The 141,774-nt window shown below is 47.0% G+C and overlaps 5 protein-coding genes across 8 annotated transcripts; all 5 read left to right on the forward strand.

Annotated features, from left to right (window-relative positions):
• The first annotated feature begins 9,514 nt into the window (after positions 1-9,514).
• On the forward strand, positions 9,515-17,725 carry MYADM (myeloid associated differentiation marker). 3 transcript variants are annotated; one of them, XM_063089717.1, is made up of 3 exons: positions 9,515-9,593; positions 13,525-13,612; positions 15,370-17,725. In XM_063089717.1, exon 3 carries the CDS (start codon positions 15,372-15,374, stop codon positions 16,335-16,337), a length of 966 nt encoding a protein of 321 aa, XP_062945787.1. In that variant the 5' UTR covers positions 9,515-9,593; positions 13,525-13,612; positions 15,370-15,371; the 3' UTR covers positions 16,338-17,725. The 3 variants fall into 3 exon arrangements, with proteins under 3 accessions (XP_062945787.1, XP_062945786.1, XP_062945785.1); XM_063089716.1 differs by lacking the exon at positions 9,515-9,593 and adding an exon at positions 11,068-11,148; XM_063089715.1 differs by lacking the exon at positions 9,515-9,593 and having other exon boundaries at positions 13,177-13,612.
• A 3,451-nt stretch (positions 17,726-21,176) lies between these two features.
• PRKCG (protein kinase C gamma) lies at positions 21,177-40,189 on the forward strand. Its single transcript, XM_063088757.1, is given in 20 exon segments — positions 21,177-21,346; positions 21,807-21,838; positions 22,855-22,937; positions 26,458-26,569; positions 26,719-26,850; positions 27,378-27,534; positions 28,577-28,711; positions 29,151-29,238; positions 29,526-29,555; positions 33,685-33,837; positions 34,158-34,346; positions 35,221-35,312; positions 35,401-35,463; positions 35,592-35,730; positions 36,976-37,056; positions 38,220-38,327; positions 39,499-39,639; positions 39,870-40,054; positions 40,146-40,164; positions 40,166-40,189. Coding segments are annotated over 20 exon segments (2,133 nt in total).
• A 2,417-nt stretch (positions 40,190-42,606) lies between these two features.
• Positions 42,607-60,976, forward strand: CACNG7 (calcium voltage-gated channel auxiliary subunit gamma 7). The gene is made up of 6 exons (XM_063091820.1): positions 42,607-42,683; positions 45,141-45,365; positions 46,006-46,092; positions 46,491-46,631; positions 60,147-60,292; positions 60,719-60,976. The coding sequence occupies exons 2-6, from the start codon at positions 45,170-45,172 to the stop codon at positions 60,974-60,976; spliced, it is 828 nt and encodes a 275-aa protein (XP_062947890.1). The 5' UTR covers positions 42,607-42,683; positions 45,141-45,169.
• Positions 60,977-75,759: 14,783 nt separating this feature from the next.
• Positions 75,760-89,473, forward strand: CACNG8 (calcium voltage-gated channel auxiliary subunit gamma 8). The gene is made up of 4 exons (XM_063091825.1): positions 75,760-76,033; positions 84,974-85,057; positions 86,338-86,478; positions 88,716-89,473. Exons 1-4 carry the CDS (start codon positions 75,856-75,858, stop codon positions 89,471-89,473), a joined length of 1,161 nt encoding a protein of 386 aa, XP_062947895.1. The 5' UTR covers positions 75,760-75,855.
• Positions 89,474-96,387: 6,914 nt separating this feature from the next.
• On the forward strand, positions 96,388-115,159 carry CACNG6 (calcium voltage-gated channel auxiliary subunit gamma 6). Of its 2 annotated transcripts, XM_063091359.1 has the most exons (4): positions 96,388-97,633; positions 101,440-101,514; positions 103,954-104,091; positions 114,699-115,159. In XM_063091359.1, exons 1-4 carry the CDS (start codon positions 97,300-97,302, stop codon positions 114,935-114,937), a joined length of 786 nt encoding a protein of 261 aa, XP_062947429.1. In that variant the 5' UTR covers positions 96,388-97,299; the 3' UTR covers positions 114,938-115,159. The 2 variants fall into 2 exon arrangements, with proteins under 2 accessions (XP_062947429.1, XP_062947430.1); XM_063091360.1 differs by lacking the exon at positions 101,440-101,514.
• Positions 115,160-141,774: the final 26,615 nt, after the last annotated feature.

Consider the following 141,774-nt stretch of genomic DNA (forward strand, 5'->3'; position numbering starts at 1 on the left):
GGTAAACCATTATCTTGTCTAGTTCTGCACTGGCAGCCTTAAGCCACACGTGGCTACTGAGCATTTGAAATGTGTCTTGTGTCACATGTTGAGATGATAATAGCTTTGACATATTGGGTTAAATAATATATATTATTAAAATTAACTTGACCTTTTCCTTTTACCTTTTTAAAAAATGTGGCTACTAGAAAATTTAAAATTACAGCACAGGACCAGTGCCTTGGGGTCCCACCCAGGGGCTGGGGGCATCGAGCTGGGGACTGGACAACCCCACCCACAACCAGGCACACTGCCAGTGCCTCAGGGCCCTGCCTGGGGACCCAGGGCATGGAACCAGAAACTAGACCCCCCCACACCCAGGCACACCACCAGCACCAAGGAGCATGCCAAAAACATCACCTCTATGTGGGTGGCCCACCACAGCCACCACAGTAACCTCAGCTGCTGTGAAAGTGGCTAGATGTCACAACCACCATGCATATGGTCTGCCAGCCACTGGAGTGCATTTATACAAGGAGAGTCACCAGCTGAGACCAGACAAAAGAAAAGGATATCTCTCTGCACAAAGCCCATTTCAGAGTGACAGAAGAAGCATCTGTTCTATGATAATATTGTGAGACCTGAACACACCGTTCAGCATTGGACAGATCATTTAGGCAACAAATCAACAGAGTAACCATCACTCTTTCAGACGGAGAGAAGAAATCTATGGTTATCAGTGGTGAGAGTGGGGAGGGAGTGGGGATTGGGAGAGATTGGACAAAAGGCATAAAGAAGAAGTACAACTCATAACAATATGCATACTAGTAATATTGATTTGATCAACATATGTCAACATTGAATCCCAAAAATATGTATAATCAATTATGATTCAATAAAAAATAAATAAATAAATAAAAGAAATGCATAAATAAATAAATAATATTAAATCTCATTCCCTAGAAACAAACAAACAAACAAACAAATAAATATACTTTTTTAAAAAAAATTGCACATTTGTCTCACATTTTATTTCTATTGGACAGCACCAGTTTAGGCTATTGATATTTTTGCCTTTGTTATAGTAGCTGAACTAGCACCTTGATGATACATGAGTCATTTACTCACTGGTACTAACTGAAGCTGGGTGTGTATGAAATCCCCCAGGGAGACTGTGTTGTGAGAAGAAGAGAAGGCCCAGTAAAGAGTCTTGAGGAACTCTAGTATTTAATGCTCATTGCCAAGGAGACAGAGAAGCAGACCAAAGAAATAAAAGAAAAGCCAGGAGAGTGATGTGCCACACAATCCTGGAGGACAGCATTTCAATTTGGAAGGAGGTGTTAGCAGCATTGATTACTTGAGAAGTCAAAAAGTTAAGAACTGGGGGGAAAAATGAAATCAAAACAAAACAAAAACCTTTTCAAAGAGGTAAGGAACCATATAAGTTTGCTGGGACTACCATAACCAAGTATCCCAGACTGGTAGGCTTCAACAACAGAAATTTATTTTCTCGTGATTCTGGAGGCTAGAACTCTGAGATCAAGATGTCAGCATAATTTGTTTCTTCAGAGGCCTCTCTCTTTGGCTTGCAGGAGGCTGTCTTCTCTCTGTGTCCTCACAGGGCCTGCCCTCTATACAAGTCTGTGTTCTAATTTGCTCTTCTTATAAAGGCACCAGTCATATTGGATTAGGGCTCAACCTAATGACCTCATTTTAACTTAATTACCTTTTTAAAGACCCCCATCTCCAAATACAGTCACATTTTGTGGTACTGGAGGTCAGCACTTCAACATATAAATTTTGGGGAACACAAATCAGCCCAGAACAGGAACAGTCAAGAGAACTGAATGCTGCTGAGACATCATAAAAGATGAGGGGATCCCCATAACAGCCAAAAAAGTAAAAATAAAAAAATAAAAGATGAGGGTGAGAAATACAGAAGATTGGTTACTGTGTGTGGTAGACAGAATAACGGCCTCCCAAATATGTCCACAGCCCAATCCCAGGAACATGTGAATGTGTTACTTTAAATAGCAAAGGGAAATTAAGGTAGCAGATGAAATTAAGGTTGCTAATCAGCGGACATTAAGATAGGGAGATTATTCTGGATTATCCAGTTCAGCACAAATATAATCACAAGCATTTTTAAATGTGGAAGAGGGAGGCAGAAAAGAATCAGAGTGTTGTCATGAAAAATACTTAAGACTACCTGTTGCCGGCTTTGAATACAGAGGAAAGGGCCACGAGCCAGAGAATGTGGATGACCTCTAAAAGTTACAAAAGGCAAAGAAATGGGTTCTTCCCCAGAGCCTATAGAAGGAATACAGCCGTTCCAACATCTTAATTTTAGCTCATGAGACCCATTTCAGACTTCTGACCTCCAGAACTCTAAAATAAATTTGTGTTGTTTTAAGCCACGAGGGTTGTGCTAATTTTGTTAAAAGCAGCAATAGTAAACTAATACAGTGACCAAAATAAAAACAATTTTTGTGGAATGATGGAGTTAGAAGCCAGATTAGAGCAAATGGAAGAATAAATGGGAGGAAAGGAAGTCAGTGAGTATAAACAGCTCTTTCAATTGCTGTAGTGGGGCTGGCCAGTTAGCTTGGTTAGTTAGAGCACAGTGTTGAAACATCAAGATCAAGGGTTCGGATCTCCATACTGGACAGCCACCAAAAATATATATATAAATAAATAAATAGCATTGTAGACAGACCCTAATGTGATCCTCAATGATTTTGGTGTTAGTCAGCTAGAGCTGCTATATCAAAATAACATAGGCTGGGTGGCTTGAACAACAGAAATTTATTTTTCACAGTTCTGGAGGTAAGAAGTCTGAAATGGATCTCAGCTAACATTAAGGTGTTGGAATGGCTGTGTTAATTCTGCAGGCTATAAAGAAGAATCCATTTCTTTGTCTTTTTCAGCTTCTAGAGGCCATCTACATTCCTTAGCTCATGGCTCTTTCCTCTGTATTTAAAGCCAAGATCAAGGCCAATTCAGTTTCTGGTGAGGACTCTCTTTCTGGCTTGCAGATGGCCACCTTGTTGTTGCATTCTCATATGGCCTTTCTTTTGTGATCTTGCAGGAAGAGAGGGAGAGAGAGAGTTCTCTATTTTCCTTTTCCTATAAGACAACTAATCCTACCATGATGGCCTCACTCTTATGTCCTAACCTATCCCTAATAACCTTCCAAAAGTCCCATCTCCAAATACCATCACATTGGGGATTAGGGCTTTAACATATGAATTTGAGGGGACACATTCAGTTCATAAAAATCACCAACTTCTGGTATTCATCCTTTTGTATATTCCCCACCCCTTGAATGTGGGAGCGGCATGTCACTTTCTTCTAGCAAATACAATATGGCAAAGGTGATGCTTATATGTTATGCTTGCTAAGACTTCTTGCTAGCTCACTCATCCTAGAGTCTCTCATTGCTGACTTTAAAGAAGGAAGCCTCTATGAGTTGTAAAGTCTAGCAAGCTGAGTAACTTTAGAACTAGATCCTTCCCCAATTGACCCTCCAGATGAGGCCCAGTCCTAGCCAACACCTGATTACACCCTTGCAGAGAACCCAGCTAAGCTGTGTCAAACTCCACAGAAACTGTGAGATAACAGATAATGCACTAAGTGTGTAGCAATGGGTTACACAGCAATAAATAACTAATACTATAAGCTTGGTTCTGTAAAAGAGGAGAAATAGAGAGTGATCACTGGAGTGAGAAAAGATAGGCTGAGAGAGACTTTAAAAACTTCTTGGTTGTTTTCTAAATGGGAGAATATTTAAGGACTGACCGGTTAGCTCACTCAGGAGAGTGCGGTTCTGGCAACACCAAGGTCAAGCATTCAGATCCCTGGACTAGCTGGCAGTCCAGAAAAAGAAAAGAATATTTAAGAGCCAACAAAACGTGTTTCTACTCATATGAGAAACTTAGATTAGCCAAATTAACAGAGACAGAGAGTAGACTGTGGTTTCCAGGGGTTGGGGAAAGTAGGAAATGGAGAGTTATTATTTCGTGGGTATAGAGTTTCAGTTTTACCAGACAAAAGAAGTTTTGGAGATGGATGATGGTGATGGTTACACAACAATATGAATGTACTTAATGCCACCGAACTGTACATTTAAAAATAGTTAACGTGGGGGCCGGGCCGTGGCTCACTCGGGTGAGTGCGGTGCTGATAACACTAAGGCCACGGGTTCGGATCCCATATAGGGATGGCCGGTTAGCTCACTGGGTGAGCGTGGTGCTGACAACACCAAGTCAAGGGTTAAGATTCCCTTACCGGTCATCTTTTAAAAAAAAAAAAAAAAAATGGTTAACGTGGTAAGTTTTACGTTATATGTATTTTACCACAACTAAAAATAAATAAATACATTTATTTTATTTTGTCAATATACAATGTGGTTAATTATTGTGGCCCATTCCTGAAACCTCCCTCCCCCCTCCCTCTCCCCACCACAACAACCTCATATCCGTTCGCTTGTCATTTCAACTTCAAGGAATTGTGATTGTTGTGTCTTCTTCCCTCCCCCCGCCAGTTTAATTTTGCATTTATTTATTTATTTTTAGCTCCCACCAATAAGTGAGAACACGTGATATTTCTCTTTCTGTGCCTGACTCGTTTCACTTAATATAATTTTCTCTAGATCCATCCATGTTGTTGCAAATGGCAGTATTTCATTCAATAAATACATTTCTAAAAGCTAATGAAATGTTCTTTGAGTGGGAGACACTGACTATCCAAAGAGAAGAAGAATAGCAATAGTAAAGTTAGAAGAAGAAGGATGTGTGTCAAGATCAAAAAGACGAAAAGAAGGATTGGCATAAGATGGGAACAAATTCTCTATAGTTAGAGGACAGCCCCGGAAACGTGGTCAAGTTTGTGGTTTTAGTATAGAGAAGTTGAGGGGTTTCCCAGTTTTGATGTTTCTGTGTTCTCTCTAAATAAAGAAGGCCGGTCATATTCATAGGGTGAGAATAAGAGGAAGGAGAGAGTGTCAAAGATTGAAGAGAATAAAATACCATTGTGGAGAATAGGAAAGAAAATGAGTTGACAGGGGATCGCAGTGGGATGGTGGGCAACGTTGAGGGCACACTGGAGTTTAGTGATCGTGTTAACTACTCTGACCTGTCATGTGATGTGACTTTTTCCAGTAGTGCTCAATTGCTTAGAGGTAAGTACACACACACAAAAACAATAAAACAGAACAAAAACAAAAACCTGTTAGGTGTTCTTTTTCTTCTCTAAAACGGGAGCAATACAGTGACAGAGGGGGAAAGAGATACCCTAACATGGCAGGAGTGAAATTGTGGATCATGTCTCGATAAGGAGGAAAGTGAAGAAAGGAGAGGGTTTCTATTGGGTGAAGAAAAAATCATAGTGGAAGTTATAGAGAAAGCAAGACAGACGAAGTGGTTGATGTGTGAGAGCCGTGCACAACGGAGCAGATGGATGACTGACATGGAGCAGAGGGTGACATCAGTCAATGCTGCTGGCCGCCTAAGTCAGTGGCTCCCAAACATTTTCACATCATGGGGCAAAGAGAAACATGATGATAATATTCTTATAGCATGCTGGGGTAAGCAGATGGGGCTGCCACAACCAGAGTCAACCAGGCCACGCTGAGGGCTGAGCGAATTAATATCTCACAGCCCACCTACGAACTGTTCATGACACATCAGTTGGGAAGCTTTTTAGAAAACTTCAGAAAACCATTTTGGGGAAAATGAGGGCAAGTGACCAAGAGGTCACTAGATTGCAAAAAGGTGTTCTAGCCAGAGAGCAGCCTAAGGGATATTCATTCCAATAAAGAAAAAGAGAAGAAGGAACACTTAAAGAAGAAATTGCTTTTGTGGGGGGATTTGCTGACTCTGGAATTGTTTCAGAGGGCATAGAGCAAGGGTTTCCGAAGAAGTGAGCAGTGAGAAATTGGAGCAGTTGAGTAATGGAGACTATGAATGCTCGTGTCTATCAAGAGTCTCCCTTTTTTGGCATGGCATTGGATGCACCGAGTCTTCCACGTCCTTGGGGAAAACTGAGGTCTGGACACACAGAATCCCCCTTTGCTCTCCCCCATCTCCACAGGGTTTAGGACACCAGTGAGGTAACTCCAATGCAGCTACTATTCCAGACGGGATCTCTTTGTTGGATGAAATCAACTCAGCCCTTGGTATCTAGCACAGCCAATTCATTCATCTTGATCACAATAAACAGAGAAACGAGAAGCAGTTTGCCTTCACCTAGGATGGTGCAGTGGGCTGAATGGTGGTCCCAAAGATAAATCTGCATCCTAATCCCCAAAACCTGTAAATGTTACCTTATTTGGGAATAGGTCTTTGCAAATATGATTAAAGAATTCATGGTGAGGAGATCATCCTGGATTATCCAGGTAAGCCCTAAATCCAATGATAAATGTCCTCATAAGAGAGAGATTGAGGAGATTTGAGACAGACGCAGACACACACAGAGGAGGAGGTGATGTGAAGACAGAGGCAGGCATTTGAGTAATGAGGCCACAAGACAAGGAACACCGGCAGTCACCAGAAGCTGGAAGAGGCAAGAAACTCATTTTCTCTTAGAGCTGCCATAGGCAGTGAGGATCTGCTCGATTTTAGACTTCTGATTTTAGGCTTTGAATTCAGACTTCTGGTCTCCAGAACTGTGAGAGAATAAATTTCTTTTGTTTTAAGCCATTGAGATTATAATGACTTGGTAGAACTCTAGGGAACTAATTCAGATGGATAGTGGTACTATTAATACTTTCCCACGGGGTTACATTATTTCTGTGATTCTGTTTCCCAATGTACTCTCCAGGTACCTTAATCTTTCAATACCCTCTACGTACCATTCTGATCAACTGCTTTCATGACATCGTGCTAAGACAGAAAAAGCAGGAAGGAGCAGATACTCTGTATGTCTTATGAGGACACATACATGCCAGAGACACCTACATACCATGAAAACTGGGGAGCATGTCATATCAGGGAAGTTGTTAAGAATCCAACAGTCTGAGGACAGTAGGAATATCCCCACCAAATGGAGAAGTTACTCCATCTTGAACCATTTGCCACTAACAAAAAGATAAAAAATCCCCATTGGAGCAGGCATTTTTTAGCCTGCTTTGCTCTCACACAAGAGGCACTCATAAATATTTGTTGATGCATAAATATTTGTTGAATAAACTTTCAAATGGGCCCAAAGTATGGAAATACCTGTGCGATATTGTGTGATATAATAAGAAATGTATATTTGGCCTTTGTCACCAGTTGCTGACACAGAACTAAAACCCTTGTAATTTCCTGAGGGATAGGGGTGAGAGGGGCATCTTTTACTCTTTATAATAAGCCCCTTTTAACCACATCTGCATTTATGCTAAAGATCTGACTCTTGGTGGGTTCCTCTATAGCTTCTGGTTGGGGGCCGATTGAAGAGGAACCAACCATGTGATTAGAGGGTTGGAACTTTCAGCCCCGCCTCCTGACCTCAGGGGAGAAGCGAGGGGCTGGAGATTGAGTTCAATCACCTATGGCCAATGATTTAATCAATCAGGCCTAAGTAATGGAACCTCTATAACAACCCTAAATTAAGGGGTTTGGAGAGCTTCCGAGGTGGTGAACACATTGAGGTTCTGGGAGGGTGGAGAGGACACGCAGAGAGGACATAGAAGCTCCACATCCCTCCCCCCATACCTTGCCCTATGCATCTCTTCCATTAGGCTGTTCCTGTGTTGGATCCTTCATAACAAACAGATAATCATAAGTAAAGTAACTTCCTGAGTTTTGTGAGTCATTCTACTAAATTATCAAAATTGAGGAGGGATCGTGGGAACCCCCAATTTATAGCTAGTTGATCAGAAGTACAGGAGGCCTGGGACCTGCAATTGGTATCTAAAGTGGAGGTAGTCTTGTGGGACTGAGCCCTTAACTGTAGGGTCTGACACTAACTCTGAATGGTTAGTATCAGAATTTAATTGAATCATTGGACACTCAGTTGGTGTCTGGAGAGGTGGAGACTTGGTTGTTGGTGTGAAAAAAAAATACCCACACATTTGGTGTCAGAAGTGTTGGGAGTGAAAAATAGTTCATAATCTGTATCCCAGGTGAAGTCTCCCCCCAAAATCTCTATTGTAGAGAATGTTATTATGCCATCTGGTAGATCAGATGACCACCCTGTGGCTCTCAGTCAGCCTCTTTCCCTATCCTCCCCAGTGCGTGCTCAATGGGCTCATGAACAAAGTGGTCATGGTGGATTATACATGGATTTTTCCTCACCAAACCTTAGTCAGCTATGTCACTGAGAAATGCCCATGTAGACGGCAGAAGCAATTGCTGAGCCCCCAATATGGTAGTTTCCTACGAAGACCAGCCAAATATCTGGCCATCTGAGGATTACATTGGACCCTTCTATCACGCATTGGGCAAAAAGTTTTTCCACCCTGGAATAAATAACTCTGGCTTGTTATTTGCTTTTCTTGCCCTTTGCACTTCTGCTAACAGTAGCATCTGTGTATGCACTGAATGGCCTATTCACCATCATGTTAACACACACAATATTGCTTCTGATCAAGAAACTCTATTAGGAAGTCAGTGGTGGAGGAGAGTCCATATACCCCATCACCCCAAAGCAGCTAGTGTCAGAGAACAGACACAGCCTGTTTAAGACTGAGTAACAAGTTCCAGGTTAGAGATACGTTTGGGGTTTGGGTGCTGTTCTACAGGATGGCTAAACACTCTGAGCCTGTGGCACATACATGACGCCAGATGACAGAGACCTGGGAACTCAAGGGTGCCAGTTCTCAAGATCACACCCAATGATTCACTCTTCAAATGTTTGCTTTCCTGCCACCTTGAACGCTGCTATTTGGGGACTTCCTCTGAACTCTCCTGTTGAGGGATTTACCTTGAACTCTGCTGTTGAGGGGTTTTAATACCTAAAGGGGGAACGCTTCCGCCACGGGGCACAACATAGCAAGTTGTGTAGATGGAGACAACCTCAGGACCGTTTAGGGATACCTCAAGTCTGTCACTCCAGGCAGGAGGGGGAAAGAGATGTTGCTACACTTGGGGCCAGGTAGGCGTGTGAATAGAATCTAGGGATGTCCCTGGGGAGCCTCCAACTCACACCATGTCTTGACTCCCTCTCTGCCCATAGGCCCTCCCTCTTTTGGCAAGGCCTGATGCTGGGCTCCCCGACACCCCCTCCACTCAGGGCACAGAATGACAAGGAAGGTCTGTGCCTCCTTCCCTCTGCAGGGGCACAAAAGTGGGCATACAAACTCTACTTTCCTCCCACCCTCTCCTCCTCCCCCGCCACTTCTGCAGAACACACGGCGCCCAGGTTCCCCCGCCAGCCCTTCCCACCTCCGTAGGGCACATAGCGGGTATACAGATCTCCCAGACGCCTTCCGACCTCTCCCTTCGCGACTAGTGCGGCGTCCACCCTAGGGCTCTGCCTCAAAACCTCTCAGTTGTCAGCCTGGAAGGTACGCAGCGGCAGCAGCGGGGGAAGCGCCCTGTTAGCTCAGCGTCGCAGAGCATCCGCAGCCGCCACCAGGCCCCGCCCAGAAGCAGCCGCCAGGAAGGCCGCACCCGGGACGACTGCAAAGCGCGGTGAGTGAGGGCCAGAAGGGAGGGACCCAGGCGTCCTGGGGATCGCCCTGCCCCTCCCCGGGGCCCCGACATCCAGACCTGCAGCTCTCTCTTCCTTCTTAGCTTGGTCAGACCCTTTTAAGGTCACAGAGCCGCGCCTAAAGACGAACCCTGCTTTCCCTGCTCTGGGGCCCTGGGCACACCGGCCCATTGGATCCCCTTCCCTCTTGTAGGAACCAGGAATCCACAGCCCCCAGCCTCAGCCCCGTCCTCAGTAAGATTCTGAGTCCCTCCTTCTGTCCAGGAGCCAGGAATGCAGGCCAAAAATATCTCTCCGTTCCAGACCCAGGAGCCTCGGCTTGCAACCACATCTGCTCTGGAAACCCAGGAGTCTGAGCTTTGACTGCTCTTTGAGCCAAGAATCTGGGCCCCTAGGCTAGGCATCATGTGGAACCCAGGAGTCCGTGCCTCCGACTCCTACTGCGCTAGGCCCCAGGATTTTGCTGCCAACACCCCCACCCACACGCCTATCGACTATGATATCTGAAACCCAGAAGTCTACCAGCCAGTCTATTACACACGGGTTCCAGGGTAAAGGGAATTAGGGGATCATTTTGCTCTCGCTGAAGATCCTTAAATAAATACAGGAATCTGTATTTGTGTTTTTGTGGGGAAGGATGGGAGTCAGGGATCCTAGCCAAGAACCTCTTGACGCACAGAGATTTAATATTTAAGCTTTTTTATCAGGAATTATTTGAATCCTAAATCCTTTAAGATCTAATTTCTGGGACTTCTAGATTTCTAAATATTTTATTTCTGACTTCAATAAATTGTTAACTTCAAAGTTCTAATAAATTATATCCTTAAAAAAAAAAAAAGAAAAAGCACAGGGATTGGCACACTCAACTCAGTTCTCTTTCAGGGAGCCAAGAGACAGAGACACTAGCCCACGAACCCCATTAAACTGGGGGGGCCTGGGCCTCCAACCCGCTTCGCCCCAGGTGTCTAAGGTTTCACCCACCATGACAGAGCGAGGGGGACCGGAGCAGAAAAGGAGGGAGGAGGGAGGAAAGGAGAGGGAAAATTGAGTGAGGTGAGACTGGGGGCGGGGACCTGAGCTGAGGGGGTCCCAGCTAAACAAACCCTAAACACGCGGGTTTCTGTGGTAACGGCCTTCCCTGGCCTACCCTGGAGACTTCTCTAGGGCTCTGTCGGGGAGGGCAGCCCCCAGGAGCCCCCACTCCGCCAGCTGTTGTGTCTTCCTGTTTTGTCGCCACGGCAACGGTGACCTCAGCCCCCCACCCCCGTCACTGGTAGGGAGGGAGATCTGCGCTACATTTATCCTCGGAAAGGGCGTGGCCCGATCTTGGCCACGCCCTGGGGCGGCGCTGGGGAATAGCCCAAGCTCGGGGAAGTCCCTTTCCGGGCTCCAGCAAGGAGCTTGGCCCTGCCTCGGGCCCCGCCTCCGGCCCCGCCCGCACTCACTCCTCAGACCGCCGACCCCACCCAGCCCGCAGACCCTTCTAGTCTCCAGCTGTCGTCTTTGCTTCAGCCGCAGTCGCCACTGGTCAGCGAGGTGAGGCTTCGGGGACCCCAGAAGGCGGAAGCAGCGTTCCAGGATTCTTGGGTCTAGAGAGAAAAATGGGCTGGGACTCAAAGTCCGGGTGCCTAGAAAGACTGAGGCAGGGCCAGGATTCTTGGGTCCTGGAGAGGAAAGGGCTGAGGACCTGGACCCATACAGGTCACACATCTGAAAGAGAAGGGGAACGGGGCCTGCACACCTGGATCTGAGGCAGGAGCGGGCTGGAGGCCGGGAATCCTAGGAATGAGAGAGAAGGGCTTTGAGGGTCTGGACTCCTGGGTCTGAGGGAGGAGGGGCTGGAGACCTGGACTCTTGGATCTGAGGGAGGAGGGGCTGGGGACCTGGACTCTTGGATCTGAGGGAGGAGGGGCTGGGGACCTGGACTCCTGGGTCTGAGGGAGGAGGGGCTGCAGACCTGGACTCCTGGGTCTGAGGGAGGAGGGGGCTGGGGACCTGGACTCCTGGATCTGAGGGAGGAGGGGCTGGGGACCTGGACTCCTGGGTCTGAGGGAGGAGGGGCTGGGGGCCTGGACTCCTGGGTCTGAGGGAGGAGGGGCTGGGGGCCTGGACTCCTGGGTCTGAGGGAGGAGGGGCTGGGGGCCTGGACTCCTGGGTCTGAGGGAGGAGGGGCTGCAGACCTGGACTCCTGGGTCTGAGGGAGGAGGGGGCTGGGGGCCTGGACTCTTGGATCTGAGGGAGGAGGGGCTGGGGACCTGGACTCTTGGATCTGAGGGAGGAGGGGCTGGGGACCTGGACTCTTGGATCTGAGGGAGGAGGGGCTGCAGACCTGGACTCCTGGGTCTGAGGGAGGAGGGGGCTGGGACCTGGACTCTTGGATCTGAGGGCATAGAGAAATGGAGACTCCTAGATGCACAGGTTGAAGGGGCTGGAATTTGGTAAATGAGATACTTAGGAGGGGAGGAACTTGGGGTTGGGAGTCCTGTGTTTGGGAAAGAGAATGCGTGGAGTTCAGAATTACTGACTCCTTCCCCACCCAGGGGACAGACCGAATTGGAACTTTCAACTCCCTGAAGGACAAGGGGCTGAGATCCAGCACCTGAGCTCCTAAAGGGAGGATGGAGCTGGGAAGCCAGGAGAGAACAAGGCTGAGTCTAGCATCCCTGGGTGTTGAGAGCAGGGGCTGAAGTTCGGGGTCCCGGTTCTGAGACTGCCGGATGGCGAGTGTGGTGTTTTGAGTGAAGGTGGGGAGGGTGCTGAGGTGCTGGGTGCGGCCGAAGGAGTCTCAGGCTCTGAAGAAGCCTGAAGGGGCGTTTCCTCTCCCTCCCTCTCTCTCGGGCTGTGCATTCCTTAGCTCTGACCTCAGGCGACGGCTGGAGGCCCTAAGGGCGGAGATGTATCCCTCCCCTCCGAGAGGTCCTCCTCCCCCATCTTGCCCCCTCTCCGCTGCTAACCCACCTTCCACTGGAGACTGAATGAGTTATGGCGCTCCCTCTTCCTCCTCCCGGGCTTGGGCGGGACAGTAGCCCGCCTTCGAGAGCGCAGGAGGTTGGGCTAGTCCGGACTTCCTGCTAACGGGTCCTGAAGGGGCGTGGGGAAGCAGGAGGTGTCTGACATCCGGGAGGTCCGCTCCTTGCTGAGGGACCTGCGTTCCGGGAGGTGGTGGGGGGCGTGGCTACTGAGCCCTGGGCTGATTCCATCACTGCGCGCAGCTTCCGGCCTGGAGCCTGGGCCCTCCGCCAGGCAAGCCCGGGAGTCCGCGGTCTCAGCCCATTCCTTTCTTAAAAATAATCTTGGGGGTCTAGGCTCCCTGCCCGTCTTTATAGGGACCAAGAATTCACACTTTCTAGGACCCCAAGATTCGGGCTTTCAGCCCTCTCCTCCTAGGACCTGGGAGTCCGGCCCCCCACCCTCCGGATATCCATGAGTGGAGCGGGCAATCCCGGAGGCCCGCGCAGGGCGGGGGTCCCAGCACCGCCTTCTGGTCCCCGCCACATTCCAGATGGCTGCGCTGACTTAAAGCCCATATAAGGCGTGGAGACGCCTGGCCCTGGCTGGGCCGCCCGCCCCCGCAGCCACCGCCCAGGGCCGTCCCGCCAGCCGGCCGCGCGGGTTCTCTGGCCCGAGCAGGGTTAAGATCACAAGAGCACCGGCGCAGGCCCGCGGGGCGTGCACTTTCACTCGTTCCTCTCCACTGCGGCCCACACAATTTGTAGAAGGGGAGGAAGGAGAGGGGCGGGGCTTCCCCGGGGTCACCGCCCGGTCCCTTCTGGGACTCCGGGCCAATTCTCTGCCAAGGCAGGAAGGCGCACCCAGGCTGCAGAACCTCACGGCGGGTCCAGCAGGTTGGCTGGGTCCCGGAAGGGAGAGGCCCAGTATGAGCTGTACGCTGACGTCCTCTTTCCCCCTCAGGTGCTCTTACCAAATTTTTCCACGTGTGTGACTTAATCCGTCTTAACAGCCAGATCTTTCTCCGTTGGGTCCTCAGCTAAGACCTCTGGTGAGTGGAGTGGGAACCCAGACTCCTAAGTGTGAGGGCAGAGGGCCTGGGGGCCAGGACTCCAACGTCTTAGGGAGGAGGGGCTGGGGACCAGGACTCCTAATCCTGAGAGGACCGGGGATCTTGAGGTCCAAGGAAGAGGGTCGCAGACAACCCATGTAACTGAGGAAAAAGAGTATTCAGGAGCTAGTAGCTGTTCTGAGACAGTGGCCTGGAAGAGTTGTTAAAGCCCTCCTGTGTGCCTGACACTGAAAGGAGGAAGTTTTATTTCCCTGTGGCGAGAGAGGCCTCTTGAGGCTTTTAGGGTTGTCCATTGAGAGATTAGACATTTTGAGGCCTGAGGAAGGATCTGAGCACCTGGTCCTGAAGAGGCTGGGCACTTGATTCCTGAGGGTCTTTGGGACAAGGAAGTGAAAGCTGTAGGTTTTGGAAGGATGGAAGAAAATAAGCTAGTTTCTTAAAGTCTAGGGCATCTTGTATACTCAAGGCTGAGGGCCAGTAGTTCAGAGGTCTGACCCTAGATAACTGAACTGTGAGGCCTAGAGATTTCAGTGGAAAGGGCTTGGGGACTGGACAGTTGGGAATGTGGGGAGCTGAGTTTCCCAGAAGCTTCTGGGGAAGAGGGGGGAGGTGAACTAGGTGTGTGTGAGTGGGTAGGGGGGATAAGGAACTCAGCTTCCTTTAGTTTTTTTTTAGTTTCAGGTTTGCACTCTTTTTGGCGGCTGTCTTTTGGGCAGCTTCCTTTGGGTTGCAGGACTCCAGCCTTAAATCTGCGATGGGAATTAGACTGAGAGCATAGATGCCTGATCTCTGAGGTGGGGGGTGAGGAGAGGAGGGGGGCTGCTGAGAGTTTAGACCCCATTGCATAAGGGAGAGGAGAACTCTTGGTTTTCCAGGACGTGGGATCTCTGTGACAGTAGACAGAATGGGAGGTTGGGATCTCTGATCATTTGTGGGTCCCTCAGAATGTAAGCTCAGGGAGGTTGTATTCTTGGATGTTTCAAGGCTGGAAATATCTAAGTCACTGTTCGATGAAAGAAGGAAGTTTGCTCACAGAAGCTGGGGTGCAGAGCCCTGGATACCCAAATGGAGGAAGTAGAGAGATGGGGGTTTTAGAGCCTGAAGACAGGCCTCTTGTCTTGACACATAAGTGGTAGTAGGAGGCAGAGGGAGGAAGGATGCTTTAGGCCAGAGTCTTAAATAGCTGGATTGCTGAGTCCCTTGGGGAAGGAGAGCAGAGAGAGTACAGCTTTGGGTATCTGGAGAGGGAAGAAAGAAATGTAGTTCTAAAGTAGTTTGGTCTCGGGCCGAGCCCGTGGCGCACTTGGTAGAGTGCTGCGCTGGCAGCGCGGCGACGCTCCCGCCGCGGGTTCGGATCCTATATAGGACTGACGGGTGCACTCACTGGCTGAGTGCCGGTCACGAAAAAACGACCAAAAAAATAAAAAATAAAAAAAAAAAAATAAAGTAGTTTGGTCTCAAGAGAGAGAAGGTGGGTCTCTTGGGAAGGAGAACAATAGGAGCCTAGACTCCTGGGTTCTGATATAGGTGGGGGAGGAGCAAGCCTAGAAACAGGGTGACCAACTTGTCCCTGTATGCTCATGACTGTCCCAATTGAAAACTGAAAGCCCCACATCCTGGGAACTCACTAACTAGAGCCCAAATTGATTTGTCCTCTAGGGGAGGCAAGGACTAGGGGGGCCTGGATTCCCATGTTTGACACCTTATTAGGGCAGTGTGTTTTCTGTTCCCTCAAGCCATGCCGGTGACAGTGACCCGCACCACCATCACAACCACGTCATCATCCTCAGGCCTAGGGTCCTCAACCATTGTGGGGTCCCCTTGGGCACTGACTCGTCCCCTGGGCCTCCTCCGCCTGCTGCAGCTGCTGTCCACTTGTGTGGCCTTCTCTCTGGTGGCGAGTGTGGGCGCCTGGACAGGGCCCATGGGTAACTGGTCCATGTTCACATGGTGCTTCTGCTTCGCCGTGACCCTCATCATCATCATCGTCGAGTTAGGCGGGCTCCAGGCCCGCTTCCCGCTGTCTTGGCGCAACTTTCCCATCACCTATGCCTGCTACGCCGCCCTCTTCTGCCTCTCGGCCTCCATCATCTACCCCACCACCTACGTCCAGTTCATGTCTCCTGGCCGTTCCCGAGACCACGCCATTGCTGCTACCGTCTTCTCCTGCATCGCTTGTGTGGCATACGCCACTGAAGTGGCCTGGACCCGGGCCCGGCCTGGCGAGATCACTGGCTATATGGCCACCGTGCCGGGGCTGCTCAAGGTGCTGGAGACCTTTGTGGCCTGTGTCATCTTTGCCTTTATCAGCAACCCCGACCTGTACCAGCAGAAGCCGGCCCTGGAGTGGTGCGTGGCAGTGTATGCCATCTGCTTCATCCTGGCAGCAGTGGCCATTCTGCTGAACCTGGGGGACTGCACCAATGTTCTGCCCATCCCTTTCCCCAGTTTCCTGTCAGGGCTGGCATTGCTGTCCGTCCTCCTCTACGCCACTGCTCTTATCCTCTGGCCCCTCTACCAGTTCGATGAGAGGTATGGCGGCCAGCCCCAGCGGGCGAGAGATGTGAACTGTGCCAGCAAACACACCCACTATGTGTGTTCCTGGGACCGCCGACTGGCCGTGGCTATCTTGACGGCCATCAACCTTCTGGCTTACGTAGCGGACCTGGTGTACTCTGCCCGTCTGGTTTTTGTCAAGGTCTAAGATTCCCCCAAGGGGCTCCCATTTCCCTCTTTCCAACTGCTTCATTCTTCTCTCCCAAGTTTTTTTTACTGGGTCCTCATTTTCTCTTCCTTTCCTATTTCCTCCTCCTGTCTCCCCTCCCTCCCATCTTTTTCATTTCCTTTCTGATTTATCATGCTCTTTCCTGTTTCTCTGACTCCTTTTCTCCTCTTTCCTCTTGCTCTCCATTTCCTTTCCTTCCTGTTTTGTTCTGTGGCCCACATCCTGTTTGCCTCTGAGCTGCTTCTCTTTTTTTTTGCTGTCATCTTTTTTGCCTTTTCTGCTTCTCATCTCTTTGTGGTTGATTTTCCTGTTGGTTTTGTCATCTGCCTGTTTCTTGACCACCTACCTATTCTTATTTCCTCAGGAGCCCTAAGACTTCTTTCGCCTTCTCCTCCCGCCCCACCTCCAAAGGTGCTGAGCTCCACACACCCCACACTCCTCTTTGCAGCTATCCTTTCCATGGCTCTGCCAAGGGCCTTATTGCCAAAGCATGCCCGCCCGCCCTAGCTGTGCCTTAGTTAGTGCATATGTGTGTGTTTGGGGGGGTAAGGGGTGGGGCTAGGGATTGGGCCCCCTTTCTCCTAGTGGAGGAGGGTGTACAGTGCACCTCCCCTTTAGGTTAAAAATCTCTGGAGGTCAATAATTTCCAGTGGGCGGGAGGCTTTAAGCACAGACCCTGGGTCCTTAGGTCCTGCCTGGCATTCAGCCTTGCCTAAGATTGGCTCCAGAATTTTTGCCAGGCTTACTAAAAACCCACTGCCTAGAGGCCATTTTAAAAGAAGCAAGGAGTGGATGTCTTTCATCCCAACTATTGTCTGTGGTATCAAAAGAAGGAGCCGGGCAAAGAACCACAGTCTTGAAGACAACCGTATGAAGTACTTGTGAGGGGCACTGATGTGGCCTTCCAGACTCAGTGTTAAAAATATCATGTCCTGCTTTGGTGAGGACAAGAAAATGGCCACTGTTGGCCTTAAAGGCACTATCAATCTGGATCTTTTTCTTTTCCTTTTTCTGGTCATGAGGGCAAAAATTACTGGGTGGCCCTGTTCTTAAAGAAGAAAGTTTCCTTTGTTCGGGGGGGGAGGTGAGTGGGTTGGGGAGGTGGGTGTCGGGGTGAGGATTGCTTCTGCCATAGCCAGAGGAATGGCATTGCTTGAGTGTGTGGTGCACACGCACGTGTATTTTTGTGTGCTAGTTGCTTCTTGCTGCTTCCTGCTTCTCTGGGACTCACATGCATAACATGATATATATAAATGTATAAATATATATTTTATTTTTTTTTAATTTCCCAGAGCTTTTGGTTTTCATCAGCTCCTGCTGTCAATCATAGAGAGAAGCCTTGTCCCTTCCCCCACTTCCACATCCATAATGTTTTTTTTTTTTTTTTTTTTTTTTTAAATCTCAATAGAAAGATAAAAGAAGGATTGGTGCTTTCTTTTTATTGGGGTATGGGGGGGGGAGTGTTCCAAGATAGGGGCAAGGCCCACATTCCTGGGTCTGGTGGGAGGAGGGGGTTGGAGCCAAGACAACCTTAGATTCATCAAAAAATGCTAGCAGAGTCTGGGTCTTCTGAATTACTCCCTCACACCGGGAGAGCAGGGTGGTATAGAAATGAACATGATTTCTCTCTCCTTGGAGTCCCTTGGGCACCTCAAAAATACAATGTCCCAATTTGGGTGCAGCCTTTCCTCCAAAATCAACTCTTCTTCCTAGGTTTCCCATTTCAGGCATAACCTTTCAGGGCTAAGAACCCAAGCACTTGTTCTTGCCTTCTTCCCTCTCCTCAGTCAGTTGTTCATCAAACACTGTCTATTCTTTCTTCCTCCTAAATACCATTTATATCTGCCCTTCTCCAAGTTCCTGGCCCATTTCAGGTTCCATTTTGTTTCACCTAAGCTATTGCCCCAGCCTCCTCCTTGACCATCCTACCTCCAACCACCCACCCTGGCCCCAAGGGATTCTTCCAACATCCAGATATGATCCTGCCTTCCCCTACTGAAATCCCTTCATTCCCACTCCACGTTGCCTATAGGAGCTATCAAAGCCCCTCAGTCCAGCATTCAAGGCCTTCAGGATTTGATCCTGTCTGCATTCTCACTATCAGCACCATCTTAGCTGAGCTCTAAGCTTCCTCACTACACCCAGTCAATAAAAGACTTGATAAAGATCAAATGAATTACTCCTGCGATGAATCTGTCCCACAGAAGGTCATCTTGTCCGTTCCCCAACCTGAGGAGAATCACAAATATATAAAACTGGAAAAATTCTAGGACCATGCAACCCCCTTTTTGCACCTACATCCGCAAAAGCAACTGAGATGAGATATTGCAAGGGAGAGAAGGGTCCCGCTGGAAGGGGAGAAGGAAGGGCCAGCTAGGACGCACGCACTCTTTTGTGGTGAGGAAAAGCCTCCTTTTAATCTCTACCTTGTTCACCTCAGAGCTCCGAACTACAGCAATCCCTGTCTTCTCAAAGACCTTCTCCCCCACCTCTCTCCCTCCCCACCCCATTCTTGAATCCCCCTCTGGAAGCCATCGAAAAGAAAAGCTATAAAATCTGTGGTGAGAACTGGGGAAAGAACCCAAGGAGAGCTGGACTAGAAAGCGGTGAGATTCCTAGGTCAGTTTTCGGGGCCACCCCGCCCCCTATCCTCCGCCCTGGGACACGACGGACGCCTAGAGGCGGCTGGAAGGCCAGTGTACCGCACATTTGGGGCGGGGTGCTTAGGAGAGAACTTGGATCCCCAACCTTCCCTTCGGCTTCAGAAATCCTGGAATCCCGAGCTAGACCCGCAGAAAGTCCCAGAGAAGGAACGGTGGGCGTCCGGAGTTCCCAGGCGCCGCCGCAGCGCCCCGCCCAATTCCGCGGGGCACGCCGGGAGAGGAAGTTCTAAGCCGCGGCTCGAAAACGGCCGGTCGGCAGGATCGGACTACATGTCCCAGGATGCATTGAGTCCCGCAGCTCCGGGGAGGGCAATGGTTGCCCCTGGCAACAGAGCCGGTCTCCCCCGGAGCCGGGACAGCGAAACGCTCTGGAGCTGGGGGGAGGGACAGAGCACCACCAGAGAGAGGCAGAGAAGCGGGTAGAGCGACGAAGAGGGTGAAGAGGGAGGGAGACAGGAGAGACTGACAGCGCCGGCACTCGTCGAGGCACCCCCCACCCCAAGACAGAGACGCACAGGAAGAGAATTCCAGAGCCAGCGAGACAAATAGGAGAGAGGGACAGAGATTGAATCACAGAGAGACAAAGAGGGAGGGAGAGACCCCCAGAGACAGGAGAGACTCACAGAGCCAGAGAGACACAGAGAGATTGAATCGGAGAGACACAGAGGGAGGGAAACACTTCCAGAGACATAAAGATTCCTAAAGTCAGAGAGACAAATAGAATGGGACAGAGACAGAGATAGGCAGAGACATAGAAGAGAGCAGGGAGAGAGACAGAGTTATAAAGAGACAGAGAGAGGGAGAGACCCCGTCCTACCCCCTCCCCCCCAGGACAGAGAGAGATTGACAGAAGCAGAGAGGGACAGGCACAGAGAAACAGATTGAACAGAGAGATGCAGGAGGAAGATAGAAGCAGAGAGAAAGTGAGAGAGAGAGATTCACAGAGACAGAGAATGGGAGAGAGACAGAGACAAAAGGTATTTACAAAAACAGGGACATGGGGAGAGAGGGAGAGACAAGAGGAAGCACTGAGAGAGAGAGAGAGAGAAACGGGAGAGGAAGGAGAGGGAGAGAGACAGGGAGAGGGAGAGAGGGGGAAGAGGGAGGGAGAGGGAGAAAGAGAAGAGAAGAGAGAAAATAGAGATTCACAGAGCCAGAGAGACAAATAGAGACAAGGAAAGGGAGAGACTTGAGAGAAAGAGGTGGGAGGTGGAAGAATTTATGAGGAGAGACAGAAGGAGCCGAATTCACAGTGAAACACAGAGAGAGAGAAAGACCAAGACCCAGAGAGGGGCAGTGGCACCAAGAATCAGAGAGAAAACAGAGAAGTAGAAACAGAAATTCCCAGAGACAGGGAAAGAAGAGCAGATCCACTGAGACGCAGAAACAGAGACACGGAGAGAGAACTCCAGGAATAGAGGAAGAACAGAGGTCAAGAAAAAGAGACACTCCCAGAGGAAGTCATAGCCGTAAAAATTCAGAAGCCCAGAGAGAAATAAAGACTCAAGAAGCATCAGAGAAAGTGAAACACCAAGCCTCCTTGTTCACCATTGGATTCCCAGCCCTGAGTACAAAGTTTTTTAATTGAAGCAGAGTGGCACGGTCAAAGTCGCAGAGATCCGAGTGGAGACGCAGTGGGCTAATAGGACCCACCAAGGCACCCTAGCGGGGGAAGAAGACCGGGCAGGATGACAGATTGACGCGGGGGACGAGGGTTGAGCAAGCCTCCGAGGATGCCCCCTCCCTCCAGCCAACCCCCCGAGTGGGTGTGTGCACGTGAGAGGGAGGGGAGGAGGGAGGGCATTTGTCCCACGTGTCAGGGAGGGGGGCGCCTTTAAGCGGAAACCCCGCCCCTCGGTCGTCCTGGCAACGCCTCCCCCCACCCGGGCTCCCACATTTCAGCAGGTGCTGGAGCTGGAGCTCCCACCGCCGCCGCCCGTGCCTCTGGCTCCTCCGTGCCCCTGCCTTCTGCTCTTCCCCCCTCCCCCCGGCGGATCGAGCTCGCCCGGGGGTGCCGCCGCCTGCCCAGCGAGCTCCGCACCTGGAGGTGCCTCGCCCCTCTCTTTCCCACCTCGGAATTTCCCTGTGGCTCCTCTCCCTTCCACCTGTTTCCCCAGAAAGGCAGAATCCCGGACCGTGCTACGTTCCTGGGGCCATGTCGGGTCTGGGCCCCGGAGGAGGCGATTCAGAGGGGGGACCCCGGCCCCTGTTTTGCAGAAAAGGGGCTCTGAGGCAGAAGGTGGTTCATGAAGTCAAGAGCCACAAGTTCACCGCCCGCTTCTTCAAGCAGCCGACCTTCTGCAGCCACTGTACCGACTTCATCTGGTGAGGGAAAGGGGCTGTGGGCCTGAGGAAGAAGGGGGCTGGGGGTGCAGACTCCTGTCACACCAGAACCCTGAGTGAGGGGGCTGTAGCTCTGACTCGTGTGTGTGTGTGTGTGTGTGTGTGTGTGTGTGTGTGTGCGCGTGTGTGTGAAGGCTGGGGTCCTGGGGGTCCGGGAGTCCTGGGTCTGAGGGAGAAGGGGCCTTGGGGGAAGGGACTGGGAGACTGAATTCCTGGGTGGGAAGGAAGGAGGAACTGGGGGCTGGACTCTTGGGTCTGAAAGGAAAAAGGCTGTGGGCCAGATTTCTGGGTTCTCTAAAGAGGAGGTGGCCTGGGCTCAGACACTTGGGCCCCGCAGAAGGAGTGTCAGAGGTCACAGACCCCGTAAGGCCACGGAGGTTATGGAGGGGTAGGTTTCCAGTTACCCCTTTCTGCGCTGACTTCAGATCCTTGACTCTTCCAGGGGTATTGGAAAACAGGGCCTGCAATGTCAAGGTAAGAACTGGGGACCTGGATTCCTGGGACACTCAGGAGGGTGGAGGCTGGAGCCCCACAGCTGAGGCTGCTTGACACACGTGTTCTCTGGTCCCCAGAGAGGCGTGGGGGAGCCCGGGGCGGGGGGGTGTGGCAGAGACACAGCCTGTGGTGGGGAGGGAGCTCTGATGGTGGGGCCACAGCGGAGGTGGTGCTGGGGGCCCCACCCTCGGCCAGCTCCAGGTGGGGACAGATATTTGGAGAATCTGTTGCCATGGGAACAGGGAGATTTGGAAAAGGGGAGCTGAAGTGGGGGCGAGGAGGAAGGGGCTGGAGATGCAAAGTCAGAGTCTCCCCCCCTCCCCAGGCTTTCATCGCCATGACAACACCCACCGTCCTAGGCAGGGGCAGGCTGGGTGGGGTCACTGATGGGATGGGCTGGTGGGGGCCTGGTGGGGTGGCAGTTCTGGGGGATGGGAGAGGGGGGCGAGTCCTAAAGCGCCAGCTGCTACTGCTGAGAATAGAGTGAGTCAGGATAGGGGGCGGGCCGGCAGCAGCACCCCCAGACTCACTTCTGCCCAAGTTGCTGCTCTCTGTCTGCTGCGTCTGAGGATATTTCTGTGTTTTCTCTCTTTAATCTGTCTTCCTCTCTCCTTCTCGCTTTCTTATCTCTGTCTGAGGGCCTGTGTCTGTCCATTGGATCCTATTTTCTTTCTCTCGATCTCTCTCTCTGTCTCCCTTGGGCTGTGTATGTTTATCAGAGAGACTCTGTGCTCTGTATCTTTCCCTGTGATTCTCTGTTTTTGTCTTTGAGTCCATCTCTTGGGTTTCTTTCTTCTCTCTTCCTCTCTCTCTCTCTCCACTTTGGGGTCTCTCTGATTCTCTCTCTGTCTGGACTCTCTCTCTGTGTTGGGATCCCTCTCTCATTTTCTCTCTGTTGGAGTCTCTCTCTTTCTAATTTTATGTCTGTTGGGGTCTCTCTCTGGATTGATCCATGTCTCTCTCTGTCTCTGTGTCTCTATGATTTTCATCTTCAGTCTGCAGCTTTGTGGTTCATCGGCGATGCCACGAATTTGTGACCTTCGAGTGTCCAGGCGCTGGGAAGGGCCCCCAGACAGATGTGAGTGCCCGGACACCTGGTTCTTCTTCCTCAGGCCGCATCCCCGCCCTCACCCCCTCGGCGTCCGTCCCAATTTCTCCTGCTATTTTTAAGGCTGGGAGGGGAGGGGGGCTGGAGAGATAGGGGGAGCTAGTCTGGCCCAGATTCCTTGCCCTTGGCCTGGAAAGGGGGAATGTGAGGGGCACAGAGACAGGCTGGGGACACAGGTGGGGGACAAAGAGGAGACAAAGGTGAGAGGACCAAAGATGGGCACTGGAGGGGGTGAGCTGTGATCTATCCAGTGGTGAAGAGGTTTTAAAAATTGAGAGCTGAGGGACAGAGAGAGGAAAATATCAATGCACGTACTGAGATCCTGAGATAAAATAGAGAGAGAATTTCAGAAAGAAGAACAGAGATACAGAAAAAGAGAGAGACCCAGAAGGAGAGATTGAAGTAGAATCAGGGAACGAAATGGACCAGAGAAAGCAACACAGGGGGGAGAGAGGAATTTGGAGGCACTGAGACAGACAGACAAACTGAGAGAGACATATACCGGGAGAGAGAGGCTAAAATAGAAAATGGTGGATATAGAGAACAGCTTAGGAGATAATGAGAGAGGGAGGCCCAGAGAGATCCTGCAGTACACATGTACCCACACGTGTGCATATATGGCTCCCCTATGTAATCACGCAGGTGGACACATTCAGATACACACAATGTCCCCCAACCCTGTCTCTCTCTTCACATCAGGAGCTTACAAAAACAGTCAACCCCGGGCTCCCATCCGGTCCCCTCCTTTACTTTCTCTCTGAGCCTCAGTTTCCTCCTCTATAAAATGGAGCTGATGATCTAGCATTGACCCATGGAACTGTCTGCAATGATGGAAATTTTCTGTACATGCACTGTTCAGTAGGTAGCCAGCAGCCACAAGTAGCTAGTGAGCACTTGAAACAGGGCTACTGCCACTGAGGATTAGAAATCTAAGTTCCATTTCATTCAAATTGATTTAAATTTAAACAGCCACCTGTGATTAGTGGCTACTGAATGGGACAGCACACATCTAGACATCCCCAGGCTTGATTTGACAGTTCAGTGAAGTCAGGTGGATTAAGAGTTTCGCCCAGTGTTTGACCCAAAGTTGGAGGCAGTTTTATGATGCACGGATGAGAAAGAGACAGAGTGAAAGAGACAGAGAGAGAGAGAGAGAGAGAGATACAAAAGTCCATGAAACATTTTGCCAGCTTGTCAGGTCAAGACAACTGATGTGTACATATAGGATGTGACTTCATAGAACATATATTGAGCACCACTGTTTGCCAGCACCTATATACATAATTGATTGCCTGCCTCTCTTACCAACCTCCAGCACCAACACTACCTCTGATTTACCAAGTACTCACTGCATGCATTCATCAACTCTCTTGTATACAGAATAGGACTAAATCCTCAGACAGCTTATAAGAGGCTTCTGAGCCAGAACACCTGGGCTTGAACCCCACCTCCACCACTAATTGGTTCGGTGACCTTCCCCAAGTTTTGGGGTTTTGTTGGGGGGAAGGGGAATTGGTCGGTTCAGGGATCCAAACCCTTGGCCCTGGCGTTATAACACTGTGTTCTAACCAACTGAGCTAACCAGCCAGCCCCTCCCCAAGTTAATTTACTTATTTGCACTTCTTGAGTTCATGATCTGTAAAACGGGGGTGATCATCATGCCCTTCTCTGGGATTGTTTTGAGGAGCCAATGAGTCAAGTACTTTGAGTGGTATCTGACACATAGCAAGAGCCAAAATATTATTTATTATCGTTATTGTTGATATTATTATTATCAATGAAGAAACAGGTGAATAGTAAGGATGAGGTCTTTCCTCTGCATCACTCACTTTTTTCTTCTTCTTAATGCTTTTGACCTTGTAAGTAACATGGATGGATCAAGGGCTTAAGAAGTGCTAAGGACTTGGCAAGCATGATTTTGTGTAGTCCTCATGAGACCTTTTCAGGGAGGCCTCATGGCCCCCATTTTACAGATGGGAAACTTGAGGCTCTGACAAGGGGTGGGCATGGGGAGGCCACACAGCTGAGTAGTGAACAGAATCAAGATATGGACCTTGGGTGCACTTATTCTATTTTATGGAATAACATGATGCCTGATTCTAGAATTGCAGTAAAGCCAATTGAAATCTTAAACAAAAAATTGGACCCTGACCTATCTAACCAGAGCACCAGTGCTATCTTCTATTTAATGATGACTTTCACTTTGAGAATAATAACAGCTTCTGTCTCTGGCTCACTTATGTCTTAGGCACGCTGCTGAGGGCTTTCACATACAGTATCTTATTTAGTGCCACAAGAACCCTTTGAGCTAGGGTCAGCTGAAAATCTTAAGAGGCCCAGAGCATTGAAAGAGATCATAGCAACCACCAATACCCTCCCCCCACCCAAATGTATATTCAGAATAGAAACTCCACTAAAATAAATGAAAGTCCAAGAATGTCCTAAATGTTCATCCTATGATAACTCTTTCAATACATTCTTAGAAAAAGACAAATATCAAGTTATTTAACAACCAGACATTGCCCCCAGGGGTAGGGAGAGGAGATGCTTTGCTGGTGTCCTAAATTCGTCCTTAATTGGACTCTGGAAATTTAGCATTGCTTCAAGATAGAGATTGTTTATTTCCACTTGACAGAGGAGGACACTAAGGCTCAAAATTGGGAACAAACTTGCCCAAAATCACAGTGCTGAGAAGTGGCCTGGCTCTTAATTAAATTCAGGGCCACATGGGGATTGCAAAAAAATCAGTAATAACAACCATAGCAATAATAACAACAGTAAGCATTAACAGTATTGAGCACATCTGACACACTAGGCCCTGCTGTGTGTTTTACACCAATTCTGTCATTTAGGTCTCCTAGGTTCCTATTGTAACTGAGAGGTCATATTCCCCATTCCACATGGTACTTAGAGAAGGCAGACCAATGCAATGGGCTGACACTGACAGAGGCTGCCAGTGAGTGATCTGGAATTCAGGGTGGCCCACTAGTCCTCAGAGAACAACTTGTGGGTGGTGTGTTTGTGTGTTGGGGGGTAGGAACTATGGGATGTTGGAAGCCCCCACCTCCTTCATGTTCTACCCAAATGCCACTTTGTCAGTGAGTCCTTCCCTGACCCACTCTATTTCAAATTTCAGTCCCTCAGTTTCCGGTGGTCCCCATCCCTGCTTCATTTTTCTCCAAAGCACCTATTACTATCCATCTTCTTATATATTTTATTTATTTACTGTGTATATAGTCTGTCTCCTTACACTAGCAAGTAAACTCCATGTGGCAAGGAGTTTTTTTATTTGATTTGTTCAGTGCTGGGCCCCTGCACCAAGAAGAGTGCCTGGCACACAGTAGGTGCTCAATAAATATTTGTAGAGTGAATGAGTGAGAGGGAGCAGCAGGAAGACTGAGCCAGCAAGGCACAAGGAGAGAGAGCTTCTCTCACAGGGTTTTAGGACCCTCTTGCCGATGCCCCCTAAGCGACTCTTCTCTGCCCCCAGGATCCCCGGAACAAGCACAAGTTCCGCCTGCACAGCTACAGCAGCCCCACCTTCTGCGATCACTGTGGTTCTCTCCTTTACGGGCTGGTGCACCAGGGCATGAAATGCTCCTGTGAGTGCAACGCTGGCTGTTCATGCCAGACCTTGGCGCTTCGAGGGCTCCTTCAAAAGCACAGTGTTTGGGTTCCAGGAAATGCTGGGGGAGGAAGTCTGGGGTAGGGGGCGGGGCTTGAGGTACTACCCCCAGTTTTGCGCCCCCAGGCTGCGAGATGAACGTGCACCGGCGCTGTGTGCGCAGCGTGCCCTCCCTGTGCGGTGTAGACCACACGGAGCGCCGCGGGCGCCTGCAGCTGGAAATCCGGGCTCCGACTGTGGATGAGATCCACATCACGGGTGAGGCGCCGCCTCTTCTCCCAAAGTGTGACACCTGGGCTAACCAATTTTCCCGCACCCCAACACTGGGAAGGTCATGCCCCCTCTAAGGCCACACCCACACACCTGACCCCACCTTCAAAGGCTGAGCACCACCCCGACCACGCCCTTTCTTGCTCGAAGCCCCGCCTCTAGCCTTGCCTCTTGCCACTTTCAGAGCCTCTTTATGGCCATTCTAAGGGTGAGGATCCTGGAGAGGGCGGGATGAGGGAGGTCCTAATTCCGAGGAAGGCTCGGGTTTACTACTGGTGGTACGGGCCAGGCTCCAGATTCCTGCTTTCTAATGCAGGAAAGGGCTCTGGGTCTGATTTCTGGGTCACTGGTTGGAGAAAGGGCTTCATGCCCGGTCCTCTGGGTATTGGAGAGGTAAGAGGTCATGAGAAAGGACACTAATTGTGTTTGGAAATCTTGACTGCTGACTGGACGAGGGCTGGGAGCCTCTTCCTGGATCTCTAATCCGATCTACCTTTCCTCACCTCTCTCTTCAGTTGGTGAGGCTCGTAACCTCATCCCTATGGACCCCAATGGTCTGTCCGATCCTTATGTGAAACTGAAGCTCATCCCAGACCCTCGGAATTTGACAAAACAGAAGACCCGGACAGTGAAAGCCACGCTAAACCCTGTGTGGAACGAGACCTTTGTGTTGTGAGCCTCGGGTGTAGCGGACGCTGTGATGACTGACAGAGAATGATCTGAGGGCCCTAGTGGCCCACAAGGCCCCAGAGAGCAGCTGTTGGGAGGTGTTAAAATAGAGAGAACCCCCAAAGAGGCAGAAGAAGGTGGAGGGAGAAAGGAATGATTGAGGGAGAGGGATGAAGAAATAGAAGCTGAGAGACAGACTGACATCTGTGTATTTAATCTCCACTGAAGCCCGCCACCTTAAAGTGAGACAGATGAGAGGGGAGGGGAGAGAGAGAGAGAAGGAGGGGGAGAGTTGGGGGGAGAGAGGGTGGGAGAGAGAGAGAGAGAGAGAGCTATCAAGAAACAGAGACAGAGATTTAGAGACAGGCACACAGATACCCAGAGAGGTAGAGACAGACGCACAGATACGCAGAGAAGTAGAGGTGGGGACAGGTGGGGGGAGAGGCAGAGAAAGAGACAGAACTAGAAAGAAAAAGAGATCCAGAAAAAGAGCCCAGAGGAGGAAAAGGAGAAAAGGATTGGGAAGGGAGGTGCAGAAACAGAGACAGATGGACACATAGACAGAGACAATTACCTAGGAAGAAAGACCAGAGAGCAGGGCCGAGACCCAAAGAGAGAGAAAAGAAGAGGCACGAACCCAAAGAGAAACACAGAGTGAAAGGGAGGGATGGCAGATGCGGTGGGGGATGGCAGGGAGAGAAAGAGAAGCCAACTGCAGAAATATAGAAAGACAGAGACCCGAAGAGAGAAGAGGGGCACAGAGACTCAGAGCAGGAGAGAGATGTAGAGAGAAGGGCCAGGAGACCGAGATGGGAAGGGGCAAGAATGCGGGGGGCGGGGGAGGGACCGAGAGCTGACCAGGTTTGCTTACGGCCCCAAAGCCACAGTGGGAGAGACCCCCTTCCGGAAGGTCAGAGATGGGAAGACACTTTCCAAAGCAGAAAAGGGACCCCAGCGCAATGGGTCTGCCACATCTCCAGCACCAAGGACGGGACGTGGAGGGAGCCATGGGCTCGGCCCCTCAGTCCACCATACCTTTCCGCAGCAACCTGAAGCCAGGGGATGTGGAGCGCCGGCTCAGCGTGGAAGTGTGGGACTGGGACCGGACTTCCCGCAATGACTTCATGGGTGCCATGTCCTTTGGTGTCTCGGAACTGCTCAAGGCACCTGTGGATGGCTGGTGAGGGGGGCCGGGGCCTGGGGAGGGACCTTGGTATCACCACCTCTGTCTGTGTGTGGTCTCTATTCTCTAGGCCACTATTTTTCCCTCTACCTCTCAGCACACCTCCCCCTCTCTCTCCCCCTGCCCCCACCTCCCTCTTCTTGCTCTTTCTCCTCCTCCTTCCTTCTTCATCTCCTCCTCCTCCTCCTCTCGCTCTCTCCCTCCTTTCCTCCCTTCCTCCCTCCCCCTCTACCTCTTCCTCTCTCTTCATCCCCTTCTGCTCCCTCTCTCTCCCTCTCTCCTTATCTCACTCCTTCTCTCTCTCCATCTCTGTGTTTGTCTCTCTGTGTCTCTTTCCTCCCTTCGGATGTCTCTGCCTCTCCCATGGGTGCCCGTCTCCCTCCCCCCCCCCCCCCCCCCCCCCCCCGCCGCCCTCTGGTCTCTGTCTGTGTGTCAGGTACAAGTTACTGAACCAGGAGGAGGGTGAATATTACAATGTGCCGGTGGCCGATGCTGACAACTGCAGCCTCCTCCAGAAGTTTGAGGTACCTGGACCCCCAGCGTCCCCAGGAGAGTCCAGTTCAGATTCCCACAGTTCAGAGCTGGCCTTTCCCTCCACCCCCTGGTTGTCTACTGGTTCAGGGACTACAATTCCCAAAAGACCCTGGGGCTTCTTCTCCTGTTCTTCTAGAGGTCTGTTGCCCCAGTGTCTAATGGGAATTATAGTTTCTATCTATCACCATGTCTTAGGGGCATTAGTGGCCCCAGCCCCTGCTCTAGGGCAATCTTCTACCTCTCTTAAATCCCTGACTCTGGTTTTCTTCTCCCCCAGGCCTGTAACTACCCCCTGGAATTGTATGAGGTGAGTAGAACTGAGGCATTGAATGGAGTCAGTTTCTATCTGTCTGTCTCTCTGTCCACTTGTTCCTCCCTCTGATTTCTGTCTTCAATTTCACACATATGAGTTGATGACATACTTTGTGCCAAGTTCATCCTGTGCATGCTGAATAACCCTAGTGATCCAGAGGTGAATCTGACCCTGAAGAGACTCCTCAAGGTAGAGACACAGTCACAGATACTTAAAATAAAAAAAGATGTGCAAAATTAGAGGTAGCTCAGGGCACTGAAGAAGCCTAGAGAAGACACTAACCCAGCCTGGGGGGAGGGTAGTCAGGGAGGACTTCCCGGAGGAGGTGACACCTGAATTGATCCTTGAGTTTTTCTATCAATCACTGTCACCTTCCTCTTTCCATTCATTCACTCTTTTGTTGAACACCTGTTTCCTGAGATGTCACATAAGCTAGATCCTTTGCGGAGTAGAACCAGGCCATTCCCTGGGGGAGTTTCTGTTCCTTTTATTTTTTTTTAATAAAAGATGACCAGTAAGGGGGGATCTTAACCCTTGACTTGGTGTTGTCAGCACCACGCTCACCTAGTGAGCAAACTGGCCATCCCTATATGGGACCCGAACCCATGGCCTTGGTGTTATCAGCACTGCACTCTCCCGAGTAAGCCACAGGCCGGCCCCAGGGAGTTTCTCTTCTAATGGAGGAAAATGTTCCACATAGAGACATTCACAACAAGAAGGAATGGGTTTGACGATGGATATAGCCTCAGGCACTCAGGAGTCCCCAGAAGCATCTGTGCAGACTCAGAGAGTCAGAGAAAGCTTCCTAGAGAGGTGACACCTGAAGGAAGTGTAGAATTTTACAGGTAGAGGAGAGGAAGACCAGATTTCCAGGCAGAAGGAAGGAATGTTCTCTCTCTCTCTCTTATTTACTCTTTCAAAACATATTTTATTGAGAACTTTGTGTGCAAGGCATGGTTGTAGTCACTAGGAATATATATATATATATATATATATATATATACATACACACACACACACATACACAGCAGGAAGCAAGATAGAAAAAAAAAAAAAAAGTACTCCCTTCCTGGGGCCTTTACATACAGGAAGACATTAAATAAAATAAATAAGTATGTGATAATATGTTAGAAGGTGATAAGTGATGTGGAGAAAAAGAAACATTAAGGAAGATAGGGAATGATGTTGGGGAAGTTTTTGCTATTCTAATTGCAGTAAACACAAAGCCTTGTCCAAGACAGTGACTGTTGGGCAAAGATTTAAAGGAGGCCAGAGTGAGTCATGAGGATATCTGGGAGAACGGCTTTCCATGGAAAGGGAAGGGTATGTGCAAAGGCCCTGAGGTGAGAGCAGGCCAGGAGTTTCGAGGAACAGCAAGGAGGACAGTGAAGTAGGAGCAAAGAAAGGGGGTGGGGAGAAGTAGAAGATGGAAGTCAGAGAAGGAAGGGGGTACCTTTTTATTCATTGGGAGAATTTTGACTTTTAAACCGAGTGAGATGAGAAGGAAAAGGAGGGTTCTGAGCAGAAGGGTGGCCTTAGATTATTTGCTTTTTTTTTTAATGTGGAGGGTGGGGGGGGGCAGCTAGCTGGTATGGGGATCAAAACCTGTGACCTTGGTGTTATAAGTCTGTACTCTAACCAATTGAGCTAACCAGCCAGCCTAGATGGCTTAGATTTTAACAAGATTACGATTACTAGTTATGTGTGGGGAATTGACAGTAGAAGGCAAAGGTGGAAGCAAGAAGGCGGCTATGGTGAAGACCCAGGCAGCAGACTGGTATATGCTGAAGGTCGAGGCAATAAGGAGTGCATGCAGCACCCGTCTCCTGAGACCTTTATACATTCAACACCCTCGATGAGACCTTTTGTGCACCAAGCTATGTTCTGGGTGATGTGGAGAAACAGAAGAAAAACACTCTGGCTTGAAGATGCTCACAATCTGGTGGAGAAGAAAATCTCAGAACCCTAAAACACAAATCATCATGACAGAGGGTGATGTGCTACAATGGAGGTTCTACAGGGCATTGTAGGAGCACAAAGGAAGCATCAACACCCAGCTTGGGGACATCCCAGAAGAGGAGCATCTAAATTGAGGCCGGAAAGACGGGTACTAGCAGTAAGAATCTCCAAGATTAAATAACAACAACAATATGCTGTAGTCTTTTATTAACTCAGAAACTTTCACTAGGGTTTTCAAATTTTGTTTGTGGTCCACCTGCATCAGAATTTATGGGTGCTTGCTTTCCAAAGCATATTTCTGGGCCTTTCTGCAGACCTACTAAGTGAGAATCTCTTTGATGGGTGGAATGTCTGCATGTTAAACAAATTCATCAGGTGGCTTTTTTGCATAGTTAAACTTGAGAACAGAGACAGGGATAACAGTGGGAGAACATTTAGGCCAAGAGTGTTAGAGTCTTTTGCCCAGAATCTCTCAGCAGCTTCAGCAGGGATGATCTTCCTGTGCATTTAACTGAGAAAGATTTAGTCTATGGAGACACGGCAGATGGTGGGGAAAGGCTTAGATGCAGGAAGCTGGGGATGGCATATGTCCCTATTGCTGTTCTGACATGTGTCCCACAACTCAGTGGCACCAATTAATATTACCAGTGACACCCACTATGTGCCAAACGCTGAGCTAGGTACTGGGGATAACGATATGGGGTACTTCAAAACGTTCATGGAAAGATTCATATTGTCTTTTAATTCTATTTTTCCACAGACTTTTTGAAGTATCTTTGCATATCAAAAAGAAACACTCTTATGTGGGAGTTATTCCTATTATCCCTGCTTTGTAGAAGAGGATATAGAAATATCCCAACAAATGGCAGAGCTGGGATATGAATCCAGGTGTTCAGAATGCTCTTCTGCTCACAGTTGCATCAGTCAATAAATATTTGTTGAGCTCTAACTATGCTCCAGACACTGTTACTGTGTCTTGGAGAACAAAATAGACCCATGTTTCAAGGAGCTCACTGGTGGTAAGCAGATAGTTGCACAGATAGATGTAAATAAGTTACTAAGAAAAGTGCTGCAAAGGAGCTGTCTATGGTGGGAAAGGTGGTGAGAGAGGCAACTGAGCCATTCTAAAAAGTCAGAAGTCTCTGTGAAGAAGTGATGCTTCTTCTTAATTAGGGTCTAAAGAATGTTTGGGAGGTGAATAGGAGGAAAAGGGAGGGCAGAGCTTTTCAAGAAGAAGGAACGGTGCGTCCAAAAGAACTGAGGTGTGTGGGAGGACAGTATTATGAGGCTAGGGTGGCTGCACCATGGAGGGAGAAGGAGGAAAGGGACCTGCAGCGTCAGTTAGAGCCCGGTCTTACAAGCTACATGGAATAATATCTTAACACAGCTGTTAGAGGATTTACAAGCTAGGAGAGACATGACCTGGTTTATTATTTTTAAATAGGTCCCTTGCCTGCTGAGTAGAAAATGCATCACAAAGGGCTACAGTTAATGCAGAGAGACAAGTGTGGAAGCTATTATAGCAATTCAGCCACAAGTCCCCCTCCTTGGGGCTGAGGCAGGAAAAGATGGAGAAGACATAGCTTAAAGCCAAGTGTGGTTCCCAGACCACCAGCAGCAGTAGCATCACCAGAGAACATGTTAGAAATGTAAATTCTAAAAAAGAGAGAGAGAGAGAGAGAGAAATGCGAATTCTCAGACTCCACCTTAGGTTTATGGAATCAAAACATCTGGGAGTGAGACCCATCAATCTGTTTTACCAAACCCTGTAGGAGATTCTGACTTAGAGGCTAGAAGCAGCAAGACTCTAGAGCCTGAACTACTTGGGTTTCATTTCTAGCTCTACTTTCTACTCCCTGTGTGACTTTGGGTAAATTGCTTAACGTCTCTGTGCCAGTTTCCTCTTTTGTAAAAGGGGATGATAGCAGGGTTGTCCAGAGATGGCATGTAGTAAGCTATTTAAGCGTTAGTTAAGTAATGAATAAACTCTCCAGGCTATGAGGAGTCAGAGAAAGTTCTGAAGCCAAGGACAGTGTGGGAGGGGTAGCAATCTTTATCTCTCCCTATCCTTTTCATTTTTGGATGCTGTCTCTCTTGGGGAGCATATCCTTAACCCTGTCTGGAGTCTGATTACTTCTGGATTTGTCTCTCCCCTTTGCCACAGCGGGTGCGGATGGGTCCCTCTTCTTCCCCCATCCCCTCCCCATCCCCTAGTCCCACCGACCCCAAGCGCTGCTTCTTCGGAGCGAGCCCAGGACGCCTGCACATCTCCGACTTCAGCTTCCTCATGGTTCTAGGAAAAGGCAGTTTTGGGAAGGTTGGATTCCTGGGGTTCTGGGGGAAAGGGAGAATGTCTGCGGGAGGTCAGATTTCTGGTCCTTAGGAAGGAAGTGGGGGTGCGGAGAGAGTCCCCACAAATGGGTAGTTTGGGCCACTTGGGTTCCTGGAGAGAAGAGATATGAAGATGCTGTAATTTCCCTGAGGGGTTGGCAGTAGTCAGGGCACCCAGTCCCTTGAGAAAGGGAGGAAGGACCTGGTATTCTGTTTCTCTGTGTCCTTGAAAGAAAGGGGCGGGGGGCAGGGTGCTGCACCACCAGGTTCCCAAACGGACTCGTCTTTTTGGACTTCTGTCCATAGGTGATGCTGGCCGAGCGCAGAGGCTCCGATGAGCTCTATGCCATCAAAATCCTGAAAAAGGACGTGATAGTTCAGGATGACGACGTAGACTGCACCCTGGTGGAGAAACGCGTGCTGGCACTGGGGGGCCGAGGTCCTGGCGGCCGGCCCCACTTTCTCACCCAGCTTCACTCCACCTTTCAGACCCCGGTGAGGAAGAACGGGGCTGAGGCCGGCCCGGAAGCCCTGACTCCTACCCCTCTGGATGGATCGGGCTTCTGCTTTGGGATTCTGAGTTTAGGGCAAGGCAGAGGAACCCCTACGCGCTCCGAGTGAGCGTGGCCGGAAGGAGGGACCCTCCTCTGTGGGCGTGGCCAGAGTGCAGGTGCTCTGGGGGCGTGGCCATCCTGAGTGGGCGTGGCCAGAAAGCCTGTGTCCCAGGCGAGCTTGATCTTGAGTGAGTTAGCCAGTGCTCTGGGTTTTTCAGCAAAGGAGTGTATGGAGGAGAATGCCTTCTGAATGGGCGTGCCCAGAATTGGGCCGCGAGTGACGAGGTCATCACTTTTGGATTCTAGCTGAAGGACAGTGTCAGAAATGGGCGTTTCCCTAAGGTTGCAGCAAGGGGCAACGAGTCAGAACCTTTGGGATTTTCACGGAGTGTGATTCCAGGGGCTCTGAATGGGCGTGGCCAGCTTCTTGGATTTTTTAAAAACTTAATTGCAGGTGAAGCCTGAACAACTTTTGTTCCTAACAGGTGGCCAGAATTGCATATGTTTGTGGCTGGTATGGAAGGAGGTTTGGGTTTCGGGTTTCAGGCGAATGGCATGGGCCTCAGTCTTCGATTCTGAGAGGGCAAGGGTCAGAACACCTGGTAGTTGGGAGCGACTGGGAAGTGGGCCAGGGGAGATTCGGAGGCTGCTGGGTTAGAACCGTAGGACCCTCCCAACAGGTGTGGACAGTCGCTCGGGATTTCCGGTTGCGTGGATCCCGAGTCTTCCACGTTTGTTCTGAGTGGGCGGGAAAGGATTTTTCCTACCCCAAGGGGGTGTGTCCCCATCTCTCAGCCCCGCCCGCTTCTCCCCAGGATCGCCTGTATTTCGTGATGGAGTACGTCACCGGGGGCGACTTGATGTACCACATTCAGCAGTTGGGCAAGTTTAAGGAGCCCCATGCTGCGTGAGTCTCAGCCAAGACAGAAGGGAGGGGAAGGTGGAAGGGGGTACGGTCCGCTCTTGACCTTCTGACTTCCCACCCGCTCTTCCAGGTTCTACGCGGCAGAAATCGCCATTGGCCTCTTTTTCCTTCATAATCAAGGCATTATCTACAGGTGAGCATCTACAGGACTTTCCCTGGAGGGAAATTAGGTCCCTAGAGGGGAAAGGATTCGAACACATGGCTCCAGCCTGCTGAACTCAACCCTTCCTGCAATTCCTACCCTGCGCCTCCATCCTTCAGGGACCTGAAACTGGACAATGTGATGTTGGATGCCGAAGGACACATCAAGATCACTGACTTTGGCATGTGTAAGGAGAACATCTTCCCTGGGACGACGACCCGCACCTTCTGCGGGACCCCGGACTACATAGCCCCCGAGGTAACCCTAACTCCACTGCTCTGGGCATACTCCAAGATCTCTTAGTGGGTGTATCTAATCATCTAGAATTTATAAAGGGTGAGGCCTGACCCTGGGGCCTTGTTATGAGTTCTGGGCATTTTTACCGGGTGAAATTTCCTTTCAACGTCCAGTGCAGGTAAGCTTGTATGCTGAGCATCCTAAGCAGGTGGAGCTGGGACTCTAAATATGTAAAGTGGGCGGGACCGGTGGATGAATATTTAAAGAGTGGCTTATAGGAATTCTACATGAGTAGGGCCTGTTCCCGGACCATTCTAAGAGGGTGGAGACTATTTCTAGTGTACTCTGAGTGGGTGTGGCCTGTCCCCTGAGAACACTAAGCCTGCGAAGGCTGTCTCCTGAATATTCTCACTGGGCAGGGCTTTCCCTGGAGTATTTAATTTGATGAAAGTTCATTTGATAAGTGTTGTACATGGTTCTTTGATCTAAATGGGCTGGACTTCTGCACTGAACATTCCAAGAGGGCAGGATCAGATCTCTAAGAACCCTGGCAGAGCAGATGCTGTCCTCTGAGTACTTTAAGTGGGCAGAGTATTGCTCTGACTTTTTAAAGGGGGTGGAGCTGATGTTCTGAATGTACATATACATGGATAGATCATGTGTCCTGACTTTTCTAAAGTGGGGGAAGAGGTTGTGTTGGTGGTGCTGCTGCTCTAACTTTTCAAGTTATCGGTGCTAGTGCCCAAGTAATGTCACTGATCACAAAACCTGGCTGGTAATCAGAATCACCTGTGGAAAATTTGAAAAACGCACACACATTCCTGCCTCTGACTCTGACCTATTGGAGCTGGAATTTTTGGGGGGCTGGGAACACCTATTTTTAAAACAACCTCTTCAATTAATCTTATATGCATCCAGATTTAAGAATCTCTGGTCTCTGAAATTTAGCCTTCTTCACTTGATATTCAAAGCAGAGGATCCAGTTACCCACATATTCTAGGTGGGCGGAACTTGTGACTTGGCCCTTAGGTAGTCTTTATATTTGAGACCGAAGGAGTGTTCTAAGTAGGTAAGCTTTGTTTCCTGAATTTTCAAAAGGGTGGAACTCTGGCCAAATTATTCAGAGTGGGAAGAGCTTGTGCTGAAAGCACTTAAAGTGAGTAGGGCTCCCAGGAGGCGAGGCCAGACGGGTCCTGGGCTTTTTAAAGAACAAACCACTATTTCTTCCTTTCCATTCTCTCCTTCCCCCCTACCCCCCCACCCCAGATCATTGCATACCAGCCCTATGGGAAGTCTGTCGATTGGTGGTCCTTTGGGGTTCTTCTATATGAGATGTTGGCGGGACAGGTAAGGGAAGATGGGAAGAAACTGGCTTGGCTAAAGGCAACATGGAGTGGGGCATCACCTGTTACACGACCTTTATCAGAGGAGGAGCAAGTTAGAAGGGAGATCTATTGACTGGCTCATTATACTGAGCCAAGGGAAAGGTTGTGCTCGGATAGCGCTGTCCGTGGTCCTGAAGTATTATCCTTTTATACACCAGGGGTTCTTAGCTTTATACGCATGTAAACATACCATGAATCTCTTCTCCCTACATGCTAAAGTAGCAGTTTGGTGAAGCCTATGGACCTTTTGTCAGAACAGTATTTTTAAATGCACAAAATAAATTATTAGGATTATAAGAGAAATCAATCATATTGAAATGTAGTTATCAAAACTTAAAAAGTGTAATTGAGCTCCCTTAACCAACTAAATTAATTAAAATATATACAGTTGTCTAAATATTAAAAATTGGAATATGAACATATGTGCAATTTTTATTAATTCATTAAATAGTAAACTCTAATGGTAGTAGGAAGTAAATAGGGCATCTAACAGTAATTTTGAAGTAGGAATGACTGATAATTTGAGATATCTGCAGCTCTTGTGATAAAAAAAATCTGTGGTTTCTATTGGTGATGAAGTCACAAGTATTGCTGCTGTGGTTTGTTGCCTACATTTATAATTAAAGGAAATACTAAATTTCAGTTAAGTTTTTAAAAAATAAAGATGCAATTTTTCTCCCATCCAAATTCACGGACCCTTCAATTATATGCACAGACTTCCCAGATTCCACATTAAGAATCCTTGCCTCAGCATTGCTTTTTCTAACCTCAGAAGACTGAGAACCACTTATCCAACCAGGAGAATGCTTTTTTGGTCTTTCCTGCAGTTGTTTTTCTCTCTTCTATTTAAATGACATATTGCCTAATTAACACCGGGCTGATTTACATAGCAGATAAAGAGAGGCAGAACAGCAAAGAGATATACAGAGCAGAAGTATCTGAGACAGGAAAGTGAACAGTCTGAGAGAAAGAAAGATAAAGCTTCGGTAGGTTGGCCAGATCTCTCCCTAGGAAGCTTTGGTGGGGTTAAGAGGAGCTTGTCATTGGTCAGTTGTATTCATGGTGGGCATTGAGGGTGTGGAAACTTAGCAAGTCTCTGAATCTTTATCCCCTCTTTTTCCATAGCCTCCCTTTGATGGGGAGGATGAGGAGGAGCTGTTTCAGGCCATCATGGAGCAAACTGTCACCTACCCCAAGTCGCTTTCTCGGGAAGCCGTGGCCATCTGCAAGGGGGTGAGAGCCCCTGACTCCCGCTTTCTCCAGACTGAGAACCGTGCAGCCCATTTCTGTCTCTGTGCGCATTAGAGAAAGGCCCCCATTCCTCAAGTCACATTACTTCCATTTGCAGGAAAGGTTGATATAATGCACAGATTTTGTTTGAACAACAATTACTGCCCTGCTGCTACCTCAGGTCTCTATTCCATCCTTCTCTGCTGCCCCCACTCCCCAGCTCACTGCAGGGAAAGCTGAAAGGCCAGGGCCTGTCTTTCCAGAACTAGGTGGGTCAGGTAAACCTAACTCCTGCAGCTTTTTTTCCTGAGGGTCTTAGATGAGTCACCAAAACTCTGTGAGCCTCAGTCTCCTCTTCTGTGGTCGTGGAGTTAATGCAGGAGAAAGTGCCTGTCCCCAAACAGGTTTTCAACAAATGTTAGCACATTTCTGCTTCTAGCTTCTATCTCCATGTCTCTCTGACTGTCTCTCTCTGGGTTTTTGTCTCCTATCTCCACCTACATATGATGGGGCTTTCTATGTCTCTGCCCTTTCTTGGTGTTTACTTCTGTATCTCTGTCCACCCTTTTGCATCTTTGTTACTCTGTCTCTGGGTCTCTGTTACCCTCTTTCCCCCACTCTCATACACACACTCTTTGGATCTCTCTCTTCCTCTCTTTCTGACCTCTGCCCTCATATCGGATCTTTATCCCTCTCTCTGGGTGTTTGTCTCCTGGGTCTCTATCCTTCTATCCGCCTGGGTTTCTCTCCCCTGGGGTCTCCTATGTCTCTTCCCTTCTCTGGGTCTCCGCTCTCTCCCTGGGGTCTTTGTACCGCCCCCCCGAATCTTTGTTCTCCCCTTTCTCTGGGTGTTCAATGTCTCTCTCTCTTCTCTCCATCCCCTTCTGGAATTCTTTCCATGTTCCCCTCCTCTCTTTCTGGGTTTCTCTGCCTCTTACACCTTCATGCTCTGATTTTTTCTCTTTCTCTTTGTCCCTGGGTCTCTGGGTCTGGATTTTTTCTATTCTCGTTCTCATTTATTTTCACTCTTTCTTTTACTCTCCAACCCCCCGCCCCCGGTCTCTGGTTACCATTGCTATTCTCTCTCTGCATCTCTATGCCTGTGCTTCTTATTTCCTATGTCTTTGTCTTTCTCTTTCTTGTTCTCTCTCTCTTTCCGCCCCCCCCCCCCCAGTTCCTGACTAAGCACCCGGGGAAACGTCTGGGCTCAGGGCCAGATGGAGAACCCACCATCCGTGCACATGGCTTTTTCCGCTGGATCGACTGGGAACGGCTGGAACGGTTGGAGATCACGCCTCCGTTCAGACCCCGTCCGGTCAGTCACCCTCGCACAACAAAACCTTGGTCCGTAGTGGAAGGGGGTACCCATGAGCATCGTACCTCAATGTGGAGATGGGGTGGGGTTTCCTCTGCGGAGATCCCCTTAAAGGGAGGTGCAGAGACCGTGAAGGATGTGTAGACATTCTGCAGGAGACGGGAGAGGGATACAGGGGGACACAGACACTCAATACCCATCTTAACTTCTCCTCCCCACATTTCCCACAGTGTGGCCGCAGCGGCGAGAACTTCGACAAGTTCTTCACGCGGGCGGCGCCAGCGCTGACCCCGCCAGACCGCCTAGTACTGGCCAGCATCGACCAGGCCGATTTCCAGGGCTTCACCTACGTTAACCCCGATTTCGTGCACCCGGACACTCGCAGCCCCACCAGCCCAGTGCCTGTGCCAGTCATGTAATCTCACCTTCCGCCACTAGGTGTCCCTACGTCCCCCTCCGCTACGCCAGCCGTAGCCCTCACTTCACCACCCCGTTCCCAGTACTAGATCCTGCACCCCAGCATTCTGGTCTCTGCCCCCACGGGTTCTAGATGCCTCTCCCAAACGTTCCTGGCATTCTAAACTCCATACAGTCTCTAGAGCCTTCCCGCGTTCTAGATTCTGCTGTGCTGAGCTCTATATTCTCCCCACCTGAGCATTCTGGACTCTGCTCAGAACCAGTTCCAGAACCACCATCACCATCCCAACTTCGTGGTGTTCTAGACTCCATCTTGTCAGTTCTATGCCTCTCCTCTCCGTCCCCCCCGCCCCCAGGAAGTAGTCTCATGGGGTTGGCTGTTCCAGACTCAGATTCCAGAACAACACCCAACCTCCAGGCCCTTCCCACCTCCACTGCAGTTCTAGAGTAAGTGGGAGGCTGTGCCCCCTTGCTCCGGTACTTCCCCTCTTCTATGCTCTGGGGATTCCTAGGATGTATGGAGGATTCTTACCCCCAACTCTTCTCAATCAGCATTTGTTCTAGACTCCCCCATCCCAAACTTATCACTGCTCACCTGCCCTCCCCCCAACCCGTGCATGGCTCCAGTATTGCTCGGAACCACCCCCTTCCCTCCCCAGTGCCTGCCACTTTCTGGGACTCTCCCTCCCCACCCGGCCACACCTGCTGGAGAATAAATTTGGGTTGCTGAAGCTGAAGTGTTGGGATGTTTTCTTGTAAGCTTGGAGACTGAAGGGGGTGTGGGGGTGGGCGAATGATTGTACATAGAAGCAAACATACAGAGAGACAGAGGCAGGGGGGCGGTGAGCAGAGAGAGAGAGAAAGCACAGAGACCCATAAAGTGAAAGAGAAGATACCCACAGCATGAGAGAGCAAAAGAGTAGAGACCCCTAGGAGAGCTGAGATACAGAGAAGGGGGGGGGGGAGCCACAGAGAGAACCAAAATGGACACGTGTGCAATGCAAGATGTACACATAGATCATTATGAGGATCAGGTAGAGACAGAGACCCAGTCCGCAGATATTCACCCAGAGCAACATTCAAGCTCACGGACACACACCGAGACCCCGAGACTAGGGAGAAGTCCTGAGTGGGGAGATGAAATGCTGGCCTCCTACTGAGAGACCTTGAGAGTTAGAAGAGACCCCACACAGAGAAACCAAAACAACCAGAACCTGTGAGTTTAAGAATCAGCGACTGAGGCAGAAGGCGGGCAGACGAGTCCTCCGACCCTCTTTCCCCTGACCTACTTGCAAGTGGGGGGAGTGGAGGGGACAGTCCAGATAGACTACATTTCCCAGGAGATATCGCAGCAGACCCTTCCCCCCAAGTGCGGTCCCTCGCCGCCAGGGCTGATGGGAAATGTAGTCCCCGGACAGGGGCAGGCCAGCAGAGTGGTGTGCCTGTGTCTGTGCGTTTGGAGGGGATTGAGCCCCAAAGCTTCTCAGGCTCCCTCGAGGGTCCAGCATCTCTTCTTCCCTGCAGGCTCCTGGATTTCCGGGCCTCGGTCCAGCTGGATGCTGGGGCTCCCCCTGTGTCCCCCATAGCTGCCGCTGTACCACACCATCCCTTGCCCTCAGGCCCTAGCCCCCGCTCCGACCCTCGGCGGGCGGCCTGCCCCTTTAAGAGTGGCCCCGCTGACATCACGGCGGGGGGCGGGGGGGCTGGCCCGGCTCCCGGCTCCGCGGTGGTTGCAGGACCTGGCTCTGCTCTGCGCCCGCCCGCTGCTCTGGGGACCCCGGCCCGGGACGCCCCCTCCCGCCTCCTACAGCCGCCCAGACCCCAGGCTCCTCCCAGGCCTGGCTAGACTCCAGTCCTCTTCAGGGTACACCCGTCCCCGCCCCCCAGGATTGCCCCTGCTGTCTCTCCTTCTCAGGTTCTCTGTCTCTGTCTGTCTGTCCGTCTGTCTCTTCCTCGCAATCAAGGTCTCCGGATCTCAGCACCTCTCAGCCCAAGGCCTCTGAGCGTCTCCCTGTCTCTTCCTGGGTCCCGGACTTCTCCACTTCCAGGGACTCAGAATCTCTGAGCCTCGGTGGCGGGAGGTGGGGGGAGGTCTTAGACTCGGTCTCTGTCTCTGGCTCTTCCAGTCTCCAGACCTGCGAGTCTCTGGGTTTCTGCGACTCGCGGTCTCCGCGTGACTCGGTCTCTGCCCTGCCTCTCTTTGTGCCTCTGTCTCTTTCGGGCTCTCCGCCTCTGTTTCTATTCTCTCTCGCTCTCGGCCTCCCCCCATCCTCGAGGCCCCTCTCCCTCCCTTCCCGCATCCTTTCCTCGCTCCCTCCCCGCCCCTCCCCTCGCTCCCTCCCCGCCCCTCCCCTCGCTCCCTCCCCGCCCCTCCCCTCCTCCGCAGTAGCCAATGAGCGGCCGCCGGTCCCTGCTCCCGGCTCCGTCCGCCGAGTGAGGCCGCGGGCGCGGGGGGTGGGGGGTGGGAGGCCGGGAGGGGGCCGGGACGCCGGGCTCCGGGGCTGGGGCGGGGGGCGCGGGCACCGGCGACCCCGGTGGCGGCGGCGGCGGCGGCCGGGGGAAGCCGCGGGGCCGGTCATGCGGCTGCGGGGCCCGCGGCCCGGAGCGTCCGCCCAGCCCTGAGCGAGGTGAGTTACGAGGGGAGGGTCCCGGAAGGCAGGAGGGCGCCGCCTGAGGTGTTTGCGAGCCGGGGTCAGGGCTCAAAGGGACCGGAGTGGCTCGGTGGTGCGGTCCTGGCGGCCAGGACACCCGAATTCGGGCGGCTACGGGTGACGGAGGGACATTGGGGCCTGGCGAATCCCGGAGGACGGGATTAGGGCGCCAGAGCGGGGTAACTGCACTCTTGAGGTCTGGGTCGCAGACAGCTTTGGCACTAGGGGAGGAGGGGACACAGGCAGGGTCCTTGAGGACGACGGCATTGGTAGACGGTGGAGCACCCGGCCCCGATGACAGCCGGGAGTGAGTCTGGAACGGGGTCCCCAGAAAGGGGGAGTTACAGAGCGAAGGAAGATGGAGTTTGCACTTGGGACTTGAAGAATGGGACCGCGGGGGTCCGAGCGCCTGGATGCACGAAAGGCTGGGTGAAAGGAAGGAAAGAAGCAGTCTTCAGGCCTGTGGGGAGGGTCCCAAAGGAGGAAGGGCTGGACGAGAAGAGGGTCTGGGCAGGCCGTCCCAAATGGGAGTCCGAGGGGCCAATGGGGGAGGCTGAGGTCAGCTACCTGGGACCAAGGCAGTCAGGGTGACGGGATTTATGATGCTTGCTTCCGAGCTGAGAGGACTGGGGAAAGAGCAGGCGGCTAGCGGTCAAGCGTCGGAGCCACAGGGAGGGGGAGGGGCGGGAAGCTGGCCAGGGCTTTGCCAGACTCCGGATCCTTGAGTCCTCCAGGAGGCTGGGGGGTGGGGTGGGGGCGGAGGTGGGAGCTTTGGATTCTGGGAGAGCGGGAGGGAGCGCGGAGAGGTGGTCTCGGACTCCGGGGTCTTTTGGGGGGTGGGCAGAGCTTTGAGGCCAGGAGGATTCTAGTTAAGAAAGGTGGAGCCTCATGTCTCGATTATATTCTGCGGGAGTGTTTAGGAGTCTCAAACTTCATAGTTAAAAATATGATGGGGATCACTGGTATTCAGGGATGTCGAGGTCTCTGGTTGAGATAGGCTGGGGATCCCACGTTGAGTCTCCCAAATCACGGGATTGTATGGCTCGGGGGAAAGTTCTTTCGGGTGGGGGGTGGGGGTAGGGGAAGAGTATGAAGGTTGCACATTAAGAGATTTGGAGTCTTTGAGTTCTGGGTTGAAGAGCTCCCTAGTTGGAATCTCTGGGTTCGGGATTGGAATTTGGGAGGCCATATCTATGAACTGGGGATCTCTTGGTTGGAGGGTCCAGTGTTGGAGGGATCCAGGTTCCATGCTGGATGTTGAAGAGGGTCTGTGACTGGAAGTCTAGCATGGGAAATCAGGGTCCAGAAAACCTGCTAGGGAATTGGGGGATCATGTGATGGGATCCTGTAATTCCTGACTGGGATTTTAGAATTCAGAGCACTCATTCCTACTTTGAAAGAGGAAGTTCCCTTGTTTAACTGGGGTGCTTTAGTTGACATGCTAGGTTGGAGGGTCCCAACTCGTGGTTTTAATATTCTTGAGTCTCTAGTCAATATCCTGGCTCCAGGTCTCAGGGTCTCAATGTTCTGGGATCCAGCCACCTGCAAAAGAGTTTCGACATCCTAGGTTCAGGGGCCTACCCAGATCTGGAAGGGTGGAATTAAGTTTCCAGAATTTTGGATCTGGGTTGTGAGCTATGATTTCAGATAGGGTACAAAATTGAGGTCAAGGCACAAGATCAGAGTTAGAAGGTCATGGGCCAAGTTCTTGGTTTTAGAATTGGGTGTTAGGGTCAAGGTAAAAGTCCAAGAGTTTAAACTTAGGTGGAGGCCTCTGCTTGCAGTCTTAGGTAGGCCTGAGGTCAAGGGTCTGAGGCCAGGGTGTGGGATTAGGGATCCTTGGTTAGTGACCCACTTTGGGGATTTCTGGATGCAGTCAGAGACATGGTCCAAAGGAAAGGGACCAGGGTATCAGGTCAGAGCTTGGAGTCAGGATTGGGTGGCCTGGGTTACAGCGTCTAGACAGATCATGAACAGTATCCAGTGTTCAAGCCCAATACCCCAGGTCTATGGACCTAAGTCCTGGTTCAGAGTTGAGATTATGGGCCCTTGTTGGAGTCTGTTGTTCACAGGTGGTGGTTTGGATGAGGGTACAGATTCAGGGATGGGAGTTGCCTAGTTGTACAATTAAAGCCACTGATCAGCAAAATAGTTTCTGAGTCACCAGCCCAGGCTCAAGGTTAAGGACTCTGGTGGGGTCTGATTTCTAAGATTAATGCCTCAGGTCAGGGCATGAGGTTAAGGTTGGGGAGCACCTGGTTCTGGGGTTGAGAATCTGGAATTAGAATTTTTGGTCAGAGTCATGATATTTGGGACCCAGGTGCAGACATATGGGTGGAGTCAATATTCAATCTCTGAGCTGAAGGTTATGATTAGACATCTTATTCTTGGTTGCTCCATCGGAGTTCTCCACCGCAGCTTCCAATCCCACAGGCCCCGCAGGGCGCCCCCCGCCACTAAGGATGAGTCACTGCAGCAGCCGCGCCTTGACCCTGCTGAGCAGCGTGTTTGGCGCGTGTGGGCTGCTCCTGGTGGGCATCGCAGTCAGCACTGACTACTGGCTGTACATGGAAGAGGGAACAGTGTTGCCACAGAACCAGACCACGGAGGTCAAGATGGCTCTGCACGCCGGCCTCTGGCGAGTCTGTTTCTTTGCAGGTACAGCCCTCATCTGCTCTCCATTCAACGTTTATTCCTTGCCTGGGACCTGAGAGTCCTGGTCCATAGTCCCATCCCTTGAGTTCCAGAAATCCAGAAACCATGATCCTGTTTTTCTTCTGGAAGTTCAAATTTCTACCTGGAGCTACATTGCTCTTTATTCTCTGGATCTAGGATCCCCAGTGCTCAGACAAACTCCAGGTTCCTAACTTCCTTGGAGAACTCTGGAGTCCTCCCTTAGAATCAGTAGTGTAGATTGAGAACTTGTCCCCTGGACAATTCCAGTGTCCAGAATTCACAGAATAAAAGACTCCATGCCTCCCAGTGACCACATAAACCCCTTGCTTCAGGAATCCTGGCACCCTAGACCTTATCCTCTTTAGGGACTGGTCCACAGCACCCCACCATTTAGGACCCAGAGTTACAGTCCTGTCCACCTTCATCCAGGGGTCTGCAGGGCAGCTCACAAGAGAAGCTCCCAGACATCCTGCCCACCCCCTATGAGTAAAACACACTATAACCCTTGGGATAGACCTCACATCCCCAGCCTGGGGTCTCCCCACTATCCATCCTGTCCCCCACAGCCTCTCTAGAGCTTAGAAGCCTCTCATCTGGCCCTGCATTTTTATCTCCCCCCCAGGTCGGGAGAAGGGTCGCTGCGTGGCCTCAGAATATTTCCTTGAACCGGAGATCAACTTGGTGACGGAAAACACAGAGAATATTCTGAGTGAGGGGATATAAGGGCTAGGGAACAAGGGGGCATGATCACAGCGTGGATCCTGGGAGAAACAGCAGGACTAGGGAAGGAGTGGAGTAGAAGGGAGGAAGCAGAGGCTTGAAAGAAGGCAGAGTGCTTGGGTAAGGAGAAGGGGCCAGGCTGAAAGGGTGGGGCCTGGACAGTGGGGAGGAGTAAGCAGGAAAGAAGGGATCAAATCAGAGGAGGCGTGGCCTGGGTCAGGGGGCGGAGTCAGCGGGGGAGTATCAGAGAAGGGGAGGAGTCAATAAGAAAGGGGAGGGGCCAACGAGGCAGAGGCGGGGAGAGGGGAGAGGTCAAGGGATTGGGGCAGGTGTCCTGCCGGAGATTTCCCCCTCACCGCCTGCTTTTCCATGTCCCCCATTCCCCAGAGACAGTGCGCACAGCCACTCCCTTCCCCATGGTCAGTCTCTTCCTCGTGTTCACGGCTTTCGTGATCAGCAACATCGGCCACATCCGCCCACAGAGGACCATTCTGGCCTTCGTTTCTGGCATCTTCTTCATTCTCTCGGGTGAGCCCAAGGAAAGGACTTGTGGGCTAGGGGACTGTTTCAAGTACCAGGAAGGAACCTGTGGTTCCTCTTCCACCTAGTAAGCCACTTCCTTGCTGTATGACCTGGGACGACTTGCAGAACCTCTCTGAGCCCCACTTTACTTCTCCGTGAAATGGAGATAGCAGTGCCCATTACACAGCGTTGTTTGGAGGACCAAATTAAAACAAATATCTATTGGGTGCTAATTAAGTACCAGGCTTTGTTCTGATACTCACAGCAACCCAATGAGGTCAATACCATTAATAGCCCCATTTTACAGATATGGAAACACTCTGAGGGATGAAGTCATTTGTTCAGGGCCGTACAACAAGTGAGAGGCAGAGCTGGACATCAAACTCATACAATTCGCCTCCAGAGGCTGTATTTTTAACTACCACTGATATTTTAGCAATTAACAGTTTACAGTGTGCTTGATTTTCTGTGCATCATTTTATTTTAATTTTTTTTCAAACAAATAAAAAAGTTAAAAGAATTTTGTAGTGAATACCCATATTGCCACCACTTAGAGTCATTACATACCATTAGACTTGCATGACCCTATATCCATCCAACCATCTATATTGCTACCCATCCATCAGTCTATCTTATTTTGGGGGAGAATTTCAAAATAAGTTTTAGGCATCAGTACACTTCACCCTAAATACTTCATCATGTGTGTCATTAGCTAGAGTTCAGGTTTTGTTTTCAGTTCGAGATACAAGATTCTTTTGCATGTGTGATCTCACACCTATCTTATAACATCTCTACCTAGGAGTTATCATTAGCACTAACTTGATAAAATGGGGATACTCAGGCCCACAGTTGTACAGGGAGTTGCCCAAGATACTAGAATAAACTGGTACCAGAGGACTCAAGTGTCCATAGTTCCAGAGTAGAGTACTTTCTGGAGTGTTACCCTCCTCCTCATTTCAGCTTAGTTCAATTTACTTCATCTAACCCAGCCCAGCTCAGCCCAAATCAACTCAGCTCAAACACATTTAACTCCATCAATCCAGTCCAACTAACCCTAATTCATTCTGACTCAGTTCTTCAGTTCAATTTGAATTAATTCAACAGAATTTAATTAAACTCAAATCAGTCATTGTAATTCAGTTAATATTTTATGAACGAACCCTGCTGTATGTCTCATCTCCCTTCCATCCCCCTGGGACCCACACTCATCTCCCTCCTTCTAGTTGGCTGTGCAAGTAGTTGAAGAGGGATCTTTAAGTACCCCCTCCTCCAGTCTTCTTCCTGCTCCTCATCCAGTTTTCTCTAGGCTAAACCTCCCCCGTGCCTTCAACCTAACCTGACGAGACCTTTTCCAGGGAAACCAGGGTGCAACCTCCATGCAAATTTGAATCACAGCATGTGGAGCCAGACACTGAACTAAAATAAGACATGAAGAATATCACGATCCTAGAGTGTCAGAGTGAAAAGGTCTCATCATTTTTCAGGTGGAAAAATAGTAGCCAAGAGAGAGAAAGTGGGGCAAGAGTAGACTGCATGGGGATTTTCATTCAAAGCACTTAAAACATTATAAGGAAAGTCCTATTATTTGTGGTTTAGAGAAATGGAAACAGTGGTTCAAAGAGGCGACACAGCTAGTCAACAGCAGAACTGGGATCGGAATCTAGGGTGTTCTGATTCCAAAACCCATGCTCATACCACCGCACCAGGAACTGGCTGCTCAAGGTCAAGCTGAGGATCGATGGTGTAGTCAGGGCTGGAAGTCAGACCTCTGATGCAACAATAGAGTAATCTGGGAGAGACTGAACCACACTGCCTGAGCCTCTTCCTTGAGTTCACTGATTGGCAAATGTTTTCTGATTAGGGTCAGATAGTAAATATTTTAAGCTTTGTGAGCCATGAGGACTCTGAAGCAACTACTCTTGGCCATTGCACTGCAAAAGCTGCCAGGCGTAAACAAATGGGAGTGGCTATGTTCTAATCACACTTTATTTATGGGCCCTGAAATTTGAACTCAATGTAATTTTTATGTGTCATGAAATATTATTATTCTTTTGGTTTTTCCTACCATTTAAAAATGTAAAGCTGTCCATTTGGCTCAGTTGTTTAGAGTGTAGCCTTGTAACACCAAGGGTCAAGGGTTCAGATCCCTATACTGGCCAGCCACAAAAAAAGTAAAAACCGTGCTCACCTTGCAAACCATACAGAAACAGACAGCAGGCCAAATCATCCTTTGTCAACCTGTATTCTAGATCATGAATGTAAAGGGCCCAACCCAGTGCCTAGACTGTTAACAATAAGTGCTCAACATGTAGGGGTTTTTTTGTTTGTTTTTAGAAAAGTTGACCGGTAAGGGGATCTTAACCCTTGACTTGGTGTTGTGAGCACCACGCTCTCTGAAGTGAGCTAACCGGCCATCCCTATATGGGATCCGAACCCATGGCCTTGGTGTTATCAGCACCACACTCTCCCGAGTGAGCCACTCGCTGGCCCAACATGTAGTAGTTTTAAATAAAAGAATGAATGAATGAATGAATGAATGAGTGAATGTAGTAATAGTAGTAGTAGAAGTAGTAACAAGCAACTTTATTGAGTGTTGTGGGTCCAGGCAGTTATAAGTGCTTTATACAAATTAAGTTATTTATTTTTCTTCACCCTATAAGGCAGGTCATATTGATAGCCCCATTTTACCATTGAGGAAACAGAAGCACCCAGAGGTTAAGTTGTTCAGTCGTGGAAGCAAGATTCCAACCCAGGCTCCTCACCATGGCACTATACTAACCCACCAAAATTAAAAATCATAAAGGAGATTTAAAAGGGGAGGTTAAGGATGGAAATAGTACCAATATCTTAGATTTTGGAATGGAATGACCTGGTCCAACTGCCTCATGTTTCCAATGAGGAAACTAAGGCTCAGAGAGAGAGTGAGAGAGAGAAAGGGAGAGAGACAGGAGTCTCCCAAGGTCTAGTCACTGGTGGAATTGACATTCATTTCTGGAGAAAGTAGTGGGAAAGCTGGGTTGGTCAGGGGAGGGATAGAGTCGCACCTGGGTGTTAAACATTCCTCAGGGACCTGTGTCAGAGATGGACTAGAAGGAAAGAAACTGGAAAAGGACAAACTGAGGAGGAAGCTTATGCGCTGGTCCAGGCAATAGCAGATAAGGGGCTGGAGATGTGAGGATAAAGGCGATTGGACAGCTGCGTGAGAGAGGGATATCGACAGAAAAATCAATAGAACCACATTACTGACTGGATATGGTTGATGAGAGAAGTGGGGAGGAAGCTAGAGTGGCATTGACTTACTTTTTCCAGGTCATCAGAGGCTGCTCATGCATACCTCATATTAACCCCTGATCCTCAAACATGATTTGTGCATTTGCTCATTCATTCACTCCTCAGACATCCTACATACCAGGCTCTGCCCTTGGCACTGAAGACACAACTAAATCTTAAATAAAAGCCCAAAGGCAGTTAATCACAGAACAGCACCTAACAGCACGTCAATCAAAGCTTGTCACACACCTGCTTAAATCCCTTCAGTGAATTCCCTTTGCATTTAGAATACATCCAAGTTCTCTGCTCTGGTCTACAAGGTCTTTCATAATTTGGCTAATGCTCAAATCTCTGACCTCATCTCCTAATCCACTCACACTCTCGGCATTGCTTATAACTTCAGCCACACTGGCCTCATTCTACTATTTGAAAATGCTCATCTCAGCCTCATCTCAGACTTTTACACTCATTATTTCTCCCTGCTTAGAAGTCTCCTCCCCCTGATTCTCACAAGGCTCAAATTTTTTCTTTTTCAGAGTTGCTTTCTCTCATAACAATACCTAACGTTGCCTTGCCCCCACTATACTATCACATTCTCTATTTTATGTTTTTTTCATAGCACTTACTATTGTGATCTTGTTTTCTTTCTTTCTCTACCAGAATGTAAGTACCAAAAGGGCAGGGACCTCTCAAACATGTTCGTCTTTGTGTCTGTGGAGCCTAGATGTGTTGCTGATATGAAATACTCACTGAAGTATTTGTAGAATGGATGAGTGACATCTCAGGGTATTCTGAGAAAAGGAAGGATACATTAACTTGGCTCAGTAGGGTAGCACGAGGAGGGTGGAAGTGACCAGGAGGGATTCCAAGAGGAGATGACATTTAAATTGATACTAAAAGGGTGAGGGGGAATTTTTCAAGTGAAGACAGGAAAGTGCCTTGTATTGAAATGGAATTCACAGCATGTGTTAAGGCCCCATAAAGCATCTAAGGCAGAGGTAAACTCAAGTGCAGCTCTCCATGGTCCTAAAACTTTATTATTCTAAAGCCAGGTTGGTTCTATTCAGTTTGGAATGTAGGTGGTTTTTGCCTACTGTGCTGTAAGAATTACAAAGCTGATGTAGTTGATGTGGTTGGAGGAGAGTAAAAGAGTTGTATCGCAGAAATAGAAAGGGGGGAGGGAGGGAGAAAAAGAGGAGAGGAGAAAAAGGGAAAATGTGGTTATTTTTAGAGAACCAGAGCCACTGTGACATGGCCAGGAAGGAGAAAGAATGACAAGATTAACTTACTAAAAGGTTAAAAAAAAAAGTCTTCCTCATTGGAAATATTTGTTTCTTTCTCATCGATCCTTGCTCCTGACTCTGCTTATTGGAGAATGTTATTTAGAACTGTAACGTGAAGCATGGGCCTTAAGTCTAGGGTTGGAGTAGGAAGTGAGGTAGGAGTAGTCAACAGGAATTATATCACTGAGAACCTGGCATGTCAGGCTGAGAAATGAATACTTTTTCCTGTGGACAACAGAGAGCCAAAATAGAGTTTTGAGCAGGGTGGGATAGAGTCTGCTCTGGGTTTTCGAAAGAACCAATATTTGAATCCTGGAGATAAGGATTTTGGAGCAATGGTTCAGACATAGAGAATAAGGCCTTAGCTGGGGCAAAGAATGTGGGGATGCAAAAAAGACTTAAATTTATTAGGGCTTCAGGAAGTGAAATGGACATAATTTAGTGAGTGACCATCCTTGATGGCTGAGAGAGAGAGAGAGAGAGGAATCAAGATCACTATTCTGTGTTTGACTTAGATACCTGAGTGAGTGTGGTTTCTGGGTTTTTTGGGGTATTCTCTTTCTATAAACCCGTTCATCTTTCAAGACCTATCTCAGATGCCTTTCTACCACATAAAAGTTTATGAGCTCTCTCTTCCTGAGTGCCAAAACTATGGAATACTAGAAGCTGAAAGTGCTATGGAAGCTCAGAGCGAGGAAAGGTTAATTCTTAGGAGAGATGGAAGAATGATGTGATTTACAGTGGATTAAAAAAAGGAGAGCAGCTAATGAGCTTTTCTAGAAGTTCCAGCCACATGGCAAGTTATATTCATCCATTCAACCAGTATTTACAATGTGCTGGATACTGTGCTTGGTGCTAGGAATTCAACAGAGAACAAGGTGGACTAGTTCCTAGCATCACGGAGTTCCCAGTATCCTATCGGGATTGGAGGAGATGTAGGATAAAAAAGAAACAAATAGAGAATACAATGTTAGGTGGTGATAAGTGCTACACAGAAAAATAAATCAGGTTAAGGATTAAGGACAAGGAGAGTGACGGGGGGAGTCATTGTTTTATCCCACCCACCCGAATCATCCCAATTTTTAAAATTTCTCTCTCTCTCTCCCCCCTCCCCTTCTCTTTTTACACCTACCACATACACTTTTTTTTTTTTTTTTTTGCTTTACCATTTGAAAGTAAGTTTGCAGGCATCATGATAGTTCATCTTTAAAAAAAATTTAGAGGACTGGCCCGTGGCTCACTTGGGAGAGTGTGGTGCTGATAACACCAAGGCCATGGGTTCGGATCCCTGTATAGGGATGACCGGTTGCTCACTTGGGAGAGTGTGGTGCTGACAACACCAAGTCAAGGGTTAAGATCCCCTTACCGGTCATCTTTAAAAAAAAAAAAATTTAGTATGCATCGTTTAAGGATAAGGATATTCTTCTACATACCGCCGTACCATATTCATACCTAGAAATTTTACAATAATTCCATAATATAACTTAATCCATTGTCAAACTGTATCCCAATTGTATCAAGAATGTCTTTTAAAAACTTTCCCCCCAGAACCAGGAATCAACCTACATTCATGCATGACATTTAGTTAATAAGTGTCTTTTAAGTCTCTTTTCGTCTGAACTAGTTCCCCATTTTTTTTTTTTTTTTCCCGACCGGCTTTTAAGGGAATCCAAATCCTTGACCTTGGTATTATCAGCAACATGCTCTACCAAGTAAGCTAACCAACCAGCCCTTAAAAAAAAAAAAAAAAAAAAAAAAAAACACTGACTTTTAAAATATATCTCATTATAAAACATATAGAAAGAATAGTGTAATGAAATCCTATGTACCCTTCACTCAGTTTCAACAATTACTAACATATGGCAAATCTTTTTTTAGTCATCTTGCCATGTCCGTCTTCTGCACTTCACTACATTATTTCAAAACCAGTCTCAGATGTCAACTCATTTTATCCGTAAATATTTCAGTATACCTCTGAGTTATAAGTGCTCTTTTATTTAACATAAGCCCAATGCTATTATCAAGTCCAAACAAATAAGAATAATTGTTAATATCATCTAATACCTAGTCAGTGTTTAGTTTTCCCCACTGTTCTCATAAATGCCTTTTTACAGTTAGTTTGTTACAAATCAGGATCCAAATCCCGCATGTGCATTTAGTGGATAGATCTCTGAAGCCTCTTTTAATCTAAAATAGTCCCTCTCCTGTAGTTTTGTTTTGTTTATTTTTTTTCTTGCCATTGATTTTTTTTAGAGAAATCTGGTCATTTGTCGTGTAGAATTTCCACATCCTGGAGTTTTCCAGTTGTGTTCCCTTATTGTGGTTTAATATGTGTATCTATCCCTGTGTTTTCTTGTAAATAAACAAAGATGAAGCTTGGGCAGATCCAAATTTAATCTTTTTTTTTTTTTTTTTTGTAATTTTAACTTTTGGCAAGAACACTTCATACATAAGTGGTGCTGTTTACATCCTACCGCATTACATCAGGAGACACACAATGTCTCTCTTTTTGAGATAATAGGGATTGATCACTGGGCCAAGTATTACTAGCCCCATCCATGTCATCATCCTTCTGAAGACTGCAGGACATGGTATCCTGTAGAATATTCCCAATTCTGGATTTATTTGATTGTTTCCTCATGGCATTATTTCATTTGTTCCTCTTTCCTTGTATTTTTTTTGTAACCTGGAAGTTATGTCTAGCCTACAGGTTTGATTCCATTTAGGTTACACGGGGTTGGCAAGATAAGTCTGAGGTGATGCTGTGTAGTTTGTATCACATCATTTCAGGGAGGAAATAGCGCTAGGTTGTCCCACTGGAGTGGCACAAAGCTCGAACCGTTGACGAAGGCTGTCCATCAGAGCTCTCCATGGACGACGTAGGGTTTTTCTTGACCACAAATAAGGAATTGTCAGGGTACCGCTTTGGCACCTTGAAAATTTGTCTATTGTGAGATACTCAACACTATTTTTATGTTAAACTTTTTATTTTGGAAGAAATTTAAACCTACAGAAAAGTTTCAAAAGTAATACAATAAACTGTCATATATCCTTCACCTAGACCAGTCTCTTAACATCTTGCACATTTGCCTTTTCCTATTTCTCTATATCTATATCTAGGTCTAGATCTGTCTATATAGATGTATAGATATGAGTGTGTGTATATTATATAACATTTGTTATATATAATACATAATACAGATACATGTATACACCTAAATATATATACATACATATGTACACACACATATATATACACATACATATATTGTATGTATACACATTGTGTGTGTGTGTGTGTGTGTGTGTGTGTGTGTGTGTGTGTTGGTGGAACCACTTGAATACAAGTTTCAAACACTTTTACCCCAAAATAGTTCAGCAAACATCTCCTAAGAACAAGAGCATTCTTGTATCTAACCACTGTTCAATAATCAGACTCAGGAAGTGTAACATTTATGCAATACCGTAGCTAATATACAGTCCATACTCAAATTTCACCAATTGTCCCAATACTGTCTCTAAAAGTCATTTTTTCCCTGATTCAGAATCCAATCCAGAATCATGCTTTGTATTTCCTTACTATATCTCTTTAGTCTTCTTTCATCTGTTATGTAGTGCCTCTGCCTTTAAAAAAAAAATCTTTCATGTTCACGTTTTTGAAGAGTGCAGCCAGTTGCTTTGTAGCATGACCCACAACCGTTCTCAGGAGTGGATTCGGGTTACGCATTCTCAGCAGGAATACTACATAAATGTACTGGTTTGCCCAGCCTCTCTTAACAGGAAGCACAGGGTGTGAGTCTGCCCTGTCATTGATGATGTTAGCTTCAATGACTTGGTTAAAGTGGTATCTGCTAGGTTTCTTCACAGTAAAGCTTTTAATCTCTTTATATTTCTATGATATTCTAGATATTCTATGTGGAGATGCTGTCATCCCTCAATTTATCATCCCTTGGTTATTCTTGTCTGAATCCAATACTACTACTAGGGTTGCAGAATGGTGGGTTTTTTTCTAACTCTATTGTCCCACCTACCCTACATGTACAAACTGGTACACTATGGAAAAAAACTTTCCATTTTCTCCTATTTATTTATTTAAAAAAACATCAGTCTGGACTCATTTTTTTTTAATTTAGTGTGTTATATGCCATTACTTTTTTATTCATCCATTTATTTATCTATCTATCTATTTATTTATTTATTTACTTAGAATATTCATGAGATACAAAGCTGATGGTCCCCCCTCCTGCCCATGATGTGGGGGCCAGATTCATATTGGGGACATACCCATTACCAGAAATTGCTTTTGTACCCTTTGTCCCGTTCCAATTATCCCCCAACCTCCCTCTCTCCCTCTCCCCTCCCCTCAACTCCAATTTGTAGCCCTAGGAATGCTCCCTCCCTCTGTTGGAGCATGGGACTACTGTTGTCAAGAAGAAACTTATTTGTTTGTTTTGGGGTTTGGGGGGGGGGTTGGTGGCTGGCCAGTATGGAGATCTGAACCCTCGACCCTAGTGCTTGGTGTTATCAGCACCAGCTCTAACCAAGTGAGCTAACTGGACAGCCCTGCCATTACTTTTATTATTCATTGTGATGTTCAAACTGCCCTCAATTTGAGTATCAGGAAAACCCTTCAAGCTAGCTTCTGTGTCTTTTTTTGACATATTCCCATCATTTTTTAAGCACTTCCTTGTATTGGGACATAACAAGTACATGTTTACTGCCCCTACCCCAGGCTTCAAATCAACTATTTCCTCTGGGAACCCTAGTTCCTTTTAGTGGGGGGTGACATTAGAGACCAAGAGCTGGGGTGTTAGGTGTGCTCACTGTTTCTAGAGTGTCACTACTTCCAGGATCTTTCAGGACATAAAACTGGAAAATTATATATATTTAAATAACAGTTAATAATGATAGCTAAATGCCACAGGGTTTTTTCTTGCCTTATCCTGGTCTGTATTTGTATCCCTTCTTTCAGAATGAGAAACTCTAGCTCCCTAAAGTATCAGTATATTTACATGTTTGCTCAACCCTACAATGTGCACAAAATAATTTCGGAACGGCTACCCCTAGACCACTCACAACAAAAAAAACCTACTAAGTAAGATTCAAAGTTTCTTTAGACTGAGATATATGAGGATACTTCAAAAAGTTCATGGGGGGCTGGTGGGTTAGCTTAGTTTGTTAGAGCAAGGTGTTATAAGACCAAGGTCAAGGGTTTGGATCCCCCAGCCAGCCAACAACAAAAAAAGTTTGTGGAAAAATAGAATTAAATGATAATATGAATCCTTCTATGAACTGAATTTTTTTGAAGACCTCCTTGTGTAAAATCAAAGTACTGTATTCAAAAGATGTTTGGGATCAGTCAGCAGCCAGTCCCTCCCCAACACACACACACACACACACACACACACACACACACACACACACACACACACACACACTCACACACACACACAGTGGTTATATCATTCCTGTGACATGAAGTTAGACTTATGGGCTGGCCAGTTACCTCACGTGGTTAGGGCACGGTGTTATAACTCCAAGGTCACGGGATCAGATCCCCTTACCAGCCAGCTGCCAAAAAAGAAAAAAAAAAAAAAAATTAAGTTAGATTCATTTGTTTCTGTTTATATTTAATTTTAGTTTTTTCCCCATCCTCCTTGATTATATCTTTTGAATATACAAAATATTAACATAATTCTAAAGGTCAAAATGAGACAAAAAAAATGTGCTGCAAGAAGGACCACGTCCTGCCTGTCTCTTCTTTCATGTTCTCCTCTACTCCCTGTAGTTAATCAACTTCATTTGTTTGTTTTCCTTCCTGTGTCTCCTTTTGCAAAAATGAGTGAATGTACGTATGTATTCTTATGTACCCTTTCCCTTGCTTATAAGGCAGCATACTCTATACTCTTTTGCATATTACTTTTTTTTACTTAATAATATAGCCTAGAACTATTGCTGAACTCCCTGTCAGTTCATGGAGTTCTTCCTTATTTTTATTTTACAGAGGCATGACACTCTGTTATGCGGATATCTATAGTTTATTGTATCAATCCTCTGTGTTAGGGCATTTAGGTTGTTTCCAGTATTTTCCAATTACAAATAATGCTGCAGTGAATTAGCTTGTGTATATGTATTTTTCATATTGTTGGAGGGATAGCTTCAGTGTAAATTACCAGAAGTGTGATTGCTGGGTTAAAGGATAAATACATGCGTGGTTTTCTTAAACATTGCTAAATTCCCCCCACAAGGAGGACTGCACCATTTTGTATTCCTAGCAGCAATGTGTAAAAGTATCGACTCCCCCAGCCTCACTAAAAGAGTATGTTGTGAAGCTTTTAAACTTTTGATTGATGAGAAATGGTATCTCATCGTAGTGTTCATCTGCATTTCTCTTATTTTGAGTGAGAGAGCTTTTAAAAAAACAAACAGGGAGTTCACAGAAGGCCTTTCTAAAGAGGTGACAAGTGAAGAGAAATCTGAGTAAAGTGACAGAGACAAACATGCAGAAATCTGGGAGGAGAACATTCCCAGTAGGGGGAACAGCAAGAGCAAAGGCCCAGAGGCAGAAATGAGTTTCACATGTTCAAGGAAGAGTAAGAAAATCAGGTGGTCTGAGAGTAAGAAAGCAGAGGGAGCGAGGTACAGCTGATTAGAGATGGGGTTGGCAGGGACCAGACCATGTAGGCGTTATAGTCTAGGGGGTCAGCAAAGTGTTCTGTAAAGAGCCAGATAATAAATACTTTCCGAGCAATCAAGTCTCTATCGAAAGTACTCAATATTCGGTTGTAGCATGAATGTAGCCAAAGGTAATATATACACAAAAGGGTTTGGAGGTGGCCAGTTAACTCAGTTGGGTAGAGTGCAGCCTTCTAACACCAAGGTCAAGGGTTCTGTTCCTTGTGCTGGCCAGCTGCCAACCCCCACCCCCCCAAAACCAAATGGGTGTGGCTGTATTCCAATAAAATTTCATTTATAGACACTGAAATTTGAAATTCATATACATTAAAAAGTTGAGATATAATTTACATAATTTAAAATTTATATAATTCAGTGGTTCTTCATCTGTCAAGGTTGTGCTGCCATCTCCATTAGCTAATTTTACATGTTCATCACCCCAAAAAGAAACCTCACACCTTTTAATAGCCAGTCACAATTACGCCCTCCATCCCATTCCCTGGCAATCACTAATCTACTTTCTGTATGGATTGGCCTATTCTGGACGTTTCACACAACATGTGGCCTTTTGTGTCTGGCTTCTTTCACTTAGCATGTTTTCTAGGTTCATCCTTGTAGTAGCATAAATCGGTACTTCATTCCCTATTTTGGCTGAATAGCATTCTTTCATGTGGATATACCGCATTTGTTTATCCATTCACCAGTGGTTGGAGATTTGGGCTATTTCCACTTTTCGGCTATTATAAATAATGCTGCTGCAAACATTTGTGTGCAAGTTTTTGTGTGAACATATGTTCTTAATTCTCTTGGGTATACTGTATACCTAGGAGTAGAATTGCTGGGTTGTATGGTAATTTTATTTTTAACTTCTTGAGGAACTGCCAAATGAAATTCGTATACTTTTTATGAGCCACAAATATCATTCGTCTTTTGATTTTTTAAAGCCATTCAATTATGTAAAAGCCATTCTTAGCTAGTCATACAAAAACAAGAGGTAGGGCTGGCCGGTTACTCAGTTAGTTAGAGCACGGTGTTACAACACCAAGGTCAAGGGTTGAGATCCCCATACCAGCCAACCACCCCCCAACCCCCCTCCAAAAAAGAGGTGGGCTGGATTTACTCCTCAACCACAGTTTGCTGATCCTGTCATAGCCAATGGAAGGAATTTGGATTTATTCTGTGTGTGATGGACATACAAATGTTTATTTGTAGGATTCTGTGGGAAGATGCTGATAAGGATTAGTTTAATTTAGGGCAAGGGACTTTATAGCCTCCTTAAGCCACTCTTGGCATGGCTACTGTTTAAAGGAAAGTTCACCTAGAGGAAAGGATAACTGCATCTTAAAAATTCTCACACTGGACCTCTCTTCTTCACACTCTTTATGTGCCTCTATTTTGTCAACTGTAAATGGAGATAAAAGTGTATCTACTTCGAATGGTTGTTGTGAGGGTTGAATGAGTTTATGTATACATCACTGAGAACAGTGCCTGGCACAGACCCAAACCTATATAAGTAGTTGCTATTATTATTGATGTTGTTACAATCATTTTCAACAGCCCCAGCTCAGGCCTTATCCTCTTCCCTCTTGAATATCACAACTTCCTCTTTAATCTGTCCGCAACACCAACCAGCCCCCAAAGGATCTACTACCACCCTGATCTGGCCCTGTCTTCCCTCTGCCCTAAATCTTTTATGGATCCCTAGTGCCCTTGGCATCAATGCCAAGCTCCTCAGCCTGGTATTTGAGGCTTATCATGGCCTTGCCCGTGTCCCCTTCTCTAGCCTCATTTCTTGTGGGTACAGCCCATGTTACAGCTACATGGCTCGACCAGTTCTCCCTCCAAGCCTATGCCCATGTTGTACCTTCTACTGGGAACGGTGTGATAGTATGCCCTTATTTTTCCCTGGGTCTCATCTTTTAGGACTCAGGAAAAGGAAGCTTTCCTTGATCCCCCTTGCCCTGCCCCAGGTGGGTTTGGCGTCTCTTCTGCACTCCCGCAGAGCTCTGTGCTACTTCCCCTATAGCACATATCACTGTGTACATGACTATTGGTCAGTGTCCATATTTACCGTCCCCAATTGTGAACTCCTGGACGGCAGATTGATGGGGGGAGGGAGGGTTATTGTTTTATCTCTGGGCTCCCTGTAACCCAACTAAAGTCCAGCACACAGGGGCTTCCAAAGACTTAAGTTAGTCCAGGACAGGACAGGGAGGAGGGAAAGGCAGTGAGATGGGGCGGGGCTGAGGTCCCACTTCTAACGGACCCGAGGGCACCCTCTCTGCTCCCCCAGGCCTCTCCTTGGTGGTGGGCTTGGTTCTTTACATCTCCAGCATCAATGACGAAGTCATGAACAGGCCCAGCAGTTCCGAGCAGTATTTTCATTATCGCTACGGGTGGTCTTTTGCCTTCGCTGCTTCCTCCTTTCTACTCAAAGAGGTGATGTCGATGGGGCCCAAACTCTATAGTTTTGAGTGGGGAGGGATCCGGACGTCCTGATTCCTGGGTTCAGGAAGAAGAGGAGGCTGGGGGTGTAGACTCTGGATTATGAGGGAAGTGATGGCTGAAGGTCTAACCCCTGGGCCCTGGAGGAGGAGGGGTCTGGGAGATCCAACTCCTGGGGTCCTGGGGGAGGAAGGGTCTGGGATTCCTGCGTCTTCAGGTATGGGGGGATCTGAGGGCTTGGATTCCCGGGGTCTTCGGGAAGGAGAGGCCGGAAATCCTGATACCTGGTTCCTGGGAGACGATGGGGCTGGGAGCTTGGACTCTTGGGTGTCGTAGAGGAGGGAGCTGGGGGTCAGGACTCTTGAGTCCTGGAGTAAGGTGGTGGGGCTCCTAAGGGACTCTGACCGTGCCCTGTTGCAGGGGGCTGGCGTGATGTCCGTGTACCTGTTCACCAAACGTTACGCGGAGGAGGAGATGTACCGCCCGCACCCGGCCTTCTACCGCCCGCGTCTCAGCGACTGCTCCGACTACTCGGGCCAGTTTCTGCAGCCCGAGGCGTGGCGCCGAGGCCGCAGCCCCTCCGACATCTCCAGCGACGTGTCCATCCAGATGACTCAGAACTACCCTCCCGCCATCAAGTACCCCGACCACCTGCACATCTCCACTTCGCCCTGCTGAGGCCCCGCCCCCGGAGCTCCCCTGCTCCTCGTGCTCCCGGCGGGTCTCCCAGCGGCGCAGTCCCCCTCTCTTCCGCGGGACCCCTCGCTCCCACCCGGAGGACGCGGCGCCAGCCTTAGGCCCCGCCCCCTTGCCAGTGGCTCCGCCCCATAGTTGTCCATCATTTCAAGGCTCCTCCCCATTTCCCGACCTCTCCTCTTCATTGGCCCCTTCCATTCCAAATGACTCCTCCCCTTTGTTTGCCTGCCCCTTTTCCCTTAGGACCCGCCTCTTTCCTCTGGCCCCTCCTCTCCCAAACAATTCGCTCTTCCCTCCTTCCAACTGCTCAGTTCACCCCGGCCCCGGGCGGTGCTGGCCCCCAGCTCCCCAGAGGCCCCGAAGCTCCCGCCCCACCTCAGGGGCTCTGGGCTGGAGAGTAGGTGCCAGCAGCCGCCGGGAACGCCGGCCATCGTCTTCTCCGCGCTGCTCCGGACTTCCCTCTTTCCTTGCCTAATCTCACCTCCTGACCTGCAGGGTCCTCCGGGGCGGGGGCACGGGAGGGGGAGGGGCGCTGTGGCTTCTCCCGCAGCTGCGGGGTGCAGCGGGGGGCTGAGAGCCATGGGTTCGCCTCGTCTTTCCCTCGCCACTTTCTCTGCTCCCCTGGGAGGCGCCATCCCTTCTCACCGGCCAGGCTCTTTTCTGCCTCCTGAAGGTCACCTGCCCATTAGGGGGCTCTGTCTAACGGGTCTTCTTGCTTTCCCAGTTACCCTTGGCTTCTTTTTCTTCCTCTTCCTTCGCTAACTCTCTCCTTTCTTCCCTCCACCCGCTCATCCGAAGCCCCTAGGTGCATCCAGCCCCGCACACCAAACGACGAGGACGAGGACCCCAGGGTGGAGGGAATCCCCCACGCCATCTCCACACCTGTGCCCGCCTCTCCCCCCTCGAGGTCCCGTCGGGGGAGGGAGGGGTAGTAGCGGGGGTCAATACCCCCCCCAAACCTCTAAGTCTTCCATTTTCTGGCACCTCTCATTGGCGTCCTTCTTCCCGTTTCAGACCCACAACTCTGGCCTCTTTCAAGGGCCTGTCCATCCCCTTGGACAGATTTTGGGGGAGGAGGGGAGGTCACCAGAAACTCCCCCACCCCCCTTATTAGGGGAGGAGAGGCGAGGTAGCACAGTGTTGTCCTTGGAACAAGGATGGCCCCCGGGGTGGGGGGAGGGGGCAGGGGAGGGACGGGGGCTTTTAGTTTGCATCTGAGGTGGGAGGGGGAGGGGGACGCAGCAGTTAACCTGTCTTTACGCAGCGATTTTTAACGAGGCTGGGGGGAGGGGGACACTAGAGGATGGGGAAGCGGGTGGGGTGGGAGGGCCTGGCTCTGTTATTTACCGTGTATCATATGTAAATACCAACAAAAACTTCAATAAACTTTATTTCAAACACGTCTCCGCCTGCCCACAGGGAGGGGATTGGATACAGGGAGATTGATCCAGGAGGTCTTTAGGCCCCATAGGGTTGGGGACCTAAAGTGCCGCGGAATAAGACTAGATATGTCATTGTTAAATTACTTAATCATCATAATTATTAACAGCAGTACTTTATAATTCAGTCCCTGTAAGACATGGAGAACAGCAAATGACACCAGTCAGGATCAATAAAAATTAACTCTTGGTATTACTATGACCACTTATAGTACTGTTACTATTCCTTGCCTTCCTTCTACATTCATTGCTTCACCTAACTTTCTTCCCAAGCCTGCATGTTGAATTTATTGGTCTCATGTTGCAGATAGGTCCATAGAGGTGAAATGACTCATCCAAGATCACACTGGTAGAAATCAGCAGAGCCATTAGCTGACACCAAGTTCACCTGGTTCCAAAGCTTGAGCTTCCTTCTTGCACCAAGGAGTAGCACGTTTTTCTAAGGGTTGGCTTGGTCCTCTGTTGAGGAATATCAGCTCCCATTTATTGCACACCTACCATGAGCCAGACACTTTCCTCCCGTACATGATCTCATTAGACATTCATTGCAGCCCTGTTTGTAGGAATTATTACCCCATTTTGGGAAGTGCAGGAGGGAGGTTCAGAAGTGGGTTCCAAGATCTTTGATCTCGCCCACTATTCTGAGGGATTGAAAACAGCCTAAGAGTTTGATAAGCTTGGTCTTGAAGTGTACTGAAAAGGAAACACAGTGCCAGCCCCTCAGTTTTCTCCTTGTCTTGAGGGGCAATCAGAAGAACTTCTGCAACCACAACTGGTAATAACCACAGCCACATTTATCAAGCCATGTTAGGTGTCATACGCTGTGCTACTCATTTATTAGCTCATTGGATCCTCCCAACCATCTCATGAACTAAGTATTCAAATCAGCCTCATTTTATAAATGAAGAAACTGAGATTCAGGGAGGAGAGATCATCCAGCTGGTAAAATGCAAAGGAAAATCAATGCCCAGGCCTGTTTGACCCGAGTGGACTCCCTTAGCTGCTATATTTTACTGCTATGGATTCAATGCAAACTCATTCTGTGACCTTGAGCAAGTTTTTTAATCTCTGGGGCTTCAGTTTCCTCTTCTGTTAAAAAAAAAAAAAAAAATGAGGGGGATGATTTAGAAGGATTCCAAATCCCTCTGGAACACAGAGGTTGGTGGGGGTAGGTTAGAAGGAAAGAATTCAGATTCAGCAGGATCAGACTCCCTGAGGAAAATATTCTGAGTCACTTTCAATGATTCCAGGAATTTCTGGAGGTCATGCTTGAGGTTTAAGATGGCAAATATGTTTCAGCTTCTTTGTCAAGACTAAGTGATTAGTAGTGGCTGCTGCGAGCACAGTATTAGAAGGATTCTGAACATCTGCTCAGTGGGAAAGAATGTCCCCATCGACTGGTCCTGTCTGCCATGCCTGCAGGATGGGCTGTGGTGACTCAAGTGCTGGGTATTTGCTGACTTTATCTGGAATGTAACAACCTAAAATCCTAAAGCTTATGCTCTTTTTAAAAAAATTAAGCTAGTTTTTCTTTTGTTTAATTTGTTCTTTAAATTTTGAAAATGGAATGGAATCCTATAGCTAAAGATTTGTTTTTTGTTTGAAAGTAATACTGTGAAAATTTCCATTTTTATCTGTCTAAAGTAAGTCAGGGGCTGGCCAGTTGTTTTACTTGGTTAAGGTGTGGTGTTAGTAACACCAAGGTCAAGGGTTCAGATCCCCTTACCAGCCAGCCTCCAAAAAAAAAAAAAAAAAAGAATACATATATGTATATATGTATAAAGTCAGGAAGTCCTAACATTCAGAAATCCTTCCTCTTAGGGCCAGCCCATGGCTCATTTGGGAGAGTGTGGTGCTGACAACACCAAATCAAGGGTTAAGATCCCCTTACCCATCATCTTTAAAAAAAAAAAAAAAATGCTTCCTCTCCTCAAGTTATTATTAGCTTTTAATGTACAATTTTAGTAATACTCTATGCATATTCAAACATAAATGCATGTGTTTAAATCCACCCACAGGTGAATATGTAGCGTATACATGTTTATTTTACACATTTGTTATAGAATGCACGTAGTTCTCTACCTTCCAATTTCAACTGACAGTATATTATGGAGCCCATTTAGTATCATTTGTCTATCTGTTCATTTGTGACAATTTTTTACACACTGCTCTGCACCGTATTTCATTTACAGAACAATGCTACACACCAGTGGTTCTCAAAGTGTGGCCCAGGGACCCTGGGAATCTCTGGGACCTGTTTAAGGTCTACAAGGTCAAAACCATTTTTATAACAATACTAAGATATTTTCCTTTTTCACTCATTCTGTCATGCGTCTATAGAGTCTGGAGACTTCTGGAGGCTTCACAGCAAATAAGAACATAATAGGCTGAATGTGGAAACAGATATAAAACCCCAACTTTCTTCTATTAGGCCAAATAGGGATAGATTTTCAAAAATATAAACCAATACCACTATATATTTTTTTGTTTTGGAAACTCTTGTTATTTTTCATTAGAATAAGTTGCTTATGTCAACATGAAATGAATTTATTATTTTACTTCAATAAATACATATTTTAAATTTTTTCTCATTTTGAATTTCAAATATGTGAAATATTGATAGACATAACACACATAAAAAAAAGCTCTTTGCTGTCCCCTACAATTTTTAACTGTATAGAGGGGTACTGAGACCAGAGGTTTGAGGACGTGACTAGTGCCATGACTCAGAAAATCTGCTGTGTACACGGAGGCAATATATCCAATGAAGAGATTCACCTCATTCTTTTAAGGGCTGTGTAGTGGTCCATTGAATGGAAGTGATTTCTTTTAACAGTAAGCTCATTTTTTTATTATACATTTAATACTTAGTCACAATTTTAAAACTTAAGCAGCAGAGAAGGGTATAAAGAAGAAAGCAACTTTCCTCTTTGCTTCTTCTCAATTCCAGTCTCACATCCCAGAGGTAACTACTGTTACTTTCTTCTTCCAGGCCAGTGGTCACTGGAGGTGATTTTATCCCCAGGTTACATTTAGCAATGTCCATGGCTGTCACAACTGGGGGGCAGGGAGATGGTGCTACTGACATCTAGTGGGATGCTGCAAACATCCCAAAATGCACAGGACGACCCCCTCCCAGCAAAGAATCATCTGGTCTAAGATCCGACTAGTGCCACGATTGAGAAAACTTGCTCTAGACATTATCCATGCCCTTACATAGTCTCCCCTGCCTTTCTGTCTCCTTTATTTACCTTTATTTTTGTTAAAACAAATGAGTTTTGTTTGGGTCTTGTTTTTCGCTGCTGGCCGGTACAGGGATCCAAACCCTTGACCTTGGTATTATAACACTGACAAATGAGATTTTGCTAGATCATTTTATAAGCAGGGATTCTTAACTTGTAGGGGATTAGGGGCCCCTTTGTGAATCAGATAAAAGCTAGGAACTTCTGGAAAAAAAAAATTCACATTCACAAATTTGACACATAATTTCAGGGTCTTCACTGACATCTCAAAAGCTCTGCCAGAATTCCTTGGATGTGTGATTTTGAATCAGTCCTAGAACATTCCATTCCAGGAGATCACTTACTGCATTTCCTCACCCCACCCCCACCCCTCTTAGAGGGGAAGAGAAAGGTGCTGACAGAATAAGTGTGTGGCTCTGGGTTCCTCGGGGAGACAAAGAAAAGCAGGAATTGGAACTCAGGCCACCTGACTCCTGAGAGCTGGAATATTTCCACTTCACCCTGAATGAGGGCATTTTAGAAAAGCTGATCATCTCTTCCGGGTACAGCAGGAAGACATGCCACCAACACTCTGTTCCTCTTCAGAAAACACAAAGGCCCCAGCTGTTGTTGATGAGAAACACTCAAGCACCTGGGAAAAAACACACACTCAGGATATAAGGCGGGGAGAGGGGTTGGATAGGGACATGAGTTTGAAATTGGCTGCTAAAGGGTAGGAAGGAACCCTAGAATATGTATCTACTTATTCCCTGATTCTTTCATTCATTGGTTCATTCATTCCCTAATTCATTCATTCAGCATCTGTGGACCGAGGTCTATCAGGGTTGAGCTGGGTTGTGGAGGGCACCAGAGTGAATCAGACCTGTGTCTGTCATTGGACAGCTCCCACTGTGGTGGGGAAGAAAGACACACCTATGCCAATTACAGTGTGAGGAGACTGTACTCTAATGGAGGCAGTAGAGGACATGATGGAAGTACAGAGATAGCCCCTGATGCAGGCTTGAGAGGTCAGGGAAGGCTTCCTGGAGGAAGAAGCATTATACTTGAGACTTCAAGTGTAGATAGAGGGTTTGTCATATGGCTGAAAGATAGAAGGGGATTCCACGCAAGGAAGCCACACAGGAAACCCCCAAAGCATGAAGGAGCTGGGCATGGCAGAGAAAAGGACTGCAGTTTGCAGGAAGCAGCATTGGGCAGGGTATAAGATGAGGCTGGTGCTCTTGGCAAAGAGCAATTTGTAAGGAGCTTAGATTTTTTCCTTAGAGCAATAGGGAGCCAGAGGAGAATATTAAGCAGATGAGGAACAGGGTCAGTTCTGAGTATTAGAAAGAGCCTTTAGGGGCCATGTAGAAATTAGACTGGAGGAAGACCAGTGGTGTGGGTGGGTGGCACAGTCCAAGCAGAAGCAAGACAGAGAGGAGGGAATGGACATAAAAGGGATCCAGGAAGAAGAGGGGTTTGCACACGGGACAGACTGGTTGTCAGAAGTGAGGGAGAGAGAGGCGTTGAGGAGGGAGTAATGCAACACTGATGAGCAGCTTCTGTGTGGCCTTTACAGTACAATGTGATTTACAGGCTTTATTAGTCACCTATTGCTGTGTAAAAAATTACCACAAACTCAATGTCTCAAAACAACATGCATTTATTATTTCACAGTTTTCATGGATTAGGAGTCCAGCACAGTGTAACTGAGTCTTCTGGTCAGGGTCTCACAAAGGCTGAAATCAAGATGTTGGCTGGCTGCATGTTCATCTAGAGGTTCAACGAGGGAGAGGTCTGTTTTCCAAGCTCTAGTTGTAAGATTGAGTTCCCTTTTCTCTTATTGGCAGTTGCTATGCTCAGGTCTCCTCCACATGGCCCTCTCTAGAATGTGGCAGTTTGCTTCTTCAAGAACATTAGGAGAATCTCTTTTGCTTTGAATCTTTTTGACTTCTTGACTCTCTTTTGAGAGATCACCTAATTAGGTCAGGCCCACCCAGAATAATCTCTTTTTTGATTGACTTCAAGTCTACTGTAACCTAATCATCGGAGTGATATTTCATCCTATTCACAGGCCTTGCCCACACTCAGGGGAGGGGATTCTACCAGATATGTACACCAGGGGATGGAAATCCTGGGGGTCATTTTAGAATTCTGCCTACCACAGGTGGAAGTGAGGGTGGAAGATATTCTGAATGGAAGGGGCTTAGCCAAGTTAGATCTCTGAGTCTACAGTCTCTAGGTCTCTGGGTCAACCCAGGGGAGGCCTTGGCTGATGTGAGATGAATACATGAGTAAATGGAAGAATGAGATCTAGAAGAGCCCATAATTTTTATTTTCTGTGACACCCCTTCTGAAGGGTCCTTTCATGAGCTGAAAGGGGTGATCAGTGGGTTCAATATTTCTATCTTAAAAAAAGAGTCAGGAGATTGTATCTCACTCCTTAAAAGAATAAACATATATATGATCCAGCAATTTCACCTCTAGATATATGCTCAAAAGATATGAAAATATATGCACACAAATGCTCACAATAGTATTACTCATAATAGCCAAAATGTGGAAACAACTTACATGTCCATCAATAGATGAATGATAAACACGGGGCTGGCCAGTTAGCTCAGTTGGTTAGAGTGTGACCTTGTAACACCAAGGTAAAGGGTTCAGATCCTCATACAGGCCAGCTTCCAAAAAAAAAGAAAGAGGGAAAGAAAAAGCGGTATATTAACTGTGGAATATTATTCAACCATAAAAAGGAATGAAGTACTGACATATACTACAATACGAATGATCCTTGAAGACATTATGCTAAGTGAAAGAAGCCAGACTCAAAGAACCACATGTTGTATGGTCCCACTTCTATGAAATGCTAGAATAGGGAAATCTATTCAGATAGAACATTAGTGATTGCCTAGGGCTGGGAGTGGGTGAGGAGATTGGGAGTAATGGCTAAGGGGTGCATGGTATCTCCTTGAGCTAATGAAAATATTCTAAAATTGACCTAAAGCTGATGATTACACAACTCTATGTAATTAAAAACCATTGAATTATACACTTTAGGTGGGTGAATTGTATAGAATGTGAATTTGATCTCAATAAAGCTGTTAAAGAAAAGAAGAAATACACTCTTTTCAGTTGTTGAAATAAGAAATCATGATGTAATCATGTATCACTTAGTGTCACAAAATCAACCAATAGAAGAACTAAAAATACTTACATGAGGAGGAAGGGGTGGGGGGAAGGTCAGATCTACATGAATTAGATCATTACCTATCAGAAAAAAGTCTATAGATAATGTATAGTGTTGATACAGCCAGAAGATAACTATTATTTAGGGACATCAAGGCAAGTAAGAGAAGAATAAAAACGTTAAAAGCCTTTTCCAATAAGGAACAGGATTCAGAATGGAACATGCTGTATTATTTTTATTATAATCCCTTGGGTATTGTTTGATTCTTCTTCTTTTTTTTTTTTTTTTGGAAACCATGGGCATATATTGATTTGATTAGAAAATATATTTTAATTTAAAATGAAAATAAAGTATGTTTCTTCCAGTTGCTAATTAACCTACTTTAATGGCTCTCAACCAGCGGTGATTTTGCCCCCCTTCAGAGGACATTGGGCAATGTCTGGAGATATTTTGGGTTGTCACAACTGGGGTGGGGGTGGGGTTGCTTATGTTGCTGGCTTTTAGTGGGTGGAGCCCAGGAATGCAGCTCAACACCCTACAATGCACAGGGCTGCCCCTGCAACAGAGAATTATCCAGCCAAGGGCTAGCTGGTGAGTTCACTTGGTTACAGCATGATGTTGATAACACCAAGGTCAAGGGTTCAGATCCCCTTACCAGCCAGTTCTCCTCCTTCTGCCAAAAAAGAATTATCCAGCCCAAATATTAATAGTGCTGAAGCTGAGAAACTCTGGCTTATTTTATCTCCAAAATTGTTTCCACCATTTGAAGATATCTGTTTTTGTTGTTAATTTTCAGTTTTTCTGTTTAGGATACAATAATTCTCCCCTTGACTTTGATTTCCACCAGTACCACTTCCAAGCTGTATGATGTGCTTACCTCTTTCAGCCTCAGTTTTTGCATCTTTAAAATGGGGGCTAATAAACAGACCTGCTTCTTTTGAAGACCGAACCGATGCCTACAAGCCACTTTGAGTCTGTAATGTTAAGCCTCAATTTATGTCAGTTATCGTTAGTGTTTGCTGCTCTTTCTCTCTCCCTGGCAAAACAGCAGAGGATGAACAATTATTTCTCAAACGAATGAATCCCAGGCCCCCTCTCTTGGGGACTGAGTTTTTTTGCTTCTTAGCCAGGGGTGTCAGAATGCTTCTCTCAACTCCTTTCCCCCATGAGGCATAGTGAGAATTAAGTAAACGGATGTAAACCAATTCCAGTAGAAATCTGAGATGCTGGGTACAGAGAGATATGGCTCCTCCAAGGAAAGGGCATGAGCAAACTCTAGGTAAATACATGTGAGGGGAACACAGGTTATTCCTTTCTTCTGCCACCTCCCAGGAGGAGGGAGCAGGCCCAATAAAGTTAAATAACTCTGTAAAGTTCACCTATCTTTGAAACTCCCTGCAAAGAGGCTACTCCATTCCTCGCTCTGCCTTCTATCCCCCTGGGTGATCTTGGGCAAATGACTATGCATCTCAGAGTCTCAGTTTGCTCATCTGTAATATGGAAACATCATGCTCACATCAGAAGGTTTCTGTAAGAATCCCATGGGATAATAAAGCATGTAAACTGCCTATCCCAAGGCAATGATCGGTCTTGGCTAGCTCTTAGATTTTTATAATATTTGCATGAGGACACAGTCCTGAAAAAGCTGCTTGCCTAGAGCAATATGAACAGACCTTTTTTCATCAATGTTTTCATTTAATCAGAGGCAGTTTTTTTCTCCTTTATAAGCGACAACAACTAAGTTTAGAAGATAGAATGTGTTTTACCCAAGGTCACATATTGGTTAAAGGGGCGTCTCTAAGATTCGGACCCAAGACCAAACTTTCTGACTCTCAGGTTTTCCAACTCAAGTTGTCCCACCCCCTACTCACCGGCTAGTTCTAGAACTGACAAATCCATTCTTCTCAAAATTGTTACATAGCCCTCCCACCCAATCCCAGATGGGTTTCTTCAAGTATTATTTCCACCCAAGATTTTCAAGTCCTACTTTCCTTCCCAACCCCTTCCCCATCTTGGGACAATCTTAACTTTACCTCTTGTTCCCATCAGATTTGAGCTAGAGGTGGGTAGAGAGTAAGAAGAAAAAAAAAAAAACATTATTGGCAAAACTCAAAAGGTTTGCTATCCTTGTAAATTTAATATAATTGCATTTGGTGGCGATCTTTGCTCTTGCCACTTGAAGGGGGTGGTGGTGGGAAGACCCTGGGAAGTAGAGCTTTCCCTTGGATTTTGGGAAAGAATAGCATTCCTGGGGTCCTTTTTAAAAGGCCCTCCCCTCATTTCCGGTCGCCGCTGCCAGCCTTGGCTGGGCGCCTGGATCCTGTTGCTATGACGACAGGAAGAGGCGGTGGCGGCGGCAAGCGAAGCTGAAGAGAGATGGAGGCTAGTGGGGGTGGGGGTGGTGGCTTTGGAATGGGGGTGGGGGTAGGGATCTGGGGCTGGGGATGCGGGGGGGTGGGGAGGCAGGGGTATCCTTTATCTCTGACCTCCTTAATGCATCTGAGCCTGGTCCCTCTCCATTATTTTTCTCGGGCTTCCCTCTGGTGCCTCCTCAGTCTCTACGTCTGTCTCTGGCTCTCTGGGTCTCTCTCTCTCCCAGTCTCAGTTTCTCTCCATCTGTCTCTCTCTTTGGGTCTCTCTCTTTCCTTCTGCACCTGCCTTTCTGTCTCCAGTTACCTTCTGCCACTCAGACCCTTCTCCCCTACATTTCCCTCATTTACTATCTTGTTCTCTCTCTTTCTCTCTGTGCATCTTCTTCTCTCTCTAAAACATCCTTCTCTCTACCCAGACCTTGCCCCATCCCCGTTTTCTCTCCCTTCCCCCTTCCTCTGTTTCTTTCCCTCTTCCCCCTCTCTCCTCCTCCCATCCTCTCAGTCTCTCTCTTTCTGTCTGTCTCTCCTTCCCCCCCTCTCTGGATGACTCTCTCCCTCTCCCTTCTTTCCTTCTGTTCCCCAGATCCTGACCCCTACGTCCCCTCCCTCGCCCCAATCCTCCCCTACCCCACCCCATCACTGCCCCATCTCTTGGTCTCTCTCTTCGGGTCTCTGTCCCTGTCCTCTTCTCTCTCTGGATATTTCTCTCTCTGTGTGTGTCTCTCTCCAACTTCCTTCTGCCTCCAGTCACTGCCTCCCCCAAATTTCTCCCTCCCCCATTTCTGTTGCCTAGTCTTTGGGTCTCTCTCTTTCTTTTCCTCCTTGTCTCTTTCTGTCCCTCTGTCTCCTTCTCTGGATCTCTGTCTTCTCACCCAGCTTCGTGCTGCCACCCGGACCCTGCCCCCTTCATCTCCCTTCCCCCACCCATCTCCTCCCCGTGGCTCCCCCATCCCTCAGCAGCTCCCCTCCCCCTCTCCTCCCTCCCTCTCTCGTCCTCCAGCTCCGCACTTTACCCAGCGACACGGGAACCAAATTGTCTCCTCACCTTTTTTTTTTTTTTTTTATCCCGACCCTCACTCCCTTGGGACCCAAGCTCAGAGCTGCCCCTCAGCTCCCCCCTTCACCTCAACACCCCCCTTCCCCACAGGCCTCCTCATCTCCACCCCCCAACCAGCTCGGACGCCTGGGTCCCTCACTGCTGGGGGAGGGGGAAGCATCAAGAATTGGGAACCAAAAGGGTTTTTGTGGGGGGGGTGCCGCCGGGGGGGCTGGACCTCCCCTCCCCAGTGCACCGGAGAGTTGACCTATCGTTCACAGAGGTGAGACAGATCTTTTTATTAATCGGAGGTGGGTGGATGTAGAATTAAGGTTCTGTGACTCCCCCAGTTCTAGAGAAAGGAGCTGGTTTCCTTCAGAGGAAGAGGGGATGTGACCCCCTCTCACATCCGGCAGCTTTAGAACGGGGGTCCCCTTCTCCCTCCTCCTTCGCAGCCGCTGACAGTTGGACTGAACGGAGAGTCCCTAAAGCCAAATAGATAGTCCCCCAAATTGACAAAATGAAAAGATTTTCAAATCTTTTTTTGATGGAGAATTTCCCTCCTTCCCTTCCCCTCTTATCCCGGGTTACAGGGGGCCCAGCAGGGGAACGGGTATGTCCCAGGGTCATGGGCTCAACCCCGGGTGGAAGCAGAAATTTGTTAAGACCGTGGAGGTGGCAATGCTGGTGATGAGGGGCACAGATATAGGGAGAAGAGGCCGAGAGATGAAGAAGAGAGGAAACTCCACATCTGGAGAGAAAGGGGAGGAAGGGGCAATACTGAGGAGAGGGAGGCTGGGGGGGTGCCAGCATCCTGTGCGCTGATGAACGGTGGCCTGTGGCCCGAGGAAGGGGCAATGTGTGGGCAGGTGGGAGCTGAGGTGGGGCAGGGAACAGAGTGTGTGGGGCACTAGGCCCAGTTGCCATGGAGACACCCCCCCCCCCATTGACAACCTTTTTCAGGAGCCCCTCATTGAGGCAGACCTGCTCTGGGGCCAGCTGATGGGGGGGGGGTGTGGTGTGGAAACAGGGAAGAAACTGGGAGGCCAAGGTCACCCTGTACTGGGACCCAGGTTTTGTGTTTTTTCCTCCCCCTCTACTAAGGCTTCTTGGATCTTAACTATAGGGGGCTTGGGGAGGAAGTGTAGGAAAGAGTGGCAGAAGCAGGCAAAGGATATGTGCCCAGGAGGAGTGTTGGGGTAGGATGGGAAAGGCAGGGCTGGGGGCATGGAGGTGGGGATAATATGGAAGAGAGAAATGAACAGACATTTGGGGAGAGGGGCGCAGAGTGGCAAATTACTCCTCATTGAGAAGAAAGTTGTAGTCTTGTGAATCAAATTTTTCTTAGGGGTGCAGTTTATTGGGGGGATCTTTTTAAATTTGGAAGAAGTTGGGGACTACAGTGTCTGTTCCTGCACAGGTGAAGTCGTGGGGAGGGGGAGGACTGGGGGTTGTTCCAAAGAAGGGAAGCCATCGGGACCCTGTGGAGGGGATTTTCCTGGGTAGAGGAGATTCTGGGAGCTATAGTGGGTGAAGGGAGTGGGCAAGAGTGAAGGGGATTCTTCATGATGTCAGAGAAGTTGAGGGGGACAGTTTCCTGTAAGTTGAAGAGAGAGTGGGGTTCCAAGTGGGTTGGGGAGATATAGAGTTGGGGGCACCCTGAGTGAAGAAGATGAGGATGGCTATAAAGAGAGAATTTGAGGGCAGTGAGAGATGGTGAAAGTGCCAAGGAATGGGGTGGGGTGGGGATGCCAGGCAGAGTGCGGGGATTTCTTGGACAGCAGAGAAGTACAGGTCAGAGACTGGGATATTTCTGAGTGGAGAAAAATTTGGGGTCTGGAGGAAGCGATTCTTGTGAGTAGAAATGCTGTGGAACTCATGGAGGAAATTTTTCTTAATGGAGGAGAAAGTGATGGTTATGATGAGTTTGTTTAAGTTGTAGAAAGAGCGGGGGCTAGATTTGGAAGACTTTTTTTAAGTAAGGGAAAGAGTGGAGGGTTTTCCTTGAGTCAAAGACATGGTAGGGGTGGGGTGGGGGGAATGAACATTCTGTGGGAAGACAGTGGTGGCTGTTAGAGGGAACGTGATGGGCAAGGGGGACATTCTTCCAAACCAGTGGGTCTAAGGTTGCTTGCATATTAGAATCCCCCCACCCCACCCCCCCCACACACACAAAAAGAAGTTTTTAAAAACCTAGGTGCTCAGGCCATACCCCAGATTAATAAAGCTGGAATTTCTTAGGTGGGACTTAAGGGTCAGAATATTTAAAGGTCTTCTGGCAATTTCAAGGTCTATTGGAGGTTGCAAACCTATGACCTGAGACAGGGGACTGAGTGGAGAAAGAAGTTCCCGTTCAGAGGAGACTGTGGGGTGATACAGTTATTCTGAGTTGTGCAAATTGTAAGGGTCAATTGAAAAGATTTTTTAAGCTAGGAGAGATTGAGAGATTTATTTTTCCTAAGTAGAGGAAATTGTAGAAGAAAAGTCGGAGTTGTTGAATAACAAAAACACACAGGAAGAGTTCATGAAGGTCATTTCTCCAAAGGAGAAGCAGTGGAAGGGATGGTATTGGGGACGGAGGCGGCGGGCAGCAGGGGAATCCTAAGTCGTGGATGCTGAAGGCAAAGTTGGGGAGAAAGGGACAGGCTTTTCTCGAGTAGAAGTCCTAGGAGGTGAAGAGAAGAGTGGGGAAGACGTATGAGAGAAAAGCGGTAATGGGTGGGGTCTTGTTAGAAATGAGAAACGGAGGGCCGGCCCGTGGCTCCCTCGGGAGAGTGCGGTGCTGATAACACCAAGGCCTCGGGTTCGGATCCCATATACGGATGGCCGGTGGCTCACTGGCTGAGCGTGGTGCTGACACCACCAAGTCAAGGGTTAAGATCCCCTGACCGGTCATCTTTAAAAAAAAAAAAAAAAAAAGTGGGGGGGGGAGTGTGGTGCTGAGAAACCCTTGGGAGGGGAAAGCAGAGGGGGTGAGTTAGGGTGCGGGATGACCTCCCAAGCGATGAAGACAGTAGCACCCACAGGAGAGGAGACAGAGGGGACGAGGGGTGTGTCCTGCCAGTGTGAGGGGTGGTTGGGCGACTTCTCCAAGTAGAACTAGTGGGACGATTTTCTCGGGCAGAGGACGATAGTTGAGACAGATTCTCTCAGAGAGAGGGAAGCGGTGGTGACCGGAGCGGAAGGAGTTTCTTGCACAGAAGCGCAGTTGGGGGGGCGGGGCGGGGGTGGGGGAGGGGCGGGTGGGGGCGGGGCGGGGGCCGCACGTGTGCCTTCCGGTCTGACCCGTGGTCTCACTCCCTGCCCTCCCCCAGCTGGCGACCATGGCCGCCCTCTGACCCCTCCCCCGCCGCCACCTCCTCCTGGCCGCCCCCGCCCCGACCCCTCTGGCCCCGGGCCCCCCTGCTTCTGGCTGCGCTGTGACCCCCCCCAGCCGCCGGCACGGCCCCGCCCCCGCTGCCCCGGTGGTGGCCCACGGCCCCCCGGCTGCCCGTGGTCAAACTGGAGTCGCTGAAGCGCTGGAACGAAGAGAGGGGTCTGTGGTGCGAGAAGGGCGTGCAGGTGCTGCTGACCACGGTGGGCGCCTTCGCCGCCTTCGGCCTCATGACCATCGCCATCAGCACCGACTACTGGCTGTACACGCGCGCCCTCATCTGCAACACCACCAACCTCACCGCCGGCGACGACGCGCCCGCGCACCGCGGCGCCGCCGGCTCCTCGGAGAAGAAGGACCCCGGCGGCCTCACGCACTCGGGCCTCTGGAGGATCTGCTGCCTGGAAGGTAGGACGCGGGACGGCCCTGCAGACTCGGAGCTCCCCTGTCCCCAGTCGCCCTGTCTCCTGCGGCCGCCGTCGGTGCCCCCGTCTCGGCCCGAGGTGCTCCTGCTGCGTGTCATTCCTCAGTCCCGTCGCCCCTGAACCTCTGTCCCTTCCTTTCGACGCCGCTCCACACCCAGAGCTCCCCTGCCGCGGTGCACCCCGTCTGCGCCCCCCAGCTCATCCCTCCGCGCCCCCTTCTCCTGTCTTTCCTTCTTTCACGGCCTCCCCCTCCGGCCCCTGTTGCATTTCTTCCCATCCCCTCTCTCCAGGCCTGGCCTTGCTCATCTTAGGGCTCCCTCTGTCTTTGCTCTTTCTCTCTCGTCGTTTATCTTGCTCCTGCTCCTCCTGTAAAGCTGCCGGCCCATCTCATCTCCTTCATGCCCCGGTGCATCTCCTCTCTCCCGACATTGTCCCCCGTCACTGAATTCCCCTGCTTCTCTTGTCCCCCATCATGGCCCCTTCCTCCTCTTCTCCATCTCTTTCCTCTTCTCTTTGGTTCTGTGGCTCCCCCCAAACTTTATGCCTTATCTAAACGTAAGTCACGAACCTGTGCTCTTTTCTCTCCTGTCACTTTTCCTCCTCCAGATCTCTGTCTCTTCCCATCAGTGACCACCCCCCTCTCATCTCCCATCAGGATTTCTCCCACCCTCCCGTCCTGGTCCTTTCCCTCCTTTTTCTTTTAGATGACTGTACTTCAGCTGCCCTCTACTCACGTCTTCTTCTACTTCTTTCTCCTTCGATGCCTCATTTTTTGACTCTAAGTCTTCTCTCTCATGGCCCCACTCACAGTCCCTTTCCTACCTAGATCCCTCTGCTTCCGGTCTCCCCTACTTTTCCAAGACTTCTGCCCCTTTCCCCCCCACCTCCACCCACCCCCCGCCTCCTTCTTTTTCCCACTCTTAGCCTCAATATTTGTTTCGTGCACATCATGGAAGTGCTGAGCTCAGAAGCAAGAGTCCTGGATGCCAATCCCACTGTTCATCTGTCCATCCTTCCCCCCAGCCATGACAGCCGTTTTTCCACCTCCCTAAGCCTCACAGCCATCCTCTACAACACGAAGGAATGGGACTAGCAATCCCAAAGTTGCTCCTTTGGCACTAAAAGATTGAAATACCTTTGCTTCTCTTTTTTGTTTCTCTCCTTTTTTCTGTTTTCTTTTTCTTTTTGGTGGCCAGTATGGGGATCCGAACCCTCGACCTTGGTGTTACAAGGCTGTGTTCTAACCAACTAAACAAACGGCCAGTCCTTTCCCTCTTTTCTTCTGTCCCTTCCTCCTCTGTCTTGATGAGCACTCATAACAAGCCAGGAATAATGCTAATTGTCTCATTTAATCCTATGAGGTGGGTGCCACCTTCCCATCAGGGATGAGGAAACTGAGACTCAGAGAGGTTAAGCATTCACCCACAGTCACCCAGCTGTGAGAGCAGAGAAGAACTCAGGTCCGATGGATGGGGTTTGCAGATCCATTCGGTCTGGCTTGTGAAGTGTTTAAAACTGAAACCAAAATCTGAATCAGTTGCCAGCATTTAAAAATGGGGAGACTTCACATTGAAGATCTGATTTCCGGCATCTTTTGAGCTATCAGAAGCTCCAACAAAACAGGCTTGTGTCTGCACTAACCACAATTGGCTGAATCTGAGTAGCAGCTGCTTTTTCAGATCAAGTGGGGGTCGCCATTTCCCCACTGTCATCTCCATTCCCTATCGCCTCACATCCCACCCACTTCTCTGGTTACGTTACTTCCTTTCTCCTTTGGATGTCTGAGTTCATGTCCATTCGCTGGTCTGACCGAGCACCAGGTCCAAAGCCAAGTGTGGGGCTTGCATCATGAAACCCGTAGGACAGTGTGTGGCATGTATTAAGTATACCATTCATTCATTTATTCATTCATTGAACAACCAGTTCTTATTGCGGTTTTTTTTTTTTTTTTTTTCTTATTGCGTTTATGCTATGTGCCAGGCACTGTTCTTGATTCTGGGGCTACAGAAGTGGAAAACAACAAAAACAACAACAACAAAACCAGATGAAAATTTCTGTTGTTTATATATTTTATATTCTAGTGGGAGAGAGAGATAATAATAGAGATAAATAAATAAAACATCTAGGGTGTTAGATGGAACTGAGTGCTAAGAAGGAAAAGGAGCAGGGAAGGGATGGATGCGTTGGGGGTATGTGTGTGCAGATAAGGAGGTTAGGAAAAGCTTCACTGAGCAGGTGACATTTGAGTGAAGGTCTGAAGGAAGGGAGAGATGGAGGCATGTGGACATCTGGAGGAAAGTACTTCAGGCTGTGGAAACGGCACATGCAAAGGCCTCGAGGTGGAAGTGTGCCTGTGTGCTTGATCACCAGTGGGAGGCCAGTGTGGCTGGGGCAGAGTGAGCAGGGGGAGAATGTAGTAGGAGGTGCAGTCAATGAGGTAACGGGGTCCCAGTCCCAGAAAAGGCTTCGCTGTTTACTCTAAGATGGGAGCCATTGGAGGTTCTTGAGCAGAGGAGTCACATGAGCTGACAAATTTTAACAGGATGGCTCTTGCTGCTGTGTTGAGAAATAACTAAAGGGAAGGCAAAAGGGAAAACAGGAGGTGGCTTGTCTAGGCTGGCAGCAGTAGAGTTTGGGAAGTGGTTTGAATTCGTAGTATATTCTAAAGCTACCACAGGTGGGAATTGCTGATGGAGCAGTGGTGGGATATGAGAGAGAAGAGTCAGGGGTGTCTCTAAAGCAGGATTTCTCAATTTCAGCACTGTTGACATTTTAGGACAGTCTGATAATTCCATGTGGGCCGGTCAGCGGGAAGCTGTCCTGTGCATTGTGGTATGTTCAACAGCATTCTTGGACTCTACCCACTAGATGCCAGCAGCACTACCCCGTTGTGATAACCAAAATTGTAAATTGTCTCTAGACGTTGTCAACTGTCCCATGGGTGATAAAATTACCCCTAGTTGAGAATCACCACTCTAAGGTTTTGACCTGAGCACCTGAGAACGGGAGAGCCATTCATAAAGTGGAACAGCAGGTATTTTATTTATTTCTTTTATTTTCTTCTGTCTTTTGATTGATTGATTGATTGGTGGCTGGCCGGTACGAGGATCCAAACCCTCCACCTTTGTGGTACAACATCTCACTCTAATCAACTGGCTTACCCAGCCAGTCCTCTAATTTGTTTTTAAGGACAGATATCACAGCTCAGTTTTGGACATGTTAAACTTAAGATGCCTATTAAGAGATAACATCTAGGACGGGGTCAGCATAGTGAAGGGTCTATAAAGTACCATACAGGAAATATTTTAGGCTTTGTGGAGCATACAGTCTCTGTCACAATTATTCCTGAAAATAATCAGAGACAATATGTGAGTGAGAGTGGTTGTGTTCCGATTAAACTTCATTTATGGACACTGAAATTTGAGTTTCACGTGCCGTAAAATCTTCCTTTTTGATATTTTCTGGATCATTTAAAAAATGTAAAATATGTCAGGCCAGCCCATGGCTCACTTGGGAGAGTGTGGTGCTGAAAACAGCAAGTCAAGGGTTAAGATCCCCTTACCAGTCATTTTTTTATTTTTAAAAAAATGTGAAATATTTAAAATGGGCTGGCTGGTTAGCTCACTTGGTTACAGTGTGATGTTATAACACCAAGGTCGAGAGTTTGGATCCCCCCACAGGCCAGCTGCAAAAAAAAAAAGAAAGAAAAATAAATGTAAAACCCATTCTTTGCTGAATTTGGCCTGTGAGCTATAGTTTGCTGACCCCTGATCTAGACTGTTAGAGATGTGATATATAAGGCTAGAGTTCAGGAAAGAGTCCAGGCTGGAGATACAATTTTGAGGGTCATCAGCACATGGATGGATGAGGGGGCTTAGAGAATGAGAAGAGACAGAAACAAAGTAGTTGAACGGCTGAAGCTACATTGTGAAAATGTGAGGGAGATGACAAGAAGCCAGCAAAGGGAGTTGAGAAAGGAGTGGCCACAGAGACTTGGGGAAAACCAGGTAAGTGGCTATCCCAGAAGCCAAAGGAAGTTAGTGTTTCAAAGAGGGGGTCAGTGAAGGCTGACTTTATTGTTGCTATAATTGTCATTCATTTGTCACTGAATACTAACAGTGGCCCTGCAAAATAGATACAATTATTACTCCCATCTTCTAGAAGAGGAAGTGAAGTCTCAGAGAAGTGAAGTGACTTGCCCAAGGTCACACAACTAATATGAAGTAGGGTCTGCATTTGAATCCAGGTCTGTTTTGTTTCCTAGGAGAACAAAGCAACAAATCCAACAGCTTCCAGCCCATCGGGGATCCAGGAGTGTAGAAACGGGACCCTCTGAGTCATTGCCTCCAGAAGTCACTGTGTCCCTGGGAATTCTTGGGCTCAACCTCTATCTGTTTTTGGAGTGTCTCTCTGAGAGATGCAGTAGAATGTAATGATTGAGACAAACTCTGAGAACAAGACCAATTTGGTTTACCTTCTGTTCGCCACCTACAGCAGGATGACCTTGGCCATATATTTAATCTTTCTGTGCCTCCTTTGCATCATCAGGGAAATAAGGATCATAATAGCCCACAACTCACAGGGTCAGGGAAGGATTTGATGAGTTAATAAGCGTAAAGCAATTAAAAGGCTAAGTGGCACAAAATAAGGGTTAGGTTATATAGTTTATATTTTGTTGTTGTTGCTATTACTATTGTTCTTGTTCTTTTTAATGTTATTATTAGGAATTCAGGTGACCAAGCCCTAAGTTCCTTTTCCATAACCCAGATGTCCCAGCCTTCAGCCCAGCACTGTCCAATAGAAATGTAACAGGAGCTGCATATATATTTAAAATTTTTCTAGTAGCTACATTATAGCAAATAAAAAGAAACAGGTGAACTTAATGTTAATAATATATTTTATTTAACCCACCATAGCCCAAATATTTTCACTTAAACAAGTAATCTATAAAAAATTATCAACAAAATGTATGTTCTCTCCTTTTCTTTTTTTACACTGAGTCTGAAACCCAGTGCATATTTTACCCTTACACCACATCGCAATTGCCATGTTTTAAGAGCTCAGGAGCCATTGGTGGGCTGGTGACGTCTGCACTAGACAGCGCAGCTCAAGCTCCCTCTTTAGGAATCTCAGATACACTCCCAGGTCCTCTCAGGACTCAAGATTTGGACCCACAGCCCCATTTATTAGTGTCAACTACATAAAGCCCCTGTGCTAAGCCGTTTGCCTGCCTTATTATCCCACTGAATCCTCACAATTGCACCAAGGGGGAAGGTATTATTATCTCTCTAGATTGTCAGAGCAGAAAGCCCATGGCCAGAAAGGGGAGGTGACTCAGCCTGGGCCACCCAAGCATGTGAGGGGCAGAGCCTGTTAGAACTGGTTTCTCCATGTGTCCTACCACAGCAACCTTGCCCCTTAACCCTCGCCTACCCAGTTCTGCACTAGGAAGGACCTGGGGGAGACTCACGGCCATGTCACTGCCATCCTTGTACCTAAAAACCTCCTAGCACAATCAGGTCAGATTATAGAAAGAGGCATTTGGCATAACTACCACGTATTCGTGCTTAACGTTCATTGAAATCTCACCGAAACTCTGTAAAGTCATACGATCATCTTCATTTTACCAATGAGGAAGTAGAGGCTCAGGAACCTTTGGGTTCCAAAATCCACACAGTTCGGAAGTGGCAGCACAGGGATGTGAGTGCAGAGAGTTTGATTCCAGAACCCATGCTCTGTAACCACTGGAGCCACCCTACCAACCTCCTAAACCAAGCTGTGCTTGAATCTTCTCCCCATGACTTGCCATCCACGTGGGACTAGGCAACTACTTCAATTCTCTATGCCTCAGTTTCTTCATTTGTAAAACAGGAATACTGTCACTGCCTACCTCCTAGGGTTTGTCCTAACTACTGAGTGATTTAATTAACTGCCTGTCAAATACTTGGAGCAGTGCCTGGTGCATGGTTAGTTCTCAGTAAGCTAGTTATCATTATTACTGTCAACACTAATCTGTTGAGATATTCTGTGTGCCATGTCCTTTACATGCTCAACTTGAACCCACAATCTTACCTACCACATCATGATGGATGTGCTGATGGGTAAGAGTTTGCACTTGGGAGTCATATATTCATTCATTCATTCATTTTTTAAAATTACGGTAAAATATATATAACATGAATTTACTATCTTAATCATTTTTAAAGTGTTGAGTAATATTAAGTACTTTTACATTGTTTTGCAGCCAATCTCCAGAATTCTTCTCATCTTGCAAAGCCAAAACTTTGTACCTATTAAACAATTCTGCATTCCCTCTTCCTCCAGTTGCCGGCAACCACCATTTTCTTTTCTTTCTTTATGAATTTGACTACTTCAGGTACCTGATATAATTGGAATCATACCATATTTGTCCTTTTTACTGGCTTATTTCATTTAGTGTAATGTCCTCGAGGTTCATCTATATTATAGCATGTGTCATAATCCTCTTTCTTTTTGAAGCTGAGTAATATTCCATTGTATGTATATGTCACATTTTTTTTACCCATTCATCATTTGATGGGCATTTGGTTTGTTTCAACCTTTTGGCTATTGTGAATAATGTTACTATGAACATAAGTTCCTGCTTTCAGTTCTGTTGTATATACCCAGAAATGAAATTGCTAGATCATATGATAATTCTATTTTTAATTTTTTAAATTTAATTTTATTTTATCTTACTTCTCAAAATACATTGTACTTGATTTTCATGCCCTCTATTTCTAGTTTTTAAGAAACCTCCATACTTCTTTCCATAGCCACTGCACCATTTTATATTTCTACTAACAGTGCACAAGGGTTTCAATTTCTGCACCTCCTTGCCAATACTTATCTTATTTTTTTTATTTTTCATTTTTTATAGTAGCCATGCTAATGAGTACAAGACGGTATCTCATTGTGGTTCAGTTGCATTTTCCTACTGATTAGTGGTGTTGAGCATCTTTTCATGTGCTTGTTGGCCCATTCAATCATTCTCTCATTAAAAATATTTATTAAGCATTTACTGTGTGCTAGGCATTGTTCCAGATGCTGGGAATACAGTGGTGAACAGCCCAGATGTTTACATTCCAGTTGTGTGTGTTTGAATTTTTATTTTGCTGTGTGTTTGAGTTCTGCTTCTACCACCCATCAGCTGTGAAATGACGAACCCTTTCTATGCCTCAGTTTCCACATCTGGACAATGGGTATAATATATCAACTGCTATCAACTAAGAACTTAATTGTGCTCCAGGCAAAATGCTAAATCTTTTTACCTGAATCCAAACCTCACCTCAACCCCATAAGGTAGGTCCTATTTTTCCATTTTTTATCGGTGAGAGAACTGAAGCTAGTTGGCCTATATAATGCCAACAAGGTCATAGAATAAGGAAGTGGTGGGGTCAGGCTTCCTATTGAAGCCATGTGGCTCCAATACCTACCATTTGGCCACCATAAGACACTGACAACATCATCTGTTTCATGGGACTCTTGGGAGTATGAAATGAGTTAATCTACCTAAGAAGCACTTAATGTTAACTCTTACTGGTATTACTCACTGTCTTATATTCATTCTTCCCAATTCTTTCCTTTATCTCTATTCCTTTCCCTGTTTTCCTGTGCTTGTCACAGTCTGCCTCTGATCTCCCCTTCTGTCATCCTTACATTCATTCACCTATTCATTCATTCAACACCCACTACTTTTTTTTTTTTCAATACTCATTTCTTGAGGCCTCCTGTGTGCTAGGCCCAGTGCCAGGAAATGCTAAGGACACACAGAGGAATCACACTCTGTGCCCTTTCTCTCTAGGAACTCCCAGCTTCTTGAGGATGAAAAAGATTATAAATCAACTTGATGCATGTTTTAAAGGGGGCAGCACAGGGAGTAACTGATGCAGCTTTGGTGGGATAAATGTCTCTGTGTGTGTGTGTGTGTCTAGGGAAACATTACTCAAGGAGGTGCCCTTAATGTCCACGGCAGGGTAGGTATTACATCAGCAAAGTATGTGAGCAGAACGTTCCACAGCATAGGCAAAGGCCTGGAGGTTGGAGGGAGATTGGAGAGTTGAGGAAACTAAATATTTTAAATACTTATATTTATACTCGTATTTATATTTATATTCATTTTCTCCAGCTATGTGCTAGAGATAGTAGAACAGAAACTGTCCCCACAGATGAGAAGATAGGTCCCCAAAGGGTATGAGAATGAGGAACCCAAGAGGGGATTCCAGGATGCAAGGGGGTGAGACTGCATGACTTCTAGAGGTATACTTCTCCCCCTCACACGCCTCTGCTTGCTTCAACTCCTCTCTCCGGAGGATTCCAGGTTCCGCAAGGAGACACTAGGAATTGCTCTTTAGACTCAGGACTGAAGAGACTACAATTCCCATCATTCACTAGGGCTGTTCTCCCCTCTCAATTGAACTTAAGACTTCACATGGTCTCATGGGAAATGTAGTCCTCATCGCCATCCGTAGCCCCACTTTTGTGTTACCACACATTTTTAGACTTCTCAAACATTTAGAGTTAGAAGGTCGCCTTGACATTATTGAAACCAACACCCTCCTTCTTTTGGAGGGGGAAACCGAAGCCCAGAGAAGTTGGGTGACTCAGTCCAGGTTACAGTGTAAAGGTCTTTGTGGCCTTATAGGTTCCTTCCTTCCTTTCTCCCTTCCTCCTTTCTCCCTCCCTCTCTCTCTTTATCTTTCTTTCATTTCTTTCTTTCTTAAACAGGTGAGGAAACTGAGTCCACAGAGTTGAAAGTTTATCTCACACCACGAGACAGGCTCTGGAGCTAAGACTTTCTATCTCCCAATCAGCCCAGAGAATGAAGGGGTTTGGGGAAGGGGGGTGCCCCGCCCCCAGCCCTGAAGTCCTCACCCCCACTCCCCCGTCCCCACCCCACCTCCAGGGTTGAAAAGAGGCGTCTGCGTCAAGATCAATCATTTCCCGGAGGACACGGACTACGACCATGACAGCGCGGAGTATCTGCTCCGTACGTGGGGGCCCGGGACAGACTCGGGGGTCCTGCCAGGCCTGGAGGGCGTGAAAGGGGCCGGAGGAGGGACTGGGGCACTTGGATCGACACGCAGAGGTTCGCCTCCCAGCCAATCCAAGTTCAGATGCTGAGATCCTCTGGTTCCAGATTGGCCCAGTGGTCTCTCTCCCGCCCCTCTCCTTTCACCTTGGGGCGGGCTGAGGGGGGATCCTGGGCGCTGATTGGCCGCCTTAGTCTCTTTGGCATTCGCGGTAACTCTGGGCTGTGACTGGTTGTAGTTTCCCGGGCTGGGATTGGCCACTGCGCCCTGGGCTGTGGGGCAATCTGCGGCGGGGACTGGCCACTCTCGGGAGCTGGCGGGGGAAGCCTGTGTTGCGATTGGTAACTACCCAGAGAACGCGGCAAATCCTGAGTTATGATTGGTTGCGACTTCAGCCAGGTTTACCTGGCAAGATCTGGGTGCCTGGCGTTTTAGGGGTGGGTGGAAAGGACTGCAGAGAGAGAGAGACACGAAGGGAGAAAGAGAGAGATATGAAAGAGAGAGAAAGGAGAGATAAGGGGGGAGGGAGAAAGAGAACGACCCAGAGAGAGAGAAGAAGCCAGACATAAAGGGGAGGGGGATGAGAGGAAAGAGGGAGAAAGATGGATGAAGTCACGCAGAAAAGGGGGGGGGGAGGAGAATACGAAAAAGAAGAAAAGGAAACTCAGAAATAGGTTAAGTCAGGCAGAAAAGGGAGGGAGAGACAGAGGCAGGAAGAAGAAGAAAAGAGAGAAGAAAAACCCAGAAAGACAGATGAATTCAGGCAGAAAAGGGACGGGGAGGAGGGAGACAGAGGGGAGAGGTGGAGAGGTAGTAACAGATTTGCCAGCAAGAGGGCTCGGGAAAGAAAAAAAGATTCGCAGAAGAGAGGAAGGGAAGGGCAGGGCGAAAAAGAAAAGGAGAGAAAGGGAGAGGATCAGTAGATAAGTTGAGAGAAAAATAGTGAGAGTGATTGAGAGAAATAGAGGGGGAAAATATGCCAGGAGAGAGAAAAATAGACCGAGGAAGAGCGAAAAAGACGAAGAAAAAGAGGGAGAGAAAATCAGGTCGAGAAACAGAAATTTTAAAAACAGCAGAGAGAATGGGGCAAAATAATAAAATAACAACACAGAGAAGGAGAGTTAGAGAACTAGCGAGAGAAACGGAGACCAAAGCAGGCAGGAGGCGCAGCGCACCGGGGTCGCAGGCGGCCGCGTCTGAACGCCCCCCCCCCTTTTATTTCCTTCCACCCCCGCAGGAGTTGTCCGGGCCTCCAGCATCTTCCCCATCCTTAGCGCCATCCTGCTGCTGCTCGGGGGCGTGTGCGTGGCAGCCTCCCGCGTCTACAAGTCCAAGAGGAACATCATTCTGGGCGCAGGAATCCTGTTCGTTGCAGCAGGTGAGAGGCAGAGGGAGGGGGCGGCGGACCCGGGCGGTGCACCTGCGCGCGCGCGCGCACGTGTGTGTGTGTGTGTCTGCACGTGTGTGTGTGTGTGTGTGTGTGTGTCTGCAAAGTGTGTGTGTGTGTGTCTGCAAAGTGTGTGTGTGTGTGCGCGCGCGCGCGCGCGTCTGCAAAGCTACCCTGCCCCGAGCGCCCCGTGGGGCCCAAGCCTTCCTAGGCTCTTCCTAATCTCCGTCGCCACCCGCTGGGTAAGGTCGGTGTAGTTTTCCGAAGTGAACCAGTACAGACAGGTGTCTGGCGCTTAATCAAGGATTCCGGACGCTTAGGTTCCAAATTCCGTGTTCCTGGAGACAGAGGGGAGGAGTTTGGGCAAGGGGGTGCGACCGTGTGACAGAATCGGAGTCTTTCGGATAGGGAGGAGGGCTGAGCATTGCGGGGAGGAGCCAGGAGAGGGAGATGGTTTGGAGGCGATGGGGAGGAGCCGGTCTGTTTAAAGGGGCGGGACCTCGTAGACCCTGGTGGTTCCAGGAAAGGGCTTGGCCTCGGAAACCATCCGGGCCCAGGAACTGGAAACTAAAGGGGATGGTCTAGGAGACAGAGTGGGCCTGGGTCCGTTGCCATTTTGAGGAGGAGAGGCTAGAAAAGAAGGTGCAATACCTGGAAAATTCACAGGGGGAGAGGTTATACCATTAAAGGCTCAGAGCGTCAATCTGGCTGATTCACGAGGCTGGACCAAGGCCAGAATCAGGGACTGGCCATCTCAACATCTAGGGCCTAGAGAGCAAGGACTGGAAGACTCAAGAGGCAAACTATTAAGGGGTTAGACTTCCTTTCTATCCTAAATGAGTAGTGTTGGAAAATTCCAGGGGGCAGAGCTTCTTTGAAACGGTGGAATACAGATGAGAAGGGAGGAGGATTTAGCATATTTATTTATTTATTAAGAGATTACCAGTAAGGGGATCTCAACCCTTGGCTTGGTGTTGTGAGCACCACGCTCAGCCAGTGAGCCAACCGGCCATCCCTCTGTAGGATCCGAACCCGTGGCCTTGGTGTTATCAACACCACACTCTCCCGAGTGAGCCACGAGCTAGCCCAAGATTTAGCATATTTAAAGAGCAGGGTGTTCTTTGGTGATGGGTCTAGATCTGTAGGGGGCGGGGCTTGGAGGACCTGAAAGGCGGCGCTAGTTAGACCTGGGACAGGGGGAGAAGCCTGGCCTAGACCCTCAGGGGGCGTGGTTTGGCAACCTGGAGATGGGGCCTAGAGTAGAGGGGGAGACAATTTTCTAATAAAGGCAAATTTTAGAGCGGCCCGGGAGGGCCTAGAATAGATAGTCAGGCTGGGATTATATCATGAAGGGAGAATTTCGATCAGTAATGGGAGGGCCTAGACAGTCAGAGTGGGATTACATCATTAACAGTTCAAACAAGCAGAGGTAGGGGGCCAGGGGAAAATCCAGGTTTATAATATTAAGGGTGAAGTTAGACCAACTAGGGCAGGCCTGGAAACCCTGGTTGGGACCATCTCATCAAGGGTGATTTTAGACCAGCAAGTGCTGGGCCTGGACTACCTGGGGGTGAGGTTCAGAGCATCTGGGGGTGGGGCGTGGACTAGCTGGGGAAGAGTTTGGACCATCTAGGGCGGGGTTTGGGTCAACCAGGGCCGGGTCTGGACCACTGCGGGAGGGTGTTCCAGACCACCTAGGGTAGAGAGTAGACCAGCCAGGGCTGTGTTTCGTCCAGCAGAGTGGGGACCTGGGCTAGCTAGGGGTGGGGCTTAGCCCATCCGGGATGCAGAGCCTAGATTATCTGGGGACGGGGCCTGGACCAACTGGGGGTGGAGTTTAGATCAACGGAGGGGTGGGCCCTAGACGATGTGGGGCAGATTTTATTTTTTGTTTCGTTTTGTTTGGCGGCTGGTGGGTGAGGGCATCCGAGCCCTTGACCTTGGTGTTATGACACCGCGCTCTACCAAGTTTGGGGCAAATTTTAGACCAGCCAGGGCAGGGCCCGGTCCAGCGAGCAAGGAGTTTATAGCACCTTGAGTGGGACTTGGCCCATCCAGGGCAGGGGTGGAGGGCAGGAGGGTCAGGGGGTGTGGCCCACTGGGGAGGAGCCTAGAACACCTGGGGGTGGGGTTTAGACCAGTGGGGGGGGAGGCAGTACCGGACCGCGGGGAGGGGGAGGGGCGGGGCCGGGGCGGCCTCGGGGCTCCCATCTGACCGTTCCCGCCAGGCCTGAGCAACATCATCGGCGTGATCGTGTACATCTCGGCCAACGCGGGCGAGCCGGGCCCGAAGCGGGACGAGGAGAAGAAAAACCACTACTCGTACGGCTGGTCCTTCTACTTCGGCGGGCTGTCGTTCATCCTGGCCGAGGTGATCGGCGTGCTGGCCGTCAACATCTACATCGAACGCAGCCGCGAGGCGCACTGCCAGTCTCGCTCGGACCTGCTCAAGGCCGGCGGGGGCGCGGGCGGCAGTGGCGGGAGCGGCCCCTCGGCCATCCTCCGTCTGCCCAGTTACCGCTTCCGCTACCGCCGCCGCTCCCGCTCTAGCTCCCGCTCCAGCGAGCCGTCGCCGTCGCGGGACGCGTCTCCCGGCGGCCCGGGGGGCCCGGGCTTCGCCTCCACGGACATCTCCATGTACACGCTCAGCCGCGACCCGTCCAAGGGCAGCGTGGCCGCCGGGCTGGCTGGGGCCGGCGGCGGTGGCGGCGCCGCCGGGGCGTACGGCGGCTCGGCTGGGGGCGCCGGGGGCGGCGGCAGCGGGGCGGGCGCCGAGCGGGACCGCGGGGGGGCGTCCGGCTTCCTCACGCTGCACAACGCCTTCCCCAAGGAGGCTGGCGGTGGCGTGACGGTCACGGTCACCGGGCCGCCCGCCGCGCCCGCGCCCGCGCCGCCCGCGCCCGCCGCGCCCGCTCCCGGGACCCTGGCCAAGGAGGCCGCCGCCTCCAACACCAACACGCTCAACAGGAAAACCACGCCCGTGTAGGGGCGCGGCGGGGGAGCCAAGGGGGCGTGTCCGGGGCGCGTGCGCGGGCGCGCGTGCAACGAGGCTGGCTGCCGGGGGTCGGTGGCGCCCCCGCTCTTCCCCGTGAGCGCGCTGGAGACTGCTTGGCCTTCCCCCCGCACCCCCACGCCCCAACCCTGGGTCGTGGGGGTGCGCTTCCCCTCACCCTACGGTGGAGGGGGAAGAAGGGAGGAGACCATCGTGAGGGAACGCTGTGTTTTATTTTTTTGTGGGATTTAGGGGGAGGGGGGAGGGCCGTGGTGTTTTTTGCAGTTTTGAGATTTTTATTTTTAATGTTTTGCTGTGTGCATGTGGGGCGGGGGGAGGGGAGGGAGGGACTCCCAGCCCAGCCCAGCCCAGCCCAACTCCTGGAGAGGGGCCCAAAACACATGAATATATAGTTATATCTACAAACTATATGTATGCTCTATATAAAGAGGCAGAAAGATAAAGAGAAGAGATGCAGAAAGGCAGAGACCAGGGATGGACGTAGGCATTCATTCACTTTTTCATTCATTTTTCCACAAAGGTTTTTTTTTTTTTTTTTTTTTTAAAGGTGACAGGTAAGGGGATCTTAACCCTCGACTTGGTGTTGTCAGCACCAGGCTCTCCGAAATGAGCGAACCGGCCATCCCTATATAGGGATCCAAACCCGGGGCCTTGGTGTTATCAGCACCACACTCTCCCAAGTGAGCCACGAGCCGGCCCTCCACAAGGGTTTTTTTAAGCACCTGCTGTGTGCCAGTGGTGGTACATAAGAAGGCACTGGGGAAGGGGACATAAATTCAGACATAAAAAGGGACACATTCATTCATTACCAGCAATTTATTCTTGTGCTTAAGTGCTAGATATTGTGCTGAATGCTGAGTACACAGAAGGGAAGAAAACAGGGTCCCTGACATTGTCACAGAGTTCACATCTTGTGCATGAGACAGAGATTAATCAAAGAATCAAGAACATACACAATACATTACAATTAGGTGGTAGGAGAAATCTGAAATGCTGAGAAATGCTCCATGATAGGGGGGTGCTTAACCCAGTATAAGAGCAAGAGCTATTTCAGCTGACACTAAGGATCACAAAGAGAGCCAGGTGAAGCTGGGACGAAGTGTCCCAGACAGAAAACAGCATATGCAAAGGCCCTGGGGCAGGAAGGCGCCTCCAGAGTGCACTGAAGTGTAGTAAGCTAGGTGCTGATGGAACAGGATGAGGCTGGAGAGTACAGAGGGACAAATTGTGAAGAGACTTACATGTTAGATCAGTTTGTATTTTCTTCTAAGGGGGGACAGTGGCCATGGAATGGCTTTAAATGGAGTGTAACGTGAAAGGTGCAAGAAGGGAAGACAGGAACTGGGAGACAAGAGTAAGAGGCAGAGACATGCTGAAATATAGCATCAAACACAGACACTGGCCCTTGAAACTCACATTCTCTTGTGATGAAGCACATAATTACACAAATACTGAAGCACAGACAGGAGAAGCACTGGGACTTAGAGATTCATGTTTCACTCATTCATTAATTCAGCCATTCATCAAGTGACATTCATTGGCATTTTTGAGCGTCTGCTAATGTACTAGGCGGTGTGTTAGGATGCAGATCCTCAGAGGTAAAAGAGGCCCTACCCAACCTTATTTTCAAGGAGCACATAGTCAAAAACTGCAATCCAGGCAGAGCAATCGGTGCTGTAACAGGGACCACAATGGGCACCCTGGAACACAGAGGACGGGGTGACCAGGAGAGGGCAGTTTGCAGCGGAAACTTCCTGTAGAACATGATGCCAGTCCAGGTTTTAAAAGGATGAGTAAGTGTCTGCCAAGTGATGAAGGAGATGTTCCAGGCAAAAGAACAACTTGGGCAAAAACCTGGGGAAGTGGAACAGCTTGAGGTACTGGGGACAGTGCTTAGCTCTGGATGCTGAAGTCAAGGTGAGAGTGGGAGGTGCGGCTGGAGAAGTAGCTACAAGCCAGAGTCTAAAGGTGCCTGAGTTTCAGGCTGAGGAGTTTGGGCTTTGTTCCAAGGGCAGTGAGAGAGGATGACAGTTGAGTTGGGTAAGGGTTGTGGAGGTGGAGAGGAGGGAATGGATTTGAAGGTCATTGAGAAGGCAGAAGGGATGGTTTCCCTTCATTTGCTCAACAAATTGCTGAGGTCTCCCATGTGATGCTGGGTCATGCTAGGAGTGTAGGGATGATTTTGATCCTCAAGGGGCTCCCAGTCTGGTGCAGACAGACGCAGAGTGCAGCGGAGGAAGTGGATAGCAATAATGTCATGCTGCTAGGGGCTTCGAAAGCCTTTATCTTGAGATCGTGGGGCATCAGAAGGGTGGAACTGAGGATGGGATCAGATCTAGGTGTTAGGAATTTCCCTCTAGGGGCTGTGTAGAAAGCTTAGAAAGGGGGAAAGACTGGAGGTCAGGGGACCTGGGAGGAATTCTGTGTGGGCAGTTTCAGGCAGAGATGCTGGAAAATGTAGGGAAAGCAATACAAGTTATTGAGACAGAAAAGAGCTTAGTGTGGGGAGAATGATAAATGGAGAGAAGAGACACAGGGAGAGGTGGAGTTAAAAAAGACAAATGTGGTGATGGGGGTTTCTTCAGTGGAGGAGGGGAACAGAACTGGAGAGGGCATAGTGGATTCTACAGTTGGAAGACCAAACAGCAAGAAAGAGATGGAGGGTGAGGAGGAGGAAGAGGGGAGGTGGGGGCAGGGCAGAAGAGACCAAAGCTAGGTGAGTCACAGAGACATAGAGAGAAAGTCAAAGACACAGGAAGGTGATCCAGAGAGGAGAGAAAAAGGGGCAGGAGGGAGAGACTGACAAAAAGATGCACAAATCAAAGGAGAGAAGTCTCAGAGCTACCCACACAAAAACCCCCTCAGAGATAGAGAAGTCACCACAGAGAAAGATTCAGAGATATGCACAGAAAGAAATGTGGATACTTAGAAGAAAGTATAGCATAGAGGAATGATCCTCTATGATTTGTTGGGGTTTTCTGTTTGTTTTTCAGTATTCGAGAAATATTTTTAAGTGCTGACCTGTTCTAAACACAGTGTAGACTCAAGGAATGTGGTGATGAACAAACGGATAAGATCCCACTCTCTTGGAACGCACAGGAGGGACAAACAATAAGACTATTTCAGTGCCCAAAAAGTGCTTTAAAAATGAAGAAGAATGTGGTAATAGAATGACAGAGAAGGGGAACTTTAGATAAGGTACTTCGAGAAAACCTCACTGCAGAGGTAACATTTGAACTGAGACATGGATTGTGAAAAGGAAAGGGAGCTGAGAAAATCTGGGAGACAAGCATTTTGGCCTTCAAAGGCAGCACAAAAGCCCTGAGGAGTAACAGGTTTTTGAGAAGGCTTGTGGGGTGGGCAGCGTAAAGTAGGTGGGGCAAACTGGGGATGAAGTCAGACACACAGAGTGGGTGCCAATCATGTAGGGCCTTGTAGCCCTGGGAAGAAATTTGAATTTTATTTAGGTCTGATGGGAGGCCGTTGGAGTGTTTTGAGCACAGGCATGCCATGCTTATATTTTTATTTAAGCAAAACAATAACAATCACATTGTTGTGCTAAGAACAGATGTCAGGAGTCAAAAGTGGAAGCAAGGAATTAGGGGGCTGTAGTCCTCATCCAGTTGAGGCTGACGGTGGCCCTGACCAAGGTGGAGTCAGTGGTGATGGAGGAAAATGGAAAATCGGGCATGTAATTTTGGAGGCAGAGCCTACAGGGGTGGCGTATTGGATGTCATGCGGGGGAGGGGGCGATGAGAAACCAAGACAAGGGGAAGAGGGGAATTCTCTGAATTAGGCTTGTACATCTTGGGTGGGTGCTGCTGTGTATTGCCAGGGAAGGGGAAACCGAGGTAAGGAAACAGGATTTGGATAAGAGAAACCAAGCGTTCTCTTTTGGATATGTCAAGTTGGAGAAATCCAAGTCGGGGTATCAAGTAGCCAGTTGGATACATGAGACTGGAGGTTGGGAGAGAGGTCATGGCTGGAAAGATATTCTTTTAAAACATCAGCATATAGGAAGTATTTAAAGCCATAGGACTGGATGAGGTGACCTAGGTGGTGAATGTGAACAGAGAAGTGATCCTGGCCAGAGCCTTGGGGTCATCTACATTGGTGGGGGGGAGAAGGATATAGCAAAGGGAGCAGAGAGGAGTGACCGTGAGGTAGGCAGAAAGCAGGAGAGTCACGGAGGGTAAAAGCACAGAAGAGAAGGAGATGGCCAGCTGTGCTGAATGCTGCTGAGAATTGGAGAAAGATCCAGAGAGTAGAGCAACCATTACGTTTGATACAATGGACGTGATTGATGGTATTAAGAGATCATTTCAGTGCATGGGTGGGGGATGGAAGCCCTGCTGGAGTGGAAGGGAGAGAGAACATGTGGGGGTTGGGGTAGACTAAGGGAAAGGGAATCCAGGCAAAAAAAAAATTTTTTTCCATCAGCAAATGACCCAGAAAGGAAGGGGAGACATGCAGACAGGAAAATGGAAGACAGAAAAATACACCATGAAATTAGAGAGCTGTTATAGCAGGCAGGATTGAGAAAGATGGGGACACCCAGGGCCAGGAGGGGAAGATGAATTCAGAGGGCAGGGAAGAGGTGAGGCTGTAAGATGTGGCTCTGGTGGATCTCCTTGCCTGGCCTGCACTGCCCAGCTATCTTGCTGTTGCCAGCACCAGGTATTTTCTGGTATTCCCCCTCTGGATCTTCTTAAGACCTGGGAAGATCCAGTGAGGTGAAGGGAAGGAGCAGGTTTGCTTCATTTTCAGACATGAAAATTCATTCAGTCCTCAGAAGTATTTCCTGAGGACTTCCAAGTGCTGGGCCTTGCAATCTCAGAGTTGCATCTGCCTCTGTCTCTGCCCTTGCTGGGGAAACAGGTGGCACAATTAGAATATAGAGGGAGGTGTGCTCTGATGGGCAGGCAGACATTGAATAAATGCAGCAGGCACCTTCCTTAGCTTGGGAGAGAATGTCTGTGTCATCATCTCACTTCATCAGGTCATTCATTGATTCATTCATTCATTCATTCAAGTCACCTCATGCACTTTTTTCCCCCTCTTTTTTGGTGGCTGGTCGGTATGGAGATCTGAACCCATGATCTTGGCGGTTATCAGCACCAAGCTCTAACCAACTGCACTAACCGGCCAGTCCTAATGCACATTTTAAAAAGCCACCTGTGTACCTGGCCTTGTACTGGGTAGTGCTCAGGATGCAAGATAAATCCCTTCTGTACCTGGCCCCTGCCCCCGTCTTGTGTGACAGCTGGACACAGACAATCACATCCCAGGGCAATGCGGGCCCAGCAGAAGAGGCCAGAGCAGGGGTGGACAGAGAAGGCCAGGGTGATCCTGATCCCTGGTCAGGTCGGGTACCAGGCCTGCCTGGAGCAGCCAACCTTGGGTGAAGAAGGAGTTGGTGAAAGGTGGGTCCCACCTGGGCGGTCCACAGAAGGGCTGAGCAAGGGGGTGAGGGGTTGAAGATCAGGCCCTGCTGCCATGCCACACGGCTGTCACTCGTCACTGCCCCTGGGGGAGCTGAAACTGCATGGAAGGTCCCCCAGGGGTGCCCTGTCTAATAAACTCGATGAAGAGGACTGCTACTTTGGTTCCAGTGCCTGGACACCTGGCCCCTCCATGAGGCCTGCCCTTTCTACGTCCTGGGGAGCTGAAAACCCCAACCAAGTAATCAGCCCTTCCATCCATAAAGACTCAGTGATGCGGCCCCAGTATTGTCCTGTCCCAGGCCCAAGAGTTTGGTCCCCCAAACCCCTCTTCCAGCATTCCAGACCTCCAGTCCTCTCCTCTCTCCAACCCAGAAACTTAAGTCTCTGGGCACCTCCTCCCTCAGACCCAGGAGTCCAGGTCCCCAGATCCTCCTCCTTCAGACTCAAGAGTCCAGGCCCCCAGGTCCTCCTACCTCAGACCCAGGCCCCTCCTCTTTCAGGACCTTTGAGTCCAGGCTCTCTGCTAACTTCCGCCTCAGACGCAGAAGCTTGAGTCCTCGGCCCCCTCCTCCCTCAGACACCAAAACCCCAGCCCCCTCCTTCTTCAAGACCCGGGAGACCCGACTCCTAGGTCCCTGTTCCCTCAGATCCAAGATTCTGGGTCCCCAGGCCCCCTTCCCCTAATATGCATCAGTTCAGGTCCCGAAGCTTCTCCTCCTTCAGGGACCCAAGACTCCAGGCCCCGACTCTTACCTCCCTCAGACCCAGGGGTTCTGCCTCCCAGCCCCCTCTCCCTCGACAATCCAGCAAGTCAGGTTCCCAGCCCGGCCTACTGCGGACCAGAAGTCCAGGTTCGGTGCCCTGCCCCCTCTCCCGCCACTCCGGAATTTCTGGAGCTCGGACTCAGCCCCCACTCGAGCTCCTTAAGGAAATGAAAGTCCCTCCAGGCTCCAGCCCCTTCAAGACCCGGCCCCCAGCCCCTCCCCCCGGGGCAGCCTCCCTCCTCCCCCCTCGTCCCCTTAAAATACCCGGGGTCCCCATGGCAACAGGCGCTGGGCGACAGGTGCAGGTATTATTTACGGGTCGAGCCCGAAATAGCCCCGGAGGGTGCGGGGGTGGGCGGAGGGGGCCGAGGCCGGGAGAGCGCGGAGCGGCCGGGGCCGGCGGGCGGAGCGGGCGTCGGCTGCAGAGCCGGACGGGTGGGACGCTTCGCTGAGCTGGGGCCGGCGGCCGAGGCAGGAGAGCGAGCGGGGCCCGACCCGGGAGACGGGGTGGGCGGCCCGGGGGGGGGTGGTGGAGCCGGGCCTGGAGCTGAGCCTGGAGCGGTCCCGGCTGGGCAGGCCCTGGGAGCCCGGGGACGGGAGGGCGGAGTGATCCCAAAGAGACTCGGGGTCCCTGCCGGGCTCCAGCCGTCCTTAGGACCCCGAGGGTGCTGTGTCCCCATCTCTGAGCTTCCGTGCGGACCACAGCCCCTGGGCCTGGGCCCCGGTGGAGACCCCGGTCTCCCTCCGGAGCCTCCGTGTCTGGACTCCGCTGCCTCCCAGCCGCCGATCCTCTTTCTCAGCCTCCGTACAGACCTTCCCCGATCTTTTCTCTGAGTGGCTGGGGAGACCTCCATCTTTCCCCCCCGAATTCCTGCGGGTGTCCAGTCCTTCTCCTCTGAACCCCAGCCGGGACTGTTCAGCTCCTACGAATGCTGGGCAATCCCACGGCCTCTCTCGAGACTCACACAGAGTTCCGGCCTCGTCTTCTGCGCTCCCCTGGGGACACGGTTTTTCCTTTTCTGAACCCCAGAGGATACACTCTTCTCAAACTCTGAGCCCTGCGGAACCCCGGCCACATCTCCTCTTACGCGCACAGGGGGTGTCCGCTCCCCTTCCTGGGAACCCCGACCTCGGAGCCCTCGTGGGTGCTCAGGTCCCTTTCCTCCGGGAACGCAGTGTTCCCTTCGTGACTCTTCCCGGTGGAGACCCCGGAGCAGCCCCTCCGAGCTTCCTCGGGGACGCGGTTTTCCTTCCTCTGGCGCCCTCAGGCGCCCCGCGCGCGCATGCAGGTCCTGTCTCGGAGCCGCGGGGCGATCTCGCTTTCCCTCTGGGTGCGACGTGCTTTGCTGCGTTCTTGTGGCTCTCTGAACCTCGGGGGCTTTCCCAGCCTGGGGATCTCGTTGTTTCTCTGCTCAGCCCCAGAGGCCAGGTTTCAGGGCGGACTCGGATCTCAAAGAATCTAGTGAACACTGAGCCCCTCACCCGCTTTACGACCCCAGACGGCTCCCCACTCGGCCTCCCGCTCGCTCTTCAAGACCCCTCCTCAGCCCTGCCTCCTTTGCACCTGCCCCGGACCCCACCGGCCATAAGGATGATGATGTGGTCCAACTTCTTCATGCAAGAGGAGGACCGGCGGCGGGCGGCCGTGGGCCTGCGGAGGGCTCGCGGGCAGCAGCGGTCCGGGCTGACGCCGGAGCGTCAGGGGAAGATCAAGCTGGCGCTGCTGGTGGCCACCGTGGGCGCCACGCTGTCAGTGCTGTCCGTGGGCACCGAGTTCTGGGTGGAACTCAACACCTACAAGGCCAACGGCAGTGCCGTGTGCGACGCTGCCCACATGGGGCTGTGGAAGGTGTGCACCAAGAGACTGTGGCAGGCCGACGTGCCGGCGGGCAGAGAGACCTGCGGCCCCGCGGAGCTGCCCGGAGGTGAGAGGCTGCCGCCCTGAGTCTAGTGTCCCACAGGCAGGAGGGGAGGCCCCAGACACAGCCTGTGTCCCCAGAGAGACTCTGAACCCCAAGGGGAGAGATTGCACCCCAGAAAGAACCTGTGCCCTGGTCAGCTTGTGCTTCCAGAAAGAGATAGATAGAGTGGGAGAGACAAAGAGCATCCCAGCCATAGCCTGTGTCTAACTGGCTCACTTCCTGAGAACCTGTGCCTTAGAGCTTGTCTTCCAGCTACAGCATGTACCCCAAGACCAGCCTGTGCTCCCGGAGGGAGTCTATGCCCCTAAGGGGAGTCTGTTCCTCAGAGCAGCCTCTGCCCCCACACCAGCATGTACTCCCAGACCAGCCTGTATCTTTACACCAGCATGTACCCCTAAACCATCTTGTACCCGTAAGACCAGCCTGTGCCTCCAGATCATCCTATGACCCCCAAAGCTCCTGCCCCCAACACAGCCAATGTTTCTAGGCATTACTGGGTCCCCAGGCCAGTCTGTACTCCCAGAGAGAGCCTGTGTTCCTAGAGAAACTTTGTGTCTCCACACACAGTCTGTCCCCAGACCCTGTCCGTGGTTCCAGATGCGTTTAGTGCCCTTAAACAGCCTGCGCCCTCCCCAGAAAGCTTGCATCCTCCAGAAACACTTGCACCCCTGAGACAGCCTGTGCCCTCTGTGCTTGTGCCCACAGATAACCTGTGCCCCTAGAGAGACAGTCTGGGTTGCTGGTGGCAGTTTGCTCTTCCCGACCTGGAGACAGTCTGTACTCCCATCCGGTGAGCTCTAAGGAGACAGACCGCTTTGATGCCCACCCCAAAGTAGAGTCTATGCGTGTTTCCCACCTACTGGTTCCACCAAACAGAGCTCTCAACAGACACCTCCCAGCGTCCCAGGGAGCACCTCATACATCCCGGGAGATGTTCTTCATTTTCTGTCCTCACCTCTGAATGCCCAGATTGGACATTCCAACCCTTCTCATTTTCTCTTCAGGCAACTCACACTCCTCGCTTTCTCACAGAGTGGTTCTTTCACCCCTGGCTGTGCCAGAGAGCTATCCCATATGTCTCACTCTCTGGCAGGACATGCCATGCCCTCTACTTATACCACTGGGACATTCTCTACTCCTTGGGACCGGGATATGATCTCACTCTACCTCTTCTGACTCAAGGAAAATATCTAACACCCCTCAGAGTCCATTCAGGACTCGAGCGCATTTGTTTGATCACCCATACAAGATCTCTGACACTCTTACTCTCCAAAGGACGTCCTGTAATCTCAGTGCCCCTCATAGTATATCTCCTATTCCTCTGGGCTCCAGATGGGGTTTCCTTCGTTCTTCACTTCTCCAGATGTTCTATCTTACATCCATAGGATGTCCCAAGCCTTTGATAGCAAGATGGGATGCTCCAGTAATAAAAATATTAGATGCTTATGTGGTACTTAGGCTCTGTTCTAAGGACTTCACATGCATGAACTCCTTAATCGTCATACCCACCCCGTAAGTAGCTATTATAACCCCCATTCTACAGAAGACAAAAATGAGCAGGAAATTTTAGTGGGTCAATCTGTGCATCCAGGCAGTTTATATGAGATTTGAAACATACTTTGCTCGGTTCCTAACACCTACACTATATCGCATCTCATTAGTCCATAAAAATGTTCCAAAGGTCCTTGCACCAAAAGGGATGTCCCATCCCACCTCACTGCATAAGATGGGGTCCCTCACATCCCTTGCTGCTCTCTGTATTGTTCAAAAGGTCTTCAACCACCTTACAGGGCCTTAGCCATCATCCCGCAATCCCAGCCCCTCAGAGGATGACTCATACATAATCCTCATTATCTCAGAGAAATATCCCACACTTCCCACTGCCCATAGAAGACATCCCATACCCCCTTGGCTGCGAGGGGAATGACCCACACCCTGTGTTTTTCCAAATGGTATATGCTATATCCATTGGGAGTCAAGAGGCAGGATGTTCTAAATTTTAAGTAGCTAAAATGGGATGCTAGACACTCCAGACTGTTCCAGAAGGGACTTCACAGTTCCCTCATGGATGTCGACCATGTTTCTCCCACCGACTGTTACGAAGAACATCCTCACCCTCTTCCCTGTGACATTGAGCATTCTTTACCTCTTGCTGCTTAGGGTAAGAACTCGCACCTGCCACTACTCCTGACCTGACCTCACTCCCTTCTCCTTCCCTAGTTCCACACCACTTCACCTGACTCCCCGGTTTATCTCTTGTTCCTTCACATTTTTCTTCTATTTAGAAAGTTCCTTTTCTGCTTCTCCAGACTGCCTGGCCCCTTTCCTATTTCCTTTACCTCTATTATTCTGTACCTCTCTTCTCCCTTTCTGTCCCTCAGTTTCCCCATCTGTAGAATAAGAGAGTAGGTTAGACTAGGTGAATTCAAAAGGATGTAATGGCTCTAAAATTCAGTTTAGAAAATGCCTTAAAAAAAAAAAGTTTAAAGTTTTGGACCTCAACTACACAAAGTTGAGTGAATCATACTCCTCAGTTTATGTCACAAGACCGTTATTAGCCTTTGCAAGATCCTTCCTGTGCTTTGTTTTACATTCTTCTTCTTCTTTTTTAAAAAATTTCTTCCTAACTCATCTCTTTAATGTGTTTGGTATACGCTCACGGATATGTATTTTGACTTGGAAAAAATATATTGTTAGTTTATATACATATGTGTTTTGCACAAATTATATCATGCTATAGGTTTCGACTTTTTGAATTTATTTATTTATTTAATTATTTAATTCAACACCGTGTATCTTGATCTCTCTATCTTGCTTTATGCTATTCTGGTGCTTGGCTACCATGTGCTGCAGAGATTTCCATAGGGAGCATCTGTCACATTTACTTGTCTGTTTTTCTAGAGACGGACACCTAGGTTGATTCCGACTCCGTGCTATTTGTAAACAATGCTGCAGTGAACACCCATATCTATGTTCCTGTGTGTGTGGGGGTGTGGGGGTGTGTTTTTTCTGGATATATACCTAGAAGTAAAATTGTTGGATAATAGGGCCAAAAGGCACTTCATTTCATAAAGTATGTCAGGGAGCTTTCCAAAAAGACTAGTACCAGTTTATACTTCCAGCTGTTTCCTCTTATCCTCCAGCACTTGATATTACTCTTTTAATATTTGCCCATCTAATTGATCAGAAGTGGTACCTCCCTGCTGATGTAAGTTGCATTTCTCTGATCCCTGGTGAGGTGAAGCATCTCTTCATGCACTTGCAAGTTACCCCAGCTTCCTCTTCTGTCAATTACTATTCATATCCTTTGCCCGTTTTTCAACTGTGTTATCTCTCTCCTTGCTAATCTGCAGGAACTATTTGTGTATTCTAGATGGGAATCCTTTCTGAGACAGGAATCCTTTCTGAGTCTTTTAGCCTTCTGTTACCTGTTTCTTGGGGTCCTTTGTTGAATAAAGTGATTATCCATTTCTAATCCCATTTAACACTCAACAAACCCACACAAAGGAGCCAGAAAAGAGATTACTATCTCATTTAATAGAGGAAGAATCAGAGGCCCGGAGAGGTTAATGGCCCACTCGAAACCACAGATCTGAACCTCTAAGCTGTGGGTTGGAATCCCAGCTGCTGGATGGCTGTGTGATAGTAGGTGGCTTATATGTTTACGAGTGTCATTTTTGTCCTACGTATATCAAGGATCTTAAGGTCCTATTTTTAGGCTCCTGTTAGCTATGTTAAGTGTCCAACTGTGAGCTTACACAAGGAACCTCATGTCATCACCTCCCCTTTTCTCTCTCCTGCTCCCACAGAAGCAAACTGCACCTACTTTAAATTTTTCACCACGGGGGAGAATGCATGCATCTTCCAGAGAACCACAAAGAAAGGTGAGAACTTTTCACCCCATAGTGGTAGAGGAGTGGGGAGATATTCTGGCCGTGATAGGGGAGATCTGGATAGCATTGTTCTGCCTTCTGCTCTATCCCAGGATGGGTTCAGCTTCTATAATCTGTGGATGTCCCGTTTTGGGAGAGTGGTGGCAGTAGAATTCATGGTAGGGGCGTGGTTCTCCAGAGCCCTCCTTTGCCTGGTGCTCCCTCTCCTAGCTTTGCCTACGCCACATGCTGCATAACTTTGGGCAAATCACAGCCTCCCTCTGTAGATACCACTTTAACATCTCACAAACATGAACCTGTCACATGGTAAGCACAGAGCCAGTGTTGCATTTATACAGTGTCCAGTCTTTGCCATAACTTTGCAGGCAGGGACTTTATTGTTATCTTCCAGGTGAGAAAAATGGAAGTCCAGAAATGGTTAAATTTATTTTTCCCAGAAAGTGGCAGAGGTATCATCCAAACTCAGATAAGTCTGACTCTAAAGCAGCGCTCTCCTATAGAAAATGTTCTGTGAAAATGGGAATGTTTTATGTTTATTCTGATCCATATGGTAGCCACTGGCCACAGGTGGTTACTGAGCACCTGCAATGTGGCTGGTGGGATGGAGAAACTGAGTTTTTAATTTTGTTTAATTTAAATTAATTTAAAATTAAAAGGACACATATGGCTAGTGGCTACTGTGCTGGACAATGCAACACTGGAGACTTTCCCCTTTCTACTGTAACCATAGCCTCTCGGTCACCCCAGTGCCTCGATGTCTCCACCAGTAAAGGAATTGTGATCATGTCATGAATCTTATCTGGTCTTTGTAAGGATTTATTGAGGTGATGGAGCTAAAACATACACTGTACACAGAAGGTCTTCAATAAATGGTGGTTCCTTACCTTCTCCATGCCTTTCTCTCTTACCTCTGGAATAGTGAGATAATCCTGGTGCACATGTATGGAACACCTGCCATGTGCCAAGCATGACACTGGGAACTTTACATAGGTGATTTCTAATCCTCACAACAGCCTAGTCAGATAGGGATTTTTTTTTTTTAAAGATGACTGGTAAGGGGATCTTAACCCTTGACTTGGTGTTGTCAGCACCATGTTCTCCCAAGTGAGCCACAGGCCGGCCCCAGATAAGGGATTTTGATCCTGATTTTCCAGAGGAGGAAACCGAGGCTGGGAGGGGTTCGGAGACTTTACCAGAATCTTCCTGCTAGGAAGTACCTAGGGAGAATTCTGACTTGGGTCATTCCACTATAACATACCACTTTCTTCATTGTCTCCCACACACCCAGCTGCCTGAGTTTCCTCACCTGTAAACAAATAATGACAAGATCAAAAGTATCAATTGGCAATTCCCATCTCCTTCTAATCCTGATTCTGTACCCTCTTTATTCTGTGACCTTAGGCAAATAACTGACCCTCTCCGAGTCTTAGTTCCTTCAGCAGTATGGGGCTTATTTCACTCAGCGTAAGTTTCTCCAAGCTCATCCATGTTGTTGCGAACGGGAGAATTTCATTCTTTTTTATGGAAAACTAGTATTCCATGGTGCATATATACCACATTTCCTTATCCAATTGTCCATCGATGGACATTTAGGTTGGTTCCATATCTTGGCTGTTGTGAACAGAGCTGCGATGCACAAGTATCCCTTCTACATGATGATTTCCATTCCTTTAGGTATATACCCAGAAGTGGGATTGCTGGATCTTATGGAGGATCTATCGGTAGTTGTTTGAGAAATGTCCATACTGTTTTCCATAGTGGTTGTACTAATTTACAGCCCAACCAACAGTGTAGGCGTGTTCCCTTCTCTCCACATCCTCGCCACTATTTGTTATTCTCCATCTTTTTGAACTAAGCAAAGCACAGAGGGAAAAATGCCACATGTGCTCACTCATAAGTGGGAGCTAAGAGAGAAAGAAGGAAGGAAAGAAAGACCACAGTGGTGCATTGGACTTGCAGAGGGAGAGAACAAACCGAGGGATACAAAGTGGGGTGGGGGAGACAGGGATGGGGCGGGAGGTCGGGGATAACTGGGGGGATAATTGGGTGGGGGACACAGGGTATAATCACAATTTGTGGTAATGGGCATGCTGCCAGTATGGATCTGGCCATCACATCTTGGGCACAAGTGGTGACAATCAGCTTTGTACCCCATGAATATTCATAACCAATTAAAAAAAAACCCCAGAAAACCAGTATGAGAGCACTTCAAAAAGTCTGTGGAAAAGAAAATTAAGATACCATGAATCTTTCCATGAACTTTCAGAAGTACCCTCATATAAGTAAAATGTTAGACTCAATAATCTTCCACTTGAAAATTCTTCTCTAGTCCCAAATCTTCCATCTTCCTGGTTCTGGGTCCCTATAATGCAACCCTCCCCACTCTCTATATCCTGTGTTCTCTGCTTCTTCTCTCTCCCCTCCTCACAGAGGTAAATCTGGCAGCTGCGGTGATAGCAGTGCTGGGCCTGGCAGTCATGGCCTTGGGGTGCCTCTGTGTCATCATGGTGCTCAGTAAAGGTGCAGAGTTCCTGCTCCGTGTGGGAGCCATCTGCTTTGGCCTCTCAGGTAAGGGTTGAGAGCCTGAAGGCTGAGGACATTTCATGCTGGGAGGATCTCCAAGCACTGTTGCATGTTGGGAGGTGGGTGGTGGTTCCCAAGGGCCATAGTAGGCTCAAAGATGAGAGAATTCCAAGCCCGTTGTTGTTGGCTTAGGACTGGAGGCTCTCCAAACACTGTTTTGCAATCTCCAAGCACTGTTGCATGACAGGAGGTGGGGTCTCTATGCACTGTTGCATACTAGGCATTGGAGAAAGCTCAAAACTATAGAAGTAGCAAAAATGGAAGAGTTTTAAGCCCTGTTGTTGGTTGGGAATTGGAGGTTCTCCAAAAAGTGTTTTAGATTTGGACCTGGAGTCCCCAAGCACTGTTGCATACTGGGAGGTCAGGGAAGCCCAAGGGCTGTCTTAGGCTCAGAGATGGAAGAGGGTTCCAAGTCCTGTCATTGGTCAGGAATTGAAGTGTCTCCAAAACAGTCTTTTTGATTTAAACCTAGGGATTGTTGCAGTCTTGGAGTTGAGGGTCCAAAGTAAGTGCTACATTTTGTGAAATATAGTCCTGAATAATAATAAAAACTTTAATTTATTCTGCATCTAGCTCAAATCCTTACAACAGCTCTGCTACATAGAGATTACTGTTCTTCATTTTACAGATAAGAAAATTGAGGTTCAGAAAAGTTAGATTAATTACTTATGGTAACACAACCAATGATGGCAGAGGTAGGTCCTTAAACTAGGTCTTCATATTCAAAAGCAAGTCTTTTTACTGCACTGCATCGTTGCATTTTGGGAACTATATTCTTGTGGGGTCTTTGTAGTCTGAGTGGAATGAATGCTTAACGGGGGCTCAAGTGGTCTAGGTTCTAGCCTAGGCTGTGCACTAAATCACTGTGAGACCTTAAGGAGATTCCTTTTATTTTCTGGGCCTTGGTTTCCTTACTGGATCAAGTGTTTTCTAAGGTGGATAGGAAAGTCATTAATTATATAAGCTTTATTTCTTTATCCTTTGTGTGTTTATCCAGGAAATGTAAGAGCTGGAGATACAAGATTAAATAAGGCAGACACTGTGTTTGCTCTCCTAGAGCCTAGATTCTGGTGAAAATAGATTGTGACCAATAACTACGCATGTAATCATTCAACTATAATTGCGGTGAGACTAATGATAAAGTATATTAAGGGTTCACACTGTGGTGGTGAGGGCGTGTCAGAGAAAGTCCCCAGGAAAGTGATATTTAAGCTGATAATTGAAGGATAAATGGAAATTATTCAAAGTATGGTGGTGACAATTGTGGCAACAGATTATGGTGGCGGTGGTGATGGTCGTGTTTGTATTGGTGATAGTGCTGGTCATGGTGATGATGGTGATGGTGGTTGTGATTATGGTGGTGGAAATGTTGGTGATGGTGGTGGTAGTAATGTGGTGATGAAATAGCATGAACAAAGGGTCTAAAAGACTTGGCATGTTTGAAGAACAGAATGAAGATCAGAGCATAAAGCAGGACAAGCTTGCACAATTATACATGGTAGCCTTGCTTAATGAGTGAGGTAGAGGCCTGGTGTGAGATGAGGTCAAAGAGACATGATGTGTGTTTGAAGAGCACACATGAATGGAAAATAATAATGACCGCATTCTTAACGGTTCTTTTGGTTCCTTAGAGATCTCCCTAGATAAAAGGGAAAAGTCAGTCATCCCCTGTTCTTTTATTCATTTATTCATTAGTTCATTTAATTTTTTGGTATACATACATATGTACATATATTTATATTATATATACCTACAATATTACCTGTGTGTATATGTAATACTATACAAGTGTACAGGACAGATAAATGCCTGTCACCATGGAGATCGTCATCTAGTTGTGACACAGAAATAATACAAGTAATCCCATAATTACAAACTGCAGTAAGTGCTGTGAAGAAAAAGTAGCATTCTATGAGAGTATGTAGTGAGAACACTTATGAACTGCAGGGCATTAGAGGGGGCCTCTCGGAGGAGGTGACGTTGAAGATGTCAAATCATGGGTAGCCAAGCTAGAAAGCGTTTGGTAAGCTTGAGGTCCTGAAAGAAAGCCAGTGTGACCACAGCATGGAGAGAGACCTGTATACTGGTGCAAGAGATGGCCCAATGAAATCGACAGGGAATCAAAAAGATCTGGATTGGAGTCCCAACTTCTTTTCCTTCCTTCTTTTCCATCCTCTTTCTCTTCCTCCTGCCCTACCTCTGACCGTCTATTTATTCATCTGTTCATCCATCCATTTATTTAACAAGTTTTTTTTTTTTTTTTTAATATCTCGTAAGTGCTAGATGCTCTGCTAGGTACCACTGGGGATAGAATGATGAAGATCAAGATAATCCCTTATTATGGAATTTATAGCTTGGTAGGAATTTACCATAAAAGTGTTTTATGAAAGCTTTGGTCACAAAAATGTTTCAAATTATATAACCAAATTAAAGTGAGGGTGGATTTGATGTTGTAATTACTATGGTTATGTTAAGTATCAGGGACTGGGGCAGGTTGGGCTTTTGGGGTCTCCCTAGGTAAAGGGATGTGTTTAGGATATATTGCTTCTCTCCTATGTATATGTCATAGTGTATATGCCAGGTGTTCCATGTTTTAGAGATATGAGGCAGACAAATTTGCTGCCCTGGTAGATTTATAGTCTAGTGGGGGAGATAGAAATGAGATAAATAGACGATTCTCATATAAATCAATATGTATTGCTAATTACCCGCTGTGATGGGTGCTATAAATGAGAAGTGAACAGTATTAGAAAAATGTGTAACAGGGAGACCCGTTGTAGACTTAGGTGGCAATGATCAGGGAAAGCTTTCCTGGGGAATTGTAATTTAAGCAGAGAGGTGAAGAATGAGTATGTGCAGGGCAGGCTCAGGAAGGGCTTAGCAGAAAATTATTCCAAGCGTAAAGATCTTGAGGCTTGAAAGAGTTTGGGGCATTTAAAGACCTGAAAGAAGTCCCACTTCATATTGCCAAAGGGTGGGACGAGCAACTTGAGAGGAGGCTGAAGAAGCAGGCAGGGGCCAGATCACATGTGTCTTTTTAGGTCATATCAGGAAGTCAGGCTGGATCAGGGAGGAGGAATCATGGCGTGGCTAAGATAGTAGTTTATTGTGTAGACCTGGCTGGGCTCAGACCCGAGCTCCACTCTGTAGGCTTCAGTTTTCCCACCTTAAAGTGAGGATTATAATAATACCTACATCATAAGGTTAAGTAGAAAAGATGAGATATGAAGGCATTTGGTTAGATTCTTGCCACAAAGCTAATGTGTCAAGACCAGGGGTCAGTAAACTATGGCTCATGGACCAAATTCTGCCTGCCACTTGTTTTTGTTCAGCTCATGAGCTAAATGGTTGAGGAAGAAAAATCAAAAGAATACTATTTCGTGCATGTCAAAATTACATGAAATTCAAAATTCAATGTCCATAAATAAAGTTATATTGGACTACAACCACTCCATTTATTAATGTATTGTCTTTGGCTGATTTTGCACTATAGAATCAAGTGGTTGTGACAGAGACTGTACAGCCCAGAAAGCCGTAAATACTTACTATGTGGCCCATAGGCCATAGTTTGCTGACTCCTGGCTTAAACCAAAAATCTAGAAGTCATGCTTGGTTCTTCTGCTGTCTTTATGCCTCATATCCATTCCATCAGTGAATTCTATTGGCACCATCTCCAGAATATATTTTGAACACAAGCACTTCCCTCCATTTTCACCACCACCCTAACCCAAGCCACCACCATATTTTCCTGAGATAATTTCTGTGGCCTCCTAACCATTCTTGGGCTTCTCCTCTTACCCTTCTCAAGTCAATTCTCCACAAAACAGCCAGAGTGATATTTTAAAACCATAAATCAGATCATGGTTCCTCCCCAGATCAAAAGACACCAACAAATTTCTTCTACTAGAATAACATGGCCCCAAAGCCTTATGTGGCCTGGCTCCTGGCCACTGTGTGACTTCATCTCTTACCACTTTCTCTCTCTGCTCTGGTCCCATCAGCCTCTTTGCTGTTCCTGACACTTCAAGCTCGTTTCTTCCTCAGAGCCTCGTGCACTGCTGTCTCCTCACCCTGGAGTATTCTTTCACCAGCTCTTCATATCTCTCGTTTCCTCGTATTATTTAAGTCTCTGATCCAGTATCACCACTTCAGAGAGACCATCGCTGACCACTCTGTCTAATGTAGCCTCATTACTGGCTGGGCCCTTACCCTCCATTATTTTTCTTTGTACAATTGGTCACTACCTGAAATTATATAGTTATGTTTGGATTCATTTAGTGGGGCTGCCATCACAAAGTACCACAGACTAGGTGGCTTAAACAGTGGAAATTTATCTTCTCACAGTTCTGGAGGCTGGAAGTCTGAGACCAAGATGTCCGCAGTGTTGGCCTCTTCTGAGGCCTCTCTTCTTGGCCTCCAGATGTCTGTCCTCACATGGTCTTGCTTTTGTACCTCTGTCCAAATTTCCTCTTCTTACAAAGGCCAGTTGTATTAAATTGGGGTCCACTCTAATGACTTCACTTTAACTTAATTATCTCTTGAAAGCCACTGTCTCCAAATATGGTCAGATTCCAAGGCATTGGGGGTCAGGACCCCAACACATGAACTTTTGGGCAGACATAAGTCAACGCACAGTGTTGTATTTACCCGATTATTATTCATCTTCCCTTCTTGGATGAAATTCCAGGACAGGTACTTTTTTAGTCTCATTTATATATTGCATATATTTTATAATAAGAGCTCAATTAAGATCTTTGGAATAAAAGGAAGAATGCATGAACTCGCAAAGAAATGAAGGGACTGAATGGTGTCTGTTCCTTGTCTAGATGCTTTTCCACCTCCAGTTCCATAATTCTGGGCTGCATGGAGCAAAGAAGAGATCACAAAGTGGCTATTGAACCACAACACACAAGACTCCAGGCTGTATTCTTCAGGCCCCTGATTAAAAGCCACAGGAGAATGGGGTACAGGGAGGAAGAAGGGTTAGGGATTGAGGTTGAAGCCAGACTCCAGCATCTAAATGGAGAGGTAGCTAGGATCTGTGACTCACAGACGGTCATCAGGTGGTCTGCAAGAACTGATTTCCACCCACCTTTGCAATTCCATTTACTATCTTTTTCCCTCATCCCAATTCTGCTCCATCCACATTGACTTTCTTTTCCTCAAACACACTATCTTACCACAGGGCCCTTGCATCAGCTCTTCCTTCTTCTTGGAACAGCCATTGCTTAGTTTTGTGTATGGCTGGCTTTTTTTTTTTCATCCTTCAGGTCTCAGCTCAAATGGCTTTTCCTGATGAAACCATCTAAAGTTCCCATCCCTGAGTGTCACTCTCCTTGATTTTAGTTTCTTTCCAATGTATATCACCCTCTGAAATTATCTTGTCTCCTCATTTGTTTACTTCAGAAATTGCATCCAGCATGGCCAGTACATGTGCTGTTCAGCAGGCAGTGGATAAGGATGCCTGTGAGCCGACATTTAAAGGTTGAGTGAATTTCCATAAAGGTAATAATGATTTAAACAATTCCAGCTATTCTTGAAAAATCGGAAGATCTCCAAGTGAGGTCCCCATTTCTGAAGGGCTGTGGTCGACTGAAGCTCAGCTGTGGCTTCTCTCTGTCCTTGTTGCCAGCATGGCCTGATTCATGTATTTGTATTTCCTCATGGTCCCCTGCAAGCGTCTGAGTTTTGCAAGCCTTGGTTTATTTGTTTACCATGTGCCTCCTCCAAGTGGAATACAAGCTTCATGAGGACAGTGTCTTTGTCTTGTTTCTTACTTTTCTTCTCTTTTGCTATTGTTTTCAAAAACCAAATTGCATTCCAGCCTGACCTGACGGCCTTTCTTTTCATCAGTCTTCAAAAAAAGTGTTCAGGGCCGAGCCCGTGGTGCACTCGGGAGAGTGCGGCGCTGGGAGCGCGGCGACGCTCCTGCCTGCTGCGGGTTCGGATCCTATATAGGAATGACCGGTGCACTCACTGGCTGAGTGCCGGTCACGAAAAAGACAAAAACAAAACAAACAAACAAAAAAAATGTGTTCATAGGGGCTGGCAGGTTAGCTCAGTTGGTTAGAGCACAGTGTTGATAACACCAAGGTCAAGGGATTGTGTCCCCAACTCGGCCAGCCACCAAAAAAAAAAAAAAAAAAAAAGCCTTCATCGAGTCTTAATTTGAATTTTGTGTTTCTTGATTCCTGTGTTTGCTTTCTTTAAAAAATGCGGGAAAATACACCTAATGTAAAATTTACCATTGTAACCATTTTTAAGTGTATAGTTCTGTGGCATTAATTATGTTCCCATTGGCATGCAACCAACACCACCATCCATCTCCAGAACTTTCCATCTTCCCCCATCTGAAGTTCTATCCCTGTTACACACCTGCTCCCTGTTCTTCTCTTCCCTCTGGCCCTTGGCAACCACCGCGCTACTTTCTGTCTCGATGAACTTGTGTCTTGTTCCTTCTTTGTCTCCGGCTTCCAAAATGGTGTCTGCGATATAGAGACAGTCCCCAACTTAGGCTGCTGTTTTTCAACTTTATGATGGTGTGAAAGCGATATGCATTCAGTAGAAACTGTGCTTTGAGTACCCACACAACCGTTCTGTTTTTCACTTGCACTACAAGGTTCGGCAAGACAGAGACAAGGGAGAGAGACACCAGCCAGGTGCTATTTCAGCCGAGAAGCTATATTCCACCAGCGTGGAGGGGAGACCGAGTGAGATGAGCTCCCCCGAACAAAGGAAAGCAGGAGGTGTATAAGACTTTGAGGGTTGTGGCAGAGTAATGGGCAATTTCAAAATCAGTGTTATGCAAGGTGACACAGCCCTTGTGGTCCAATAACATCTGGTCAGTCAGGCTTCTGAAGCATTCCTTCCAGCCCAGCCCAATTGCCTTAAGCTGGCCATGAGGTCTCACATTCCTCCCTTTTGTGTTTGGTTAAAAAAAAGAAAAAGGATGTGAGTTATTATTAGGGAGACCCCTAGACAGGATATATGGATGACGGTCCATTTTCTATAACTTCTTCGTGCTGACAAAAGGGGCGACGAGGGGCTAATGATCTGGGGGTTTTCCTTGTCACAATCCTTGAGGCTGGAAGAGATGATAATGGATATCTCTCATCAGTAGAATCTCAGTTACCTGCTCATGAGTCATTGTCTGGGTGGGCATGTGGAGGAACCAGGAGAATTGCTGTAGAAGTATAGGTCCTATGGACAGGAGAAGGAAGATTATCACAAAGGGAATTAAGATGGGGAGCAAGATGGGTAATAGCCATGAGCTCTTAGATCATCCAATTGGTGGAGTTTTTAGGTTTGTAGCTTTTTCAAGAATATTTTGGATGTTTTCTTGGAGTTTGCCAGAGTGGTTAATGTAGAAACAACAGCTTTCTTTAAGGTATAAGCATGTGCCACCCTCTGCAGCAGGAAGTAGGTCTAAGGCCCTCCTATTCTGTAGGACCACCTCGGCCAGTGAGTCTAGCTGTTGTTGTAGGATTTTTAGGGTTTCCCCAGTTGTTTATAATATATCAGCTATCTGTTTGGACAGTCTGTGCTGTAGCCCAGTTGACATGCCACCCGTGATGGCCCTGGAGCCTCCTGCTAGTCCTGCTGGAAAAATAACCTAAGGGCAGTAAGGGAGCGACTCTTTTATGGAGTTTGCTTCAAGCCCTCATGGGAAAGGGGAGGCTTGTATTATCCTGAGCTACAGTGACGTCAGAGGTGATGTAGCCCAGTGAGCATGTGCCCACCCAGTTGGGAGGTAAGTGAGGTTATCCCTGATGTCCACAAATCCAGGAAACTCCCGGTGCTGGTGGCAAGTAGGCACCGATATTTGCTGAGATGAAATATTGGGGATCTGTTTCCTGGGAGGCATGGGGATCTTGTGGTGCAGTTTGGGCTATTATAGTGCCTGCCATGAAGGAAACTCTGTGCCAAGGATATGAAACCCCTGAGATGCATGGGAGGCCACTAGGTTGTGGGGTTGTGGAATTGATAACCTGTGTAAGCAAAGATCCTCGTTGTTCGAGAAAACGTGGAGTATATTAGGAATTTCGAAAGAGAGTAGGGCATGGGGTGTTTGGTTTAATGAAGTCATTGAGTCAGATGGGAGGCCGCCCATTGCAAAAGTGAGAGTTTCTAGATTTATTTAGATGTGGATATGGGGCAGGAGGATTAGGTCGGGAGGTTAATATATAGTTTTTTATGTATTTTAGCGAGTGTCCATTGCTCCCTATAACTGTTAGTCCTCTTGAGGTGTTATGTAATCTTTATGGAGGAATGTCAGCGATATATGTACATTGAGCTGTGTGCAGCGATCCTACTGGCATAGTGTAGGGACTGGTGTTGTTCTGTCGTATGCACCAGGGAAGGAGAACTTCTCGATAATTGGTGACTTGGGTGAATAAGGCTCCCTTTAAGATCATGGATGTTAATCTAAATGGTTTTTGGACCAAATTTTTGAGTCCTGTTGACTCTCCTGTACTCTGGAGATCTTTCATTATATCTTGAGTAGCCTTAACTCCCCATGGGTTATATTGAATGGTATCTTGGGTGAGATTGGCCCCAGTCTGTCCCCATCCCCACCAGGGAAGTGCTTGAATATACCCCCAACTTTTTTGAGAGGAACAAAACCAGCAAAGGAGTTACAGTGTACTGTCATGGCTGTATTGTTAGCAAGCACCCAGGCTGAATTAAATGGGGCATTGTTAGAAAAAGTTCAAGTGTGTGCTTGATTGGAAAAGAGCATAACGAGGATGACTAGTCTTCTATGTCCAGCTGTTAGGTTATTTGAGTGGGTGAGAAGTCCCTGAAGTCTCCTTGTAGGCAGCAGTAAGTGTGTCCTCAGAGGCTGGGACTTTGGGTGTGTTTGTAAGGAAAGATAGAATTAGATCACAGAAACCCCCTGCAGCTGACATGGACATCAGCCAGGGACAGCTCACGGTTTGGGCGTGTGTTAACTGCAGTAGTCAGGCCTCTGTGGTTCTGGATTCTGACTCCTCTGCGGGTTCTTCAGGTATCTGTGTCAGCCTGATAGAGGTGGGCATGAGAAGCTGAGAATGATACTTCTCAGGATGTCCTGAGAACTTTGAATTGAAGTCTGGTACTGTCTTTAACCTGCAAAAATGAACCCAGGCACTTATGCCTGACAATTTTGTTGTGGTTGGGGTGGTTAGAAGCACCTGAGGTGGGCCTGTCCACTTAGGTTGCAGAAGTTTTGATTTAAGTCTTTCAGGAGAGAGAACACAGTCCCCCAGCTTAATGTTAAGAGGGAGAAAGGGATTGGAATAGGGTTTTGGTAGGTGGGTGTTAGTGTATTCGTGCAGGAGTAGCCAGGTGTGGTTTAGGGCAGGTAAATAGTCTCCCAAGGGGTGAGGATTATAGGGGAAGTTATCCAACAGAAAAGGTCTTCCCTACATGAGTCAAAGGGACTAAGGATTGGGCAGGTGTCAGTTACTCTGCTGCCAGAAGTGGGTGACAGATTTTGGGAAGATGGGTTGGTTCTTTTTAATAGACCGGACTGGAGTGGTTGTTGAATAACTGGCTTGAGTCTCTGGAGTCCCTCTTTACTGACTGGATATTGGGCTTGGTGAGGAAACAGGGAAAGGTTTTTAACTTGTATTTGTAGTGGGGGGGAGGGGTGGTTTAGCGACAGGAATAGTGATATCCCAGACCTTGGGGTTAACTATATCAGGGGTAGGGGGTTAGAGGAGAGAAGCGAGTCTGGGTGGCATAAGAATAGAAGAGGTTCAGGTGGGTTTGGAGTAAAGTATATGGATGCCTGCAACTTGGTGAGGATGTCCCTTTCCAAAATAGGAGTAGGACAATGTGGAATGGCCATAAACTGGTGCATGAGAGGTACTTCAAAAAGAATACAAGGTAGAGGGGAGGTGACCTTTGGTTTGAATGGAATTCCTCCCACCCCTACAACAGAAATGGAGGAATCAAAAGGTTGGCCCGAATATTCTGGAAGCACCGAGTGTGTGTAGTCCCTATATCTAGTAAGAAAGAAATGAGCTTACCTGCTACTGTTACTGCTACCCAGGGTTCAGAAGCGGTGATAGGCGTGGCAGCAGGGATCGTAAACCCCAGGCTCCATCAGTCACAGTCTGCAGTGGCTTGTCTCAGTAGGTCAGATTGCTCCAAACAGGGCTCAGTAGGGGTTTTTGGAGGGACTGGAACTGGTCCAGAGACCCTTTTCCTACAGTCGACTCTCCAAAGCCCCTTCTCACATGAGATATTCCATACATTATTTTAAAATAGGCTTTGTGTTAGATGATTTTGCCCAACTGTAAGCCAATCTAAGTGTTCTGAGCACGTTTAAGGTAGGCCAGGCTTAGCGATGATTTTTGGTAGGTTAGGTGTATTAAATGCATTTTCTATTTAACAATATTTTCAACTTACAATGGTTTTATTGGGATGTAACTCCATCGTAAGTGGAGGAGCAGCTGTAGTAGATGTTTAGTAAATATGTGTTGAATGAATGAGTGGGAAGCTGTTGGGGTGGGTCTCCTAGCATGTAAGGGAGTGCACTGAGGGAGATGCTCAGACCCATGTTGGGGTCTCCAGGGCCCTGAGCATCATGATTTCCTGTCTCCCCACAGGCCTGCTGCTTTTCGTGAGCCTCGAGGTGTTCCGGCATTCCGTGCAAGCCCTGCTCCAGAGAGTCAGCCCTGAGCCTCCCCCGGCCCCACCCCTGACCTACGAATACTCCTGGTCTCTGGGCTGTGGCTTGGGGGCCGGCCTGGTCCTACTGCTGGGGGGAGGCTGCTTTCTGCTGCTCACTATGCCTTCCTGGCCCTGGGGGTCACTCTGTCCCAAGCGGGTGCAACAGGTCACCTAGAGCCACCAGCGTGCTTTACTTAAGCAACTGCCAAACCCTTCTTTTTTCTCCATTGTTCTTCACAAAATCATTTGCTCCATCTTCCAGTGAAACTGTTCTCCCAGCTCCGGGACCCACGTTGTTTCCACAAACCTGCCTTTTTTTCCCTCATCTTTTTCCTCTGTAAATATATTTTTCCTGGCTGAATTTGGGTCAGTTGGGGGTGGGATGGGAAGAGGTTTTTGCCACGACGGTCCCTAGGGAAGGCTGGTGGGGACCTGATGGGGTAATTAGGATGGGGGGTGGGGGGATGAAGTCAGAGGGTCTTGGGAGGGAGTTGGGGGAACCCCTTCGTTTTCCAAGTCTGAACTGATTCACTCGCTGGAGAGACTTCTTAACAATTGATCTGCAGCTCCTCGGGGTAGGGTTGAGGGAAGTGGGGGATGCGGAGGGGGAAATCACTGGGTCTGGCCTCCCTCCGATCTGATTTGGAATTAAAGGTTTGAAAATTTAACAACTGGTTTGGATTCTGTTTGTGATGTGATCATGCGTGCATTCATGTCCTCTCCAGAAACCAGTTACAAGCTACTTATCAGCCCCAGAAATCACATGTAAATGAACCCAGAGCGTGGCAGACAAAGGTGTGAAAAACACAGTGTAGAATGCAGACATTGTCAAGGGTTGAAATGTGTCCCCCCCAAAAAATGTATGCTGAAGTCCTAACCCCCAGTTCCTCAGCATGTGATCTTATTTGGAGATGGGGTCTTTACGGAGGTAATCAAGTTAAAGGGAGGTCATTAGGGTGAGCTCTAATCAAATATGAATGGTGTCCTTGTAAAAAGGAGAAATTTGGACACAGAGACAGGCAAGTATAGAGGAAAGATGACGTGAAGACACAAGAAGAAGATGGCCATCTACAAACCAAGGAGAGAGGCCTAGAATAGATTTCCCTCACAGTCCTCAGAAGGAACCAACCCTTTCGATATTCTTGATACAACAAAATTATAGACACAGAACAGATTAATGGTGGCCAGGAGTTATGAAAAAGGTGGGTTGCAAAGGAAGTGGGTGCAGCTGTAGAAGTACAATAGGAAGAAATATGAGCCTGGCCGGTTAGCTCAGTTGGTTAGAGCCTGTTTATAGCACCAAGGTCAAGGGTTCAGATCCCCATACCTGCAAGCCACCAAAAAAAAAAAAAAAAAAAAAGAAGAAGAAACCTTATTGTGATGGAAATGTTATCTTGACCAACTTTATCTGAAATCCACGTTCCTCTTGTCTGCGCAGCTCAAACATACTTTCTCTTGCCTGGACCATCACCCCACCTCCTCCCTGACCTCCCAGCTCTGGTCTCTCCCTCTCCAGTCTAGCTCCAATATGGACCCCAGGGGGATCTTTTAACCCCATAGTTCTCAATGGGGAGGGACAATTTTACCCCTTAGGGGACATTGGACAATGGCTGGAGACATTTTTGGTTGTTACAACTGGAAGGAGGGATACTACTGGCATCTAGTGCAAAGACAACAGGGCAGAACAGCTCCCACAAAAAAGAATGATCTGGACCCAAATGGCAAAAGTGCCAAAGCTGAGAAATCCTGTTTTGTTTTTTTTTTTCCTGAATTAAACTTTTAATTTTAATTTTAATTTTTTCTGGCTTATTGGGGTGTAACTGACAAAAAGTATATATATTTAAGTTGTACAATGAGATATTTTGATATGTGTATACATTGCAAAAAGATTAAATCAAGCTAATTATCCGTCCCCTCATATACTTACTTTCTGTGATGAGAACATTTAAGATCTACTCTCTCAACAATTTGCAAGTATACATTATTATTAACTGTGGTCACCATGCTGTACAATAGATCTCCCAACCTTATTCCTCTTGTCTAACTGAAACTTTTTACCCTTTGACCAAAATTTCCTTATTTAATTATAAATATAATTATATATTATGTAATTATGTATTACTATATGTTACATATATTATGTCAATATATGATCATGTATTTTGTATCAAGATATTATATCATATTTCTATTATATGATATGAATGTTATAGCATTTATAATATAATTATAAATTGCCCCAGGATTAAAAGGGGCTTCCTCACTGGGGAGATTACTCTGTCATCTAGGAAATGCGGGATCACCCTTTTGTGATTAGCTGAAATTGCATCCTACATCTCAGATTCAGTGGTGCACTCTTGGGTGGGACACATTCTCTTCATTACTTTGTGCTCAGCCTTGTGCTGAGTACACTAAGGAGAGAGAGCTGGGGATGTGCATTCACTCCCTCATTCAACAAGGACAGGGAGTGTTGGGTAACGAGAGCGTAAGCTCTGAAGACAGACTGCTTTGAAACCCTGGCTCCACCATGCTGGAGCAACTTGCTTAGCCTCTCTGTGTCTCCGTTTCTTCATCCCTAAAGACGGCTCATCAGTGGCTGGTTGCAGTACTTACCTCCTCAGGTCACTGCGAGGAGTAAATGTGATGATAATCCCTGCAAAGCTCCTAGAAGATTCCCTGGCACATGGTCATAACTATTTCCATTTTTGCTGTTATTATTTATTGAGTGGCACTTTGGGCCCAGCATACAGTAGAGTAAAAAGGGACCCCTGATGAGCTGACAGTCTGGTAATAGGAACAGATATTAATCACACAATCTCACTAATGAATGTGTAATTATAAACTGAGATAAGTGCTGGGAAAAGAGATCATCAGCAATTTTTTTCTATTTGACTTTGTGCCCAGCCAGTTCAGGGAAGTCCTAAGAGATATCTGCCACGGTGGGTGTGGAGGGGGGAAATCTGATCTTGGGGGAATGACTCTTTGCCCACTGGGGTCTTCACTCTGAAACCTCTTTCCTACCTGGGGTCTGGGTAGGGAAGGGGCAAGGCTTGAGTTGCAAAAGAAAAAGAGCTGGCTGGGCTGGTTGGTCAGCTCAGTTGGTTAGAGCAGCGGTGCTGATAACACCAAGGTCCAGGGTTCAATCCCCCTCCAAAAAAAGAAAAAGGAGCTGGCAATCCTCCCTGACCGCCCCCCCCCCTTCATGGTCCATTCTGGGTGGAGACAGACGGAAGGGGGGCGAAGGAGAAGAGGGGACATGGACTTCTCAGAAGAGGGAGAAGCAAACAGAGACCCCTTGAAAATTTGAATCATATTCTGTAGAATAATGTATCATAGCATTAACTTGCATTTCTTCACCCTGTATGTTTTGAAATGAAAGAAAATAGAAGCCTCTTGAAATTGACAACCCTTCCTGTCCTATTTGTATACGTTTGAAACTTTTTTGAGCATCATTTCAAATTGACAGAGCAGTTGCAAAAATAATCTTTACTCAAAGAAGACCCCATACTCTTTACTCAGATTCGACTATTATTAACGTTTTACCCTATCCAATGTTTTTCATAAAAATTCAATAAACGTTTATTTTTAAAGGTGAAATACATTATGTATGCAAAAGAGTGTATAAAAACTCAATATCCCATTTGAAGAATTAAAACAAATCAAATACTTATTTTCTCAGAACCCAGGCTAAAAACTAAAACTAGTAATCTGGAAGCTACCTGCACAAAAGTACTTCAAAAAGTTCACAGAAAAATAAAATTAAAAGGTAATACAAATCTTTCCATGAACCTTTTGATTTTTTTTTTTTTTTTTGGCAGCTCATGGGTGTGAGGATCAAACCCTGGACCTTGGTGTTATCAGCACCAAACTCTAACCAACCAAACTGACTGGCCAGCTATCATGAACTTTTTGAAGTATCCTCATAAGTCCTTTGCTGGTATCACCTTTACCCCAAATTTCAGTTCTAAGAGATAAACAACTACTAACCTGAAGTTCGAATGAAATAATTCCTTTTCTTTTCTTTCTTTTTTATTTTTATTTTTGGCAGCTGGCCAGTATGGGGATCTGAACCCTTGACCTTGGTGTTAACCTTTGCATTTCTTTAGAGCTTTACAAGTTCTAATTTTATTCTTAAAAATATGTGTTGTTTTGTTTCCCTTATTTTTGAACTTCATGTAAATGGAATCTTGTTGTATGTATGCATTTTTCTATCTAATGCTTCTCTATTTTGTAAAGCCCAAAGCAGAGGACTCAAAGTCATGGCCAGAGTATCAGACAAGACCCACAGACATGTTCTGTTTGGCCTTCACAATGTTTACAAATTTATTTATTCATTTTATCAAAGTGAAATTTACATAACAGAAAATTAAGCTTTTTTTTTTTTTCTTTTTTTTCCTTTTGGTGGCTGGCCAGTAACAGGCATTGAACCCTGAACCTTGGTGTTATCAACACCGTGTTCTAACTAACTGAGCTGACTGGCCAGCCCCTGTTAATCATTTTTAAGTGAACAATTCAGTGGCATTTTAATGCATTCCAATGATTGTGGAACCATCACCTATGTCTAGTTCCAAGAAATTTTCATCACCCCATTCCACCTCCTGCCAGCCCCAGGGAATCACTCATCTGCTTTCTGCCTCTATGGATTTACCTTTTCTGGATGTTTTATATTATTTAAAACAGGAGTTCAAACAAATATTTGTGCATGCATATTCCTAGCAGCACTGTTCACAACAGCCAAAAGAGAAAACAACCCAAATGCCCTTCCATGGATGAATGGATAACCTAACGTGGTAGAGCCATACATTGGAATACTATCCCTCCCTAGAAAGGAATGAAGCACTGATGCCTTCTACTGCGTGGATGCTCCTCAAAAACAAATTTATTTTTGAATTAGTTTTACATCTTTAAATATTAGAAGATTTCACGCAAAAATCCAGGTTTTCCATTTCTGTTGAAAGGTGGAAACTGTGGCAAGACCATAACCGTAATTCATTAGCTGCGCCTAGGAGAGGCTGCCCCCTTCAGGCCGGCGGGTGCTCTGCAGTTCCACACTGTTGGCATCACTGTCCTGGATGGAGCTGGGTATACCAGCAGGATGCTCCCCCCCCCCATCCTCAATAGTTTTTGTAAGTATCTGAGTTTACAATCCCTATGCCCACTGAAGAATTGATGCCAGTTGTTCCCACAGAGGAAAGGGAGAGAAGAAGTGCACTCGAGGCAACAGGAAGGGAGACTGTTCCCTGAGGCTAAAAGAGTTTGAGACCCAGGTTCTATTTTATGATAGTTTCCCAAGGAGGAGGCAGAGACTGGATCCTAGGCACAAGGATTCTGAGCCCCGTGAAAGATTCCTGTGCTCCCTCAATGACCCAGAAACAGCAAAACCATCAGACCTAAAAGATCCAATAAGGATTGAAACAATGGCTTCTCAACTGGGAACAAATTCAGGCCCTTGACCGAGGACTGGAGGTGTCTTCCCAATGCCTTGGAGCCTTATGAGACCTCCCTAAACTTTGTGCAACCCTAGACAAGGCACAGCAAAGATTGATACTGAATTTACCATCTGCCTGCTCTGCCTTGATTGAGTGCTTGAAATCTCATTTCAGTTGTTTCAAAGAAAACGGAAAAAGTGGCATTTCTTGGTCATCTGAGTTTGTGGACTAGGATTTGTAAGAGTCATAATAGCTGTAATAATCATGATAACCACAAACATCCATTGTGATCGCATTATGATAACTATGCACACACATGTCCATGCATGTTGTGTGTGTGCACGATTCTCACAAAAATTCTTGAAGAAGGTGCTATATTATTTCCAGTTTATATTAGAAGAAACTGAATCTCTGGAAAGTTAAGTGACTCTCCCCAGATCACAGTGAGTAAGTAGTGGTTAAAAACGATTTGAATCCAGATGTCTCTGACTTCACATAGCTCTTAACTTTATAGCATCCTGCCATCCAGGGGAAGCTTGGCAGATAATGGGACTGCTCAGCCTCCTTAATTATCTGAGCCAATTCCTCATAATAAATCACTTCCTGTATCTGTCTTACTGTTTCTGTGTCTCTGGAGAATCTTAATATATCCGGTCTGGTTCAGGGAGTCTGATTCCTGGTACAACGGCCTTGATGGGCTCATTCCAGTCCCAGCCGTTACTGAGTCATACCTGCTCCCATTTCTGTCACTTCTGCACTTGTCTTGGGGTTGTGCTTATGTTTTTGGTGTGGGTGCATGCACCGTTCATGTGTATGCATGTGCAAGGTTTTGCATGTGTAAAATTTTCTTGGTGTGCACTTCTTTCTATATTTGTCTCTCTCTGCATGTGTTTATAGTGTCCCGGTGCATTTAAGACTCAGTGTTTTTGTGTACTTGTTTCTGTATGGGTTTCTATTTGTGTCTGCATAATTATGTCCATCTGTGCTCAGGTGTATCTCTGTGCATGTGTGTCTTTGTATATCTTCATTTGTGCGTTTTCCCTCTGTGTTTCTAAGCATTTGTGGCTCAAGGCATTTGTTTTTCTGATTGGATATACGTGTTTGTGTATGTATAATTTGAGTCAGTATTTGTCTGAGTGTCTGTAGTCTCTGTGCCTCTGTTATTTGCGGGTGCTTTTGTGGATATCCTTATGAGTCTTCCAATTTGCATGTGTGTTGTGTGTGCTTTTGTGTGTGTTTGTATGCCTGCTTATGGGTTTATGTCTAAATGATTTGTGTGGAGTCTCTCTGCATGCTATGCAAATGACTTTATGCATTGGTTCATGTTTCTTCACAGAGGGGTATTGGGAGTGAGAAGGCACCTTCTCTCATAGTATTTTCTTGCTAGAATAAGAAAGGAGTAGAGCTTGTGGTGAGGAAAGAAGAGGAACTGCTCCTGGTCCTTGAATGATTCACTTCCTAACTATGTGGTACTGGACAAGTTGTGTCACCTCTCTGCGCTTCAGTTTCCTCATCTGTTAAATTGAGATAATAACATCACCTATTTCATAGGTTGTCGGGAGGATAAATACTAACTGTTTATGACGATGATGATGTACGGTGATGTATATAATGTGTTCAAGCAACAGTATTTTAATTTTACAATCTCTCATCTAATCTCTCTTTCCTCACCCTGTCCTCTGCAAGTTCTGACTTTAGCCAGGATTGAACAGAGGCCCAATGCTTCCTGAGGGTTGGAAACTGGAGAAGTAGTAGGAGGTTGCCTGGCAACAGAGGTGTTAGGACAGACGGGAGCAGTTTCCTGGGTGGTTCCTTAGGAGGAGGAATGTGAGCAGGGCTGAGCCCAGGGGCAAGACAGAAGAAAGGGGCTGCCCAGATCATCAGCTTCTGAGGAATTTCTCAGCCCTGCTTCCCAAAGCCTCTGGACACAGCCTATCTCTCTCCCTCTCTCCTCCCTTCTGCTTCTTATCTCCTCTTCCTCCTTCTCTTTTTCTCCATTAACCTTTCATCCTTCCCTCCTCCTCCTCTTCCTCCTCTTTCTCTCTCCTTTTCTTCTTCCTCCCTCTCCTTTCCCTACTATTATTATTACTACTATTAACAATAACAGCTCCCAAGGTCAAGGGTTTAGATCAAAATAATAATAATAATAATAATAATAGTAATAATAATAACAGCTAACATTTATCAAATGCCTCATCTCTGTCAGGCACTGTCCTAACTGTTCTGCGTGAATTAACACATTTAAGTCTCACAACCCTATGAGATGCTACTACTATTAATCCATTTAGCAAATGAGGGAAACTGAGGCACAGAAATCTCAAGTGAGTTGGCTGAGGCCACACAGCTTTGAATTGTCAGAATCACAAATCTAGGTTACCCAGAGCTTTTGTCTTTCTCAAGCTCGCACGTCTCTCTGTATTTCAGAACATCTGTCAAAAACCCTAACTCTGTCTGGAGATTCTCCTCTATAGAAACCTCCAAGCCCTCCTTTGAGGCCCAATCCTGTCTCATCCGGTGCTCTCGTGTCATGTGAACTTCAGTGGCCACTGCATCTGCAGGAGGTAGTCCTTGGTCTGAGAATAAAGAGAACCTCAGGGGATCTTGCAAGAGTGAGGGTGCACAGGAACCAGATCAACTTCCTACTTCAGGTCCTGAAAGCTAATGATTCTGAACAATTATCAGAGCCCATATCTCCTCCTGTTAATATCCCCTACTCAATAACCATTCCCTCTTCTTGCCGATAAGCTCTGATGTGTCTGGAAAAGGGCCCAGCCTCAGGAGACAAGCAGTTTATGTAAGCTGATCATCACAGCTCCATCTTTCTTTTAAAGTCTCAGGGTGATTCAAACAAAAGCAGGCATATTAATGTTCATAGCAGCATTATTCACCAAATAATAGCCAAATAGTAGCCAAAAGGTGGAAACAATTCAAATGGTCATCAACGGATGAATAGATGAACAAAATGTAACATATCCATTCAATGGAATCTATTCAGCCATAAAAAGAAATGAAGTTCTAATACATGTTGCAACATGAATAAACCTTGAAAACATTATGCTAAGTGAAAGAAGCAAGACACAAAAGACCGCATATTATATAATTCCATTTATAGGAAATGTCCAGAATAGGTAAATCCATAGAGACAGAAAGCAGAGTCGTGGTTGCCAGGGGCTGGGGAAAGAGGAGAATGGGGACTAATTGCTTAGTGGGTGTGGAATTTACTTTCAGAGTGTTAAAGAGCTCCTGGGACTAGATAGTGGTGATGGGTTTTACAACATCGTGAGTGTACGTAGTGCCGCTGAATTATATATTTTTAAATAATTTGAATGGTACATTTTTACATTATGTGTATTTTACCACAATAAAAATAAAGTCTAGGGATAGGCAAAGGACAGTAATGGCCACTTTGAAATAAAGAGAAGTCAGCTTGGGGGTCCAGGGATGGATCGTGCCTCCTGATAAGAAGACAAAAGGCAACGAAGAGTGCTCTTCCTTTATCCTTGAGCATGGTTGGGTCAGGATGTGATGGTCAGAGCTGCCCAGCCTTGTTGTGATCAGGAGGCACAAGCCAAACATTGAAGATGTCAGGGTGGTAAAATAGAAAGGACTTGGCCATTAGCAATGTTCTTGAGTTTTTGCGCAAAACCTTCCTGTTAAGCAAGATAATTAAATATCTTTATTGCTTCAGATGGTGTTAGGTAATCAGTTCCTCACAACTGAGCCCATCCTCACTGATGACAGAGTCCAGCAAGGAACTGAAGCCCTTGGCTACAGGTGAGGGCAATGCATTTGATAATGGCCCTTAATCTGTCATGCATTTTGATAGCTTAGAGTCTTGTCTGAGAACAAGAGAGAGAATCAGGAGGGGTAGAAAAGCAGGAAATGCTCCGTTTCAGTAGAGGGCACTGGAAGAGATAGAAGTAGCATTTGAATACTGTCTTAGTCAGTTTTCTTTTGCTTATAATTGCATACCAGAAACTGGGTAATTTATAAAACAAACAAACAAACAAATTAACACCAGAATTTATTTCTTACAGTTTTAGAGGCTGGGAAGTCCAAGGTCAAGGAGACACATCTGATGAGGGTCTTCCTCCTGGTGGGGACTCTCTGCAGTGTCCTGAGGTGGCACAGGGCGTCACATAGCAAAAGAGCAAGAGTCTGCTCACGTGCTTCTTCCTTTCCTTATAAAGTCACCGTGATAACCCATTAATCCATTAATCCATGAGGAAATTAATTCATGAGGGCATAGCCCTCATGATCCAATTACCTCTTAAAGGCTACACCTTTCAAATACCATAGTCAAATTTCCCACACTCTTAATACTGTCACAGTTGGGGTTTAGTTTCAACATGAGATTTGGAGGAGACAGTCAAACCGTGGTCTTTTCTAGGGCTCTGTAGCTGGAGAAAGAGAGTGTATCTCACTAATCTCTTTTTATAGATGGAATAAAGTAGGCATTTTGATATCAACCTTATCCCCTGGCTGCCAAATGTCCTTCTAGCCTTCCTCACCAGGCCCTCCCTGGATGGGCCTCCGATGACGTCAGTAGAGAAAGTGAATGTCCTAGTTCAGCGACCTCTTCAGGAAAGAGGTCCCATCTACACATCTGTCCTCATGCTTGGTCAGTGGCTAATGGGATCAGTTAGTGTTAGATGCCCATTGAATCGGATTCCTGCTCTGAAAGGTGATGCATCCTGTCCTTGTCCTGTTCTGTCTGTGACAGAGCCAGCAAGGAGAGCCTCCCATTCTTCTCGTGGCCTGGCTCTTTGGGTCTGGGGATCATTGGGGAAAAGGACCCTTGGGTTTAAGGGGAAGCGGGTAGGAAGGAAGAAGTGTTCTTCTAGCCTAAGTCACTTCTCTAGCTTAGCTCTTTACCAGAACTTCTCATTATACATCGAGAACTTCTTCAGCAACTATGAAACTAACAGGTTCTTTATTCCTGTTTGACTCCGTTTTCTCATAGTGCCACTTCCTTATTTGGCACCCACAAAGAGAGAAAAGACAGGTGGCCCCCAAAATCTGTAACATCATCTTTAGCAGAACCTATCGGTTGGTTCACTTGATCCCCCGACTCCCAACTTTGGTCTCCTTTGTATTTCTCTATTGTAGATGCTAGAAAAATGATACACTAGAAAATGCAAGGTAAGAATGGGGTAAGAAAAGAAGGTGAAAGGAAGGGAGGATGAGAAATACTGAAGGGTGCTGCAAATTTCAATTGGGTAGTATATTAGTCTCCTATTTGCTACTGTAACAAATAGCAACAAACTTCATGGCATAAAGCAACACACATGTATTTTCTTACAATTTTGGAGGTCGGCAGTGCAAAGTGGGTTTCACTGGACTAAAATCAAAGTGTAGGCCGGGCTGTGTTCTTTTCTGGACACTTTAGGGGAGAATCCGTGCCTTGCCTTTGTCAGCTTCCGGAGGCCACTGGCATCCCTTGGCTCATAGCCCCTTTCTCTATCTTCATTTTTTTTTTTTATTATAAAATATGACCAGTAAGGGGATCTTAACCCTTGACTTGGTGTTGTCAGCACCACGCTCTCCCAAGTGAGGGAACCGGCCATCCCTATATGGGATCCGAACCCGTGTCCTTGGTGTTATCAGCACCGCACTCTCCCGAGTGAGCCACGGGCCGGCCCCCTTTCTCCATCTTCAAAGCACACACTGCAGCCCCTGGTTTTGTCATCACATTGCTGTCTCTAACTCTGAACCTCCTGACTCTGGTGATTAAATTGCACCCATGTGGATAATCCAGAATAATCTTCTCATGTCAAGATTCTCGATCACATCTGCAAAGTCTCTCTTACTATGGTAGGGGAACATTCTCACAGGTTCTGGTGATTCAGATGTGGACATCTTTGGGAAACCATTCTTCTGCCTACCACAGCGCTATGGTCTGAATGCTTGTGTCCACCAAAATTCATATGTTGAAATCCTAACTTCCAAGGTGTTGGTATCAAGAGGTGGGGCCTTTTGGGAGAGGTGAGTAGGTTATGAGGGCAGAGCCCTCATGAATGAGATTAATGCCCTTAAAAAAGAGATTCCAGAAAGTTCCCTCACCTCTTCTGCCATGTGAGAACTCAGCAAGAAGGTGCGGTCTATGAACCGCGGAACGAGTCCTCACCAGACCCCAAATCTGCTGGTGCCTCATTCTTGGACTTTCCAGCCTCCAGAACAATAAGAAATAAATTTCTGTTGTTCATAAGCCACCCAGTCTATGGTATTTTGTTATAGCGGCCCAAACAGACTAAGACACATAGGTAGTAAGGGTGTGCCTTACTGAGAAGGCAGCATCTGAGCAAAACTTGAAGAAGTGAGAAAGTTAGCAATGTCTTTATCTGGGGGCAGAGTGTTTTAGAAAGAGGAAACAGCCAGTGCAAAGGCCTAAGGCAGAAGCATGTCTGGGTGTTTGAGGAATAACCTTGGAGGTTAGTTTGGCTGGAGTAGAGGCTGGGGGAGAAATGGGAGACAAGTTTATACAGGAAAGAGTGGGGAGGAGGTGGCTCTTACACAGCCTTGGAGTCATTTTAAGGGTTCTGGTGTTTTTCTCTGAGTGAAAAGAGGAGTTATTTCAGAGTATGGGGCATGATCTGACTTAGGTTTTTGTTTTTGTTGTTGTTTTGGCGGCTGGCTGGTAAGGAGCTCTGAATCTCTGATCTTGGTGTTATAACTGACTTAGGTTTTAAAATTGAGATTCCAGATTAAATAAAGGAGGCCCAATTAATCTTGTATTTTAGGTAAAAAATGAATAATTTTTTAGTATAAGTATAGCTCCAAAACTGCATGGGATATACTTATATTAAAAGATAAAATCTGTTGTTTATCTGAAATTTTAAATGTACCTGGGCATCCTGTATTTCAGTTCTCTAAGTCTGGCAACCCTGCTTAAAAGAATCCCTCTGTCTGCTGTGCTGAGATGAGATGGGCAAGGCAATGAGCAAGGGTGGGAGCCGGGAGATTATTTAGGAAGCTGTTGTGATAATCTAGGTGAGAAATGATCATGGCTTAGAACAGAGGGCTACCAATGAGGCTGAGGACCCACCCCGTCCTCAACCCTGCTCCTCCTTAACTTTACACAAGCTTTGAGAAGTCAATGGATAGTTACTGGAGGGGAACTGCACAGAATCTAACAGTATCCGCTTTAAAAAATTATTCACTGTCTACTCATTTTATGTGCAAGGAAAAACATGAAGCACTGAAATGTGAGTTGTAAAAAGCCCCAAGACATGAAGGGCTTAGGAATCTGCTTGTCTCCTTTATCAGTATTACAAAAGCACATTGCACTTCCTTTTCCACTTAAGTAAAAATTCAAATTTCTCATTGTGGCTTGCAAAGTTTCTGCATGATCACAGCACCTCTCTTCTCATGCTATGTTCTGACCAGCTCACTTTGCTCCAGCCATAGTGGTCCATGTCAGTTCTTAAAACTAGAACATCATGAGCTCTCTTCTGCCCCAGGGCCTTTGCACATGCTATAACTTCTACCTGACATGTCATTCTCCTTACATCTCTCATGGCTGGATACTTCAAAGTCTTAAATTCTCAGCTGAAAAGTATTTCCATACAAGCCTTCCCTGGCCCCCTACCTAAAGGAAAAACCTACTTTCTGTACACTTATTTTATATTGCATCATCCTGTCTACATCTATTATAATACTCAGTACAATCTATAAATGTAAACCTATATTATTCATTTGTTCTTATCTGTCTTTCCAAGTAGACTGTAAACACCATTGTATTAGTCTGTTTCTGTTGCTTATAACATAAATACCTGAAACTGGGTAATTCATAAAGAAAACGACATTTATTGCTAACGGTTTCAGAGGCCGGGAAGTCCAAAGTTCAGGGAACACATCTGGTGAGGGTCTTCTTTGGTGGTGGCTTTACGGCAATGCAGGGGTCTCACGTGGCAGAAAATGGTGGAGCACAGACTCATGTGCTTGCCTTTTAAAGCCCTCAGAACCATACCCATGACCACCATTATTAATCCATTCACTAGGGCATGGTCCTCAGAATCTGATCACATCTTCAAGGCTCCACCTTTCAATTACCATAATAGGATTCCTCACCCTCCTAACACTGTCATAGTGGGGATTAAGCTTCCATGACTTTGGGGGCCATTCAATCCACTGCATGCTGCCCCTGGCCCCCAAAACTCATGTCCTTTTCACATACAAATACATTCATTTCATCCCCAAAGTCTTGATTTGTTTCAACTCAAAGGTCCAAAGTCCAAAGACCCATCTGTGAAATCAAAACAATTTATCTACTTCCAAGATACAATGGTGGGACAAGCATACGCTACATATTCCCATTCAAAAGGGAGAAATAGACCAAAACAAAGGGATAACAGGTCCCAAATAAGTCCAAACCCCAGCAGGACAGGCAGTAAATCCCAAAGCTGAAGAACCGTGTACCTTGACTCCATCTTTGATGTCCTCTGCATGCCAGTGCAGGGTTGGGTCCCCAAGTCCTGAGGCATGCCTGCTTCTATGGCTTTCCTGGTCTGAGGCCATGCTTCAGCTCACCTGGGCTAGCATTGCATGCTGGTAGCACTGCGGATCTGGGGTCTCCATGGTCGTCCCATTCTTATGGCTCCACTAGGCATGGTGCTGGGTGGGGTTTTTCTGCTATAACTACGATCCCACAGTTTCTCTCGACATTGCTCTAGTAAAGTCTGCCGCAGTGACGCTGCCCCTGCAACAGATCTCTTCCTGGATCCCCAGGCTTTTCCATACATGCTTTCAAATCAGCGTGGAGGCTCCCAAGCCTCCATAGCCCTGTGAGGGCTGTGAGCCTGTAAACTTAACACTGCATAGATGATGCCAAGCCTTCCAACTTGTATTTTCCATCCACACCAGGGGCCAATGTAGCCATGCCTAGAGCAGCCAAAGCAGCCAGAGTGCTGGTGTGGGGAGCAGCATCCAGAGGTGGCCCCAGGCAGTGAGCCTGAGGAGGACACCTCATGCCTGTTCCCTGAGACCATTCTGTCTCCCTCTAGGCCTCTGGGCATGTAATGGAAGAGGCAGCCTCCAAGATCTCTGAAATGCTTTCAAGGTCTTTTTACCTTTCTCTCGATAATCCCTTTCTTCTGTACCAATCACCTTAGCAAAAGGTCGCTGGGCTGCACCACTGAATTTTTCTTCTGAAAATGCTCTCTGCTTCTCTACCACATGGCCAGGCTGCAAATTTTCTGAACTTTTCTGCTCTGCTTTCCTTTGAATTATAAATTCTGGCTTTATGTCAGCCTACGCATAGGCTGTTACAAGTAGCCATGCAGCTTCCAGAATGCTTTGCTGCTTAGAAATTTCTTCCTCCAAATACCCTCATTCAGCACCTTTAAGTTCCACATTCCATAAAACTTTTGGCTGTGACAGAATGCAGCCAAGTTTTTCGCCATTTCATAGCAAGGGCAATCTTTGCCCCAGTTTCCAATAAGTCCCTTCTAATTTACATGTGAGATCTTCTCAGAATGGCCTTTACTGTCGATATTTCTATCAGCATTCTGCTCACCACCATTTAATCAATCTCTAAGAAATTCCAAACTTTCCCTGGTTTTCTTGTCTTCTGAGCTTTCACTAGCATCTAGGCTTTGTCTAGCCTGCTCCTTCAAGTTTTTCCAGCCTCTGCTCAACACCCAGTTCCAAAGCAGCTTCCATATTTTCAAGTATTTGTTATAAGCAGCACCCCACTTCTCTGGTACCAATTTTCTGTATTAGTCTATTTCTGTTGCTTATAACAAAATATTTAAAACTGGAAATCTGTACAGAGAATGAAATTTATTGCTTATGACTTCAGAGTCTGGGAAATCCAAAGTTCAGGGAACACTTCTGATGAGGGTCTTCTTTGGTGGTGGCTTTACAACAATGCAGGGGTCTCACATGGCGGAAAATGGTGGAGCAGAGAGAGAGAGACTCTTTGTGTGCTCTCCTTTTATAGTCCTCGGAACCACACCCCTGACCACCATTATTAATCCATTCATTAGAGCATGGTTCTCAGAATCTGACCACCTCTTCAAGGCCCCACCTTTCAATTGCCATAATAGGATTTCCCACTCTTCTAATACGGTCACAATGGAGATTAAGCTTCCATGACTTTGGAGGGCCATTCAATCCACTGCAACCACGAAAGTGGGATTACCTTTTTATAACAGCAGAAGCCCTTCAAAGTGCATGACATTTACTAGGTGCTCAATAAATGTCTGTTAAATAACTGGATAAATGAAATAGTTCCAGAGAAGAACAGTAACTTGCTCAAAACAGGGAGCCTACACCAGAATCCTGTTTATTGGTTCACAGACCAGGATCTAAGGCTCCAGTTTCCTATGGATTCAATGACCATTAAGGGCAAGGACTACACACTCATCCACACTTTGAAAGCCCCAAAGCCAGGAGTCATTCTCGGGTGGCCATTGCAAGGTCCTTTAATGATCACCTCACTTGGTTAAAAGTTTTGGCTCCCCACACGTTTGCTTTGCAATTTTCAATATTCTTATTACCAGAGTATAACTTCTCCACCCAATTCCATCAGATGCAGCCCCTAAGAATTTTCTAGTTCATTCATAGTGAGAACTTTTTGTGTGTGTGGTAAAATATACATAACATCCAATTTACCATTTTAACCATTTTTAAGGGTATGGTTCAGTGGCATTAAGCACATTCACATTGTTGTACAAACGTTACCACCGTCCGTCCCCAGAACTTTTCCATCTTCCCAAACTGAAACTCTGCACCCATTACACACTAACTGCCCATTCTCCTCCTCTCAGCCCCTGGCAACCACCTTTCTACTTTCTTTTCTTTCTTTTTCTTTCTTTTTTTTTTTTTTTCTTTTTAGTGACCGGCACTCAGCCAGTGAGTGCACCTGCCATTCCTATATAGGATCCGAACCCGCGGCCGGAGCGTCGCTGCGCTCCCAGCGCCGCACTCTCCCGAGTGCGCCACGGGCTCGGCCCCACCTTTCTACTTTCTACCTGTATGAATCTGACTCCTCTAGGCACCTCGTATAAGTGGAATCCTACAGTATTTGTCCTTTTGTGACTGGCCGATTTCACTCAACATAACATTCATGTTGTAGAATGTATCAGAATTTCCTTCCTTTTTAAGGCCCAAAAATATTTTATTTATGTATATACAGTCATCTCTCAATATCTGTGGGGTATTGGTTCCAGGACCTCCCTTGGATACCAAAATCCATGGATGTTCAAGTCCCTGATATAAGATGGTGTAGTATTTGCATATAACCTATACACACCTTACCATATACTTTAAATAATCTGTAGATTATTTATAAGGCCTAATACAATGTAAATGCTATGTAAATAGTTGTTATACTGTATTGTTTAGTGAATAATGTCAAAAAGAAGTCTGTACATGTTCACTGCAGACACAATTTAAAAAAAATATTATTGATCCTCAGTTGGTCGGATCCATGGATGCAGAATTCATAGATAGTGAGGGCTGACTCTGCTGTATTTTGCTTATTCGTTCATCCATTGATAGACACTTAGGTTGCTTCCACCTTTTGGTTATTGTGAATAATGCTGCTATGAACACGGGTGTGCAAATATCTCTTCAAGACCCTGCTTTCAATTCTTTTGGGTATATATCCAGAAGTGAAACTGCTGGATCATAGGTAATTCTATTTTATGAGCTAGAATTTGGTGGTCTGAATTTTTGTTGTGTCAGTGAAAAACTCACAGTGAGAGAAGCCCAGCAGGGGACAGCTTTTAAGAGTATGATATTGCAACATGGTGACTACAGTTAATAACAATATATTGAATTCTTGAAAATTGCCGAGAGTAAGATTTTAAGTATTCTCATCATAAACAATGACAAATATGTGGGGTAATGCACATGCACATGTTAATTAGCTCGATTTAGCAATTCCACAATGTATACATATTTCCAAACATCATGTTGTAAACCATACATATATACAATTTTTATTTGCCAGTTAAATAGTTTGTCAATTCAATAATTAAAATAATTAAAAAATAAATCGGTAATGCTAAAAAATTCAATTTAATATTGTGGAGAAAAAAAGAATGTGATGTTGCAATAAAATTGCATCTCATTTCCCGAAAGGTCAGGAGAAGATAATCTGTGGGATAGAAGCCCAGAGTAGGGTGGAGAGTGTGACCTCCCTAGCTTCTCTCTCCTTCTCAAACTACAGAACTGAACAAAGGGGCCCCCATGTTTCCAGCTTCTACTCTGCTTTGGGGAACTTCACTGAGTTGGCCAAAAGGCTTGAGTCTGGACATGCGGACATTAATGTGGAGGGATATGGGGTGGGACTGGGTTTCTTTAAGGAAATAATAATTACACGTTTTCTGATTGATGTATGAAACACTGGACTGAAGGCAAGAGCAGCTGGCAAGGCTGGGAGACAAAAACTTTGGCTTCTCCTCCTCCATCTCCCTTTGTCAGGAAACAATCATGGACACCCCTGTCCCCCTCTGCCCGCCGCCACCCCGCCAGCTGCAGAGAGTGGCAGCTGCAACCTAGCCCTAGAGTCAGGGGCCATGGGAGCAATGACTTTCACCACTTCATCCCTTCAAGTGAGGACAACTGATTTCTCCCAATGTGGCTTCTCTGTTCTAGTTATCTATTGATTTGTACCCAATCGCCCCAAACTTAGTGGCATAAAACTGCCATTTTATTATACTCATAAATTCTCTGGGTCAGGAATTTGGACCTACTATTCTCTTATCTTAGTAGTTTCATGCTGTGTATGTACCATGACCAACCTACTGCCTATGAGAAATGTGTAAGGTAATGTATTTACAGCCATTGTTACAAGTTTATAATGTGTTTTTCTATCTTGATTTATATGTATGTAATATAATATTGTTTTACCAAAAGTTTTTACTTTCATTTAGGTTCAAAGGATTCACTGGTAAAAGAAACCACTCGTCACACTAATAAGCCAGTTTATGGTATTTATTAAGACACAGCAATAAGCAAGTAAGCAAAGAAAGTGAGATTATGCAGGCATATTTAAAAAAAGAAGAGAAAAAAGAATTAAACGGTGTTTATGTCACCAAATTGGGGAAACATCTACATCCTGATCCAAGGAGTGCTGGGAAGTCCCATGAAGAGCGATTGGAGTCCCAGTTGAGATTGTCCTGGGCAGTGTGTCCACTCCATGGGTGAGACTTCAGAGAGCAGTTTGGGGAAATCCTGCTTCTATCGCCCAGCCTCAAGCATGCAGCTGTGGCTATTTTATTAATGCTTGGATCTTTTCTCACAAGTCTTCAGGATGTTCTTTGGCCCTGGGAACCGTCCAGGTTTCCAAGGTCCAAGAAGCTCCAGGACTTACCTTCCTTCTTATCCAGCAGTTACCAGGCACCTACCCCACAGGCCTTCACACAGTTTCTGAGAGTCTGACACAGCCTATGCGGGGTCTTTCTTTGGTCACAGGCCTAGCAATACTTCTGAAGCCAGAACAAGACTATAAACCTTAATTTTCCCAACAAACATTCAAAAGAATTTTTTTCTTGATTGAGAAAAGGATACAAAATGTACAACGCACAATTTTGATAACTGAAAATCGGCAATTGTTTTGTTTATAATACTTTATTGCATTGGGTGTCTTGTCTTTTGGGGGGCTTTTAGTTAGCTAATGAATAAACACATTAGACACTTTTGGGCTTTAGTTGGGATTTTACATGGCTTGCACTTTAAATCTTCTGTTCTTTCCTGTATCTATTAACCCACAGCATTATTTTAATAAATGTTAGAGTACCAACCTAGGAAAAAAAAAGGACTTTGGATAGAACTGAGTGGGGATGGTTTGCGTCCTGCTTCACAATAGCAGCAGCCTCAGCTGGGAAGACTGGGATGGCTAAGGGTAACTCAAGCGGTAGGTACTGGAATTACCTGGAATCATCTGGAAGCTTCTTCACTCACACATCTGGTGCCTAGGCTGGGATGACTCCAAGGCTGGCTTAGCTGGCGGGTAGCTGACCCGAGTGCCCACACATGGCTTCTCTATGTGGTTGGGCTTCCCCATGGCATGGTGGCCTCAGAATAGGTATGGTTCAGCAGACAAGGCAGAAGGCAAATTACCTTTTATAACCTAGACTCAGAAGTTGCATGGTGCCACTTCTGCCAAACTCTATTGGCCGAAACAGTCACAGACTCACCAGTATTTAAGAGGTAAGAGTTATAGACCCCACCTCTTGAAGGGAGAAATGTCTAATAACTTGCAGCTATGTTATAAAACAACCATGTTCCCTCTGAGGGCTTGAATATAAAACTCTGTTCCAAAGAGTTGCTTGGTGTGTTAAAGCCAAATGGGAGTGATTATTTTTTTCTGGGAGCAGGGAGGAGGTGTGAAATGGACCAAGACTTTAAAATAAGCATAAGAAATATACTAAAAGAGATAAAGAAACATGGTAGCAATGTGAAACAAGAACAATAATTCATAAAGCAAGAGTTTCATGGAATAATAAGGTATAAATGGTAAAATAAATATAACATTATCATATAATAAGCAGTAGAATAGAAACAGCCAAAGAGCCAATTAGCAAGAAAGATTTGATAGAGGAACTTTTCAAGGAAGTTGGTGTAATGATATTAATATCAGAAAAAATAAGAAGATAAAAGCCATCCTAACATATAAGGGACAGACACTTTTCACAAGCTTCTTCACTAAGAGAACCCTAATTTTGTTCAGGTGTCAAGTGGACATACTTATTCCTTGGTGAGATTCAGTGCTTTTCTAATCCCAGGCACGAATCCTGATTAGTCTAAAGTTCAGCAAACCAGTGGTTCTCAAAAGTGTGGTTTCCAAACCAGCAGCATCAGCATTAAGTGGAAACTTGTTAGAAATGCAAATTCTTGGGCCCTGCCCCAGACCTACTGAATTAGAAATTCTGAGGGTGAGGTTCAATGATCTATGATATGACAAGCCTTCCAGGTGATTCTAATGTATGCTAAAGTTTAAACACTGTTCTCAGCCCAGCTAGGTAATTCCATGCCTATTGCTAGTGATTAAGGAATGAGCTGGATGCAATTGTGCTTTATAAGATACAAGTAGGAATGTTGTGGAAGACTTCATGTCAGAAAGGGTCACCATAGGGCAAGCCTATGGCTCACTTGGGACAGTGCGGTGCTGATAACACCAAGGCCATGGGTTCAGATCTCTTTATAGGGATGGCCAGTTAGCTCACTTGGGAGAGCGTGGTGCTGACAACACCAAGTCAAGGGTTAAGATCCCCTTACCAGTCATCTTTAAAAAAATTTTTTTTAAATCAAAAATAATAAAAATAGTAAATAAATAAATAAATAAATAAATAATTTTATTTATAAAATAATAAAAATAATAAATAAATAAATAAAACCCATGGAGGGCTATGTCTTTTATCTGCTTTTTTACCTCACCCTTTCCAAAAATAAACTTTTTATTTTCAAATAGTTTTAGATTTAAGGAAACATTGCAAAGATAGCACAGAGAGGCCTGTTTACCCTACTACCAATTTCCCTGGTGTTAACATCCTACATTATTAATGTGGTATATTTGTCACAATTAATGAACCAATAATGATACATTATTATTAACAAAGTCCTTACTTCATTCAGATTTCTTTAGTTTTTACTTAATATTCATTTTTTTTTTTTTTTTTTGTATTCCAGGATTCCATTCAGGATACATTTACTCTTCAAGTCTCACTGGGATCCTCTTGACTGCAACTGTTTTTCAGACTTTCCTTGTTTTTAATCACCTCGACAATTTTGAGGAGTACTGGTCAGGCATCCTGCAGAACGTCCCTCAATTTAAGTGTGTCTGGTGTTTTTCTCATGATGAGACTAGGGTTATGGGCTTTGGGCAGGAAGACCACAGAGGTAAAGTGTCCTTCTCCTCATATCCTATCAAGGGTATGTACATACTGTCAACATGACCCATCACTGTAGGTGTTGACCTCAATCACCTGGCTGAGGTAGTGTTTGTCAGGTTTCTCTACAGTAAAGTTAATCTTTCCCCTCCTTTTCCTACTGTATTCTTTGGAAGGAGGTCACTATAAGCAGCCCGCATTTAAGGAGTGGGAGTTATGCCCCACCTTCTTGAGGGCAGAGTATCTGCATGAATCACTTGGAATTCTTCTGCATGGGAGATTTGTCAGCTGTAACTCAGCTATTTACTTTTTTGTTCAATCATTCATCCTTTATCTACTCTTGATACTATAGTGAGATTGATAAGCCTGAGATTGCAACCTTTTGTGGCCTGAAACTGAGAACCAACAAATGAGGATGACAAAGTGTAGAGAAGAAATGAACCTGGGATTTATTTTTAAATTGACAAATAAAAATCTTGTATATTTATGGGGTACAGCATGATGTTCTGATGTAGGTATACATTATGAAATGGCTAAATCAAGCAAATTAACATATGCATTACCTCACATGCCTTGTGTGTGTGTGTGTGTGGAGAGAACACTTAAAATCTACTCTTTTAGAAAGGGGATCCCTCCTACACTGCTGGTGGGAGTGTAAATTGGTGCAGCCTTCACGGAAAACAGTATGGAGTTTCCTCAGACAGCTACAGATAGACCTACCATATGATCCAGCAATCCCACTGCTGGGCATATACTCAAAGCAATGGAAATCATCACAATGAAGAGATACCTGCACTCCCATGTTCATCACTGCTCTATTTACAATGGCCAAGAGCTGGAACCAACCTAAATGTCCATCAACAGATGAGTGGATAAGGAAAACGTGGCATATATATATACACAATGGAATACTACCCTGCCATAAGAAGGAATGAAATTCCACCATTCTCAGCAACATGGACGAACTTAGAGAAAATTATGTTCAGTGAAATGAGCCAGGCACAGAAAGAGAAACACCACATGTCCTCATAAGTGGGAGCTAAAAAAAAGAAAGAAGGAAAGAAACAAACAACAATCACAATAATTTGTTGAACTTCCAGAAGGAGAGAACGGAACTGAGGCCACCAGAGGAGGGAAAGGGGGAGGAGCGTTAGTGAGAAATTGGTAAAGGGGCACAAAAAATGATTACATTGTGTAATGTTGAATATACTAATTATCCTGATTTGAGCATCACATATTGCACACAGATATCGATATTCAATGCTGTACCTCACAGATATGTACGATCCATTACGTTTCAGTTTTTTAAAAAAGGAGAAAAAGAATCTACTCTGTTAGCAATTTTCAAATATACAATCAATACATTGCTATTAACTACAGTCACCACGTTGTATAGTGAAATACTATTCCGCCTTAAGAAAGAAGAAAATCCTGTCATTTGTGACAACATGGATAAACCTGGAGGACATTGTGTTAAGTGAGATAAGCCAGATGCAGAAAGACAAATGCCACATGATCACACTTGTATGTAAAATCTAAAAAAGTTGAATTCTCGGGAGCAGAGGATAGAATAGTGGTTACCAGGGGTTGGGGGTTGGGCAAAGGATACAAAATTTCAGGGAGACAGGAGGAGTAAATTGAAAAGATCTATTGAACCTGCAATTTTGATAGCATCATGCAGCTCCCAATTAATCCACTCTGAAATTACCCCACTTCTGGCCTTCATGTCATGCGAGGTGATAAATGTCTCTTTTGCTTAAGATACTTCTAGTAGTGCTTCCCCCAGTCCTTCTTAAGGGATATGTGTGTAACTGTAACCATTTCTACTTCTTCCCTTGATCTTCCTGAGAGACATAAGAAACAATGTCAGAGTTCTCTTTTTGTGAGCAGCTCACAGCTAGTTTAGCTGACCAAGTACGACCTCGTCCTTCCATGTTTTTGATTTGTTTGTGGTGTCAAAAGACAAAATTTCCACAAGTTTTGTTTAAAGATCTCACTGGCTTTTACTTATGATACTAGAATTGGGCAACACCTCGATCTACAAAAGAGAATGAGTGTTGGGATGAGCTGAGCAGAGGAGTTTGGCTTTACAAGAAGAGAAGGGCTGAAGAAAGCAGAACCAGATAATAAAATGCAGATCAGTTGTTTCAAAGTTAATTTCCTTATAGGGTTACAACAAAGGGCACTTCCTTATTACACTGACTCGGGTTGACTGGACTCTCCTGTTTTTTGGCAAACTGGCGCATTTCAAGGTTCAGTTTGATTACGAGACCCTTAGCACAAGTGACTCCATTCTGCTTTGGTCTGGCCTGCTGCAGCGCAGCGCAGGAGCCTAGTCCAAAACAATGGCCTCCTACAAACTTTGCTTAACACTGGAAACTCTCTTTTTGAAGGAAACTTCAAGTTCCTTAATGCTAATGTTTCTCTTCAGGAAATTTAAGGCAACTTGATTTTATTAGACAGGTTGGAATTTGGATGGGAGAGGGAGAAGCTTCAAGGTTGATCTGATCCAACCCTGCCCTTGGGACAGCAGGTAGCAGGGGCTGCTCACAGAAGACTAGAAGTGTCACGCTCCACTTCACCCAATATTCCACCCTGGTTTGCTGCTTGTACATTCCGGTGTGACCAGGCTGACCCTGATGACCACTGCCCTCATCGCACAGCTAGGACGAGGGCATCCTTCCACAGCAAGACGTATTATTTTTTTTGCCTTTTCCTCCTTTTGCTACCTTAACTTCACCTAAAAGGTAGATTCTGGGTGGCAGAAATAAAACCCAAGAATTTGATGACATAAAATATTAGAAAGAAATTATACATTTATATGTATATTCAATCCTTATACATTTATATTTGTTCTAAGCACACTAATCAGGGTGGAAGTATAAAGGTCTGGATATCCCCACGAAGTCTCTTGAACTTTGTCCCTAGAATGTCCCTATCTTGTCATCACTCTTACTCACTTTCTGCTTCATAAGCTTTCTTTTGGGGGGGGGGGGCAGGAAAAGGTGCCAGGAATAATAGGAGTGCATCTTTTATTTTTTTTTTTTTTTTTTTTTTTTTTTTTTTTTTAAATTTTATTTTGTCGATATACATTGTAGCTGATTAATGCTCCCCATCACCAAAACCTCCCTCCCTTCTCCCTCCCCCCCTCCCCCCCAACCATGTCCTTTCTGTTTGTTTGTTGTATCAACTTCAAATAATTGTGGTAGGAGTGCATCTTTTAAAAAAATATCACCCTTTGTATCTTGGAGTGTGTGTGTGTGTGTGTGTGTGTATGAGGTGGGAGAGTTCAGCCGAAACCTCTTAATGTAGTTCTGTGTTCGAATCAAGCTCTCTGACATTTCCTCACGGTGGGGAGAAAACTGGTTCTCGGGCACACTGACAGCTCCCTCCCCAAACCCACAGTTCTAGGGTCCTTCTGTCTGTCCCCCTTCTGAAAGGCACCTTCTTTAACTGTGGTGCAAGCAGTAAAATGGAAACAGAAAAGACTTGGTGGTTTCTATGTCTTTTTCCAAGGCAATGAATCAACCACCCCAAAAGAACAGAAATAAAGTGAACTTTTATGGAATTTATGGTATGCCAGCCTTCTACACACATTATCTATCAGTCATTATATGATGCATATTTTATCAGTTACTATTTTTATGTAAGTAATTGTACATCCACATAATTAAACGCATTGAAATCACCCTAGTTTCCAGCCATGGTTAATGTTTTGGTGAGTGTCATCTTACATTTATGCATCTATTTGTGAACTTTTTTTTATGAAAAGACTTTTACCGTCCATTCTTCTTCCAAACCTGTTCATGTGCAATATTCTCAAGGTTTTTTTGCACATGTGCATAAAAGAATATTAAAGTAGAATCTTTGAAATCTCAGTTTCTGCTCAGGCCCAAAGAATATAGACACCAGTGAGACCAGATTCCAAAGTAGGACCATTCCTTCATGAATTCAAGAGAAAATTCCAGAAACCCAATTTCCCAAACATCCCTGATCTCTTTTCCATCTGAGGGTATTATCTGGACAGAAAGGTGTGGTATCTTTTCTCACACATCCCAAGGGTCACAGTCAACCCTCCTATAACAAAAGACAGGTCAACAAGAGAAAAGCACGATGAATTTATTTAATCAAAGTTTTACTTGACACGGGAGGCTTCAGAAATGAAGACCCAAGGACCCAGGGAAAATTGTCCATTTTTATGCCTAGATTTGATGAAGAATGGACAGCCATGCAGAAATGTGATGGGACAAAAATGACATGATCTAATGGTAATTCGCTGAGGGGAAAACCCAGCAAGGCTTATCTGTTCAGATTCTTCTTGGCCTCTCTGTGTGGCATTCCTTCCTCAGAAGGGTACAGGGCAGGACCTCTCTGGAATGGGAGTTTTAAGACCTACTACCAGACAAGGTAGGTCAGAGAATTTGTTTATGGCCAGCTCCTACAGAGAAAGGTGAAGGAAGGTCAGAGTAATTTCTAGGTTTTATTGCTAGCTTTGGGGAAGAAAGATCTAGTTTTATGATCTGCCTTGGGGAAGAAAGGGGCGAGAGACAGGAAGGAAAGAGGTCAGAGAGACTTTGCTTTTGAGGCTTCCAGTCTTCTTTATTCAAAGTATTCAGCACATCAAAGCACTATACTTTGGGGCTTTGTTTTCTGAACCCCAATATTATGAGATGGTGTTGCAATTAGAAGAATTTTTGTTTTGTTTATGTGTATTTGTTTATAAGAGCTGTTGGTGTGCCATGGAGTAAGCGGCAGGGCCCAGAGAGGAATGGGGTCTGACTCATGCTTGAAACATCTTAAATGCTTAAGATTGAGGCTAACAGCTCTGGAAACATTAAGAGAAAGGAAAAGAGAGCGAGAGAGAGCGCAAATGTGGAAATGAATGAATGAATCAGGAGGTGTCTTATGTCCTTTGCAAGATCGCCACCTGGAGGTAGGAGGTGAAGCTGCAGAGAGAAGCTGAAAAAGCTGGAAATCTACTGATGGATCCCCAAGGATTGAGTAAGATGTCCTTAGGTGACCAGCTGGAGGAGGTGCATTTACAGGCATCGGAAGAACCGTGGGCGAGAGATCTGCAGCCTTGTGAGAGAGTGGGAGGAGGAGTAGAAGCTCCAGGTGGGGAAATAAAGAAAAAGCTGACCGTGTTCACTCTGCAGCTGCAGGCAACCTGCCAAAAGTATTTCAATTACCGAACCGACACTATTTTTTTTTCCTTGCATGTGACTTTAAAAAAGTGACTGGAAGTCGTTATGGCTTAAAATGACTATGAAGATCATGAGACTTGCCTTAGATGTCAACTAAAGACGCAGGTAAGGACTTAGACCTAGGAGGTGTGTATGATAAGGCAATGGAAGAAAAGAGAAGAAAAAGTTGTTTTTGAATCAATCGAATAATCACACGTACATCTGTACAACTCATGTGCTTACAACTGGAGCGACCAACTTGTCCTGATTTGCCCAAGACTTTCTCAGGTTTAGCCCTGAAATTTTCATGTCCTGGGAAATCCCTCATTTCTATTTTAAAAACTGAAACTGTCCCACATCCTGAGACACACACACCCCCCAATCCTGGGAAAACTGGGACAGTTGGTCACACTGCTTACAAAAACCTTATTATAGCTCTGTCTCTCCATAACAAGAAAAGAAAAGGAGTTATGGAAATTTTAAGAAATTTTCCCAAGTTCACACAAGCTAACCTTGTAGCCAACACTGATTCTAAGCCTCTTTCCCCAGCACGTCCCATGT

The sequence above is a fragment of the Cynocephalus volans genome, chromosome 3, assembly GCF_027409185.1.
Source record: "Cynocephalus volans isolate mCynVol1 chromosome 3, mCynVol1.pri, whole genome shotgun sequence".
NCBI lineage: Eukaryota > Metazoa > Chordata > Mammalia > Dermoptera > Cynocephalidae > Cynocephalus > Cynocephalus volans.

Excerpts from the sequence above, each read along its gene's own strand:
- CACNG6 (XM_063091359.1), top strand. The coding sequence starts at position 97,300 with ATGATGATGTGGTCCAACTTCTTCATGCAAGAGGAGGACCGGCGGCGG. Across the intron at positions 97,634-101,439 it reads CCCCGCGGAGCTGCCCGGAG|AAGCAAACTGCACCTACTTT; the intron begins GTGAGAGGCTGC and ends CTGCTCCCACAG. Across the intron at positions 104,092-114,698 it reads CATCTGCTTTGGCCTCTCAG|GCCTGCTGCTTTTCGTGAGC; the intron begins GTAAGGGTTGAG and ends GTCTCCCCACAG.
- CACNG7 (XM_063091820.1), top strand. The coding sequence starts at position 45,170 with ATGAGTCACTGCAGCAGCCGCGCCTTGACCCTGCTGAGCAGCGTGTTT. Across the intron at positions 45,366-46,005 it reads GCGAGTCTGTTTCTTTGCAG|GTCGGGAGAAGGGTCGCTGC; the intron begins GTACAGCCCTCA and ends TCTCCCCCCCAG. Across the intron at positions 46,632-60,146 it reads CATCTTCTTCATTCTCTCGG|GCCTCTCCTTGGTGGTGGGC; the intron begins GTGAGCCCAAGG and ends CTGCTCCCCCAG.
- CACNG8 (XM_063091825.1), top strand. The coding sequence starts at position 75,856 with ATGACCATCGCCATCAGCACCGACTACTGGCTGTACACGCGCGCCCTC. Across the intron at positions 85,058-86,337 it reads CAGCGCGGAGTATCTGCTCC|GAGTTGTCCGGGCCTCCAGC; the intron begins GTACGTGGGGGC and ends CCACCCCCGCAG. Across the intron at positions 86,479-88,715 it reads AATCCTGTTCGTTGCAGCAG|GCCTGAGCAACATCATCGGC; the intron begins GTGAGAGGCAGA and ends CGTTCCCGCCAG.
- MYADM (XM_063089717.1), top strand. The coding sequence starts at position 15,372 with ATGCCGGTGACAGTGACCCGCACCACCATCACAACCACGTCATCATCC.